We start from the raw sequence: 110998 nt of genomic DNA, 5'->3' as shown, positions 1-110998 counted from the left end.
AGGATAGAGTGGGAGGATTGGGGAGTTCACCCAGCAGTCAGATTGCTGGGCTGAGACAGGCTCTGTTTTGGTTGATTGCCCCAGGTGCCTGCCGCACCCAGAGCAAACTGCTAAGGGCCGTGGGCAGCTCTGTCAAGGCTGCTTTGGGAATCTAGAACCACAGTCATTCACAGAATAGTTCTAGGAACTTAGGGGTTGGCTGGAAGTAGGGTAAGTAAGGAGGCTCCCCCTTCCCTTTTTCTGCCTTAAGGGGGATCCTCATTGGTCTAGTATTTGTGGGCTTCTTACTGTGGACCTGGCATTGTGTTAGGTGCTGGGGATGCCCCTGGCACTAAGATGTGCATAGTTCTCTCCAGTGGGGAGCTCATCTCTAGCAGGGGCTGGACCACTAAACAAGTCATTGGAATAAAGTGCCATGAATCATTTGCTCAGAAGAGTGGGATCGGCAAGGACAGTAGGAGGAGGTTCCAGGACAAGGCAATTGCATGTAAGGGCCGTGAGCTGCAAGGGAGCAGGGTGTGGTCAAAGAAGGGAAAACAGGGGATGGGGCTGGAACTGAGAGAGCCAGGGGAGAGCTGTGCAGGACGGGACTGGACAGGTGGGCTGGACGTGGTCATGAAGGACCTCGTAAGTCACCCCAGGGACTTCATGCTAAGGACGGTGGGGAGCCATGGAAGGGTTTCAACAGGTGAGGCTCAATTTGCCTTCTCCCTCTCAGGAGCTCAACAGTAGGCTATTGGACAGAAGGGAGCAGTGGCATTGAGAGAACTCCAGACCAGGCACGGACATGAATCCAGGGGCTAGTCTGGTCCTCCGTGAAGACACAAAGATGATACCCACTCTCAACTCCACTGAGGCCCCTGGTTTAGGCTCTGACACCATCTCTGGGCCCAACCTAGATACAGAACTTGTTCCTGTCTTGAATCCACCCCTGGGTCCTGGCTTGGTTCTTGTTCCAGACCTTAATCCAACTCTGAGTCCTGTCTCAGAGGAAGCCCCTGGCCTGGCATCTGATAACACCCCCAGACCTGATGACAGCAGGGCCGCAGCTCCAGCCTGCCTCCAGGTCACCACTGCCCACTCTGGTGAAGCCTTGGGTTTGGATTCCAATCACATCTCGACAGCTCACTCACAGGGGGCCCTAAGTCCATCCTCAAACCTCGTTCTGAGCCCTGGCTCTACGGAAACCCAAGGTCTGAGTTTGGGGAACCGCTCTGGGCCAGATTCTGAGGAGGCCTTCAGCTCCCTCCCAAGCAAGAGTTTTGTTTTGGGTCAGAGTAACTCCAGTCCTTCCAGGCCTGAATCAAACCCATTTAAAAGGCCTTATTCAAAAGAAACCCTTGTTCTGGGCCAAAGCATCTCCAGGCCAGGCTCAAAAGCTCTCCTTATTCCAGCCCCAAACTCTTCTCTGGATCCTGATTCCAATAAGCTGCTCAGTGTGGGCTCAGGAAACATCTCCAAGCTGGACCTGAATGCAGCTCCAAGTTCTCCTGGGTCCCTAATGCCAGACATGAACGAGACCATCACTTTGGTTTCACATAACATCTCTGGATCTGTTTCAAAAAGAACCTTTGGTGCAGCCTGGAACACGAGTTCCAAGGGAACCATCAACATGGCTTCAAATGACAATCCCAAGTCTGATTTGAACATGACCATCACTCAGGCCTCATGCTTGACCCGGTTTCCTGGTCCCAGCGGGGCTATCAGCCTGCACTCCAGCACCCAGGGACCCAACTCCACCCCTTCTCCACCCTCATGCATGACCCCGATCCTGGGCTCCAATGAGACTCTGAGCCTGGTCTCCAGCCTCACCTTCAGTGACACCTCCACCCTGACACTGAGCAGCCAGCAGGACTGTTCCGAGGACAAGAGCATCCACACAGCGCCCGTAGAGGGGAATCCGGGGAGCTGGAGCAAGATGACTAGTGTCGAGGTGGGCCAGTTCCCACTGGGGTTCCCCACCAGTGACACCATGAACAAGGACTCCACAGCCTTCCAGAGCATCCCTCAGGGTGAGTAAGGCCAGAGCGCCAGCCCCAGAGAGGACACTGACCTGGAAGAACCCTATTCAGACTTGTAGGGCAGGGAGGGGAGAGGAGAGGGGAAAGGAAGGGAAGAGCATGCAACGGATAACATGCAATATATTTAACTATACGTGAGAAGGGGACAGCATGCAATGAATAACATGCAATATATTAATTATACATGAGAGATCTAGTGCTTGCTGTGTGATTTGGGACAAGTTACTTTAAATCTCTGAGTTTCAATTTTCTTAACTGTAATATAATATCTCCATATAATCATACTTTCATTCTGTCCAAATTACAAGTCAACTAACTAACTATACCTTCCTTTCCTTATTGAGAAATTTCAGGTCTGTCTTCTCAAGTCAAAGTTTGAACAGTGGAGCAGGCAGGCTTGAGTTTTTGAGGTCCCCACCTAAGTGAAGCCTTGGGGTCCAATCTGGAACCTGTGGCTCACTTCTGATGTGCAAGAGTTCTGTAAAGGAATCCCCCACCAGTTTTGGATGTTGTGAAGATCTTCTCCCTCTTATTTATATCTCCAAATATTTTTGTTTGTTCATGCACCAATACCATATTGCAATAAAAAAAAATTCACCATGGGTTTCCCTGGTGGCGCAGTGGTTGAGAGTCCGCCTGTTGATGCAGGGGACACGGGTTTGTGCCCCGGTCCGGGAAGATCCCACGTGCCACGGAGTGGCTGGGCCCGTGAGCCATGGCCGCTGAGTCTGTGTGTCTGGAGCCTGTGCTCCGCAATGGGAGAGGCCACAGCAGCGAGAGGCCCGCGTACTGCAAAAAAAAACAAAAAACAAAAAATTTACCATGGCTTTGCAAGTATGCATTCATATCTGATAGGGTGAAAACCCCTCTCTAAAGTTCTCAAAACTATTCTGAGGACAACAGCATCCACACCATGCCCTGGAGGCTATTTGAACGCCCTCATTCTTCTATATACATTTTAAAATGCATTTGTCTAGGTCCTCAAAAAATCTTTCTGACATTTTTATTGGAATGTTATTAATCTATCCATCTATTGGAGTTTTACTTTATTTTTTAATTTTTTAAGCAAAAATTAATTTTTGACTGCGCTGGGTCTCCGTTGCTGCATGTGGGCTTTCTCTAGTTGTGGCGAGTGGGGGCTACTCTTTATTGCGGTCTGTGGGCTTCTCATTGCGGTGGCTTCTCTTGTTGCGGAGCACGGGCTCTAGGTGCACAGGCTCAGTAGTTGTGGCTTGCGGGCTCTAGAGCACAGGCTCAGTAGTTGTGGCGCATGGGCTTAGTTGCTCCACGGCATGTGGGATCTTCCCAGACCAGGGCTCGAACCCATGTCCCCTGCATTGGCAGGTGGATTCTTAACCACTGCGCTACCAGGGAAGTCCCAAGTTTTACTTTATATGGGATATATCCTTTACTAGAATTTAAAAAATTCTCCATAAAAGACTAGTGCATTTTTGGATAGGTTAATTCTTAGGTACTTTACAGTTCTTATTGCTTCCATGAATCATACCTTACTTTCTAATACAATTCTTATTTTGTACTGATGATGCTGATGATGTAGAGGAGCTTTGTTTATACAAGTTGGTCTTTTTGTTTAAACAGCTTTATTGAGATAAAACTTACATATCATAAAAGTCACTCAAAGTGTACAATTTAATGGTTTTAAAATCTACATGGAATTATGCAACCATCACCACCACAATCAATTTTAGAACATTTTCCAAAGTGGCTGAACTATTTTACATTCCCACCAGCAGTATATGACACTTGTTATTGTTTGTCTGTCTTTTTTTTTTTAACAAAAAGCTAGGAATCCTTTTGAATTTCTTAAAATTATTTTTATCTTTTATTTTTATACAATTTTAAATGTTACACTCCATTTACAGTTATTACAAACTATTGGCTATATTCCCCATGTTGCACAATACATCCTTGTAGCCTATCTTACACCCAATAGTTTGTACCTCCCACTTGTCTTTTTGATTATAACCATCTTAGTGGGTATGAAGTATCTCATTGCGGTTTTGATTTGCATTTCCCTGAAGGGTAGTAATATTGAACGACTTTTCATATGCTCTCAGCCACTTCTATAGCTTATTTGGATAAATGTCAATTCAAATCCTTTGCCCACTTAAAAAAATTGGGCATGTCTTTTTATTATTGAGTTGTAAGTGATCTTTATATATTCTAAATATAAGTTATATCCCTTATCCCCAGATAAGATATAGACCTTATCAGATATGTAATTTGCCAATATTTTTTAAACTATGGGTTGTCTTTTTACTTTTTTCATGGTGTCCTTTGAAACACAAAAGTTATAAATTTCAATCATGTCCAGTTTATTTTTTCTTTCATTGTTTGTGCTTTTGGTGTCATATGTAAGAAATTATTACCTAATCCAAGATCATGAAAATTTATGCCTATGTTTTCTTCTAAGAGTTTTATAATTTTAGTTCTGAAATTTAGGTCTTTGATCCATTTTGAGTTAACTTTTGTATATGGTGTGGAATTGGGGTCCAACTTCATTCCTTTGCATGTGGAGTCCAGTTATTATTGTGATACAATTCACATATTATACAATTTACCCATTTAAAGTGAACAATTCAATGGCTTTTGGTATATTATTAATCTTTTAAAAATTGTAGTAAAATATATATAACATACATATGCCATTTTAAACATTTTTAAAAATAAATTTGTTTATTTTATTTTTGACTGTGCTGGGTGTTTGTTGCCGTGCGTGGGCTTTTCTCTAGTCGTGGCGAGAGGGGGTTACTCTTCGTTACGGTGTGTGGGCTTCTCATTGCAGTGGCTTCTCTTGTTGTGGGGCACGGGCTCTAGGAGCGTGGGCTTCAGTAGTTGTGGCATGCGGGCTCTAGAGCGCAGGCTCAGTAGTTGTGGCGCATGGGCTTTTTTGCTCCGTGGCATGTGGGATCTTCCCGGACCAGGGCTTGAACCTCTGTCCCCTGCATTGGCAGGCAGATTCTTAACCACCGTGCCACGAGGGCAGCCCTTAAACCTTCAGTGGCATTAGTCGCACTCACAATATTGTGTAACCATTACCACTATCTATTTCCAAAACTTTTTCATCATCCCAAATAGAAGGTCTCACCATAGGCAATAACTCCCCATTCCTCTCTCCCCAGTCCCTCGTAAGCTCTAATGTACTTTCTGTCTCTATGAATTTGCCTACTCTAGGTAACTCATGAATTGGAATCATACATTTGTCCTTTTGTACCTGGTTTATTTCACTTAGCATAATATTCATCCGTGTTGTAACATGCATCAGTACTTCATTCCTTTTTATGGTTGGATAATATTCCAATGTATGTACCACATTTTATTTGTCCATGGACAAATATTTGGGTTGTTTCCACTTTTTGGCTCTTATGAATAATGCCGCTATACACGTCAGCACACAAGTATCTGTTTGAACGCTTGCTTTCAATTCCTTTAGGTATATACCTAGGAGTGGATTTGCTGGATCATATGGTAATTCTATGTTTAGCTTTTTGAGGAACAGCCAAATTATTTCCCATATCAGCTGTACAATTTTGCATTCCCTCCAGAAATGTACAAGGGTTCTAAAGTACAAGGGTTCCAATTTCTGCACTACTAATCTCTCCTTGCCAACACTTGTTATTTTCCATTTTTTAGAAAACATTTTTATAATAGCCATCCTAAAGAGTGTGAAGTAGTATTTTATTGTGATTTTAATTTGCATTTCCCTAATGACTGATGATGTTGAGCATTTTAACATACTTATTTGCCATTTGTATATCTTTTTATGGAGAAATAATTATTCAATCTTTTACCCATTTTCAAATTTGGTTGTTTTTTGTTGTTGAGTTTTAGCTCTTTACACATTCTGGATATTAATTCCTTATCAGATGTAGAATTTGTAAATATTGGCACCCATTCTGTGAGTTGTCTTTTCATTCTTTTGACATTGTCCTTTGATGCATAAAAGTGTTTAATTTTGATGAGAACCAATTTGTCTACTTGTCTATTATCTGTTATTTTGGTGTTATGTTCAAGAAATTGTTGCCATATCCAATGTCATGAAGATTTCCCCCTATGTTCTCTTCTAAGAGTTTCATAGTTTTCGCTTTTAAGTTTAGTCTTTAAGTTAATTTTTGTATGTAGTATGAGGTAGGGGTCCAACTTCATTCTTTTGCATGTGGATATCCAGTTTTTCTAGCATCATGTGTTGAAAAGAGCATCTTTTTTCCACTGAATGGTCTTGAGACCTTTGTCAAAAATCAATTGACCATATATATGAGGGTTTATGTCTATTTTATTCCATTGGTCTTTATGTCTGTCCTATGCCAGTACCACACTGTTTTGATTTCTATAGATTTGTAATAAGTTTGGAATCGGAAAATATGAGTCTACCAACTTTGTTCTTTTTCAAGATTGTTTTGGCTATTTAGGGTCAATTTTTGTTTTTTAATAGGAGCATTTTGTCCATTTGGATTTTTAAAAACAATGTATTTTCAAACTGTATTTGTCTTTTAAAAACTTTTTCAAGGTATATAACATATATCAGTAAAATACGTAAAGTGCACTACTAACCTTAAGTGTACAGCTTGATGAATATTTACATACCTATACACACTGGTAACTACCACCCAGATCAAGACACAGATCTTTTCCAGCATCCCAGAACCTTCCCTTGTGATCCTTTCCAATCAATACCCCTTCTTCTGGGGCAGGGTTTCTCAGTCTTGGCACTATTGACATTTTGTGTTAGATAGATCTTTGTTGTGTGAGTGCGGGTGCGTGGGGAGCTGTTCTATGCATTGTAAGATGCACCCCTGGTCTCTGCCCAGTAGATGCTAGTAGTAACATCCCCCCTCACAAGTTGCCCTCAGCTAACAACAGCCATAGAGGGAACAATTCTGATTTGTATCACCATAGACTAGTTTTGCCTGTTTTTGAACTTCTTATCAATAGGATACTACAGTATATACTGTTTTGACTCTGGCTTCTTTAGCCCACCATGATGTCATTTAGATTCATCCACATCGTTGCATGTATCATAGTCGATTCTTTTTATTGTTTTGCAGTATTCCATCTTATGAACATACCACAATTTGTTTATCCATTCTTTGCTGATGGACATTAGGATTTTTTCTACATTTTGGATATTATAAATAAGTTACTTTGAACATTTTCGTACATGTCTTTTGGTACACAGATACATTTATTTATCTAGAAGAGGAATTTCTGGGTCATAGCATAAGCATATGTTTAGCTTTAGTAGATATTGCCAATTTTTCAAAAGTGGTTGAATTAATTTACCATCTCACCTGAGAGTTCCAACTACTCCATATCCTCACAAACATTTGGTATTGTTAGTTTTCAAAATTTTAGCCATTCTGTTTGGTGTCTAATGATATTTTGGTGTGATTTTAATTGGCATTTTTTGATGACTACTAATGTTAAGCATCTTTTAATATGATTATTGTCAATTTGTATATCCTTTTTTAGAATATATTTATTTATTTTTGGCTGTGTTGGGTCTTAGTTGCTGCACACAGGCTGTTTGTTGCAGCGTGCAGGCTTCTCTCTAGCTGTAGCACATGGGATCCTGAGTGCGCAGACTCTCTAGTTGTGGCATACGGGCTCTCTAGTTGTGGTGCACAGGCTCTCTAGCTATGGCCTGCAGCCTCAGTAGTTATGGTGTTCAAGCTTAGTTGCCCTGCAGCATGTGGGATCTTTGTTCCCTGACCAGGGATCGAACCTTCGTCTGCTGTATTGGAAGGCAGATTCTTAACCCCTGGACCACCAGGGAAGTCTCTGTATATCCTTTTTTATGAAGTGCCTGTTCAAGTCTTTTGCTCATTTAAAAAATTTGGGTTGTCTTTTTCTTATAGATTTGTGGAAGTTCTTTATATTGATATAATCCAGGTATGTGTACCCAAAGGTTGTGAAAATAGTCTCATATTTTCCCCCAGAAGTCTTATTGTTTTTTTGTTCACATTAAATTTATAATGCATCATGTATCAATTTTGGAAAACAGTGTGAGAGAGGGACTTAAGGCTCATTTTCCCCCCATGTGGATATCTAATTGCTCCAGGCCATTTATTGAAAAGACCTACTTTCTCCACTGAATTGCAGTGTCATCTTTGAGGTAAGTCAAGTGACTGTATATGCGTAGGTTTATTTCTGGACTCTTTCTGTTCCTTTGTCTATCCTTAACCATTGCCGTAGTTACTGTGTTTTAGAGTAAGTCTTGATATTTTTTACTGTAACTCCTCCAACTTTGTCCTTTCTCAAGATTGTCTATTCTAGGTGATTTACTTTTCCATACAGATTCTAGAAACAGCTTGTCTATTTCCATAAAATATAATAAAAATCTGTTAAATTTTCCTTGGAATTTCATTGAATTTATAAATCAATTTATGTAGCATTGTCTTCTTTATAAACTGTGTTTTCCAACCCATAGTCCATTTATATTTAATGTAATTATGGATAGTTAAAAAAATTTTTTTAATTTTAAATTGAAGTGTAGTTGATTTACAATTATGGGTAGCTTGATATCTATCATCTTATGTTTGTATTCTTTGTTCTGCTTGCTCTATATTTCTTTTTTACTCCTTTTATGGTTTTGGGGTTGTTTCTTCCTCCCTCTTTTCTCTGTTATTTGTGGGGAAGTTACTGTTTTAAGTCTTTTAGTGATTCTCTAGAAGTTACAATGTGCGTATTTAATTTATCACAAAGTCCAACTAATCAATGCATTTATCTTCCTCCCAGACAGTTTAAGACTTAGAAACACGTTAACCCCACTTAATCTCCCCCTCACCACCAATTTATATGCTCTCCTGGTAATGTATATTAATTCTGTCTTTTTCTTAACCCTATAAACATTATTATTATTTTATGTAATTAATGTTCTTATATTTACCAAAATATTAACCTCTTTTTCTTGTTTGTTGCATCTCAGACCTTCCATCTGGGATTAATTCCCTTTAGAATTTGCTTTAGTGAATTCTGCTGATGGCCGACTCTTTCCATTTTTGTCTGAAAATGCCTCTATTTATCCCTCATGCTTTAAAAAAAATTAAAACAATAAAAACTTGCAGAAAAGTTGAAAGTACAGTATAAAAATGTTTTCTGAATAATTTGATAATAAGTTGCCAAATGATATCCTACCCATCTTGAATTTTAATATGTGTTCTTACAATAAAAGATAAAAGTTAACCATCAGAATCAGGAAATTAATACTGATACACTGCTACCATCTAATCATCACGCCCCATTCAAATGTCATCAATTGTCCCAGTAATGTTCTTTATTAAAAAAAGATACAGGTCAGAATCATTCATTGCTCTTTTTTGTCTCATCTGTTTTGTTTCCCCCAGCCCTCAGACTTTCCTTGGCTGTCATGTGCCTGATACACTGGAAGATTACAGGCCAGCTATTTTATAAGATGTGCCTCATTTTGGGTTTATCTGATGTGTCCTCACGATCAGATTCATGTCATCCATCTTTGGCAGGAATAGCACAGACATGATGCTTGGTTTTCCTCATTGCATCCTATCTGGTGGTGTATGATTCTGATTTGCTCCATTACTGGCGATGTTCACTTTGATCTCTTGAGTACAATGGTTGCTGCCAAGGTTTTCCACTGTAAAGTCATTATTTACCCATTTTTAGTAAATATTATGTAAAAATATTAAGGAGGTACTTTGAAACTATGCAAATATACCATTCCTCATCAAACTTTCAATTTAGTTATTTACTTATTTATATTAGTATGGACTTACGTTTTCCTAGTTTACTCGATGGACCATAATCTGTTGCTACCATCATTTATTGTGATACTCAAACTTTCCCGAGTTTAACCAAGGAATCCCTTTTGAGCAAGCTTTGTATCTCTTTGACGTGTTTCCATACTTCCTTGGGCTCTCTTCCTTGTTTTCTGGTACAAGATGTCTCAGGCTCATCCTGCGCTTTCTCTGCCCAAGTCCTAGAATCAGCCATTTCTCCAAGGAGACTTGTTCCTTTAGTACTTAGAAGCCAAGGTTTGGTGCTAGCTCTATTCACTACTATTGAGGTGTCTCTGCTTCTCACTATTGACTCCATCCTCTGGTAGCCTCTGGTGCCCAAGTTACCCCTGAAGTTCCAGGGTCTCTCTCCTTGGGCTTCCCCTCAGCCCCGCTTAAGTCAAGGGCTCTATTGGCCCTGCTCAGCCCATAGAGCCCATAGCTGGACCAATCACTGTGTCTGGGGGCACAGGACTCTCTTACTGGCCAAGCGTGGGTTCCAGGTCCACCTTTATTCATTTGTTTGTTTGTTGACAATATTATATTAGTTTCAGGTGTAAAGCCCACCCTTATCTGAAGAGGGATGATGGGTGTGATTTGCAGCTTCACCTAGCTCTATGGAATGAGTAGCCTACATGGAAGACAGAGGCTTTTTCACCAGAAGAAAGATGAGGGACTTTGGGGCTGACAAAATAACATGTATCTACTATAACAAATAAGAGTTTAACTATAGATTGTGATAACAACTGAAGGAAGAGACTAGGATGATGCACAAGAGGATCACAGCGGGCCTTTCTTTAGCCTGAAGGTCAGGGGAGGCCTCTTTGAGGAGTGGCAGGCAAGCAAAGATCTGAAGGATGGGGCTCTACCTGGGCAAGGGGGTGTGGCAGCGGAGCGGCCCAGGTAGAAGAAACTACCTGTGCAAAGGCCCTGAGGGGGAAGCTTGCTGGGCCTGGAAGGAGGCCAGTGTGGTGGGCGCATGGTGAGCGAGGGGAGAGCAGGGGGAGGTGAGGCTGGGGAGGTGGGCAGGGGAGACTGACCTGGCAGGGCCTTGAAGGCACTAACGAGGATGCTTGCTTTATGCTGGGTGAAATGGGGCCCCTGAAGGCTTTTAGGGATGGGAGCTCAGTCTGGCTGCTGGCGGAGTAAAGATTGGAGGGGCCTAGTGGGGGAGGTGGGAAGGGACTCTGCTATACCATATCTTTACCCTCTCCTCTCCTCTCCTCAATGGAACTATGACCCGCAGGAGCCTTCGATGAAGTAGCCTCATGTCTGGTGAAGGTGCCAGGGCAGAGAGAGGATGGCAGCAAAGTAGCTCTGGTATGCTTCCTGCTAACACCCACCTGACTTTTCTGGGACGCCCTCTCCCCCCCACGCCCACCCCACCCCCAGCATTCCTTGTTTCTCTGCCTGGCTCTTCTCTCCTCCTTGGTACTCATCATCATCTGAAGCACAACAGGCTTTATAAGTTTATCTTGTTTCTTGTTATCCTCTTGCACTGTGATGCATCCTCCATAAATCAGGGATTTTTGTTTGTCTTATTCCCAGCTGCATTCCTAGCATCTAGAGCAGTGCCTGGCATATCCTAGGTGCTCGATAACAGTTTTTTAAACCATGGAATGAATTGTGAGAGGGTTTCTAAAAGTGGAAGAAAAGGGAATTCCCTGGTGGTCCAGTGGTTAGGACTAGGGTTCGATCCCTGGTCGGAGGAGTAAGATCCTGCAAGCTGTGTGGCATGGCCAAATTAAAAAAAGTTGGGTGGAGTGGGGAGAAAAGCTAGATATGACCTTTTTCAGGACACAAGCCCAACCCAGGTCTTAGCCATGCAGCAGGCCTCGGGAGGCCAGAGAAAGCCAGCATCTACTGGCCTTGGTGAGGGCCAGTGGGGGAAGACTGGACAGGCTGGTGGACGTGAGTGTGACACACGGGGTGTGGGTGAGCCTGGTTGGTGGACAGAGTCTGGAGGCAGGGGTCTACCCAGGCCAGGCCGTGCAACCTGTTCTCTTGAAGGGAGGGGTGGGAAAGAGGTTGTGACATCTTTGACCCACCACACTGTCCATTAGATTTTCTTGTTTTGCTTTCTTTACTATATATTTTATCTGTTTCATGTTTCTTTCTTCTTCTGCCTTAATAATGATAATGAGAACTAATAGGTTAATTAGACGTTGGTTAATGTTTTCCCTCTCTCAGGTTGCAGAATGCCTTAATCCGACTAGTGTGTGCCCTTAAGAAGGGTAGATATTAGAAGGCTCTTTTCAATTACGATGGCATTTCAGCTTGAGGTGCTGGGACCCTTTCTGTCCCATTGGCTCCTGCCTCTTCTCCCTTGCTTGGAGAGGAGAGAATGCTTTGCAGTCCCTGATATCTGGTCCTCCCCCAAATGCTAGCCTACAGGGATTATCCCCAACCTCCCCGCTGCCACCACAATCTTCTCAAGTCTTCAGCCCCCTCAAGTTCCCCTGTGGTTTCTCACTTGTCTTGAGCTGACGCTGGGGGCTGGCAGCTGGGGAGGAGCAGGCCGGCTTGCCTGTAGGTGGCAGGTGGCTAAGGGGGGTGAAGGGACAGCCCCTGAGGGCTGGGTTCAGTGTGGCTCTCACCCTGCGGCTTTGCCCTCTGCTGCCCCCGAGGTCGAGAATGCCCTCAGCCTCCAGAAGAGCCAGGATGTGCTGGACGTGGAAGAAGAGAAGATGACGGTGCGTGAGCAACTTGCGGTCTGTGACATCCGGGTGGGGAGGGGGCGGACGTCCCGAGTCCACCCACTGATGAGGCTGGAGTGGGGTGTGATGGGCAGAGGACAGTCGAGGCACAGACACTGGGGCTTGAGTCTCGGCTCCAGCTCTAACTGCCCCCCACCTACCCTGGGGGAGCTCAGCCAAGTCACTTCCCCTCTCGGAGCCTCGCTCTTAATACCTCACAAATGACTGTGATAAAACCTGTGTCCTTGGCTTGTTGGGAGGACAGAACCCAAAGATTAGTTCACTGTAAAGCCTTAGGCACCTGGGAGCCGTCGTTAGTATTTTATACATTATTTCCCCCAAAATTCCTTCTGATGGGGAACCTGTGAAGGAACGTTCCTTTTCTCTTTGCTAAATACAGTCACTTCTCAGTTAACCACCAGAATGTTTGTGCTGGGATAACCACTGAAGTTTCCAGAATTATATTTAGCTACAAAGAGAGAAAAAATCCTTGCCTTTGATACTTCCATTTAATTAATGTTAATTGAGCACCTATAGGTCGTTGGTGCTAGATCAAAAGTGAGGAATTAGAAGGACATTTTAAAGGAATTCAACCGGACCACTTTCGAGGGCCATGCGTGGTGTTTTCTGCATTGGGTCGGTCCACGGTTTAGGTATACTTCCCCACCGTGGGGCTGCTGAAACAGTTCTTCCGGAGCCCTACATGGGGGGCGCGCAGCAGGCTAGGGCTTGTCATGCTTTTGGTGGCCTTGACCTGAGGGCTCTGGACAGGGCTTGAGCAGTCAGCTGTCTCCCCCCACTGGAGGCCAGGCAGGCTGTGGAGGCTGCCCACACCGAGGGGCTGCCACAGCCTGCTCCGCGAGGAGGAGTGGCCTCGGCCCTGGTGGTCTGCAGTGGCCTGTGCCCTCACTGACCCCTCCATGGTCCCCTGTCCAGAAGCAGATCCAGGAGGAGCCGCTGGATTCTCTCTTGAGCTCCGTCCGCCAGCAAGTCATGGAGACCCTGACCCAGCTGAGGTGACCACAGCCCCTTCCCCGAACCCCCTCCCCATTCCCTCTACCCACGGACTCCGCCTGTATCTTCTGGGGCCACTCTGCTGTGCGGGACCCCAGCCCAGTCCTGGGCCTTTTCCTTTCCCTTTGCCCAGCGCCTGCTGGGGCTGTCTGCCCTGCACCCCACTTCCCTCCTCCTACCCTCCTCATCTCGTGCTTTTGTAGATCTGAATCTCAGCTCTCATGCCAGCCCTGCATCCTTCGCTTCCTGCCTCCAGCCCCAGCCTCCCCACCCCACACCCCGCCTCGCTCCATGCCCTTGCTTTCTGTCTCTTCCTCAGTCATTCCCAGCTTGTCCTGGGCGTGCAGCAACGGTCGGAGCTGGTGAACACGTGCATGAAGAGTGTGTTCTCCCTGCCCTCCGTGCAGGCCGTGCAGGAGAGAGACAAGGACAGGGCTGAGGCCATACAGGTGAGGCAGGGCCCTCCCCAGTGGGGCCTCGGGGCTGCCTGGCATCCTCAGAGCGAGGCACGTTCCTGGACTCCCAGCAGGGAAAGGAAGGTGTTCTGGGAGGTAGATTTTTTTTTTAAATTTATTTTACTTATTTATTTTTGGTTGCGCTGGGTCTTCGTTGCTGCACACAGGCTTTCTCTAGAGGCAGCGAGCGGGGGCTACTCTTCGTTGCAGTGCGCGGGCTTCTCATTGCGGTGGCTTCTTTTGTTGCGGAGCACGGGCTCTAGGTGTGCGGGCTTCTGTAGTTGTGGCACGTGGGCTCAGTAGTTGTGGCTCGCGGGCTCTAGAGCTCAAGCTCAGTAGTTGTGGTGCACCGACTGAGTTGCCCCGCGGCATGTGGGATCTTCCCGGACCAGTGCTCGAACCTGTGTCCCCTGCATTGGCAGGCGGATTCTTAACCATTGCGCCACCAGGAAAGTCCCCTGGGAGGTAGATTTGATGTTCACACTGCTCCTCAAGTAGCTTGGGCAGTTCACCTCCCCTCTCCTGGCCTGAGTAGGCACTCGATAAACATTTGGTGAATGTATGAATCTGCAGAATAAAGAATCCCTCATTTGAAGCACTGTCCACTTTGGGCTCTGTCCCGTGAGAAGGATGTGGGCAGATGTTGGCATGGCCTCAGGAGATGGCCAGAAGTGAGAGGAAAAGGCCTGAGGACTGGGCAAGTTGGGGCTGAGGCCTGGAAGTGGAACCTCAAGGGGCTCCCATGAGCATCTTCAAACCCCTGCAGGATAGTCCCAGGAGGAGTGATCAGAGGAGACCCTTCATGTAGGATGGGGTCAGTGGGGGAGGTTAGGGAGAGGGATTTCAGCTCTGGGTGAGGCACACGTATGCATCCTTTCATTCAGCAAATATTAACTGATGCCTAATCCAGAAGTACAAGGGAAGGATGCAGTAGGGCTGAGGGCAGATTATCAAAGTATCATACAAATAAATGCAAAATTACAACAGTGGTACGTGTTGCAAGCGAGAAGTACTTGATGCTATGAAGACCATGAAGAGCCTGGAACTGGCGGAGCCTGAGTGTGTTGGGGGTCAGGGCTCATGGTGCTGGAGGTGAGAGGTTACAGAAGAGCTAACTAGTTGAAGGGGATGGCAGAAGGAAGAGTGTGCCAGGCAGAGGGAGCAGCCTGAGGACAGAGAGAACATGGTGACCAAGGACGATAAGGAGGCAGTGTGGCTGGAGCCCAGAGGGTGAGGTGAGAGAGCCCTGGGGGCCAGACCAGCCCCAGTGTGAAGGTTCTGAGTCCCGGAGGTGGTGCACTTGAGAGAAGACCCAAAGGAGAGGGGGTGGACCCCATGCCGGGTGCGAAAAGAGCAGTGCTGCACAGTGATGGGCCACAGATGGGAGGGAAGGAGGAGGTGGTCGGTGAACGAGGCCTGCTTGGTGGTGGTGGTGTAAGCCTGGTGTGCACAGACTCAGGAAGCCTGGACAGAGACAACCTGGAAGGTAGATGTGGAGAGTGGTGGGAAGAGGGGAGGCAGGGGAGGGCGGGTCTCAGAACACTGCTCAGCCTTGTGTGTGTGTAATGCTTGCACCCTCCTAAGATAATTTCAGGACTGTGGTGTGGCTGAGGAAGGAAGAAACAACCGGGCAGAAGAGAGATGGCTCCTAGAAGGGGCAACTTAGAAAATCTATTTGGATCTAGGAGTAGTAATATAAAAAAGAATCAGAACACTTCCCCAGAGACAGTAATATAAGTCACGCTGGTCGTCCGTTGATCTAGCTCTCACGGTTCCAGAGCTTTTTCCCACCCATCTTCTCATGCTCCTCACAAACCGAAACTTCCTTGTTCTGTGACCTTGGACAAGTGTCTCCTTATTGGTAGAATGAGAAAAACACTTTGAGGATAAGGTGATACGGTTGTGCAAATCACGAGGCACGCACCTGGCCCGCGGTAGATTTTCAGTAAATGCGGGGCCTCTGATGCCTCCCCTTGTAAGCTAAGAAGGGCAGAGATAATAATTACCAATTTGTCGATAAGGAAACTGTAACCCGTGGAGGGAAAGTAATCTGTCCAATGTCACACACCAAGGTTAGTCTCAGAGGCGGGACAAGAAAGCAGCTCTCCTGAGTCCGAGTGCCCCTTCTTCCCCTGACCCACACCAGGGGTCGCCTGGGGCTGGGGTCTGCTCCAGAGGTTCCCTAGTGGCTTGGTCCTCCTCCTGTCCACAGACACTTTACCGTCAGACCTGGGACGCCCTGCAGACACTTCTCAATGCCCTCTTTGTTGAGGACCCCACTCCTGCTGGGCTGAAGAGCATCTTGGAGGTACAGAGGCCGGGAGGAGAGCAAAGGCGGAGGAGAATGGAGAATTGACTCGGGAGATCTGGGGGTGGGGGGCTGGACCCAGAAAGAGTGATTTGACTTCAGGACGTCATCTTGTGCCAGGTCTCTGCTTCCCTGCCCCTCTCACAGGCTACGTCCCAAACTCCTGCCCCTTCACTCTCTCCCTATCCCCCATACTCCTGCTACAGCTGTCCCCATATCCTTGCTTTCCAAATTCTTGTTCCTGTCTCTCTCTCCTATCCTCAAGACTCTCCACCTTTCATCTCTCTCCTCACTGACCTTTGTCCTCCCTCTGGTCTCCCAGTCCTGTCCTCAGCTTCTGGACCCCATGTCTCCCCATGCTCTAAGAGAAGGAGGAGGGCTACAGCGGGTTGTCTTTATGCTGTCTCCCTAGAAGCTTCCTGATGATGGGTGAAGGCTGGCCTGCCCGTCCAGGAAGTAGACGCTGGCATCCAGCTTGTAGCTCTGAGCCTTGCCCTTTTCCCCACAGCCTCTGGGGCCCTGGATGAACTCTGGGAAGGCCCATGAGAGAGCACGGGCTGTGAAAAGCAATGTCTCCGTGTTGAACCACATGCTTCTGACCCTGCCTTTCTTTGTGAGTGGCCCTGGGAGGGAGGAGGGGCACTCCTAGGGAGACTCTTCCCAGCTCTGAGGGAGCCTGTGCATCCACCCAGAGATTCCCAGGTGGTCCCCCCATCCTCAGAGGGCTCAGCTCTCAGGGCCAGACCATCTAGCTCAGTTCACCATTTATGGTCTAGCCTTATTAAACCTGTAAGTCTCAATCCCTAAGATTATGACACAAACAGATGTCCTCGGGGTTCCCGGCACTGGGGCTTCTGCTGGGGAGGCTCATCATTCGCGTCGGGGATCCTGATGAGGAGATTGGCCGGGAGGCTCTGGACGGCATCACCATCCTCTACACCATCTTGGAGCTTCAAAAACGTAAGCCCTTTGGAGTGCCTCTAATACAAGGCTTTTGAGCAGGTACTCAGCCTAGGAATTGAATGGAGCCATGGCAACAAGGCACTGGGGGGATATGGAAGGGACCAACACAGAGTCCAATGGGGTCTGGAAATCAGTGTGAAGCCTTAGTCCCCACAGAACTAGGAGACAGAGGTGACAAACAAGCCCGTTCTGACTTAAGCAATGCTTCTATGTAAGCGTCTCCTCATTCTTCCAAGTTTAATTTGTGACTCTCGTTTTCACATTCCCATGCCACCATGTACGCCCAGGCATAACAGCCCCAGTGTCCTGGGTTTTGGTCTGTCTTCCCCCACTAGACTATAAGTTCATTTGAGTCTGTGTCTTGTTCACCACTGTATTCCCAAGATCTAGCCCTGGGCCTGGAACATGGTGGGTGCTCAGTGAATATTTATTGGATGAATGAACAAAGAGCAGGTCCTATCTTGGAATCTGGAGTGGCTAAAACCTGTACGTGGGAGTACATCTCTGGATTCAGCTGCAGGGAGCTCGTGATATGGTATGGGCTGCCACAGGAACCCAGCTGGGACTGCACCTAGAGGTGTGCAGTATCAACTGTTACTCGCCTCCTTCCTTTCTCCAGAGTCCTAACTCTGCTCCAGACCAAGGAACCTTGGCACATTGTTCAAACTGCCCTGGCTCTGGAGGCAGAGTGACCTGGGTACAAGACCTAGCTCTGGCCCTTCCTAGCTGTGTGACCTTAGGCAAGTATTTTTCTTGTCAAGGCCTAGATTTCCTCATTTGTAAAGAAGGACACAATAGGATAGAACTCACAAGCTTTTTGGAAGATTAAATGAGATCATAGATGTAAAAAGACCAGCTCATTCCACACATTATAGGTACTTGCCAAATAGAGTTTCCTTTTTCCCCATCCCTACAAGGATCATCTTATTAGTTTCAACCTTTGGGGATATGGCTGGTGTCCCTGCTCTTCTTGTTCTTTAGCATTTGGGGCAAAGATTTAGCCCCTCGGAGATTTCCCCTGCTGCCCAGGAACCACTCAGACCCCCTGAGTGATAGATGAAGGTGATATAAGCCACGTTAATGATCAGTCTTAGGGACAGGAATAGTATACACCAAATTAGTATTGCCAGATTTAGCAAATAAAAATATAGGACACCCAGTTAAATCTGAATTTCAGATAAAAGGTAAATACCTTTTGGTATATTTCAGACATACTTTCACTAAAAATTGTTTATCTGAAATTCACATTTACTGGGTATTTTGTATTTTATCTGGTGACCCTAAGACAAACCCACCCTGTTAGATTCTCAAGGAGTGAAATGGTTTATCCAGGGCCCCTGACTGTAGGAAGCAGCAAAGCTAGGATTTGAATCTGGGTCTGCCTGATTCCAGGTCTCAATCTCCTTCCTTTCACAAACAACCTGCCTACTTAGTCCATATGTTATTCTGCCTCAATGGCCCTCTCTTATGCCTGTGTCTCGCACACCCTGGGGGATCCAGGTAGGACCCACTCCAGGCCACAGTTAGGCTCAGGAAATGTTCCTGAAATGTGTTTCCTTCAGCAGAAAATAAGGAGCCCACACATGCAGGTACTATTCTAGGCACTCGGGACACAGAAGAAAAAAGATTAATTCAATAATCCTCCTGTTGAGCTTATCTTCTTGCTGTCAGGAGACAATGAACAAAAAAACAAGTAACACCTATTGTAAGTCAAGTGATGATTAGTATTACAGAAAAAAGAAGAAAACAGAAAAGGGGGATTGGGAACACCAGGGGTAAGGGAATTGCAATTTAATAGAGGTGTTGCCACACACACACCAGAGTGGCAAAAATGGAACAGACAAATTCACTGGTGAGATGTGAAGCCATGGAACTCTCACACACTGCTGGTGGGGGCATACTTGGTCCCCACTGTGGAAAACTGTTTGGCAATATCCCCTGAAGCTGAACCCATACCCACCTTAGGACACAATTCCAATCCCAGCTATGTGCCTACAAATGTGTACCTATAGTCACCAAAAGGCATGGACTAGACGTGTTAGAACATTCAGGTGAGCACTATGCATAACAGCTGGAAACAACCCAAATGTCCATCAGAAGTAGGACAGATCAATAAATCGTAGTATATTCATACCATGGAAAATTATACAGCGCTGGGAGTGAGTGAACCCATGCAACTTGCAGCAGGGTGGATGAATCTCATCCACATAAGGTTGAGTGAAAGCCAGACACGAAGGATAACATACAGTATGAGTCCATTTATGTAAAGTCCAACAGCAAGGAGATCGAATCTGCAGGTTTAGAAGTCAGAATAGTGGTTACCCTGAGTAGGGGAGGAGGATAGTGGACTGAAATGGGGGCACCGGAGGGTCTTCTGGGGTGCTGACCGTGTTCTGTTTCTTGACCTGGGTGCCCACTACAAGGACATGCTCACTGTGAAAACTGACCCCGCTGGTCGCCTATGATTTAGGCACATCCTACATCTATGTTTAACAAAAAGTTAAAAGACAAAATAGGTGGTCAGGCCTCACTGAAAAGGTTCTTTGCTTACAGGAGCCAGAGATAAGGAAGAGACCGATAAGAAGGAGCTGTATGAGAGCAACAAGCATTTCCTGGGCCCCTACAACCCTGTCAGCCCGTGCCAGAACATTCTGCGTGTTATCGCGGTGACCACCTGCTCCCCAACAGCCCTGGGCCTTCCTGGGGCGATGGGGACAAGGGAGGAGGGGCAGTACCAGCCTGCCCCAGTGCTTCCTCCTCCCCTTCCATCCTTCCAGGCTCAATTCCCTTTACGTTCCTTTACATGCTTTCCTTGACCACACAGGCCCATCCTGTGGGCTCCCAAACCCTCTGGTCTGCGCCACAGTGCGTGGGCCGTGTCACCAGCTCTGGGGGCAGGGACCATGTCACCCCTTCTTTTGGAGCTCCTCCTCAAAGTGTTTGACACTCACGGATTCACTGAGTATATGCCCCCCTGCTGACCTCTGCATATGTCTGGTGGTGTTAGGGCATCCATGTACGGCTTGCTCTGGGTCTGCCCATGTGTGTCAAGGTCTCTATGCCTTTGTTTCAGGAATTTGGAGACTTCCTGGGGCCCCAACAGGTAAAGGACCTGCTGCTAGCAGCCCTGGAAGGGCTGAAAGGTGGCTCAGAGGCTTGGGGCAAGGACTCGGGGGAAATGATGCAGCTGGCCTCGGAGGTCACACTCAGCTCGGTGCTGGAGCGGTACCGACACAGGGCACTGGAGGTGGTAAGGCCCCCGGGGGGCAGAGGCTGGGCTGGGAAACCCCACAGGGCCCACTCATCCCTCAGGCAGGGCAGGGCAGGGCTGGTGGTAGCTGAGTTCCAGATGCTCCCAACTTGCAGGTGAGAAAGAACTCCCTTATTGGCCCCCAAGACAGCTCAACTATCAAGTGTGGGGTGCGGGAGGGCAGCAAAGACAAGCTGTCTCCCAGGGAAGGGGCGGCTGCTCTGTCTGCCCGTCTCCCCTTTTCTTCCCTCTGCGCCCTCCTCTCCCCTCTCTCTCCCCACATCCTGTCACCCCCTTCCTTCCTCCTCCTGTCTCCCTGCTCCCCCATCACCCCCTTGGCTTCTCCATTTGGCCCTCTGCCTGCTCCTGGTCACCCTGGCTGTACCCCAGATTCCAGAAATCATGCAGGGTATCTATGTGCACCTGAGCCACATTCAGAAGCCACGGGCCCGAGAGGTGGCCCTGCTGCCCGTCTCTCTCCTGGCCAGCTCCTTCATGACCGAGGTCGTCGTGGCCCTGCTCGTGTGTCCCCTCCCACTGGACAGGTACCAAGTGAGGGGAGCTTCCAGCCACTACACTTCAGAGGGTTGATATAGCCCTGTTCCCGGCTGGGAATCCCTTCTTCTACCAGAGGAGCCCCTCGCCCTCCCAGGTGGTCCCTCTTCTATGATCTACGATGCTTATGACAACCGTCGAGTCCTCCCTGAGCACTGCCAGGTGTCTGTGCTGCACATTTGTATGTTTTCTCACAAGTGTAACAACCCCATTCTATAGATAAGGAAACTGAGGCTCATGGGAAGTTTTCTAGCCCTAGGCACCTACTGAACAAGCAACAGAATGAGGACCTAAACTCGCATCTGACCAACTCCAAGCCCAGAGCGCTTCAACAATGCCATAAAAGTAGAACTGAGTGTTGGTCCTGATTCTGCCTCCAGACGCTCTGTGGTCTTGAGTAGCCTGCTTGCCCTCTCTGGGCTTGAGTTTTCCCCCAGATGCAAAAGGAAGAAATAATCCCCCCATTCTCACCCCAAATGGGTGGTCATGACAAGTAATGCAGGCGGTCGTGCTGAGTGCCTCCATGCTGTCAGCCTTCAGGGACCTCTGGTCTGATGGGCAGAGGGGACTGTGGCCAGATGGTGATGAGCTCGTGAGCAGGGGAGACAAATCTGGCTGCTCCAGTCTCCCAGCTCAGGAAACGCTCCCACACCTTTGAATGAAAACAAGGCAGAAGCGTGTGATCCACATCTTAAGGTAGTTGGTTGAGAGTGAATGGAAAAGAATTATGCAGAACTGTGCAAGTGAGGTGTGCTTCTAACCAGGAGAGCTGGTGTCGTTCATAGAAACCAAGATCAGCGCAGGGGTGACACACTCCCATCTCCCACCTGGAAGAATTTAACCCTTTCTGGCTTCACTGGAAACCAGGGAGTTTTCTTCTTGGAGCCACTAAACATTCAGACTCAAGACTGCCAGGGCCATACCTGACCTCAGTTACTCAGGACATAGGACAGGGCAGAGTCCTTACAGCAGCCTGTGTAGCAGGCCAGACAGAGCTGGGACAAAATTTAAGGAGGCCTCGCTCTCAATTGCCACTCCTGTGCTTGCCTGATTGGAGGACCTCCTTAAATGTTGTGCCCTGGATGCCTCACTTTCCTCAATCTAGTATTGGCCTTGGTCCTCCCAGGTGAAAGGTGTAGGTGCTGCCCTGGCTTAAGTGGCTCAGGCTTCAAAAGAACTAGTGTCTCTTAAAATAACTGTCTAGACTTTGCTTCCAGGATCCCCACAGGGACAAGCCCAGTCACAAGTCACTGCACCCTGAGAAGCCCAATGCCACAGCGTCCCCAATGGTCCTTCTAGTTAATTTATAGTTCCTCCAGCCCAGACGCAATTTACCAATTGGGTCATTTTTACCGTAAGCAATGTTGCCTAGCAACATAGTTGACATACTATCTTTATCAGGTTTCCAGGGGAACGGAGCTGGAAAGTTAATGGAAGGTTCAAATCTTAAGCAGAAGGGGGAAAGGGTTTTGTTAACCCTTTAGTGCACTGGCCCTGTCAGCATTTTCACCTCCCCACGATAGGAGTGCCTACAGGCTGGTGCCTGCTGGCCCAGATGCTATCCCCTGCCTGGTATACTGCCTTCTAAGGGACAGGAGTGGGCCCTCCTTGACATTATGTGACAAATGCAAGATCTAGGCCCCAAAGGGCTCCTTGGCATAGAAGAGCAGGCACAGGCTTTGGAGTCATCAGGCCTGGTCACTTCTGGTCTCCGTAGCTCATTAGCCGTGTAGTCTTGGACCGGTGATTTTACCTCTCTGAGCCTTAACTCCACATCTGTAAAATTAGAATAATAGCCCACCTTGAGGGTCAGTGTAAGAATTCAGTGACCTTGAGTATCTTGACTACCTTGCTCACGTCTGCTGGCAGACAGCAGATGCTCAATATTTGCTGAAGTAATAAATTGTATGCAAAGCACCTGGTAAAGTAAGTCCCTGAGTCATAGGGTTTTCGATAATTGTTAGCCCCCCGCCTCTTAGGGAGCGTTTTCTTGTCCATTCCAGAAATTTTCTGGTACGTCCATGGATGCCATTTCAAAGGCACCTTCCATTCCCCCTCCCCAAACAATTGGGTGGCAGGGTGGCCCCACTGCCCTGGTCCCCACTAACCATCCCCACCCTTGACCCCCCAGCAACGGAGCAGAGATGTGGAGGCAGCTGATCCTCCGCAAGCCCAGCTGTGACACCCGAGATCTCCTGGATCTGCTCCTGACCAGCCTGAAGGAAAAGCCTGTCACCAAGAAGGGCCGGGCCTCCATCATGCCCCTAGCGGTGAGGACACCCCACCCTGCTCCATCACTGCCCCATCCCATCCTCCGCCCTCCTCCCCTCCCCCTGAGTTCTGCACACCCATCTTCTAGTTCCCTGCTCTTCCAGGAACTGACTGTGTGGCCTTGAGCAAGTCTGTCTCTGGCCTCTTGTTTGTGATCCACTGGACGACAATAGTACTGTTACTTACAGTGACGTCAGCAGCCTGGAATAGTGGACACAGAATGACCTGGGACTCGCAGACCTTAGTCTGAGGGTTGGCTTTGCTCAGGTTTTGTAACATGAGCAAGTCACTTCACCTCCCTGAGGCTCACTCTCTGCCTCTGTAAATGGAAATAATAGTATATCCACCTCACATGGCAGTTGGGAAAATTAAACGAGGTAACTCGTTCACTCATTTAGCAACATAAAATGTTTAAGTGCTTCTGCTGCCAGTCTCAGAGGTCGGCCCTGGGAACACGGAGGGAAAGGGCTCTGACTGCAGGAAAGGGGCTGGGTGGAGAGACAGATTTCTCTCTGCCTCTGTCACCAACCCCCTGGTCCTAGCCAGCTGGATAATACCCCCACTCATCTCCTTGCTTCCACTCCAGCCCCTCCAATCTGTACCACAGCCAAAAAAATCTTTGAGAAATGCACATCTGCTCTTCTCAACCCTCTCAGTGGCTTCCCATTGCCCTTGAGAGTAACACAGTGCTCCTACCTGTGTGCTACAGGCCCTGCACCCCTCACCGGCCTCGTGCCCTCACCCCTCACCGTGATCCTCTTGCTTGCATGGGTCCAACCTCGTTGTTCTTTGTCAGATCTTCTTCCTCTTCTTCTTTTTTAAATATTTATTTATTTGGTTGCGCCGGGTCTTAGTTGCAGCAGGTGGGCATCTTAGTGTGGCATACATGTGGGATCTAGTTCCCTGACCAGGGATGGAAGCTGGGCCCCCTGCATTGGGAGCGTGGAGTCTTATTCACTGTGCCACCAGGGAAGTTCCCTGTCAGATCTTCTTAAACACTGCTATCTTCTGTCACAGGGCCTTTGCACATGCTGTTTCCTCTGCCTAGACTGCTATCCACCAAGTTAACTTCTGCTCAACCCTTAGCTCTTATCGCCTCCTCAGGGAAGCCCTCCCTGATTTCTCTGACCAGATCAAATTGGTGCATATTATACTTTGCTTCACATACTTTATCTTGGGAGAGTTTACCCCAGCTGTGATTTAACAATACTGTGTGTGTGTGTGTGTGTGTTGGGGGTGTCATTTGGGTAATCAGTGAGATGCATGAATTCAGTGCCTGAGCCTGATATCCCCAAAGTCCAACATACACCTGGCACACAGTAGACTCAAAAATTTTTTGTTGGATTGATCAATTTATTCAACAGGTATTGAGCACCTACTATGTGCCAGGCATACTCATAAGTTCTGGGGATTCAGCAGAGAGCAAGACAAGCTGGTGGAGGGAAGCAAATAAAGAGGGGCGAGTGGTATTATCCCTTTACAGAGGAAGATACTGATGCTCAGAGACATTCCACGTCTCATGTAAGGTCACACAGCTAGTGAGTGGTGGTGCCAGGACTCAGATCTCCTGCCCCGGAATCCCATGCTTTACCACTGGATCTCTCTGCCTCTCTCTCCCAGCACTGAGTTCCATGACTAGGGCACCAGCACCCATTCCTTCCCTGGTTTGGGCATTCATGCACTCCTCCTCTGATCACTGTGTGTTGGTGTATTCTCATGTCATTCAGAGGAGGCAGTGAGGGCAGCCTGGTTTAACGGCCCCCAACGAAGAGGCAACTGGTGTCCCCCTCACCGTCTGTGTGCCTGTGTTATGAACCAGAAGGAGGCAGGGCTCACTACAGCGCATAATCTGAAAACCTGGCTTCAAGTCCCAGCTGTGCCCCCGGGAGGCTGGGTGACCTTGGGCAAGTCTCTTCACTCCTCTGAGCTTGTCTCCTCCCCTGCACAGTGGGATGAAGACTCTACCTCACAAATGTGGGAAGAGATCCTCCCACCATGATTCTTCCAGGGGTGTGTCAAAGGCAAAGGGTCGCTGTGATTGTTCTGGGGCAGGGCTCACCCAGAGAGCCAGGAGTCGGGATGTGGTAGTTGGGGGGGAATCTGGGCTTGCCCAAGTCGGGCCAGAGAAGAGCAAAGATCCAGAGCCAGCCTCCTAGAGAAGCAGTCTAGGCCCTGCCAGGAGTGCTGGGACATCTAACAGATCCCGCCCCCTGCCCCACCAGGCAGCCAGCGGCCTCTGTGAGCTCCTGTCTGTCAACAGCTGCATGGGCCACGTGAGGCGCATCTACCCCCAGCTGCTCCTGGCCCTGCTTATTCAAGTCCATTACCACATCGGCCTCAACCTGCCTGGCCACGTGGTTTCCTGCAAGGACACCAAGAAAGATGGACAGCCCTCTGGTTTCGTGCCTGTATGGTATGTTCCTACTGTCCCCGGCAGGGGGAGGGCCACCAGCAAGGGCCCTTCCGAAAGTCTTTAGGGCAATTGATCAGTAGAAATTAGCTTTGGGACTAGAAGAGAAAACGGACGTGCACTTTTTTTTCTTTTTTAATTTATTATTTATTTTTGGCTGTGATGGGTCTTCGTTGCTGTGTGCGGGCTTTCTCTAGTTGTGGTGACCAGGGGCTACTCTTTGTTGTGGTGCACGGGCTTCTCATTGCAGTGGCTTCTCTTGTTGTGGTGCACGGGCTGTAGGTGCATGGGCTTCAGTAGTCGTGGCTTGCGGGCTCTAGAGCACAGACTCAGTAGTTGTGGCCTCCGGGCTTAGTTGCTCCGTGGCATGTGGGATCTTCCCGGACCAGGGCTCGATCCCATGTCCCCTGCATTGGCAGGCGGATTCTTAACCACTGCACCACCAGGGAAGTCCTCAGGTGCACACTTTTATGAGAGAGCCAATCATGTGTTCAACAACTGTTTGAGAGCACCTGCAGGGTATGTCTTCTGCTTAGTGCTGGATGGCAGGGAAGAATCAGCTTCCCCCAAGGAGCTCGCCATTTCGGTTTTCCTCCTCCCTCCCTAGAGATATTATTTGTATTAGATTTGTACCCAAGGCCGAACCATTTTGATTTTTATTTATTAATTGGAACAGGTAATATAGGCACACGGGTAAAAATCTCAAAAGGCATTAAAAGGGAGTCTCTGTTCCTCTCTTTACCCCAGTCATCTGCCCTAAGATGACTAAGAACCCCAGGTTCTTTCTTGCCCTTCAGAGGGGGTTGATGTAGGGCTAAGCCCATGTGTTTTCATTCTCTACTTTTATACCAGTGTTAGTGGACCTTACACAGTTATATATTTTTGCTTTTATTGTATACCGTATCTCTGAGATCATTACATATAGAGCTGCCTCATTATTTTTAACAGCCGCGTAATATCCCTCTGGGTAGATTCCAATATACCATCATTTACTTAACCAGGATCCTCTCGATTTAGGTGCTTCACAGCATTTTGCAATTAGAAACAATGCTGCAGTGAGTGAGGCTGTTTATATGTCTTTATACCTACATGTGATTGTATATGTAGGATGAATTCCTGAAAGTAGAATGGGTGCATCAGAAGGTTTCTGTATTTAAATATTATGGTGGAATAGGAATATGTGGTGGAAAAAGTTCTTGACCAGTGAGTGAAGGGAAAATGAAGGACCTCCTAAAGCACCCAGTTTGCCAAATTGTCTCCCACAGAGGACACCACCGCCAGTAGTATATGACACTATTTATTTCTCCACAGCCTTGCCAGCACATTCTCATCTTTGCCAATCTGAAAGTTGAAAAAAATGGTATTTTGCTGTAATTTTAGTTTGTATTTCTCTTATTATGAATGTGGTTGAGGTTTAAATGCCATTTCTGTTTCCTTTTCTGTCAGCAACCTGTTCTTGTTCTTTGCCTAATTTTATATAGGACTGTTGGGAATTTTTCTTATTGGTTTGTAAGAGCTCTTTATATATTAAGGACATTAACTCTTTGTCATTTGTATTCCAGTTTATCACTTAACCTGCAACAATTTGATGGTCTTTTGCTATTCAGAACTTTAAAATTTTTATGCAGTCCAGTTCCCTCAGTCTTTTCCTTTTTGGTTTCTATTGTGTGTTATGCTCAGAAAAGTGCACTTTGAGGGATAGAAGGCAAGCAGTTGTGTAGCTGGGCTTGAAGTCAGGACACCTTGGGTTTGAGTCCTGGCCTATAACAGTGCTTTGCACTTTGGGTTAAACCAATTTAACCTCCTGGCCACTTGGTTCCTTGCCAATGAAATGGGGTAAGCAATTCCTACCCTGACAGGTGTGTTGTAAGGGCAAGATAGGATCTTGTCACATGACGATACCATGTGCTGAGGCTGTGGAGAGAAATTTGTCTGGCAGATGGAACTGATGGTGGGAGAGACTTGGGTGGAGGGAGGTCTGGCCTGTTGGGGGCAGGCGGACATGAGGTCTCAGTCCCCTTGTCTTGGCAGCTGTGTGGTCAAAGTGGTGAAAATCCTTCTGCTGAAGATGGGCTGCTCATACGAGGCTACCTTTCTGGAGGACCAGGGTGGCTGGGAGCTCATGGGACAGGCGGAGAACCACCACCGTGGAGTGTCCCTGCTGGCCAGGTGAGGCCAGCGACCCCCAGGGCAGGGGTTGGAGGGAGGGGAGAGACCTCAGGGTCTTTGAAAAGACCTGGGTTTGCATTTCTCTCGGGGCAAGACCCTTCCCTCCATCGTCTCTCCTCTGAGACTGGCAGAGTATCATATACCTCAGTGGGTAGCCAATTCAGATGTGAAAGATAGCACACACTCTACAAACTGTCGTTACAGCAGTACCTGGCATTGCAGAGCACTTAGGTTATTTATAAAGTACATTTCTCAGCACATTATGAATTTAGTTCCCACGCTAATACAGAAATTATGGTCTAGCCGAGCAGTTTATAATGTGGCCTTGGAGCAGGTCTACCTGCGTCTGAATCCCAGCTTACCACTACCCAGCTGTGTGACCCAGGGCAAGTTCGTTTCCTTCTCTGTGTCTCAGTTTTCCCATCAGTAGTGTGGAAATAATAACAGGGCCCACCTCCAAGATTTAGGGTGAGGATTAAAGTACTTTGAACAGCCCCTGACATATAGTAAGAGTATATAAAAGCTAACATATATAAAAGCTAACATATAGTACATATATAAAAGCTAACATATAGTACATATATAAAAGCTAACACAGGTTAGCTTTTATTATCGTCATGCTGACTGGTGGGGCAGGGATTTTTTTTGGGGGGGGGTGGCAGGGATTATTAATGCACATTTTGCAGGGGAGGGTGCCAAGTTTCAGAGAGGGACAGTTATATACCACAGGTCACACAACCAGGAAGTGGTAAGGCTTGGAATTGACCTGCTGACCCAGATCAGGGCTTTTCCCCCCAACCACATACAGCCTCCCATGGGGTCAGGAGAAGGGTGGGGCGGCACCTTGATTTCACTAATGTGGCTCCTGCAGGAAGAGTCTGCTTCTTAGCCCTGCACGCTGAGTGTCCAGGATGGTGCTCTCCCCAGGGGTCTCAGGATACAACCGCATTTATTGAGCACTTACTGTGCTCTAGGCACCATGCAAACAGCCATACATTCATGGACTTCCATTTAACCCTCACCATGACCGATGAAATAGCACTATTATTTTCCCAGTGTTACCCATGAGGAACCTGAGACCCAGAGAAGTTAAGTGACTTGCCCAAAGTCACACAGCTAGTGGTAGGGCCAGAATTTGAACCCAGGCTATCTTACTCCAGACTCTACTCTTGGCCGACACACTTTCCTGGACTCATTGATTAATGAAGCATAGTGCAGACTTGAGGTTGCATCAGAATCACCTATGGGACTCGTTAAAACACTGATTGCTGGGCCCCACCTCTAAAGCTTCTGATTCAGTTAGCCTGGGATGGGAGCCTGAGGATGTGCATTTCTAACAAGTTCCCAGGTGATGCTGATACTGCTAGTCCAGGGGCCGCACTTTGCAGTATTTTTTTTTTCTTTCTTTTTGCAGTACGCGGGTCTCTCACTGTTGTGGCCTCTCCCGTTGTGGAGCACAGGCTCCGGATGCACAGTCTCAGTGGCCATGGCTCAAGGGCCCAGCCGCTCCGCGGCATGTGGGATCCTCCCAGACCGGGGCACGAACCCATGTCCCCTGCATCAGCAGGCGGACTCTCAACCAGTGCGCCACTAGGGAAGCCCAGGGGCTGCACTTTGAAAACCACTGGCTTAGTAGAATGAACGAGGCAGCTGGAGTGGGGAGCCCTGGGTTGGGGCTCCAGCTCTGCCATTTTCCAGCTCTATGGCCTTGGGCATTTCACACTCAAAGCCTCTGTTTCCTCATCTATGAAACAGGTTAACAACAGTAACCTACCTCAAAGGGTAATGGTGAGGATCAAATGCAATAACTACTTGAAAGTGTCTGGCTGCTGCCTGGTGCCTAGCGAGTGGGTCCTCACACCCTTTCCTTCCTGTCTCTTCCTGCTGGAGTGGTCCTGTGCACGCAGGGGTCTTAAGCCTATCTTTCTTACTGATTTGCTCTGTGCTCTCAGGCAAGTCACTTTCCCACTCTGGGCCTCAGTTTTCCCATCTGTAAAATGAAGCAGTTAGATCAAATGGTCTCTGAGATCCTGTCCAGGTGGGAAACCCTGGGGATGCAGGAACACAGGTGACTTGGGCTTTCCCAGAGTTTTGAGTGTTGGGGCTAGGCCCCCACCCAGCACATGCCCCTGGGGCTGGAGAGCCTAAGGGCACTGTTCCCCCACCCCAGGGCCATGGTGCAGTACTCCTGCCAGGAGCTGTGCCGCATCCTCTATCTGCTCATCCCGCTCCTGGAGCGAGGCGACGAGAAGCACAAGATCACCGCCACTGCCTTCTTCGTGGAGGTAGAGACTGGGCACTGGGCGTGGGGCAGGGGTCCCCCTGGGCCTTCCCCTAAGCACAGGCCTCAGTTCCCATTGCTGGTCATTCCTCCTGTGCAATAAGTACTTAACACTTTAGAGTCTTTCCTGAACATGATTTCTTTTGAGTAGAAAGGCTTTGTAGCTCTCTCTCCCTCCTCCCTCCCATCTCTCCTCTTCTTTCTACCCCTTCCACCCCATTCCACTCTTCCCAGACTCCCCCTTGCCCCAGGCAACCACCAACATTTGCTGGGCACCTCTGTGTGCCAGGTACCAGATTGGGGACACAAATATGAATTTGACTCTGCCTTGCTCTCAAGGAGTTCTTGGTATGGGAGTGGAGACAGAGTACACCCCAATTATAACACAGGGTACTATAGAGTGACTTGTGCTATCATGGGGGCAATTCAGGCTGTGGTGGGAGAACAAAAGTCTTGGATGTTTTGGGTGGGGGAACATCAGGGAGGCCTTCCTGGAGGAAGTGACAGCTAAGCTGAGTGAGTGTATGGGGGTACTGGAGTGGGTACTGGGGAGAGATGAGTCAGGAGGAGGTTGGTAGGGTTGACCCCAGAAGGGAAGACTTGCCAATAACAATAGCCAACGTTTATTGAGCACTTACTACCTTCTAGGCATATTCTAAGAGCTTTACACATACCGATCCATTTAATCCTCACAATAATCCTATGATGCATATACTATTCCATCCCCTAGTTTAGAGGAGGAAACCAAGGCACAGATTTAAGTAACTTTCCCAAGGCCACACAGCTCGTTAAGTGGCTTATCCAAGATTCAAAGTCAGACACCTGGGCTCTAAAGTACACTCTCTCTTTCGTTTTGTGTGTGTGCTTGTGGTTGTGTATGTGGTAAAAAATATATATTTCATGAAAGTTACCATTTTAACCATTTTTAAGTGTACAGCTCAGAGGCATTAAGTGCATTCACACTTTTGTGCAACCATCACCACCATCCATCTTCAGAAGATTTTCGTTTTCCTTCCCAAACTGCAACTCTGTACCCGTTAAGCACTAACTCTCCCGCCCTCGTTTCCTCAGCCCGTCACCACCATTCTACTTTCTGTCTCTATGAATTTGCCTATTCTAGGTTTCATATAAGTGGATTCATCAATGTTTGTCCTTTCATGTCTTGCTTATTTCACTTAATATAATGTCTTCAAGGCTCATCCATGTTGTAGCGCAGGTCAGAATTTCATTCTTTTTTAAGTCTGAATAATATTCCGTCGTATGTACATACCACATGTTGTTTCTGCATTCATTGGTCGATGGACATTTGGAAAACCCACTCTCTTAACCGCCATCCCATCTTCCTCTTGTGACCTGCTGGCTGCCACACAGTGGGTCTGGGCTATCACCAGGGTCTGTACAGTGGGGCTCAGAGGCTCACTGTCTGCTCAGACAGCGGAAGGTTAAGGAAGGCTTCCTGGAAGAGGTGTCATTTGAGCTGGGCCTTGAGTAAAGATTGCCAGGTGGACACAAGGCAGCGTGGCAATCCCGGCACTTCTTGCACCTTTCTGCCTCTCCAGTGGACTGTGAGTTTAGGGAGTAGGGACTACATTGTGTTTATGTTGCATCCCTAAACCCAGCCCCAAGAGGGCCCCCAAGAAGTGGGGATAGGATGGATGAGTGAGCACCCAAGTGAACACTTTGCCTGGCTCTGCAGGCACCAGCAGAATATGTCACCTCCAAGAGGACAAGAGTGTGTCTGGGAGCCAGGAGGCGGGGTTACAGCCTCAGCTCTGCTGGGTCTACTTCTAATTTCCCCCATGACCCTGGTGAGGAAAGGGAAAGTGCCATTTCTTGAGGGGCTGCCACATGCCAAGCACCACGCTGACCTCTTTTATCTGCTACCCCACCCATCAGCACAGCAGCCCTGAAAACCAGGAATTATGAAGCTCATGTGTCGGCGAGGCAAGAGGCAGTTTTCAAGGTCGCACAGCTCAAGTTGTCCAGAGAGATTCAGACCAGGTCTGCCCACCTGGCTCCTCTATCCTGGTCAGCCTCGTGGCAGAGGCGGTCCTCTCTCTGTCTGTTAGTGGCTGCCACAGGGGCTCTTGGGGAGGGGGGTGGAGGTTGGACCTCCCGTGTCCACAAGGTCAGGGACAGTAGGCTTAACCTTTCCCAGCATTCCCCTAGAGCCCTGAGCAGTGGCCCTCCCTCCCTGTGGCAGGGGTCCTCACCCAGCTTCAGTCCTTCTCCCGGTCCCCAGAAGAGGTGGCCCACTCCTGGCCAGAGCCAGGCCCACCATGTTCACAGTGGTGCTTTGATGTCGCTCAGATGTCCCTCCCCGGCTCCCCCAGCCCCCCATGCTGTGACTGTGTGTGTGCTTGCTTCTTCCAATGGCGGGTGAAGTCTTCAAGGGAGCTGTGACCTTCGGCAAGATGCTGAACCTGTCTGTGCCTTGCTTTCTTATAATACAGGGATAATGAATTGCCCATCTCATGGGTTTTTTTTTTTTTTTAAGCAAAAATTTTAAATCTTTTATTGTTTCACTCTTATTTTGAAATAATTTTAGATGTAACAGAGGAGCTGTAAAAATAATGAGAAAGTTCCTATATATCCCACAGCCAGCCACCCCCGACGATAACAACTTACATAAAAATAGTACAATAATCAAAACTAAGACATGGGTACAATACTATGAACTACAGACTGCTCAGATTTCACAGTTTTCCACTGATGTCCTTTCTCTGTTCCAGGATCCATTCCGGATCCCACCTTGCACATTAGTTGACTTAATGGGACCTCCTTCATCTCCTCTAATCTTGTCTGTCATGGCCTTGGCACATTGAAAGACTAACTCTAGGTATTTTGTAGAACGTCCTTCCATTTGGCTTTGTCTCGTGTGTGCCCATGATTAGACTGAGGTTATGCATTTAGGAGAAGAACCTGTATAGGTGATGTGACCTCTCAGGGCATCATGTCAGGGGCCCCATGACCTCTATTTTAACTTCTTATTATTGATGATGTTAACTTTCATCAGTTGGTAAAGGCGGTTGGGACTGTGAGGGTAACACTATCCTTTTGTAAGTAAGAAATATATGTGAAATATATTTGAAACTAGGCAACTTAAACTTTTACCCCCTAATTTTAGCATTCATCAATGGATCCTGCCTTGAGCCATTATTCCTGTGGTTTTCTAATGGTGATTTTTCTACTTCCTTCATTCAGCCTACAATTATTAGTTGGAATTCTTCTGTACGAGTTGTTCCTTCTACTTTCACGTATTCATTTGGTCATTTTTTTATAGCAATACAGACTCGTGGATATTTACTTGATTCTTTGGGTTATAATCCAATACTATCCTTTTTTTCTTTTTTTTTTTGCGCTACGCGGGCCTCTCACCGCCACGGCCCCTCCCGTTGTGGAGCACAGGCTCCGGGCGCACAGGCCTAGCGGCCATGGCCCACAGGCCCAGCCACTCCGCGGCATGTGGGATCTTCCCGGACCGGGGCACGAACCCGTGTCCCCTGCATCGGCAGGCAGACTCTCAACCACTGCGCCACCAGGGAAACCCTTTATTTATTTATTTTTAACATCTTTATTGGAGTATAATTGCTTTGCAGTGTTGTGTTAGTTTCTGCTGCATAACCAAGTGAATCAGCTATACATACATGTATATCCCCATATCCCCTCCCTTTTGCGCCTCCCTCCCACCCTCCGTATCCCACCCCTCTAGGTGGTCACAAAGCACTGAGCTGATCTCCCTGTGCCATGCGGCTGCTTCCCACTAGCTATCTATTTTACATTTGGTAGTGTATATATGTCCATGCCACTCTCACTTCGTCCCAGCTTCTCCATAGTGGCTGTATCAATTTACATTCCCACCAACAGTGCAAGAGGGCTCCCTTTTCTCCACACCCTCTCCAGCATTTATTGTTTGCAGATTTTCTGATGATGGCCATTCTGACCTCTCATAGGGTTTTGATGAGGATTAGGTGAGTTCACATAAAGCACTTAGAACAGTGCCAGCACACTGATGCAGAGCAGCCGTGCTGTATGATGAGTGGAGGGCGGGTGGTAGGTGGAGCCCCACTTTTCCTGCCTCCCCCACTCCCTACCCCATCAACTGTCCTGCCCGCTCTCTCCAGCTCTCTCTTCTCATCAAAGACACAGGGTCTCAATAGTCACAGTGGATGGAGGACAAGGGAACAGATGGGAGAAGTGCTTATGAGGATGACTAGGCAGGAACTGAAGACCGGTTGGGTGCTGGAGGTGGGGGGCAAGGGAGAGGAAGGAGATGAGAGTGATGCCTGGTTTGGGGCTGGGACAATGGGGGGCTGGTGGTGCTAATCCCGCAATTGGGGGCACTGGAGGAGGGCAGTTCTTTTGTGGTGCGTAGGCTCCAGGGCGCGTGGGCTCTGTAGTTTGTGGCACACGGGCTCTCTAGTTGAGGTGTGCAAGCTCAGTAGTTGTGGTGCACGGGCTTAGTTGCCCTGCGGCATGTGGGATCTTAGTTCCCTGACCAGGGATCGAACCCACGTCCCCTGCATTGTAAGGCGGATTCTTTACCACTGGACCACCAGGGAAGTCCTGGAGGGCAATTCTAAGGAGGAAAGGAACCATTTCTTGTTGGATGTGAACTCAGGCAACAAGTGTTCCCTGAGCACACACTTCACCCCAGAGCTTGTATCAGGTAACAGGTGCCCAAGGAGAAAGGCTCAGTTTGTGTCCTCAAGGAAGCCGCCAGTGGGATAGGATACGGGAGGCAGATGCATAAGCACATGGAGGCACTAGGGTTTCCATGTTCAGGACTCCCAGGGCCCCAGAGAAGGGGGCAGTCAGCCTAGACGAGGCCTGGGGACACTGTCAAACATGCCTTCAGGGGGGCTGAGGTTTGGATGGAGCTGTGCATGGTGAGCTGGGGCTAGAGTGGAGGTGAGAGCCCTGGCAGAAGGGAATCCTGCCCACACAGAGGGGACAAAACAGCCTGAGTCATTCCGTGAATGACGGGAAGCTTGGTTAGAAGCTGGCTGGTGGTAAGAATGTGGGCTAGAGGGTAGGCAGGTGTGAATGAGGCCCCAGAGGCAAACAGGGCCTGAGGTACCCCTTGGGCCAGGGAATAATTACCCTTACTTCCTCAGCTCCTCCAGATGGAGGAGGTGCGACGGATCCCTGAGGAATACTCTCTGGGGCGGATGGCAGAAGGCCTGAGCCACCAGGACCCCATCATGAAGGTGCTGTCCATCCGAGGCCTGGTCATCCTGGCCCAAAGGACTGAAAAGGTAAGTGGAGGGTAGGGGAGAGCCCACCCAGCTAGACCCCTGACAGGAGGAAGGATGGAGCTTGGCCATCCTTGACTCTCCAATACTGGTGGCTGGAATCAGAGCTCATTTCTGTCTCTGCCTCAGTTATCCCATCTGTAAAATGGGTATCACTTAATAATTCCCTATATACTTTATTCTTTTTTTTTTTTTTTTTTGTGGTACGCGGGCCTCTCACCGTTGTGACCTCTCCCGTTGCGGAGCACAGGCTCCGGACGCGCAGGCTCAGTGGCCATGGCTCACAGGCCCAGCCGCTCCGTGGCATGTGGGACCCTCCCGGACCGGGGCACGAACCCGTGTCCCCTGCATCGGCAGGCGGACTCTCAACCACTGCGCCACCAGGGAAGCCCCATTAGCGTTATTAAAAGTGCTGTGTTTTTCTCTACCAGGCACTGTTGTTGCATCTTAGGATTTAGAGGGACAAAGGGACAGGATATAGACTCAGAAAGCCAGCTAACAATGCATGGTATCATCTATATAGTGCCAAGAAGCGGGGAGACAACAAAGGGCCTCAGGTATCCAGGCTAGGAAGGAGTCAGTGAGGCCAAAGAAGGCTTTGGGGACAGCAGGAGCTTGAGTGAGGGCATGCCAGGCAGGTGGGACAACGTAAGCAAAGGCCTGGAGGTGGGACTTGCTTGACCAAGTTCATCTCAGTGAATCAGAGGCTGGGTCTCCCACCTGTTAGCACAGATAGGAGCCCCCATCCCAAATGCTCCTTCTCCACAGACCACCAAGGTGCAGGCCCTCCTGCCCTCCATGGTGAAGGGTCTGAAGAGTGTGGATGGGCTGCTGGTGGTGGAGGCGGTCCACAACATCAAGGTCATATTCAAGGGGCAGGACCGGAAGCTGATGGACAGCTCGGTCTATGTGGAGATGCTGCAGATCCTGCTGCCACACTTCAGTGATGTAAGGAATCCCATGGGGGTGGGAGGATGGGGTGGGGTGGCACCCGGAGGGCAGTTCTCTACTGCTCTGGGAGTTGCAGTAGCTCCCACAGCCTGTTGGGACCTGTGCGAGGCTGAGTCAGCCCAGGGGAAGCGGCACTAGTCCCGACTGGTCCTGGTCTCTTTGTAACTGGTTTGCACAGAGAACGTTCCTTTTCTAATTAGTTCTCACAGAGGGAGGTCTTTTTGCGTCATCAAGTTTCCCCAGAGACTTGCCTCACTGTGATTGGTCCACCTAGAGGGGTCACTGTTTTATGATTGGTCGCAGCAGAGGGGGGCATTTTCCTACTTGGCATGAAGGCACATTTTAGGCTAGTGGGGGCCCTGGCTGGGAAGAGTGGGCAGAGCTCCAGACCTAGGCTTTGTTGAGGGAGACGCCAGCCCCAGATCGGCCCACCAGGTGGCCTTCACTGTTTTCCGTCTCTGTGTGACTTGCGCCTGGAGGGGCCCTCAGAATGAGTGGAAGGAAGGCCATGTGCTTCCATGTGGGGCACAGAGGCCCAGGCAGCCTCCTGGAAGACGGAGCATGCCTGAGCCTCTGGATCTGCCCCAGTCACGAGAGGACGTGCGTTCCTCCTGCATCAACCTGTACGGCAAGGTGGTCCAGAAGCTGCGGTCGCCCCGCACCCCGGCCATGGAGGAGCAGATGATCAGCACCTTGGTGCCCCTGCTGCTGACCATGCAAGAGAGCAATGCCAAGGTGAGCCAGGTGAGTGTGCACGGCCCTGAACCCAACCTAGAATCACAGCTGATCCACCACCGGACAGTTTATTTATGTCTGGCCAAGTCTGTTTACCAAAGGTACCCATGTCAGTATTTCTCTTCAAAACAGCCAACTTCACTTGCATGTTTCAAATAGGAATTGCTTTTCCAAAATCCAGTTTCATACAGTTGTTTGGGGGGAACACGTTCCGGCTGTCCTGGAATTCCACAGCTCTGGTGTTCTCTTCCTGTTGGCCCCCAGAAATGTGTGAAGACCCTGTTCCACTGCTCTTGCTTCATGGCTTGGGAATTGCCAAAAAGAGCTTACAGTCGGAAGCCCTGGGACAACCAGCAGCAGATGGTGGCCAAAATTTGCAAGTACCTTGTGAGTGCTTCCAAGACTACAGTGGGTCCTTCTGAGTGTGTTGGAGGTGGCAGGTTCTTTCCTTGCCTCTTTTTTCTTTTTACCTGAGCATCCTTACTGACAATTCCATGACCACCTATGAGTCGTTGGCTCCTGGAAGTTCATCTTCGTCTCTCACTCCTCTCTCCACTTCTGGTGTTCCCTCTCCATGGCTTACTGACATCTCCCCCAATGAACCACACACACCTTAAGCTCAGCATCTCTTCTGAACTTATGCCTATCCCATGTCAGTTCTGCTCTGTCCCTCTAGATCCCCAAAAGCTGAAACCTAAAACTAACTGAGGCTTATTCCTCTCCCTCACCTTCACCTTTGATCAATCTTAAATATCCTTAATACCTCTGAGTCTGTCTTTCCCTCCCCCTCCCCACTATCATTACCCTTAGTTCAGGTCATGGATGTCTCTCAGCAGGGCCATTGGTCCAGCCATCCATTGGGTCCCCAAGCCTTGAATCTCATTCCCTCCAGTCCACTCCCCATTCAGGCCACCAAAATGGTCTGGTTAAAACACAGTCTGTCTATATTATATCCCTGCTTGAAGGGCTCCATCGGCTCCTTTTCTACAACAGTAATTCCCAGTGTGTATTCTTTGCAACACCAGTCCTACAAGATATGCCCCACAGGGGAGAAAAGAAGTTCCAAGACAAATAAGTTTGGGAAATACTGCATCGTCATCTTCCTCTTGGGGATTTGCAGTGCCATCGGTACATTAAAGCTCTGAGATGTTCTGTGCTGAGGAAATGTTTCATGGTTAATTCATGGTTTCCCAAAGTTATTTAACCACAGAACTCCCTTTCGAGATAACACCTGAGAACATCCTGCAGTAGAAGAGAGCCATATATACAGTGAAATGCTGCACTGCAGGATGCAGCCTGGTTCCTCCACATACAATTTGGGAAGATTTGCCATCTAGTCCCACCTACCTTCCCTGTTGTTATGGGCTGCGTCCCCCAGGATGCAGACTCTGAGGCAGAGATTGGCATGCAGGAGGTTTATTAGGGAGCACCCTTGGGATCAGTTCCTGTGGAAGGAAGGGCAGAGAGCAGGAGTGGCAGTGGGAGGAGTCAAGCTGCAGTGTAGTTTCAGGGGAAGTCTCAGCCAACACTATGCTGAGATTCCTCACATTGGAACTAGGGGTCAGGTTTCCACATAGACCGAGCCGTCTGTCAGTTTCTGGTTCTGTCCCTTGAAGAAGGTCTTGAGGTTGTGGATTGCCTTGTCATTGGATGCCAGCCAGCCTGGGAAGGGACATGACTTTGGGCCAGCAGTTCTCTTCCACCAAAGCAATCTGTACCTGGGAGAATAAATCCTTTACACCCTAAGGGAGATCTGGCTGGGGCCTACAGCATCCCCATTCTCCCACCAACCTAAGAAAAATATACAAAGTAACAGATTGTTACTTTGCAACAGTAACCATTAACAACAATGCTCAAAACCTCTGCAACACAGTGCCTAATATTTTACCTCAGTTTACAGAGGGAAAAAGGCCTGGAGGAAGTGTTTGACCAGGGTCGCTAATTCAAATACTTACCATGATCTGTGACTGCGCAGTTATGATTATAAGTGACGTGGAGGTGGTAGGGCTGTGACAACCTGGAGCACCCAGGCTCTGTTTTTTTTCTGTTGTTTTTTTTTTAAGCATTGGTTTTATTTTTTTTTTCCTTTTTTAAAAAAATATTTATTTAATTAGACTGTGCCAGGTCTTAGTTGCGGCACACAAAGTGTTAGTTGCAGCACGCGCAATCTTCGTTGTGGTATGCAGGATCTTTTAGTTGTGGCATGCGGACTCGTAGTTGCGGTATGCGGGCTTCTTAGTTGCGGCATGCAAACTCTTAGTTGCAGCATGCATGCGGAATCTAGTTCCCCAACCAGGGATCGAACCCGGGCCCCCTGCATTGGGAGTGCAGAGTCTTACCCACTGGACCACCAGGGAAGTCCCTCCAGGCTCTGTTGAAAGCACAGTGGAGAGCTCCAGCTCACCATGCAGCCCACTCTCACCAGGGTCTCCAGTTTCACAAGAAAATCTAGATTTTTATAAGACATTAATTAACAATCAATTTAGCTTATTTAAAACACTGTGCTGGCTGCTGCCCTGCCAGCCACTTGTGGCCTGTGGGCTGCCAGCTTGTGACCTCTGCATTAAACCCTTCCAGATTCTCAGTCTCTTCTTTGCTCTCCAGGCATCAGCACCTCTGCTCATAGGAAGGTCAACCTCTAGCCTTAGCTTTAAGAAGGGGTCCGTAACCTAGTCATTCATTCATCCAACGCCAAGCTCTGTCCAGGGTACTGAGGACTCTGAGCTGAGTGAGCTGGCCCCTTCTTTTGGGGGAACACCAGATTCAGTGGGGGAGACAGGTATAAATAATTATAGGCCAATGTCATAGGTGCCATGACAAAGGCTGTGCAACATGCTACGGAAACGTCAAGAGTGGCGGGATCAGCTTTGCCTGAGGCTTGTGGAAAGCTTTGGGGAGGAGCTGGTTTCTGAGCTGAGCACCAAAGAATGAGAGGGAACTCATCAGGAAGGAAAGAGGGAAAGGCACTCCAGTCAGGAGCAATGGCTTGTACCAGGTACAGATCTGGGGAGAGCTGGGCCACGACTGGGACCGGAGCATGGTGTGCATGGAGGTGGGGATGGAAGTTGACACTGATTTGCCCACCAGGCCCAGGAGTTTACTCCCTGACATGCAGATTGTCAACAGGAGAGTGATCAGATAAGACTTCTCTTCATCTCCCTCAACAGTCTCTTAGCAGATTGCCTGCCCGCTAGTTTCTACTTGATCACACCCAACCTGAACATCACTGTCAGACTATTTTGCCCAGAACATTGCTTTGTCATTGCCCTTTTAAGAATAAGTGCTGGCTTTGTATTTTCTAATGCATAACGAAGCCCTATTCCTATCTGTATTTTAAGGACTTTTAAGACCCTCCTAAGTCTCTAGTTTACTCCCCACTGCTCTGTAACTTGAATCCTTTACCTTGGTCAAACCTGTCTCCTTAGTCATGTCCCTCGCATGCCATGTCCATTCTCAGCTCTGGCTGGACTTGCATTTATTTTATTTTTTAAAATATGTTTATTTTTAATTTATATTTGGCTGTGTTGGGTCTTCATTGCTGCGTGGCGAGTGGGGGGCTACTCTTCATTGCGGTGCGTGGGCTTCTCTTTGTGGTGGCTTCTCTTGCTGCGGAGCATGGGCTCTAGGCGCACGGGCTTTAGTAGTTGTGGCACGTGGGCTCAGCAGTTGTGGCTCGAGGGCTCTAGAGCACAGGCTCAGTAGTGGTGGTGCATGGGCTTAGTTGCTTTGCGGCATGTGGGATCTTCCCAGACCAGGGCTTGAACCCATGTCCCCTGCATTGGCAGGTGGATTCTTAACCACTGTGCCACCAGAGAAGTCCCTGGACTTGCATTTTAGAACTTACCTTCCGGCTGTAGCAGGTGGGTGGATTGGAAGAAGAGACAACCAAGACAGAAGGACCATTGAAATGACTGTTGCAATCAGCTAAGAGAACATGAGGCCTAGCCTCTGGGAGAGTCCAGAATGGGTAGCAGAGATGTTTAGGAGGCAAGGAGCCAGGACCCGACTGCCTGACATGGTCCCCGTTCCTAGCTTTGGGAGGGGTGGATGGGTAGTCCCTCTGAGGGCCCAGCACTCTCAGGTTTCTCTTTGTCCCAGGTGGACACCCATCGAGACAGTGCCTTCACGTTCCTCAGCCAGAGCCTGGAGTACACCAAGAGTTCCAGGGCCTCCCTCCGGAAGTCCTCGGTCATGTTCATAGGTAACCTGCCCTAGCAGAACTAGTCCTACTGCTTCCTCCCCTTGGAAGGAAGCTGCGGCCCTTCTGGCACTGGGTGGATGCCTCCCCTTGGGTGCAAGCCTTGGCCAGCAGACGGCCTTGGTATAAATTAGAAAGGTGTCCCCTTCTCTGAGATCACTGCTTGGGAAGTGAGCCAAGGTCACAACCTTGGCATCTGTACGCAGAAGTGCTGCGTCCCCGCTGAGTACGGTGGGGTCCAGGCCCAGCAGGAGCTTGCTGTCAACCTCGGCAGGAGGCGCCAAGCTGCACAGTGGAAAAGTGAGCTAGGATCTCAGCTCCATGATCCCCTTTCTGTGTGACCCCAACTGAGTCATTTACTCCCACTGAGGCTCCTCTGTAAGATCTGTAAGATCATCAGTAAGATGGGGATCAACTCCTACTTCATGGACCGGATGAGAATTTTTTTTGCGTGTGTGAACACTGGCAGATAAAGGTACTCCTTCAGTGTTAGTCACCTTCATCCTTTCCACAGTCCCGACCTCTGCCTTTCTGGGGGAAAAACCATAGATTCCCCTCGCTCAGGGTCCCCCCATAGGACCCTTCTCATGGCATGCTTTCTCCTCTCAGCTACCCCCCTCCCCTCCGCTCCCTGAAATATCCACACACCCTTCAAGGATCAGGAGACCCTACTGCAGAGAGGCTTGGAGAGGATGACGTTCCCAGCCCTCCACCTTGTAAAGCGATGTTTCTTTTAGTACCTTCGCCCAATTCACTTGCAGTTTTTCATCCATCCTGTCGTCCGTGCATGCATTCATTGGCTTATGCCGCAAACGTTGATTGATCCTCTTCTCTGTGTCAGGCACTGCGCTTAGCCTAGAGAAACACAGAACTTTTCAGGAGGTGATGCTGATGTTTGGGGGTGGGGAGGTGTAGGGGTGGCTCTTAACGTGATCAGTTCCGAGACATATGAGTGATGCCCAGGACAGGGGGCGGGGCAGAGGGGTGGACGGGCAATCCCTCAGGCTGTGGGGACCGGCTCAGGGACACCTTCTCACACAGAGTGACATTATTTCTTAAATTTTGACTTCTCTAAATCTTGCTCCAAATTAATCACTTCTAAAAATGTTGGTGTTTAACACCCTGGGAGGCTTCTCCGTGTCAGGGCCTGTGCTGGGAAAAGAAAGCTGGGTAGCACCTGCATCTGCCCGCAGACAGCTCCTAGTGTGGTGTTTTGATTCCTGACCTCCTGCGGGTTATGGATTTTTTGTGAGACCCTGAAGAAAGTTATGAGCACTTTCCCTAGAAAAATGCATATAAGCATACACTCAGAGACTATCCTTCCTACTGCCCCATCCCCAGTGGATCTAAGCTGAAGAAACCCCTGGTCTGGTGGGAGATGTTCACGGATCACAAGTAAAATACAGCACAGTATACACAAGTAGAGAGAAACTCAGAGAGTCTGGGAACCCAGAGAGGCGTTTAACTAGCTTGGCGGCAGGGTCAGGAAAAATTTCCTGGACGAGCGACTGTGTTAAACTGCATATTCAAGGACAAATAGGAATTCACCAGGCACAGAAGTGTGGGAAGGGCCTTTTGAGAGGTCCGGCTCATTCACGGATCCACAGGTACTTTAGGAGCCAGACATGCAGGCTGGGAGCAGGGTAGGGCTGAGCAGTGTGGCCGAGGAGCTGAGTCTCAGCCCCTCCCGGGGCCCCACCAACCACTTGCCCAGAAGGTATACGAGGCACTTGGTACTCTTCCTGTTACTGTGGCTCAAACTCCCTGGAGGAGGGGTGCCGAGGCAGCACCTCCCTGAGTCTAAGGACGCTAAGGACCAGCCTGGGGAAGAGACCACCTAGGGCCACCTCTCAGAGTCAGCTGCCGCCCAGCTCCTGCCCCTGTCCTGGTGCCACCCCTGCCTGCTGGACCTGCCACCTCTCCTAGGAATCTGTGTCGTAGGGAATCTGTCCCAGGTCAAGACGAAGTTCTCTTTTTGTGTCCTTACTTGTGGGGCTGGAAGAGGGTAGGGAGAGCTTTTCTGAGAGGGTCTGGTCCAAAGGTGGGGGTCGGAGTCAGGAGGTGGAGGCACTCACCTCTCAGATTATGCTCAAGGGTCCCTGGTCCCCTGCATGGAGAGCATCATGACGGAAGATCATCTGAATGAAGTTAAAGCCGGTAAGTCCTGCCCTGCGTTGGTGAGATTTCAGGGGCCAGTGAGGGAACGAGTAGGCTCACAGTGGGTAATGGGAAAGGGAAGGGTTATGTCCCAAGGCCAGGGGTTTTAGCTAGTCCAACTGTGCTGGTATTGACCCAGGCAAGTACATGTTAAGTACTGTGGAGTCACCAGGACACAGACACACAACCCCACCCTAGGGGAGCCTATGATCCAGGAAACGAGGCTCAGAAAATAAGACCAGAAACCATTTAGAGTAGAGCAAGTAGTTTAGGCTCTTAAGGGAGCACGTAAATTTTGTAACTGGGGAAGCTGATGGGAGCATGAAGGTAGGCTGGGGTAGTCCAAGAAGGCTTCCCGGAGAACGCAGGTTTTGATTCAGGCTTCAAAAGGCATGAACAATTTGAAGAGCTGGGAGATGAGGGGACGCTGAACAGAGTGCTAAAGCCAAGGCATGAAGGGAGAAGGATGGGGTGTGAGACTCATGGGTGGACCTGGTCTTCACAAGCGACTTCTCTCCTCCCCATAACTCAGCTCTGGAAACCTTGAGACACGACCCAGAAGCATCAGTGTGCATCTACGCGGCTCAGGCCCGGGACAGCATCCTGGCCAGCTGCTGGCGGGACTCTTGGCCACTGCCACATGGGGACTCTTGGGCGTGTGACCCGGCTACCATACACCGCTGGAGCCCTAGCTGTGAGAACCTGCCCACTTCCCACCAGCGGCGCTCCTGGATCATGCAGGCGCTGGGTTCCTTGAAGATGTCCTTGAAGCAGTGATGTCCCTGAGCCCCCAGCCCTCCTCGGAGGTGGCCATGGCCCCAGCCATGCTCACTATAAATGCCACGTGTTTTGCCTCTCCTCACGGAATGTTTCCTATGAGATGAGCATGGCCTTAATCATTGAGTCAGTCAACATTTACAGATGGACATAGTCTGTCCTGTCCACATCTTATAAGTGGGGAGGCTGAGGCTCAGAGAGGTGGTATGGCTTGCTCAAGGCCACACAGTAAGTCTGCTAGATGTCTCAGGTTCCCCTCCCTCACAGGGAGAGAATAAGAACAAAAGGAGATGATGATTTGGTTAGCCTTTGGTGGAGGAAAAGAGAACCCCTTCCACCCCATGATATCATGCATATCCCAGAATCCTGATCTCTGAGTCTCACCCTCCAGTCTTTGCCCAGCAATTGGCCACCACTCATTCGGGCAATATTTACTGAGCACCTAATCTGGGCCAGGCCTGCTCTGGGTGCCAGAGATACAGATGTGAATGAGTCCCAGCCCCAGGCCCTGGGCAGTTCATAGTCTGATGCAGTGGTTCTCAACTGGGGGTGATTTTGGCCAGGTCTGAAGACATTTTTGGTTGTTACAACTTGGGGTGGGAATATTATTGTCATTAGTGGGTAGAGGCCAGGGGTGCTGCGAAACAGCCTACAGTGCACAGGGCAGCCCTACAGCAAAGACTCGTCCATCTCAAATTGTCAGAAGTGCTAAGGTTGAGAAACTTTGGCCTAATGGAAGTATCAGAGACATATAAAGACACGAACAGCCCAGCAGGTCAATGCTGTGCTGAGCGGCAGCATAGGGGCTGTGAAGTCCAGAGGAGGTACATCAGCCAGCTGGGGGTCGGAGTGTCAGGGAAGGCTTCCTAGAGAAGAGACGTCCCCTCCAGGGGGTTTGGAAAGATGACCATATGACAGGCATGTATGGAGAAGAGCAGGGCACGTGGGACCAAGAACCAACTACAGATATGTAGGTGCCCTGGAGCCCAGAGCGGGAAGGAAGAGGAGGACAAGGGCTGGGTCAGTATGGCCTTGGAGTCTGTGTTAAGGAGGAAGACTTCAGAGTCTGGGAAGGCATGGTGGGGAGGGGAGAGGCAAGCAGTGGGGAGATGTGGGCAGATGTCTGCTTTAGAAAGCTCCCTCCTCGTGTGCATACAGGCACTGCTGATAGGAGGGCAGATGGTAGCCATTCTGGACAGGAATCTGTCACTCGTCAGTCATAATAGGTTTATGCATGCCTGTAACTCAGCAATTCCACTCGTGGGCACACGTGTCAGGGAAATATTCCCATAGGTCCATAAGGGGAGACGTATGAGGAAGTCTTAGTGTTCTCTGTGGTGCAAGGCAGAGGAGGCAGCCTGAGGACCCATCTTCGGGAAGTGAATGGGCACTCTGGAGTCCCATGCAGCAGTTAGGGGCAGTAGCACCACGGATGGGACCTAAAACCTAGTGCTGAGGGAAAAAACTATCTAAAACATATGCACAAAAGAAGTTGCATCTTGCGAGGATACTTACAAACTGAAAATGTCCATTAAAACACATTAGAGTGATAGGAGTGGGAAAGGAGGAGGGCTCTGGAGCATTAAATGGAATAAATCAGAAAATAGAGAGGAGGAAAGCTCATGCAGGAATGGAGGGAAAGTGCTGGGTCGGGGGGTGGTGGACAAGAGCACAGACAGGGAGACCCGGCTAGAGGCTTTCGGGGCCTGGAAGGGGCCTGGGCTGCAGTGCAGGATGGAGAGGGTGACTGGACCTGTGGGAGATTGAGGAGGGAGAATTTTCAGAATCTGGTGGATGACAGGAGGCAGAGCAAGACGTCAGGATGGTGCCCAGGTTTCTGGGTGGATGACTAGGCCAATGGCGTCCCCCACTGAGCATCCCTCAGGACCAGGAGCAGGTTGGGGGAGGGGTGAGTTCAGTCTGGACATGGTGAACTTGAGGGGCTTGTCTGCCATGCTAGTGGAGACCGCCCCCAGGTGCTGGCTGCACGTGGGAGGGATCTGAGATGGAAACAGATTTGGGATTCATCTGTGCACAGGTGTGAGCTGAGATTCCCTGGGTGAGTGTGCAGAGCAGGAAGAGACGTAAGCCTGAGGGGCACCTACATTTAAGCTCCTGCTGGGGATGAGGAACCCACGAAGTTGACCACACAGTCATCTTCTAATAAATGTAGGCCAAGGCCATCAGGATTCTGGGCCTGAGAGAGTAGGAAATGGGGTGGTCATTTTGCATAACCTTGTCCATTGCCAAGAATGTTCACGAGCATTGCCTCATTTGAATCTCACAGTAGCCATACGGAATTAAGGGGAAGGCAGGTTGGCTTCATTGCCCACGTTCTCCAAATGAGGACAGGGCTCAAAGACGGTGGGTGTTGTCCAATGTCATGCCAGGAAGCAATAGAAGTGTGGATCCCAAAGGCCTCCCAACTCCCATGCTTGAGCTCTTTCCACCTAGAGACGCTGCCGTTTTCATTGGCCAGCATCCTGGTCTTGGTGGCCTTGATACATAACAGCCACCTATTCTGGGTCTGGGTGGTCTTGAAGCACAAAGGAGTCTGATAGGCTCAATTATTGGCCAAGGCCCCCAAGTAGTCTCGAGTTGGAAGGGTCAAAGAGCACATCCCTTCTCTGAACCTTCCCTACCATCACCTAAAATCGTACAGGATTTTATAGGAATCATATTTAAAAAAGGAAGCAGAAAGACTTTGTAGGCTCTGTATTCAGGAAGGGAAAATAAATAAAGAGAATAAAAGGGAATCCTTAGGGAGCGGGCTAGAGGAGGAAGTGTGGAAAAGGAGGTTTGGATTTAGAGGAAAGGGAGCATTTGGACCAGGTGTTCTGCTGGGTGTGGGTGAGGTAGAAAGGAAAAGACACACAGTCCTGACCCTGGAAAGCTCCACGTGTCATCCTTAGCCCTGCTGTCTGTCTCATCCTCGTGTCAAATAATGAGCAAGCCTGCCAGCTCTGCTTCTGGGCTTCAGATCTCTTTTCTCCCTTGGCCTCTCACCAGCATTCTCCTTGTCAATCTCTTAATCCAGACTCCCCCATCAATCCTTCACCTGGCAACCCAGGCCTTCCTAAGACAAATTTGCCCATAGGTCTGTCAGTGGCTCACTGTCCTCCGCAGGATAAAGGGCTACAGGGCAGTCAGGCCCTCTGGCCCCCACCCACCTTGCTGGCCTTCCTCTTAACTCTTGCGGTAGCCAGCATGCAGGCTGTGGCCCACCCGCGTGTCTCTGCACATGGGCTCCCACTGCCTAAAATGCCCAACTTCCCTTCAGCCTCCATCCATCTGCAGAGATAGTCCTCATCTCTGCTCCCAGGTCTGTGTCACCTCCTCTGTGAAACCTCCCTGAACCCCCCAGGGAACACCCACTCCTCTGCGCCTCCTCTGCACAGGCTTGTGACCAGCTGGGGTTTAGATTGGTCTGCCACCTGCCTGTCTTTCCTTCTAGACTAGGCTGTGAGCTGCCAAGACTGTAGCACCCGATTCAGGGCCCAGCAGCCAGTTGCTGGGTAACCCAGGGGTTGCAGGAAGGCTTACCTGGCCTGGAGGCCTTGTTCTCATCTCAGCTGTGGGGACTGAGGGTAGAGATGGTTCACCTCAGAAACAGAGTGCGAGCACATCACTCCTTTCCTCAGAACTCTCCAGAAGGTCCCACTGCATGCTGAGGAAAGCCCAAACGCTCAGACTCACAGCCCATTATCCCTCCCACCTACCTTCTGCTCACACTCCTTGCTGCACCACCGAGCCCGGCCCTCTCTGTACCCTCCATGGGTAATGCTCTTGCGCAGACAACCCCCAGCCTCCTCCTTTGCTTGAATGCCTGCCCACCCTGTTTAAAACTTTTCTTCCATAGTCCTTGCTACCACCTGACAAGCTCTCACATCTTATTTGTTTATTGTCTGTCTCTCTCCTCTACCTAATCAACTCCTAGAGGGCAGGGATTTTACCTGCTTTGCCTAGCGCTGTATACCCAGCGACTAGAACAGGCCTGGAACACGGAAGGAGCTTAGGAACTATGGGTTGACTGAACCCACGACCCCAAAAGTACTCGGGAGGGCGCGGCGGGGCCGGTGCTTCCCGGGGGAGAGGTGGAGTCCGGTCGGCCACGCCCCAAAAAAGGCGGAACCAGAGGCACAAGGGCCGGCGCAGCCCGGAAGATTGAAGGAAGGGTACCCACGCCGCCGGAAGTTGTCGAGCGATTCTCGGCGTCTGGACCGTGGCAGGGGAGCCAGGGAGCTGACATGGAGCGGCAGGAGCAGGACGCGGCCTCTGATGACGCTATGGACTCGTTCCTGGAAAAGTTCCAGAGCCAGCCTTACCGCGGCGGGTTCCACGAGGACCAGTGGGAGGAGGTGAGCGGGCCCGGGGTCTCCGCAAGTGTGTGTGTGTGCGCGCGCGCGTCGTCCGAACTCCTGGGGCCTCCAGGGCGCCGAGGCGCCTCCCTCACCTCCGAGCCCTGCCGCTGCCAGCGGAAAGGTGGTTTCTACTTGAGTGTTAAAAATCGGTCCGAAAAGTTTTGAGGGTCTTCTTAAGCTGCCAGTACGTTTAGGTGTCCAGGTTTTGGAGTCAGAAACCTGTGACTCCACCACATACTGGCTGTAATACTGGGTCAGTTAATTTCACCTATCTGAGCCCATCCCCTCATTTGTAAAATTCCTCTAACTGTAACACCAATCTCGTGGGATTGTGGCAGAGCTGAAGTGAGAGGGTGGGTAAAGTGCCAGGAACATACGAGCGCTCAACTGATGGTGATTACTACCACTCTTATAAGAATGTGAGAACTGAAAGATCTTTAGGGATTATTCTACACTCTGTTTTACAGATGGGAAACTGGGGCCTGGATAGGGAGAGAGAAAGGCAATCATGAAGATTGGCAAATTATGATGAGTAAGAAAACTTTGATGTAGAGACATGGAATTGGATGTACTCAGTGGAAAATCCTATTTATGTAGTTCATTCTTCTCTTAACAACATCCAGGAATTTGAAAAGATCCCCTTATTTATGAAGAAAGCGCCATCAGAAATTGATCCCCAGGAGAATCCAGACTTGGCTTGCCTCCAGTCAATTATTTTTGATGAAGAGCGACCTCCAGAAGGTATCTTCAATGACTCTAACATTTGTTTTGCTCCTCCATTGAATTGAGATAAAGTGTGAGTCAGAAAGCTTCTGATGGATAACAAGAAGTAGTTAGCCCGAGCTAACTTGTCACTATTTATTCCAAATATACTTCTTTGGATACCTACTAAATGCTAGGCATTGGGGATACAGGAATGAATGAGACTGCCCTCAAAGGTTACATTCTAGTGGATAGCCAAACTGCCCTAAAGAATCAGGACAAACCTGTGTGATAAGTGCCAACGTGTAACTATAGGTGCTGTTGGAATACTAAAGGTGGCGGAGGTAGGAGTGGGCTTTCACTGGGTGGGAAATTTTAACTGAATTATAACAATTTTGTAGGCTTTTGCTAAGTTGAGGAGGGTAATTTGAATTCCAGGGACTCAAACAACACGCGCAAAAACAGAAGTGTAATTTCCCCCCGTTTCTTATGTACTTAAAAAAAAAAGTCCTGTCAGACTTCCCTGGTGGCATAGTGATTAAGAATCTGCCTGCCAATGCAGGGGACATGGGTTTGAGCCCTGATCGGGGAAGATCCCGCATGCCGCGGAGCAACTAAGCCCGTGTGCCACAACTACTGAGCCTGTGCTCTAGAGCCCGTGAGCCACAACTACTGAGCCCATGTGCCACAAGTACTGAAGCCTGCGCGCCTAGAGCCTGTGCTCTGCAACAAGAGAAGCCACCACAATGAGAAGCCCGTGCACCGTAATGAAGAGTAGCCTCCACTCACTGCAACTAGAGAAAGCCCACGTGCAGCAACGAACACCCAACTCAGCCAAAAATAAATAAACAAATAAATAAGAAAAAAGCAAAATAATATTTGAAAAAAAGAGTCCTCTCTTCAAGAGCTAGGATAAGTATACTTTTTTTTTTTTCTTTTTTTTGCGGTACGCAGGCCTCTCACTGTTGTGGCCTCTCCCCTTGTGGAGCACAGGCTCCAGACGCACAGGCTCAGTGGCCATGGCTCACGGGCCCAGCCGCTCCGCGGAATGTGGGATCTTCCCGGACCGGGGCACGAACCTGTGTCCCCTGCATCGGCAGGCGGACTCTCAACCACTGCACCACCAGGGAAGCCCAGGATAAGTATACTTTTTTCCTTTATGCTTTTTTTTTTTTTCATAAACACTTAATAATCTACCTTGTAAAGTATTTGGAATTGATTGTAGTTAAGTATGTGTGACTTTATTTCTCCATGGTGATACCCAGTTTTATAGCATTCGTTTTTGAGTTTTCTTTCCCTATTGGTTTCTTGTTTTTGTTTGTCATATATTACATTATTGCATGATTTAGAATTATTTTTAATGAGCCCTTTAAAAAATAGGAAATAGTGATCATTTTTTCTCTTTTTTGCAGAACAGGCCAGGACCTTTAAAGACGAGGGCAATGATTACTTTAAAGAAAAAGACTATAAGAAAGCTGTGATTTCGTACACTGAAGGATTAAAGAAGAAATGTGCAGACCCTGAGTTGAATGCTGTTCTTTATTCCAACCGGGCAGCAGCACAGTACTATCTGGGTAATTTATTCCATTATTTAGTACTTTCTAAAAAATTAACTTATGATAAAAACAACTGTATGATGGCTAGTGGAGGGTTTGAGAGTGTCGGCGAAGAGGAGCTGCTTATCCCAGAAGCCTAGGATAGCTTACTGTAACTGAACTCTGCTTTTCTAGATAGACTTGGTGAAAAGGGAAACCAGGTAGGTTGTATAATTCTTACTGTCTGAACCAAATGAGTAACATCAAATACCTTAATACATGAGTTGGTATGATCTGGAATATTTGAGCCCAAATGCTTCTACTCTCTCTCTCTCAAAAAAAAGTTTTTTTCTGGCCTCTTCTCAAGGATGCTAGAAGGGTTAAGGCAATAGAGTTCTTTGTGTGAGAGAAACTGTATTAATACAAGGGAGAATTTCTCAAAGAGTATTCTGTGGGACCTTTGAAGTAAAACATTCTTTGAACAAGTAAATTTGGACAGTGCTGCTTCTTCATGGGAGATTCGCAGTGCACATTAGTATGTTAATGCTGAGAAAACCTACAGCAAAGAACCTTACCCTGTGCTTCTCAGGTTTTATAAGCCCCCTTTTCAAGTAACACTTATTAACATGCAGGACTGTTCTGCAGACATGACTTTGGGAAACACTGATTAATTGTTTGGGTGGCATTATTGTTGGTGACTATAGTCTTGGTCGTATTAGACCGATGTTTCTTATCACAGAGTTTTAGAGAGGACCTGGGAATGACCTCAGCCTTTTCTGAGGGGCTGGTAGACAATAAGCCTTGCAAGTCTAGCTGGGATAAGTCTGTTGGGACTTGTCACCATTGGAGCAGAGTTTCTTTCTAATCATAGGCCGCTCCAGCTGTCTTCTCCTTTAGAACTTTAGAGATTATTTGAGCCAACCAGCCCCCTCATTTTACATAGGCCCAGAGAGCGACCCCTTTGGTTAGTGCCAGAACCTTGACTAGAAACCCACTCTTCTAAATTCTGGAGGAATACATTTTCTTCATTGAGCAAACTGAGTTCTTGTTCCATGCTAGGCACTGGCATCACAGAAGTGAGTTAAGACCTGACCTTTCCCTAAAGGAGTTTAATTTATTTACCTATTCAGTCAGTAAATAGAAAGCATTTACTGTATGTAGGCACTGCACTGTGAATAAGAGCTACATAGTTCCTTTCCTTGGGGAACTAAAGAGTGTCATGTATAGGGCTAATAAGACCAAAAACACCTTGAAAGAAAAAACTGCATGTAATGTGATAACCAGAGGAGCAAATGTGTAATATTCAGAGACATTCCTTAAATGATGTCACTGGTATGGCTTACAGAGCACTTTCACATTTTTTTTTTATCCCTCTTGACCTCATAGCAGCTATGTAAGATAAATGAGGTTAACAGCTTTATCCCTAGTTAGCAGAGTAAGAAACTGTAGTAATAAATGTAGTAAAATGAATTGTTGAAGGGTACACAGTGCTAGCATTAGGATGTGGAATCAGGTTTGATTCAGAATACACTAAATGGAAGACCCCTTTACCCACGCTTCCGGAGGTACCTCGTGCTGTTGATTCTTTAGTCCTGAGTACTTTGTGGGTTCTACAGTATAGCTTGGTAGCTTTGAGTTTTCCCTCTGCTGGCTTAGAAGTCAGTTTTCTCAAGCCTAATTAGGCATTTAGCCTGTGTCTCTTTGTTCTCCAGCTTTAAAATGTGTTTTCTGTTGTTCTCATTCTTGTTGTCTCTGTGGATTTATGGCTTTTTTGTGGCAGAGGGGAAGTGGTAGGGGTTGAACTGCATGTGTTCAGTCTACTGCCTTTTACCAGAAGTTTTTGGATTTCTCTTATATGTATTTTTTCCAAGTTAGGATCATGCTGTTCTTCCAATTTTGTATTCAGTTCTTTTCACTTAATTTTATAACATAAACAATTTCACCTGTCATTAAATTATTTGTGAATACTATTTTAATAGCTACATAAAGTTGCATCATATGGACATACCAGGGTTTACACTATTTGCTTTACTATTCTGCTGTTGTTGAGTATATAGCTGCTTTTAAGTTTTTTTTGTTTTGTTTTGTTTTGTTTTTTGTGGTACGCAGGCCTCTCACTGTTGTGGCCTCTCCCGTTGCGGAGCACAGGCTCGGGACGCGCAGGCTCAGCGGCCATGGCTCACGGGCCCAGCCGCTCCACGGCATGTGGGATCTTCCTGGACCGGGGCACGAACCCGTGTCCCCTGCATCGGCAGGCAGATTCTCAACCACTGCACCACCAGGGAAGCCCTAGGTTTTTTTTAAGTAATGCAAAAATGAACAAAGTTAGTGATAAAGTTTTTCCAGTAATTCTGGTTATTCTTTAGGATTTGGCAAACTAGGACTCACAGGCCACATCTGGATCCCTGACCTCTTGTAAAACAATTTTAAAAGATTGTAAAACAAAGAAGAATGTATAACAGACCATATGTAGCCTGTAAAGTCTGAAATATTTACTATATGGCCCTTTAGAGAAAAATTTTGCTGACCCCCAGGCTAGAGTTTTAGAAGTGAAATTAATAAGTAAATACCAAGCTGTTAAGTAATACTTACAGTATAAACTAGAAAGTGAAAGTCTATCTCATGCCTCCTAGTTTGGATAACCAGTGTGTATGATTGCACACCTTTTTTAAATGCACTTACAAATATATGTGTGTGTGTACCTGTGTCTGTATATTTAGATTGGTTTGTTTTATGAAGATGGGCTTCTATACACATTGCCCCACCACTTAAAATAATATAGCACAGACATCCTATCATGCTTTTACATGCAGAACTGTCTTACTCTTTTTAATAGCTGTATAGTATTTAGTAGTATGGATTTACCATAATTTATTTCATCATTACTAAATTGAGGGTATTTAGGTTATCTCCAGCTTTTCATAATTAAAAGTAATGCAGTGGTTAACATGCTTTTACATTTATCCTTTTACATTTTTGCAAGCATTTTTTTTGTTTTTTTGCGAGCATTTTTTTTTTTAACATCTTTATTGTTTTGCAAGCCTTTTTGAGGATCAGTTCTTAGAAGAGTATTGTTGGGTCAAAGTGTACGTACAAAGTGCATGCCAATATGCTCTCTAATTTACTCTTAGAGTGTCCTTTTTCCATATCTTCACCAATATTGGATATTATCTGTTTTTAGTTTTTACCAATTTCATGTTAATTTTAATTTCTCTAATCATTAGTGATGTTGAGTATCTCTCCATATGCTTACTAGCCATTTATAGTTGTTCGGTGGGTTGCCTGATGCTGTAAACATTTCTAAGGTGCTTGATGAGCACAACTTTATTTTTTTCTATTGGGTTGGCCAAAAAGTTCGTTCAGGTTTTTCTGTAAGATGTTATGAAAAACCCGAACGAACCTTTTGGCCAACCCAATATAAACAGTTGCTCTGATTTTTATCTCTCCAAGATTGTCCAAGAGTGTTTTTGTTTCTACACACAAAATTTTGGAAGTAATCTGATCTCAAAACGTGTTTTCTCTTTTACTAAATGGTGTTTTGTTAGGCAATTTTCGTTCTGCTCTCAATGATGTGACAGCGGCCAGGAAGCTAAAACCCTGCCACCTGAAAGCAATAGTAAGAGGTAAGTCTTGTAGAGCTGCAGTATGATTGTCATCGCGGAAAAGCTGGCATGCACTGCACCAGAAGTATTTTAAGCTTTGATATGAAGGTGCTAAGATACTAATGAAGTCACCTTATTTTTGCCATCTTGATATTAAGTCCTTGTCAACGGCAACATGCCATTTTTAAAAGAATTCCCCAGAGAATAATCCAACCCTCTGTGTTTTAAGAATTTGTAGAGAAATTGAAACTCCTCATTTTAAATTAATAAAGGTAAAATTAATTAAAATAAAGCAGTTTTAAAAGCCACATTCTAAGTTTTTTTCCAAACTAGCTGATTGAAAGGCAAGATCTTCAAATGCCATGTTAATGTTAATTAAAAGATAAGTTATGGGACTTTGGCTGCTAACTCTAATGCTGAGATGTTCCCAGATTATTTTTTCTCTTGTAGTCTGACCTTTGTGTGTAATAATAGTGCTTTTATTACTTTTATACTTCACCTTTTCTTTGAGAAGCTCAAAGGTGATTTGTAAACTTTAATTTATTCATTACATATTAATCTCTGTATCCTCATGACCAACTTAAAATGCTTTATCAAAGTTATTGCTTCATTAATCATGGTTAGGGGGTTTGAGTAGATCTAGGTCCTTCAGCTGTAGGGAAAGGAGGTACTAAACAAAGATGGGCAAGTAAATGGAGTATAGTCCTGTGGAATTTGCCACAGGCTGGAAGTCTGTACTTTGATTGAATTGTCACTTTTACCTTACCATGTGACCATGGCGAGACACCCACTCTGAGTATCAGTATGCCCATCTCTGGAAGATCAGGTTGGATTCTATTGACATTTAAGCCCTTACAGTTCTGATATTTTTAAATTCTGTGGAAAGCCCAAAGAGGCTAACTGGAGAAAAAACATGATTAAAGGAGAGGCAGCTTAAACTGGTAGCCATCAAGAACAATTTTAGGAGAGACCTAATGTCTTTGGTCTTGCCATTGCTTTTGTGAATGACTGAGACAAATTCTGCTTTCTCTCTCCATTTAAAGAAAGTCATCTGAGATGAACTTTATTCTTCTCATTTATAGATGAGGAACCTGAAGCTCAGGGATGCTCAGTCCTTTGTCTAATGTTTAGTTGGTAAATGACAGCCAGATTTCCAGTCCAGATCTGTCTGATTCCAAAGACTGTGTTCTTTGCCACTAAGCTGTAGCCTTCCCTACTTTAAGAGTCCTTGATACCAGAAAGGCTTACAGGAGTTTTGAGCTGAATGGGCCCTAGAAATCTTTCTGATCTAAGATACAAGAAATAGTCTTCCTTGTCTGGGGAATGTACTACAAGGGTCTTTATCATCCATTTTCCCTTCAGGGTACTGGCTGGTAGCTGGTTAAGGTTGGGGGTCCCTTTCAAGGATGGCTCTTCCCATGCCTGTTGTCCACAGATACTAAGGGTGCTGGGTTCTACAGGTGCCTTATGCCATCTGGAACTGAAAAACTATGTCGAGGCTGTGAACTGGTGCGATGAGGGGCTGCAGATAGATGCCACAGAGAAGAAGCTTCTGGAAATGAGGGCTAAAGCAGACAAGTTGAAGGTTGGTGGCAAAATCAGCCAATTGGCATTTGCTAATTAGCATTAATTAATTAATTAGCATTTCCCAGATTGTATCTTGGGTCATTGGAAACTTTTTCTTCTTTAAAACAAAACCCAGGGAATTCCCTGGCTATCCAGTGGTTAGGACTTGGTGCCGAGGGCCACGGTTCAATCCCTGGTCAGGAACTGAGATCCCACAAGCCATGTGTGGGATCAGCCAAAACAACAACAGCCAGCCAAACAACAAAAACAAACAAAACCCAAAATCAGTCCCTACCCTTGGCACTCTGGAGGATACAGATAAGTAAACAAGCAAGTACATAAATAATTATAATATGATAGAGGCAAGGAAGAATACGTAGTACTTGATAAATTTATGACTATTATGATTTGAATAAATAGATTAGTGCCGTAGTCTAGTCTGCACACTGAGTATAGCTATTGAAAGAGAGGAAGGGAAAGGACAGTTAAACATTTAAGCAAAATCTTAAGCTTCTATAATACTGTGTAACTCCCAGCATTAAGACACCTATAACTTGCTCATGAAATGCTACATTTCTGGCACATAACAGCAACAGTGATGATAAAATTAACTCTGTAGTCTGTAATAACAGACTGCCAACACTACCAAAAAAAAAAATCCAACATTTAGATAGCACTTACTGTATGTATGTTCCAAGTGCTATTTAAAAAGTTTTACTTACATGAATCCATCTGAACCACACACAGTCCTGTAAGAGAGGCAGTATTCTAATTCACCTTCCACTAGTGAGGTAGCTAAAGCAGAGAGATCAGGAAGTTGCCCAAGTCACACAACTGGGGAAGCTGGGCTTCAGAGTCAGGCTGTTTGGCTCCAGAGTCCACATTCTTAGTCCTGTGCATTATTGCCTCACAAGTCTGTTCAGTCCAAATCCAGACTTGAGTTCTCTTGATTCCTGGTCTAGGTTCACTGCTTATACTATGGAATGGGAATTTTCAGTGCCAAGGGAGCCTAGAGCTGGCCCTGAACAGGGATAAGTTAGTCAGAGGTCATTTTGGTCATATCTACAAAAGTAGATATGTGTGGACCCACATGGCTCAATAACAGAATTCTGAGCCTAGGCAACTAGGGGTGGGCCAGAATTTCTAGGAGTGGTATACACAGGAGAGAAGATCAAGAGGGCTACTGTGGAAGGCCATCGCTGAGCTTATCTGCAGAAAAACCCTTGTTCGACCTAAATGAAAGCTTTTAGGTCCTGCAGTATAATTAAAGGGAGATTTCAGGGCCCAAAAGCCTGACATTAGGTATAGGTGACATTGCTTGCAGAGTATCAGGATTATACCCTTTTATCTGAGTATAAATTGATTTTGGATTCCCATGTGCTTGGTATATGTGAGCAATAGACCCATATGGTTATGTTAAGATCAGACAAAATAGACTTCAAGGCAATGACTGTTACCAGAGATAAAGCAAGGCATTTTTTTTTAATGATGAAAGGGTCAGTTTATCAAGCATATTTAACAATTCTAAATGTGTATGTACCTAATAATAGAACTTCAAAATGTATGAAGCAAAAATTGACAACTCACAGAAGGAAGAGACAAATGTATAAATAGGTAGAAATGTCAACATCCCTCTCTCAGAGTAACTGATAGACTTAAGTAGATAAATCAGTAAAGAGAAGTGATGTCAGCAAAAATAGCCAACTAAAGACCCGGAAAAATTTTCTCCATAAAGTCCATGGAAAATGGACAAAAATGCTCAATCAACTTTTCCATAACTCTGAAATGAATAGAAGGCTTGCAGCAATCTGGGTAGTGTTTGTTCAAGAAAAATGGCTGAACCTCCGTAAGAACAGCAAGCTTTGTGGCATTTTTATCTTGCCCTATCCCCATCTCCTCCCTCCCTAGTTACATAGTAGCCTTGAAAGCCAACAGCCCACAATCATGGTGAAAATGAGCAGCCTGGCAGCCACCAGAGGCAGAACAGGATTAGAGCTCCTTCAAAGCCCCATTCCCAGAGGATTGTCATTATTTGACCATCTAGAAGATCCCACTTACAAGTTGTTTTTATTTGACACATCTTGAAGCTATCCCAGTAGGAAAAGCTTTTTCACAGAGTGTTGGTGTAGGAGGCATTTGTTAAAAACAATTTGAGGCAGTTATTTAAGATTGCATCTGCCTGAGGCAGTAGAAAACCCCTGAGGCAAATAATAGGCTTACCAGAAAACTTAAAAGGAAAAGCTGGGGAATGAGATTCTGTAGGGGCTTTGAAAAGCTCCAACATATTCCTGGGAATCTAGAAGGTCACATATGTGCTCTTGCTATGCATGTGCTCAGGAAAGATCTAAGAATGTCCTAAGCTCTAACCTCTGGCTGATTTGGAAGCTTTGTGCCAGCAGGAAATGAAGGCTAAGGCTGAATTGTTAACTGCTGGGGTGATTGTTGAAGCCTTGTCCAAACATGACTGCAGAGCCCCTTGGCAAAGACTGGGAGACTTTTTGGCTCCAGGCGTTTAGGGAAATCTGTCCAGTCATTATCTCACCACTAAGCTAACTGGAGACTTTAGTAGTCACATATAACAGAGAATACAGGCTTTACAGAATTAGTTCAGAAAAGTCACTAAACAAACAATAGTGACAGCAACAACAAACACTGGGGAGGGGAGAGAGAGAATATGCTTTCCAGAGTTGCCACATTATATTATTTTAAATGTCCAGTTTTCAACAAAAAATTACAAGAAAAGGAAAAAAAATCAACAGAAACTGTCCCTGAGGAAGCCCAGACATGAGACTTAAAAGGTAAAAAACTTTCAACCACCTATTTAAAATATGTTCTAAGAACTGCTGCCTGAAAAAAAATGCACCATCTAGAAGTTGAGAATTAAGTTTTATTTAGCAGACTTACTGAGGACTTAAGCCTGGGATACAGCCTCTCAGATAGCTCTGAAGGACTGTTCTGAGCAGGTAGGGGAGAAGCAAAGATATAGGGGAAAAAAAAACCCCATGTGGTCGAACATCAAAAGACTACTGCTAATTAAAGAAACAGACATTTCAAGTTAATGAATTTAGTGCTTTTCTATATGGGGAGATGGGCTTATTGAAATTATTCCTTTGATATGCACGTTAACTGTAGGACCAGTATTCTGTTTTTTTCCATGCTGAGCATCCCTTAGGATGTACCATCAGGGTGGCTGCAGTGGCTGATGGCTTGATGCCCACAAAATTCTTTGTTTACTGAAATGGCAGGTTACATTCTTTGTCCACAGTGCCTCCTCTTGATCATAAATTTGACCAATGTTTGGGAGGCATTTCATGACTAATTTTTTCCCACTGCGCTAGGAAGGCTCACTCCTAGATCAGGCAGAGAGCCTGTTGGTAGGCTACTCAATGTGCTAATTTTGGATCAGGTCCTACTGATAATCTTAAATTCTTTGGATTGCCTGTCTTACTAGTCTGTTATTCAGGAAATGTTTTCCCTTGTTGCTTCTTCCCATATCTAGAGTTGCACTATTACAATTATTCTGTGTAGAGTTGTATATATGATCAACTGCCTCAAGATGTTTAACCATCATTAATTTTGTTGGAGGCCTGGTTACACATTGGGTAATGCAAGAGACAACAATCTTATAAAACAGACAGGATATAAGTAATATAGCTAGTAAATTAATAACGTTGTAGTGCAGCAAAGAGAGGCACAAGGTATAAATAATTTGACAACAACAAGAGAGCAAGTTAAAATAATGGTTAGTATAGCTAGTTGTAATATTGTCACAGTAAGCCATCAGGTCCACAGGGGAGCCAGCTGGAGAAGCCAAATGCAGGAGGAATCAGGTAGAGAGAAAAAAATTAATGTTTCATCTTTGTTTAGAAAGGTATACTTTCTCAATTTGTTGTAGGTCATGGTTGCCATAAGAGGAAAGCTTTTCTGGAAAGCCAAGATTAAAAGCTGGTATATTTCAGAAAAAGTCATAAAATTATAAATCATATTTATCAGTTCATTCAGTCCCATGTAATTATGTCCTGTTGATCTAGATGGAGGCATTGGGTTTTCCATTAGAGTTTTGTAATTTCTTTTTTTTTTTTTAAAATAAATGTATTTATTTTATTTTATTTATTTTTGGCTGCATTGGGTCTTCGTTGCTGCGCACAGGCTTTCTCTAGCTGCGGTGAGTGGGGGCTACTCTTTGCTGTGGTGCGCGGGCTACTCTTCGCTGTGGTTAGCGGGCTTCTCATTGTGGTGGCTTCTCTTGTTGTAGAGCACGGGCTTTAGGTGCGTGGGCTTCAGTAGTTGTGGCTCACGGGCTCTAGAGCGCAGGCTCAGTAGCTGTGGAGCATGGGCTTAGTTGCTCCGCAGCATGTGGGATCTTCCCAGACCAGGGCTCGAACCCGTGTCCCCTGCGTTGGCAGGCAGATTCTAAACCACTGCGCCACTAGGGAAGCCCCTTTTGTAATTTCTTACCCATTTCAGTGGTATGATCTAAAAGTTATCAGAAATTAATATTTTTCAAAGTCCTTGTGAATCTTCTTGAAGATTTTCATTTTATAAAAGCATCAAAGTAAAACAGTGATTGTCTGTAAATGACAAAAGACTTAAAATGGCATGGTTAAAGATCTGATTACAATGTAATTGACAAGAAACTTGGTCATTTCTGTGACATACAACACTTTAAGATAATAATTAGAATTATGACTGATAACATCCCAGGACAATCAGATTTTTAGGAATTCCACATAAAATTTGGAATATCTATATTAACATTTACCCACACAGCATAATCTAAGAAGGTTTATCTCCAATCAATGTTTTTCAAGTAATTTAACATACCAAATAAACCTAATTAGTTTAATGTTCCTCTGAGATGCCTCAGGGTTCCTTTGAAGCTTCCCAGAGTTAGCTGGAGGTCAAAAGAACTTCAGTTAGAATTAGATATTTGGGAAGTATGTCAAGAATATCAAAAAGGTTTTAAAAGGTTTGACTTGGTCAAATAGGACCATAGGTCATTGTGAAATAATACTTATTCACTTAACCAAAGTGACAAAAGATTTCTAAAACAGGGACTTCCCTGGTGGTGCAGTGGTTAAGAATCCGCCTGCCAGTGTACGGGACACGGGTTCGATCCCTGGTCCAGGAAGATCCCACATACTGTGGAGCAACTAAGCCCATGTGCCACAACTACTGAGCCTGCAAGACACAACTACTGAGCCTGAGTGCCACAACTACTGAAGCCTGCGTGCCCTAGAGCCCACATGCCGCAACTACTGAAGCCCGTGTGCTCTAGGGCCCACGTGCCACAACCGCTGAGCCCATGTGCTGCAACTAATGAAGCCCATGCACCTAGAGCCTGTGCTCCACAACAAGAGAAGCCACCACAGTGAGAAGCCCGCACACCGCAACCAAGAGTAGCCCCACTCGCCGCAACTAGAGAAAGCCTGCGTGCAGCAACGAAGACCCAATGCAGACAAAAAAAAAAAGATTTCAAAAGGAAATACACATCACCTAAAGGCAAAGAAACCCATATAATCTGTTATCAAAAACAGTATTCCAAGAAAATTTTTTTCTCTTAATAGAGAAAGGAACCAAATCTAGTCCTGCACCAACCTACTTTTTTTTTTTTTTGCGGTACGCGGGCGTCTCACCGTTGGTGGCCTCTCCTGTTGCGGAGCACAGGCTCTGGATGCACAGGCTCAGCGGCCATGGCTCATGGGCCCAGCCGCTCTGTGGCATGTGGGATCTTCGCAGACTGGGGCACGAATCCGTGTCCCCTGCATCGGCAGGCAGACTCTTAACCACTGCGCCACCAGGGAAGCCCCCCAACCTACTTTTAATAACAAAATCCATTTACCTCATTAATTTAGTCCCAGCCTGACCATGTGCAAAACTCCTTTTTCAGGGCTTCCTTTCTACAAACCTTCCACAACTTTCTGTATCCGTATTAGTTTGTTCCTTATTTTTCCATCTAGAAACAACCAGCTCTAGGACAAAATCACTTGTTCCCCTTAAAATGTATTTCCATTCCTCATACCTTCTTTTGCTGAAAACACACATTGTACTTTACTTGCATACTGAAACATTTCCCTTATTGTTTTTAGTGCCTTTAATTACATATTACAGTTTTAACCTTTAAAAATCTTAATCTCTAGCAAAACTGACAAGCAGCAAGTAATTGTGAACTGTTTGTTATACTAGCATTTCCTGATTGGCAAATTTGGGAATATTCTAGAACCTCTAGAAACATATATCTTGTAGCATAATTTCTTTCCTCAGTGTGGTACAAGACATGTCTAATAAACCCAGACATCTTTAGTTTCCCTCTTGTAAGGAGACAAAAGTAGGTAAGTTTAGACCTGTTTAGCAATTAATGTTCCAGTATTTTATTTGAAATGACTTGGATAGTCAGTGAATTCTCATCATTTAATTTAACTTAGCAAAACTCAAGTTACCAAAAATCAGGAGAAACTATAGATAGACATACCCAAAACATAATTATTCCTAAGAGTTCACCTGTAAACTCTTGTCTCATTTACCTTTATTTTATAACTTATGAAGATATCATCATACTGCGGATGAAGAATGTCACCTGCCATTATCAGTAAACAGAGGATGTTGCAGCCATCAAGCCATCAGCCACTGCAGCTGCCCCTGGCTGTGCACCCTGAGGGGATTCAGGATGGAGGAAAAAACAGGATACTGGCCCTAGATAGTTAAGATATAACATATATATCAAAGGAATGATTTCAGTGAGCCCAGACTCTTGCATCTTCCCATACATAGAAAAGTGTTAAATTCATTAACTTGAGATGTCTGTTTTTATTTAACAGTAATCTTTCGATGTTCCGACTACCTGGTTTTATGTAGAAACTATATATCCTGGCTCCTCCCTTACCTCTTCAGAGCAGTTCCTAGAGCTGTCTGCCTCCCAGGCTTAAGTCCTCAGCAGGGACTTAAGAGGCTGCCTCCCAGGCTTAAGTCCTCAGCAAGGCCTCCAAATAAAACATAATTCTCAACTTTTAGGTTGTGCATTTTTTTCAGTCAACAATACCAAGTTAATTTTTCTTGCTGATAAACTCTGCAACAGAAATAACATGAACTTAGTTAACCTAGGTACAATAAAAGTAAGGTATGTCTATGTCTATATTGATTAAACCAACAAGCTTAAGCTAGCTCTATTACCAGATACAATTTAATATTGAATATTTCCTAGGTCATGTGAACCTGAAACTCATTCTGGCCAGTTTCCATTATATTTAGAAAAATTTAATTTGTAAGTGCTTACTTTTAAGTCAATTAAATGAGCTCTTTTATAAACTTAATTTTGATAATATTTTCCAGAGGTAGATACATCTTGTATATATAATGTACACACAGACATATAAACAGACAAAACTAGAGATCTCATAGCTTTAACATGTAGTTATGAATCAGGTATTATAAACTTACTAGTTTATAAATAGCAGTTGGAATAAGTTAAATTTATTTGCTCAGATGACTGAGGCTTATACTATGTGTGGAAAAGACTTAAGGTTTATATTTATCCTTGATAAATCCCTTAAGGAGGCTATAAGTTAGATTTTGAGTGAGGGAGCCTTTCCAGCAGTTTGAGTTTAAAAGAGCCTTTTTGTCTCATTTGGTTTCAGGTTTTACCTGATTGAGCTAACTAGGCTCAGTCTCAGGTGTTTGTGGGCTGTATTTACATTTCTGATTTGTAGAGGTTTGCAACACAAAGACAGTTGCTTTAAATTCTCTAAAGAACTGGTCTGCTACCTAAATGATATTAAAAGATTGATTGGCCGAACTATATTTTCTTTAATTTGCATTTTTATATCAGTGAGAAAATTTCCAACTATCTGAAAATTAAGAGTTCTGTGTTCTAGAACTTTAGGGTTCAATTTATCATGCCTTCAAAAGTTTGCACAAGGCATTCAACCAAGGCTGTCTTTCTGAGTGTATAGGGTAAACCCAGAGCAAAAATCTCCATTATTATTTTTATTGGCCCCTGAATATTAACTCCCAGGTTTTATTTCATATAGTGTGGGCTCAGGTAGCCTTGCTGGTTTCTTTTAGGATGTTTAATTAATATTGTCTGAGGGGCAGATTTATATACGCTGTCTTAAAATAGGCAGGGGAAGCATTCCCCAGTGAGACATAATGTCTATCCTACAATATAATTAGGCAAAAGGGATATAACCACCTTACATAAAGCCCATTTAAATATACCAATTTATATAAACTTTCATCTCCATTCTGTCAACATTTTAAAAAAAATATTTAATTATTTTTGGCTGCGTTGGGTCTTCGTTGCTGCGCGCGGGTTTTCTCTAGTTGCGGCGAGCGGGGACTACTCTTCGTTGTGGTGTGCTGGCTTCTCATTGTGGTGTCTTCTGTTGCAGAGCACGGGCTCTAGGCATGCGGGCTTCAGTAGTTGTAGCTCTCGGGCACGGGCTTCAGTAGTTGTGGCGCACGGGCTTAGTTGCTCCACGGCATGTGGGATCTTCCTGGACCAGGGCTCAAGCCTTTGTCCCCTGCATTGGCAGGAGGATTCTTAAGCACTGCGCCACCAGGGGAGCTCTATTCTGTCATCTTAATACCTTTAACTAGTTTCCATCAGGATCCGATCGACAAGCCTTGGTCTTAACAACAGTCCCAGAAGCTTTCTTTTCTTTTTATCCCCCAACCATTTAATCTATTTTTGTATAAAAGGCTCTGGGGTCCCCAGTGAGAGATTGAACCAAGGCACTCAGGCCTTTTTGTCAATCTTTTAACTTGATTAATTGGCCTAACTGTTGCCCCAAGTAATAGTTGGTCAGGTATCTCAGTGTAGTTTTTTTCTAGGCTTTTAAATATATATATATATATATATATACACACACATACATAAACACACACACGACACATAGTTTTTAAACTGGGGTAAATAGAACAGACTTGTTTGGGGCCCTTTAATGTTGGGGACCAATAGAGGGTCCCTTTGGCCCATCCAACCTTAGGTGGTGTTGTATCAGAACCTTTTTAATCCTATTAATGTTCATTTTATTTATCCCATTTCTTAATAACCGTCTAAAGATTTCTTTATTCATTTGGGATGAGACCCTTTAAAGTTTCCACCTTGTTGGGAAGAAGTCTCTAGACTTTCTTTTCAGTTTTTTTCTTACTTCCCTGTTAATCAACCTAATTAACATTAATTATCGTAATATTTTTATTGGCATCTGTAAGACCCACTGAGGGGAAGCAGAGACCACAAATAAGGCTTCCCAAACTGTTTTTTTTGTTTGTTTGTTTTAAACTAAGGAGTTCTGGGAATTCCCTGGAGATCCAATGGTTAGGACTCCACGCTTTCACTGCCTAGGGCACGGGTGCGAAGTAAGATCCTGCAAGCCATGTGGCCAAAATTAAATAAATTAATTAAATAAACAAACTAAGGAGTTCTTAGGTTAACCATTTTACATATATACTTTTTCCACCTTCTAATTTGGCTTTATCATAGGTACCAATAAAATAGCTGTTTATAATGAGAGCTCTCTAAAAAATATACCAATTTAGAATTTTCTCCAATTTAAAAGATCCATTGTCTGGCCATTAACTAGATATATCCTAATAGTGACTCAAGCCAACAAGATGCAAGAGGCGTCCCCACAGGAGAGTGTGAAGAATGCTGCCTATATAAGATCTAGAAAGTGTACTCCCAAAAATAGCGTAAGAAAGTAAAGGCCTTTGTTGTACAGGCTGACGCAACTAAGGTTCAGATGACAAAAGCCCCTGAGAATTGGCACAGTCAGACAAAAGACTGCTCAGAATCCCAGTCTGTTCGATTGGTTGTGAAATGTACACCATATGTGTACCTTCCAGATGTCAGAGAACAGGCTATTAAAACACACACACACACGCACACACACACACCCCCACACCACATTGAGGAAGATCAGGTAGAACGTTTTCATCTCAAAGGCACAGGGAGAGAAATGCAAGTTCCCTCTAGAAGGGCTTTTGTTTCTTTAAGGTCAGAATTCTGCAAAGATGTTTTATCAAGCTGTCTTTCTCTAACTTAACTGCAAACACAATAAAAGAACCTCATCTTGGCCATTTTCAGGGTGAGATTTCCTTTAATTACCAATTAAGTAAGTACAAGTTTTGTATGTACATAAACCTGGCTGGGGTGTTAGTTGGAGGCTGGCTTTCTGATGCCCCTCATTTAGAAAAGATATTAGGCCAGCCTCTCACCCAGTCACACAGTCCAGATCACTCAGTATCTCTTGACTGAGCAACTTGCAGTGTCTTCGAACCAGGATGTACTTTTTCCTGTTATCTTTCAACTGGGCTCCCCCAGTATCTTTCAGCTGGGGAGCCAGATACTGGTTATATACAACCAAATAAAACTCACAGCCAATAATTGGGAGATCTGAGAACCAAGAGAGACTCACCCAAATTTGTTTGGACTCTGAGGCAGATGGGCACAAGCGGCCTCTGCTGGTACCAAGACTCCAGCTCCTTGTAGAGGTCAGGTGAAGCAGAGAAGTCTGCCCTGAGTCCCTTTGTGGTCACCAAAACTGTCAACTGAAAAAAAAAAAAGCACAATCTAGAAGTTGAGAATTATGTTTTATTCAGCAGAGTTACTGAGGACTTAAGCCTGGGATACAGACTCTCATATAGCTCTGAGGGACTGTTCCACATGTAGTGGAACATCAAAAGATTACTGCTAATTAAAGAAACACATTTCAAGTTAAAGAATTTAGCACTTTTCTATGTATGGGAAGATGTAAAAGTCTGGGCTCATTGAAATTATTCCTTTGACCATAAATATCTAGGGCCAGTATTCTCTTTTTTCCATCCTGAATTCCCTCAGGGTGTGCTCTCAGGGGTGGCTACAGTGGCTGATGGCTTTATGACTACAACATCTTTTGTTTACTGAAATGGCAGTTGACATTCTTTGTCCACAAAACAAAAGGAAACAATGTTTAAAGAACTTAAAAAAATACATGGCAACACTCACCAAATAGGGAATATCATTAAAGAAAAATTAACAACTGAAATGAGAAATTCACTAAGGGGGTCAAGAATAGAACTTTGAAGATAGGTCAATTGTGATTACTCAGTCTGAGGAATAGAAAGAAAAAAGAACAAAGAAAGATGAAGAGAGACTGAGAGACTTATGGGATGCCATCCAGCATATCATAGGCATAATGAGAGTCCCAGAATAGAGAGAGAAAGGGGCAAAAGAATATTTGAAGAAGTAACAGCTGAAAACTTCCCAGATTGATGGAAAATAGTAAGCTACTCTCCCAAGAAGCTTAACAAATACCAAGTAGGATATACTTAAAGAAATCTATATCCAGACACATCATAATCAAACTGTTAAAAGTCAAAGACAAGAGAATCTTAAAAGCATCAAAAGAGAAATGACTCTTCATATATAAGAGATCCTCAATAAAATTAATAGCTGATTGCTCATCAGAAGCTATGTTAGCCAAAGGGCAGTGGGATGACATGAAAAGTGCTGAAAGAAAAAGACTGTCAACCAAGAATTCTATATCCAGCAAACTTATCCTTCAGAAATGATGGAGAGGAAGAAGTAAAACTCTATTTATAAATGATATGAGCTTATATATAGAAAATCCTAAAGAATCCACTAAACTATTGGAACTAGTAAATTAGTTCACCAAGCTGGTAGGATATGTCAGAATACACCCATCAGCTGTAGTCTATACACTTTTAATGAACATTCCAAATGTGGAATTAAGAAAATTCCATTTACAATAGCATCAAAAAGAATAAAATATTTAGGAATAAATTTAACAAAAGTAGCGTAAAATTTACACTTTGAAAATACAAAACATTGTTGAAAGAAATTAAACCTAAATAAATGGGAAGACATCCCATATTCATGGATCAGATCTTTTTTAAAAAAAATTTATTTTTGGCTGCGTTAGGTCTTAGTTGCAGCACGCAGGATCTTTGTTGGGATCGTCACTGCAGCACGCGGGATCCTCTGCTGTGGTGCATGGGCTCCTTGTGGCACGTGGGCTTCTCTCTAGTTGTGGTGTGTGGGGTCTCTAGTGGTTTCCCTTGTGCTCAGTAGTTGCAGCACGCGAGCTTAGTTGCCCCACAGCATGTGGGAACTTAGTTCTCCGACCAGGGATCAAACCCACATCCCCTGCATTGGAAGGTGGATTCTTAACCACTGGACCACCAGGGAAGTCCCTCATGGATCAGATCTTAATATTGTTAAGATGAAAGTACTCCCTAAATTGGTGTACAAATTCAATGTAATCTTCCTCAAAATTTCAATTAGTTTATTTGAAGAATATTGACAAGCTGATTGTAATATTCACGTGGAAATTCAAGGGACCCAGAATAGCCAAAACAATCCTGAAAAACAAAAATAAAGTTAGAGAACTCAAAATTCCCAATTTCAAATCTTACTATAAAGCTATAGTAATAAAAACATTGTGGTACTGGTGTAAAGATAGACATATAGATCAATATAATAGAATGGAGAGCTCAGAAATAAACCCTCACATTTATATATAGATGATTTGCGACAAGGGTACCTAGACCATTTAATGGGGAAGGAATAGTCTTTTCAACAAATGATTCTGGGACAACTGGATATCCACGTGCAAAAGGATGAACTTGGACCCTACCTCATATACACACACACACACACAGACACACACACACACACACACACACACATATTACCTCGAAATGGTTCAAAGAACTAAAACTGTAAAACTCAGAGGAAAACATCAGCGTAAATCTTCATGACCTTGGGTTAGGCAATTGTTTTAGATATGACACAAAATGCGTAAGCAACAAAAGGAAAAATAGGTAAACTGGACTTCATCAAAGGTTAAAAACTTTTGTTCTTCAAAAGACACCATTGAGAAAGTGAAAAGACCACCCACAGAATGGGAGATAATATTTGTATCATAATATCTGTAAGAGACTTTTATCTAGAATATATAACGGACTCTTAACATGTCAATAATTAAAAAGACAACCCAATTATTTAAGTGGGCAAAGGATCTGACTAGATGTCACTAAATATAATACAAAAATGGCCGACAAACACATGAAAGATGCTCAACATCATTAGTCATTAAGGAAATGTAAATCAAAACCACAGTGAGATACTATTTCATACCCACTAGGATGGCTCTAATTTTTTTTTAAAGGAAGATAACAAATGATGAAGATATGGAGAAATTGAAACCCTTATAAGTTGCTGGTGGGAATGTAAAATGGTACAGCCACTATGGAAAACAGTTTGACAGTTCCTAAAAAAATTAACCATAAAATTACCATATGACCCAGCACTTCCACTCCTAGGTATATACCCAAAAGGATTGAAACCAAATATTCAAACAAATACTTGTACGTGAATGAACATAGCAACAATATTCATAATGGCCAAAACATGGAAACAATCTAAATGTCCATCATGGTAGATAGATGGTAGAAAAAAAGGAATACAAGTACTGTAAAAAGGAATGAAGTACCGATACATGCCACAGTGTAGACGAACCTCAAAAATACCATGCTGAGGGAAAGAAGGCAGATACAAAAGAACACATATTGTATGATTCCATGTATATGAAACATCCAAAATACATAAATCTGTAGAGAGAGAAAGCACATTAGTGGTTGCCAGGGTTCGGGGGAAGGGGGAAATGTTGAGTGACTGCTTAATGGGCTTGAGATTTCTTTTTAGGGTGTTGAAAAGTTTTGGAACTAGATAGAGGTGATGGTTGCACAATAAAGTGAATGTACTAAATGCCACTGAATTGTATACTTCAAAATGGTTAATTTTATGTCATGTGAATTTCACCTCAATTAAAAAAAATTTTTTTAAATATATACTAACCATGAAATAAAAAAATATTGATAAATTGGACTTGGTCAAAACTGAAAATTTTCTGTTCTATAAAAGACATCAATAAGAAGATTGAAAGACAAGCCATGGAATGGGAGAAAATATTTGTATTACATACAGTTGATCCTTGAACCACAGGGGTTTCAATTGCGCACGTCCACTTATATGTGGATATTTTTCAATAGTAAATACCACAGAACTACGTGGGTGGTTCATGGTTGGTTGAACCTGAGGATGTGGAGAAATAGAGGATACAGAGGGCCGACTATGAGTTATGCATGGATTAACCCTGGTGTTGTTCAAGGGTCAACTGTATATCTAACAAAGGATTTGTATGCAGAATACATAAAGAAATCTATTCAATATGAAAAAATTTTTTAATTTTGCAAAGAAACAGACACTTCTCAAAAGATTTACAGTAGCACATAAAAATATACATAGTATCATTAGTCACGTGGGGGGAGAATGCAACTTAAACATCAGTGCGATCCCAGTTCACAAGACTGACAATACCTAATACTGGCAGAGATGTGAAGGAGCTGGAACTCTCATAAATTGTCAGTGGGATATAAACCACTTTGGAAATCAGTTTGTCAGTTTTATATTCCTATCCTATGACTCAGCAATTTTACTCCTAGGTATTTAGCTAAGAGAAATGAAAACATGTTCATAACAAGACTTGTATAAGAATGTTGGTAGCCAATTTTATTCATAATAATCCAAAAACAGCCCTTGTGTCCATCAACAGGAGAATAGATAAGCAAAGTGTGGTATATTCAAACAATGGAATATGACTTGGTAATGAAAAGAAACAGACCTATCAGTGATGGGATGGGAGGGTGATGGACTGCAAAGAGGTATGAGGGAAGTTTCTAGAATGTTCTCTATCTTGATTGGAGTGTTGGGTACTCAGGGTATACATTTGTCAAAACTCATCTAACTATATACTTAAATTCTCAACAGAGTTGACTTTTTTTACATATATAAAGGGGCAGCAAACTTCATAGTTCAGGACTCCTCTGACCTAGGGGTTATGTGGGCTTTATGCGGGCTGCAAGACCCCAAACTTCAGGTGAGACAGCAGGGAAATCACATCCTCGCACTTGCATCTGTAAGTCAAGAGGAAAAACAACATGGGACAGAATACAAGTCATCCTTAATCATCCATCTTAATCATTCTCTAATGTGGACCAGACACTGGTCCAGTGTAGCTCAACTGTGAAGGCAGAATTGGACATAGTTCTAGTGGTATCCATGGGTTTGATTACTCTTGGTAGTACAATCAAACTTCCTAACAGCAGAAAGGAGTTTTGCAGCTCTTGGCAGACTGGATTGGAGAAGGATGGCCAAGAATTATCAGCCGTTGTCTCCTGAAAGGGTAGACTTTCTTCATAAGAAAAAGAAGATCTGTGTTAGCCCTTGTGGGGAGGATAAGGGATGGTTGGTGCTATATTTTAGAGCAGGGCTCAGCAAACTGACCCACAGGCCAAATCCAGCCTTTGTTCTGTTTTTGTACATTCTATGAACCAAGCATGTTTTTCATATTTTTAGAGGGTTATGAACAACAAACAAAGCAACAAACAAAGCTAGATAATGTTCGACAGAGACCATACATGGTCTGCAAAGCCTAAAATATTTACTGCCGTTTACAGAAAAAGTTGGCCCCTACTAATCGCAATCCTGAGGGTAGGTAGGAGTACGATCACCTGGCTTTGGGTAGATTAGCAGGAAAAGGAAATCTAAATTATATTTCTGCCAGATGAAGTAGACTGGTGGTATTTTTCTCTCATGGACTGTAATTGTGCAAAAGGCAGAGCCTCTGGTAAGTTGTTGGCCTGGGTTTTTCCATTGTGTTTTCCTAAACCCCAGCCATAACAGAGAAGTTTAAATGCCCCATTGGCCCTGATGTCAGTCCCTCTACCAAGAATGCCCTCTCTCTTTCATCTGGTTTCTGTCTAAACCCACCTCCTCGATGGGGCAGAATCAGTCAGTCCCTTCTCTGTGTATCATAGCACTCAGTTTATACCACCAGGCTAACACGTAGACCTTTTTACATGTCTGTCCCCCTCTGGACTATGAGCTCCTTAGGTAGATTTTAACATTTTTGCTGCCACTGGTCCTGGCATCCAGATATGTGCTCCTTAAATGTTTATTGAACTGAATCCAGCCACTGGTATCCCTTGATATACAGGAGCCTGGGTTGAATAGAGACCAGAGATAGCTATTTAGGATCAGGCTGGGGTAACAAGTGGAGGCAAGTTCTCTAGAGCTGATGTATCTGAATTTCATTTTCAGCGAACTGAACAGAGGGATATAAGGAAAGCAAAGTTGAAAGAAAAGAAGGAGCAGAATCAGAATGAGGCTTTACTCCAGGCCATCATGGTGAGTTCTCAAGGGCACTTTAGGCCCTTCTGGTCTTGTGAAATCCACTAATCCTGAAGCCTGTTGGGAATGTTTCTGGGAATGCTTCACCTGAATTAGTTGTACATTTTCTTTCTGCTTTTGGTGAAGCAGTGTGACAAGTCAGACCTTCTGAGTTCAGTCAGCTCTCTCACTTGCGTGCATGTATTGGTTTCAGGTAACATATACTGAATTTAGTAGCTTTCGGTTAAGCATTTTCTAATCTTCACAGTAGCCTTCTGGGGTAGCTCTTCTTGCTCCTGTTTTTGCTAGATGAGCACATAGTCTCAGGGATATGAAGAAACCTCACACAGCCGATATGTGTCAGAGCCAGGTCCTTGCTCTCAGCCCCTGTGTTATACTGCATCCTGAGAAAGTGAATTTTTAGGATGTAGCTCTTCTAACTATAACAACAACACAAAATTCTAACTCCCCTTCCCTCTCTTTACTGCATTTTAAATGAATGTCGTCTGATCCAAATCTTGCTTTCACAAGTCACTTTGAGCCTTGGCTGCTCAGGGGAGGTAATACTGGCTATGAGATTGTGGGGTAGGTTCTTGGTTAGGTTCTTGGTTTCATTCTTTGCCGAGTTAAATTATGTGCCTATTTAAATTACTTGTTGACTTTGAGAACGTCACAGTTCTAAGATGCACTCCACTCGTTCCTCCGCACAACAAAGAATCTGTTAACACATTAACAGATTAAACAGAAGGGAATACTCCAGAGGGATTTGGTCATTTTCTAAACTGTAGAATATTGGAATGCCCAGACATTTGCATGCAGACCTATTTTGGTTCTCTCCTTTAACTGTGCATCTCAAACTTCAGTGTACTTAAGAATTAATCTCAAGAGTAATATAAACAAAGCCGTATATACTACATTTTAGTGGCTTAAAGCAGAGGTCAGCAAGCTGCAGCCAGTGGCTTACAGCCCTGCCTGTTTGTGTATGTCTTACCAATGGCTGTTTTCACACTACAGTGGTAGAGTTGAGTAATATCAACAGAGACCATTTGGCCCACAAAACCTAAAATATTTCTTATCCGACCCTTTAAGGGAAAGTTTGCCAACCCCTGATTTAGGAGATACCATCAAGGTAATTTTGATTACATATCATTTTCCTCTTGTGTGCTAGCCTTAGGAGCCTCCACACAACATACATAAGAGGTGACTGTACTATTCAGACCTTTGATTTATCCTTGTTTCTATGAGACAATCAAGATTAAGTCAATGTATGCATTATTTTTATTATCCCATGTCCTAGCTAAATGGAAACGTTTGCCATGTTCGTACATGCCTCTCTCTGCATCTTTTCTGTACCTTTGCACATGCTGTTCCTTGGCTGTTACTTGGGGTAGAATGCCCTTCCCATTCCCCTGCCCCCCAACTTTTCTGCTTTTCAAAGTCATTGTTCAAGGCCTAGCATCCCCCAGTCCCCTCCAGACCCCAGGCTGAATTAATTATTCACGGTCTGCAGTTCCACAGCTTTACTTCTTACCTTATGTTGTACTTATTACCGTGTCTAGCTCATGTCTAGCATGCTAGACAGAGTCTAGCATGTGGTAGGTGCCCAGTAAAGGTGAGTTAAACAAGTCTCAGGGATAATAAAGACGAATCATGTGTAGAGCTGGCTCTCAGGGAGCTCGCAGTGTTAGTGAAATGAGTTTGCATCCTTCCACACATAAGGTGTGTGTTTTCTTTTTCTAACCCAGGCTAGGAACATCAGGCTAGTGTCTGAAGCTGCTGGAGAGGATGAAGATTCAGCCTCAGAAGGTCTCGGTGAGCTCATCCTGAACGGGCTCACTTCTGAGAACCTCTACGGAGCCAGGCTGAGTGTAGATGATGGGGGAAGACTGAGCTGGCCTGTGCTCTTTCTGTACCCAGAGTATGCCCAGTCAGACTTCATCTCTGCTTTTCACGAGGACTCCAGGTACTTCCTTCCCCAGGAGCCCTTTGCTATGCTTGCGTGCTCTTCCCTGCTGTCTCCGCAGGATGGACAGGTGGATTTTTAGTTGTGGAGGAAAGAGAATAGTTTTAGAGGGTTTTACACAGTCTGGTTGGTATAACCTCTCTATTCCATAGCTGATTTCTCCTTTTACTAAGTAGCTTTGCAGTGACAGACCACAGTACAGTGTTTGTCAAGCGCTGGTACTTGTCTCGTGAGAGATGAAATCATTGGAGGTAGTACCTGCATAGAACTGAAGGGTGTATTTATTAGAAAACGTATGTCTGGCGATTTTAACATGTGATTTCATAGGGTTAATGCTTAGAATGTGGCTGAATATAAGAATGTTGTTAATCCTGAGTCAGTTTAAAGAGAATTACTATGTCATAATAGGACAAGTGATACACACATTTTGGACACTGCTGTCAAAAGAGATTAAGCCTGCATTTCATGATTTATATACATTCTTGATATCTCTGTGAATTGGTGTCCAGGGCATGGGATGTAGGAAAACATATTATGAGTTATTGATACCCAGAAATACATGTTATATCTCCTTAGATTTATTGATCATCTAATGGTGATGTTTGGTGAAACGCCCTCTTGGGATTTAGAGCAAAAATACTGCCCTGATAATTTAGAGGTAAGAGAAGTTTTATTTTGTTCCTCTGTGGGAATTGGGGTGGGGAGGAACAGGGAGTGCAGTGAGGTTTCACTGCTTTTTTAAAAAAAAATCGTGGTAAAATATAAAAAACATAAAATTTACCATTTTAACCATTTTAAGTGCACAGTTCAATAGTGTTAAGTACATTCACATTGTTGTACAACCATCACCACCATCTGTCTCCGTTTTCATCATCTTAAACTGAAACTCCATGCCCATTAATCAATAACTCCCTATTTTCCCTTCCCCTCAGCCCATAGCATCTACCCTGCTACTTTCTGTCTCTGAATTTCTCTCTCATATAAGTAGAATCAGACAGTATTTATCCTTTTGTATCTGGCTTATTTCACTTGGTATAATGTCTTTAAGATTCATCATGTTGAGCATGGGTCAGAATCTTATTCTTTTTCAAGGCTGAATAACATTCCATTGTTGCAACTTAAAAAAAAAATAATCACAACTTTACAGAACAAAGAATTTATCTTCTAACTGTTTGAGAGTAAGATGCCAACTGATGCCCCGTCACTCCTGAATACTTAAGTGTCTATTTCCTGCAAAAAGGACATTTTCTTTCATGATTCCAGTCAATCATCAAAATCAGGAAATTATCTTTAACACACTCTTACCAGCTAATCCTCAGACTCCATCAGTTTTCACAAATTTTCCCCCAGTAATGTTTTTTTTTTTTTTTGGCACACACTACTAATTTTTTAAAAAATTTCTTTTAATTGAAGTATAGTTGATTTACTGTATTGTGTTAGTTTCAGGTGTACAGCAGTGATTCAATTATATTTTTTCAGATTATTTTCCATTATAGGTTATTTTAAGATATTGAATATAGTTCCATGTGCTGTACAGTAAATCTTTGTTGCTTATCTATTTTATGTATAGTAGTTTGTATCTGTTAATCCCATACTCCGAATTTATCCTCCCCACCCCCCACTTTGGTAACCATAAGACTGTTTTCTGTGTCTGTGAGTCTCTTTCTATTTTGTATGTAGATTTATTTGTATTAATTTTAGATACACATAATGATATCATATACTATTTGCCTTTGTCTGACTTACTTCATTAAATATAATATTCTCTAGGTCCATCCATGTTACTGCAAAAGGCAATATTTTATTCTTTTTAATGGCTGAGTAATACTCCATTGTGTATATATACCACATCTTCTTAAGCCAGTCATCTGTTAATGGGCACTTGGGTTGTTTCCAATCTTGGCTATTATAAATAGTGCTGCTGTGAACATTGGTGTGCATGTATCTTTTCGAGTTAGAGTTTTCTCTGAACATATGCCCAGGAGTGGGATTGTTGGATCATATGGTAACTCTATTTTTAGTTTTTTAAGGAACCTCCATACTGTTTTCCATAGTGGCTGCACCAATTTACATTCCCACCAACAGTGTAGAAGGGTTCCCTTTTCTCCACACCCTTTCCAGCATTTATTATTTGTAGACTTTTTTTTTTTTGCGGTACACGGGCCTCGCACTGTTGTGGCATCTCCCGTTGCGCAGCACAGGCTCCGGACGCGCAGGGTCAGCGGCCATGGATCACGGGCCCAGCCGCTCCGTGGAATGTGGGATCTTCCTGGACCGGGGCACGAACCCGTGTCCCCTGCATCGGCAGGTGGACTCTCAACCACTGCGCCACCAGGGAAGCCCTATTTGTAGACTTTTTAATGATGGCCATTCTGACTGAGGTGTGGTGATACCTCATTGTGGTTTTTGATTTGCATTTCTTTAATACTTAACGATGTTGAGCATCTTTTCATGTCCCTGTTGGCCATCTGTATGTCTTCTTTGGAGAAATGTCTATTTGGGTCTTCTGCCTGTTTTTGATTGGGTTTGATACTGAGTTGTATGAGCTGTTTGTATGTTTTGGATATTAACCCCTTGTCAGTTGCATCATTTGCAGATATTTTCTCCCATTCTATAGGTTGTCTTTTCATTTTGTTGATGGTTTCCTTTGCTGTGAAAAAGCTTTTAAGTTTGATTAGGTCCCATTTGTTTATTTTCGGTTTTATATTTTGGCCTTGGGAGACTTAAGAAAATATTGCTACGATTTGTGTCAGATAATGTTTTGCCTGTGTTCTCTTCTAGGAGTTTTATGGTGTCATGTTTTATATTTAGATCTGAAAACCATTTTGGGTTTATTTTTGTATGTGATGTGAGGGAATGTTCTAATTTCATTGGTTTACTGTAGCTGTCCAGCTTTCCTCGACACTATTTGCTGAAGAAACTGTCTTCTCCATTGTATATTCTTGCATCCTTTGTCGTAGATTAATTGACTGTAGGTGTGTGGGTTTATTTCTGAACTTTCTGTTCTGTTCCATTAAGCTCTATGTCTGTTTTTGTGCCAGTACAATGCTGTTTTTATTTATTTATTTATTTTGCGGTACGCGGGCCTCTCACTGTTGTGGCCTCTCCTGTTGCGGAGCACAGGCTCCGGACGCGCAGGCTCAGCGGCCATGGCTCACGGGCCCAGCCGCTTCGTGGCATGTGGGATCCTCCCGGACTGGGGCACGAACCCGTGTCCCCTGCATCGGCAGGCGGACTCTCAACCACTGCGCCACCAGGGAAGCCCACGATGCTGTTTTAGGTGTTGTTTTGTTTATTTTTGGCTGTGTTGGGTCTTCATTGCTGTGCACAGGCATTCTCTAGCTGTGTTGAGCGGGGGCTACTCTTCCTTGCAGTGCGTGGGCTTCTCATTGCAGTGGCTTCTCTTGTTGCGGAGCATGGGCTCTAGGTGCACAGCCTTCAGTAGTTGTGGCACACGGGCTCAGTAGTTGTGGCTCACAGGCTCTAGAGCGCAGGCTCAGTAGTCGTGGTGCACGGGCTTAGTTGCTCTGCAGCATGTGGGATCTTCCCGGACCAGGGCTTGAACCCTTGTCCCCTGCATTGGCAGGCAGATTCTTTTTTGTTTTTAATTTTTAAAATTTTTTATTTATTTATTTTTGGCTACGTTGGGTCTTTGTTGCTGCACGTGGGGTTTCTCTAGTTGTGGCGAGCGAGGCTATTCTTTGTTGCAGTGCATGGGCTTCTCATTGCAGTGGCTTCTCTTGTTGCAGAGATCAGGCTCTAGGCATGCAGGCTTCAGTAGTTGTGGCACGCAGGCTCAGTAGTTGTGGCACATGGGCTTAGTTGCTCCATGGCATGTGGGATCTTCCTGGACCAGGGCTCGAACCCGTGTCCCTTGCATTGGCAGGTGGATTCTTAAACCTCTGTGCCACCAGGGAAGTCCCGAACAGGCAGATTCTTAGCCACTGCACCACCAGGGAAGTCCAGCATGCTGTTTTGATTACTGTAGCTCTGTGGCATAGACTGAAATCTGCAAGGGTTACTCCTCCAGCTTTCTTCTTTTTCCTCAGAATTGCTTTGGCAATTCTTAGTCTTTTGTGATTCCATATAAATTTTAGGATTATTCTGGTTCTGTGAAAAATGTCATGGCTACTTTTTTTTAGCACTTTATATATATATATATATATATATATATATATATATATATATATTTGGTTGCACCAGGTCTTAGTTGCAGCAGGCGGGCTCCTTAGTTGTGGCTCACCGGCTCCTTAGTTGCGGCTTGTGGGCTTCTTAGTTGTGGCACGTGAACTGTTAGTTGCACTATGCATGTGGGATCTAGTTCCCTGACCAGGGTTTGAACCTGGGCTGCCTGCATTGAGAGCACAGAGTCTTAACCACTGAGCCACCAGGGAAGTCCCAGTCATAGGTATTTTGATAGGGATTACATTAAATGAGTAGATTGCTTTTGGTAGCATGGACATTTTAACAATATTCTTTCAATCCGAGAGCATGGAATATATTTCCATTTCTTTGAATCTTCAATTTCCTTTATCAGTGTTTTATAGTTTTCAGCATATTGGTCTTTCATCTCCTTGCTTATGTTTATTCCTAGGTGTTTTATTTTATTTTTTGATGTGATTTTAAATGGGAGTTTTTTAAACTTATATTTCATTGTTAGTGTAAAGAAATGCAACAGATTTTTGTATATTAATCTTGTATCCTGCTACGTTGCTGAATTCATTTATTCTAATAGTTTTTGTGTGGAGACTTTAGGGTTCTCTATATAGAGTATCATGTCATTTGCAAGTAGTGACAGTTTTACCTCTTCCCTTCCAATTTGGATACCTTTTCTTTCTTTTTCTTATCTGATTGCTGTGGCTAAGACTTCCAATACTATGTTGAATAGAAGTGGTGAGAGTGGGCATCCTTGTCTTATTCCAAAACTTAGTGGGAAGGCTTTCAGCTTTTCACCATTGAGTATTACATTGGCTGTGAGTTTGTCATAAATGGCTTTTATCATGTTGAGATATGTTCCCTCTATACCTACTTTGGTGAGTAGGTATAGAGGGAACATTATCATGAATGGGTGTTGAATTTTGTTAAATGCTTTTCTGCTGTCTATTGAGATGATCACATGGTTTTTGTCTTCCTTTTGTTAGTGTGGTATATCACATTGATTTGCGAACGTTGAACCATCCTTGTGGCCCTGGAATGAATCCAACTTGATCATGGTGTATGATCCTTTTTATGTGTTGTTGGATTTGGTTTGCTAATATTTTGTAGAGGATTTTTGCATCTGTATTCATCAAAGATACTGGACTGTAATTTTCTTGTAGTCTTTGTCTGGTTTTGGTATCATGGTGATGGTGGCTTCATAGAATGAATTTGGGAGTTTTCCCTCCTCTTCAAGTTTTTGAAATAGTTTGAGAAGGATAGGTGTAAGTTCTTTGTTTGTTTGGTAGAATTTGCTAATGAGGCTGTCTGGTCCTAGACTTGTGTTTGCAGAGAGATTTTTAAATTAACATTCTATTTCATTTCTAGTGATTGGTCTGTTCAAATTACGTTTCTTCTTGACTCAGTTTTGGCAGGCTTTATGTTTCTAGGAACTTGTTCATTTCACCTAGGTTGTCCGATTTGTTGGCATATAACTGTTCATAGTAAACTCTTATGATTTTTTGTATTTCTGTGGTATCAGTTGTTATTTCTCCTCTTTCATTTCTCATTTTGTTTAATTAGGTCCTTTCTTATCTTGTTGAGCCTGGCTAGAAGTATGCTGATTTTGTTTATCTTTTCAAAAGCCAGCTCTTGCTTTTATTGTTCTTTACTATTTTTTTTTTTTTTTTTTACCGTACGCGGGCCTCTCACTGTTGTGGCCTCTCCCATTGCGGAGCACAGGCTCCAGACGCGCAGGCTGAGCAGCCATGGCTCACGGCCCAGCCGCTCCGCGGCATGTGGGATCCTCCCAGACCGGGGCACGAACCCGCGTCCCCTGCATCGGCAGGCGGACTCTCAACCACTGCGCCACCAGGGAAGCCCCCAAATACATTTTTGATCCTCTTTTCTCTCTCTCCTCCTTCTGGAACTTCTATTATGTGTAGGTTGGCACGCTTTATATTAGCCCATAGATCTCATATGTTGCTTTCATTTTTTTTTTCTTGTTTGTCTTTCTGTCTGCTGTTCTGATTGGATAGTTTCCATTATTCTCTCTTCCAGATCACTTATTTGTTCTTCTGTGTCATTTAGTCTGTTATCCATTACTTCTAGATCAGGTTTTATCTCGGCAATTGAATTGTCTAATTTTGATTGGTTCGTCTTTATAGTTTCTAGTTCCTTTTTACAGTGATCTGCATTTCTATCGATAATCTTCCTTCATTCCTTTAGCATTTTTTTTTTTTTTTTTTTTTTTGCGGTATGCAGGCTTCTCACTGTTGTGGCCTCTCCCGTTGTGGAGCACAGGCTCCGGACGCACAGGCTCAGTGGCCATAGCTCATGGGCCCAGCCGCTCCGTGGCATGTGGGATCTTCCCGGACTGGGGCACGAACCCGTGTCCCCTGCATCGGCAGGCGGACTCTCAACCACTGCGCCACCAGGGAAGCCCCTCCTTTAGCATTTTTATTACTTCCTTTTTGAACTTGGGGTCTTATAGACTGGTGAGGTCTGTTTCATTATTTGTTCTTTCAGGGGATTTCTCCTGTTCTTTTAATTGGGAGTGGTTCCTCTGGTTTTTCATTTTACTTACTTTCACTGTTTCTATGAATTTAGGAAAACAGTTATCTGTTGTGGTCTTAAAAAGGCGTTTTTATGTAGGAGTGTCCCTGTGTAGACTGTGTGTCCAATATTTTTGGTGTGAGGGCTGGTTTTGGAATGGGTGCCTGCCACGTCTTTCATCAGAGTGTGCTGGCTGTTATCCCCTTGATAGAGAGTGTGATTGGTGTTGCGGTGTCCAGAGCCTGTGTTGGATGTGAGGTGGGGCCTCCTCTTTGCTCCATGGCCTGTCAGGGGCGGGGTCTGCTCCTCCGTTGTTGGCATAGAAGCCATGACGGTCAGGTTCAGGCTTTGTTGCCCTTGAGTGTGTGCCCTGCCCCAAAGGAGGTGGTTGCTGAAGCAGGTGAGGCCCGTGTACTCACAGAGGACTTGTGCTCTACCTGGTTAAACATCCATGATTCACTCAGAAGCAGCCCAAGGTCACGTCCCTTTCTCCATTTTGTTCGTCCCAGATCTAGTGCAAGGCTGTGGTGTGGAGTAGGCTGGAGTGGGGGTCAGGGCATTGTGGTTGCAGGAATTGAGGTGGCCATGCTGCCACCTGGGACCTGGGGTTGCCTCTGTGGCAGAGCTCTCCCGGCACCTGGCCACTCCAGATCTGATGCTAAGGTGCAGTGTGGAGTGGGCAGAACTAGGGTGCTCCCACCGGGAAACCATCACTGCATACTCCCACCCAGGGCCTGCCTGACTGCCCAAGATTCAGCGCCTAGCCACTGTGTGTTCTTGTGGCACTGCCCGGTGTGCGCACTGACAATGTCTGCTGCAGCTAGACTTGCTACTGCTGTTCGGATGCTGACATTGGGTTTTGCAGCTACCCCAAATCACATCTCAGGCCTTCCAGGCTGTCTCTGTAGCTAGATTGAGTCCTCTCCCAGGATCTGCCTGCCTGAGATTCAGTGCTTAGCCGCTGTGTGTTCTTGTGGTGCCGCTTGGTGTGTGCACTGACGGTGTCTGCTTGGTTTGGCCCGCCCCCCTGGTGCGTACACTGACAGTGGTCTCCATCGTTGTGCTCAGATCACACCCCAAGCACCCTGGTCTGTCTCTGCGCAGCTAGACCGAATCTTTGCCGTGATCTTACACCAGGCAATGGTGTGGAGTGAGTGTGGCTGAGGCACTGGCCCCTTTGGATTGGGAAGTGCAGCGAGGCAGCAGCCTCAAGTGCAGGTCTCTCTCCACCCTGATTGTTAGCAAGCCAGCACACGCGCATTCCTCTCGAGTAGAGTCTAGGCTTCTCCAGCCCCTCTGTCTGTGTCAGCAGATTTCCCAGCAGTCAAGGGGGCTTCCCAGGGTGAGGATCCATCCATGTGGACCTTCTCTTCCTTACAGAGCACTCCCAGGGGTGCCAGTCCCAACCTGATGCTTTTTTTTTCCTCTGCCCTGTCTAATCACATGGAGATCTTTCTTGCAGCTTTGGTTGTATAGGAGATCTTCTGCCAGTTTCCAGTTAGTTTTCTGTGAGAATTGTTCCACATGTAGATGTATTTTTGATGTTTGTGGGGGGAGGTGAGCTCCACGTCCTCCTGTTCCACCATCTTGATCCCCCTCTGCCTATCCCCAGCGGTGTTCTTTATAGCAAAAGGAATCCCACATTGTATTGTATCTAGTGCTCATGTCCCTTTAGTCTCCTTCAGCCTATGGAAGACTTTCTCAGTCTTCCGTCAGCTTCCTTGATCTTACCACTTTTTTTTTTTTTTTTGCGGTACGCGGGCCTCTCACTGCTGTGGCCTCTCCCGTTGCGGAGCAGACTCCGGACGCGCAGGCTCAGCGGCCACGGCTCACGGGCCCAGCCGCTCCGCGGCATGTGGGATCTTCCTGGACCGGGGCACGAACCCGTGTCCCCTGCGTCGGCAGGCGGACTCTCAACCACTGCGCCACCAGGGAAGCCCGATCTTACCACTTTTGAAGATTACAAACCAGTTATTTTGTGGAAAGTCCATCAGTGTGTTTCCTTGTGACCATGACCTGGATTATGTATATTTGACTGGAATATCACAGAAGCAATGCTGTATTCTTGTTGCATCCCATCAGGTGCACATAATTTCAAATGTCCCATTACTGATGGTGTTCACCTTAGTCCCCTGATTGAGGTAGGGGTTTGCCAATCTTCTCTGCTGTAAAGTTACTCTTTTCCCCTTTGTAATTAGTATTTTATAGGGAGGTACTTCGAAATGATACAGATATCTTATTCATCAAACCATCAACATAATCATTTATATCAGTGGATTTATGGTTTCTTACTTTATTCATTGAGTTATAATCTATGATTGTGGTTATGTTATGCTCAGATTTTCTCAGATTTGGTCAGTGGGAATGCCTTCAAATTTGCTTCTGTGTCCTTTTGACTTGTGTCCATTTTTAGAGCACTTCTTGCTTTCTGTCACAAGATGTTCAAGGCTCAAATTGTGCTTTCCTTGCCTTAGCTCTAGAATCAGCCATTTTTCCCAAGGAGGGCCTGGCTCTTTTTGGTGGAAAATGATACTTAGAAGTCAAGTAGTAGGTATATTCATGAGTACAGGGGTTAGGGGACGGAGGGTGCTCACTGCTCCAATGCTGTGTATGTGTGTGTATGAGCTCTCACTGGTATCTCCAGTTCTAATCCAACACTATCTCTTTCTATATTTTTAACAGTAACTTCTATTATTCTTAATATATTTATTTGTTTGATCAATCCCCCTGTATTTAATCCCCCTCCTATCACCACCAGTGTCCCCTCTCCCTCGGGGAACCTTCCTCACCTCACTTGGATTCCTGACTCCCCCCCATCAGGCTGCTGCCCCAGCACAGTGCCCTCCTCATCCTACATGCACTCTGTCACCCCACGCTGCTTAACCACCCTGCATGAATCTTTTCCTCATCCTGCGTGGGTCCTCACTCCCCTCAGCAGGCCACCTCCTGCCATGAGTGGCTGCCCTGCTCACCCTGCTTAGCTGGCCAGTCCGCAATGAGGATGCCTATCTCCACTGGCCAGTCTCTGATACCCCCCACCCCCCAGCATCCCTCCTATGCAGATGTCTCCCTCAACCTACTTGGGCTTTGACACCTGCACAGGGCTGTCCCCTGTGTGGACATCTCTCTTCCCCTGCTCTGGGCCACTAGTGCTTTCTTTTCCCACACCTACTGTCTGTTGCACAGAATTGTTAGGGAAGGGAAGGCTCATAGGCCTGGACTTTCAGTCTTGGCTCCTCTGTTTACTAGCTGGGTTTAGTCAGTAAGTTATTTCCCCTCTGTGAGCCTTGGTTCTGTCTTTGGAAAATGGAGCCAGTAATATCTTTCTTAGTGTCGTGGGAGAGGATTGAGTGCTTTATACTCCACGACTCTATAAGGGAGGCATTCAGCTAATAACAGTTGCATGTCTTTAATGTTTCCCCAGACTTGGCCTCAACATGCCTAGTGCTGCTGAAGCCCTTTATTTGTATCTGACTCCTGCTCCCCTGTTCATCCTGCAGGTCTACTTTGAGGATGACGACAGTTCAGAACTGTACCGGGTGCCTCCCAAGAGCACCCTGCTGCAGGTGCTGCAGCACCCCAGGTGAGTCACCTTCATGGGGCTGTGTAGACCAAGAAGGACGCTCAGGTACCATCCCAGGGATACAGCCAGGTTCTCGTTCCACCACTGAGTGTTTGCCTTGTACTCCTCTCCCTTCTGCCCTGGATACAAAACTGTGTGAGACAGCGACCACAGAGACTGTCCTGGACCATCGGCCAAACAGGTTGCAGTGTGATGACTCAACCCATTGCACTGCAGCCATGACGTCCTCAGGGAGAGGTCAGTGGGGCTGGTTGAGAAAGAAGAAGCTGCCTGGCTTTTGTACCAAAAACAGCTGGGATGGCCCTCCTATTCCTGATTGTGCCTGTGTCCCCTGATATCGTCACATGGAAAGAGCATTGGCTCTTGAAGTCAGACACCGTCATTTAGTGGCTCTTTGGCTCTGAGCACGTACTGCCTCCCTGGGGCTGTTTCCTCATCTCTAAAATGGGGATAATAGCTGTTGCCTGCATGTTTCTCAGGTATTTGAGAGAGCAGGAGTCACAGAGCTCTGATGGACTAGGGGGCAGTCTTGCTGTGAGAGGGCAGCTTTGTTAGTCGCAGCGGCAGCCGGCTGGATTTGGCAGTTGTCTCTTTCTTCAGCTTTGGGATGTTCCTGGACTATAAGGGAGTGCCCTCAGGAGCTTTGTAAGGTGACTCTTGGGCTACTTTTCCCTAAGCTTTGAGCGAAGCAAATGTCTTGCATCTACGCTAAAAGAGCTAGGGCAACGAGGGTGGTTGGGCGTGGTAGGAAATGAGGCTGGAGGACCAGGTTAGGGCCGTGCGCAGCAGCCTTGAATGCCCTAAGGAGCACGAACTCTATCCTGATGGTGGCGTATGGAGCCCCAGTGGGTGTTCAGGTAAAATTTACCAAGGAATGAATGTTCAGAGCTTGTGTACTCTTCGGTGGTGAAGCCTGAAGTAGAGGGTGGATTGGAGAGAAGTGTAGGAGGCACGCTGGGATGGGAGCTGGTGATGTGCTGACTGACTTGGTGTGGGTGTCCAGCTGGCCCTGATGCTTCTGCTGCGGCCTGGCAGGCAGGCGGTGAAGGTTTCTTCAGATACGATCCATGGCTTCTCTTGGCAGCACTTTTTTCTGGCCCTAAGTCTCCCTTCTAGTTTATAGACAAATTTTTAGCTGTTCATTTTCTCAGTTGTTAGATTACCCAGAATTCTTTAAAGGCCCAAGGTCTACTCTACCCTGTCTTCCAGAAAATGGGGGAGAAATCTAAACAGAAAGCAGACTGATTTGTGGAGGAAAACCAGTTTCATGCTTCTCAGAAAGTGTAAATGCATTGGAAATGATTATTTTTTTAATGACTAACATAGGCAGGAGGCTTAGCACGGGTGACTGGCAACTTCAGACCCTGAACTGGGTGCTGGGCCAAGCTACAGGCTCCTGTGTCCATACCCAACTCCATGGGGTGCTGCTAACACCCCTGGACCCGGGAGGCTAAGGCCTTGCCTAGCCTGCCCACTCCATTGCTTTATGCCCAACAGCTGCAAACGCTCTAGTGACCCGCACCTCCTGGCTTTTGCTCCCCCATGCCCCGTCTCTACCCCTTTTTCAGTTAACGCAAGCTGAGACATGGCAGCTTCCCGGAAGCCTTTCCTGATTCCCCTTTCCCATAGAGGGAATCACGTCCCTTGGGCTAACACCATACCTCACAGATGCTTCTACAGTTGTGCCTTGCTGTCATTATTTATCTCCCTCCCCCCAGAGAGGGATGGTGAATTTTGTTTTTTGTTTAATGTGTGCTTTCAGCAAGGGGCCTGGCTTACCCTGGGCACTCACTGTTGAATGAAGGACTGAAAGCGTGTTCCTGTTTTATTTCACGTTTAGCCATAGACATACATGATGCTATAGGACTTGCCCAAAGGTTCTCACTAGGTTCTAAGGGAGAGAGGGTCATGCTAATTTGCAGACTTATAAACAACCAAACAAATAAATATGCTGAACTTGCATTTTAATGTTGACTCATATCTAAAGGTTCACCTTGACTTGTTGGGAAGGTCCATGGATGATTAAGATTGCAATTCAATTAACCCCTCTCTTTTATTGTGTTCACTGCAGGTACTTTGTAAAAGCCCTGACACCAGCATTTTTGGTCTGTGTAGGATCCTCTGCTTTCTGCAGGAATTATCTCCGGGGGAGAAAGGTGCGCCAGGTAAAGTGACCGGGCCGTGCTGTGAGAGCCAGGCCCCCAGACCTCCTCCCCCATCCTGCTCCTCAGCCTGGGGTCTAGCACACTTGAATCAGCAGGACCTGCTCCTAGAATCCAGCGGTTTGTTTCTGTCACCCTGGGGACAGGCCTTCCCTGCATTGTGGTTGGGAAGGAGCTGCCGACTTCCTGAACTGCAGCCTCTCTGGTCAGAGTGCTGAGCTCCAGCTGGTCTTCACTCATCTCTCTTGGTACAAAACTCCGTGCCTTGGTCATGACATCCTTGGACTCACTGTGAGCTGTGTTACCCACCAGCCTCCACCTCTGACCTGAGGAACTCACTGGTCTGTGGACGCTGACTCACAATCCAGTGACGTGGTTCTGAACCTTTGTGGAGTCAGAGGCCTTAGAGAAGCTGTGGCTCACACTGCAGACATACACAAACCATGCGTGTAATTGTAAGGTATCAGAGGTGAGAGACTCGGGCCTCCCGTGACTTCACGAGCACAGACGGCTGCTCTGTGGGGACGCTGTAGATCCCTTGGGGTGAGATGGGGCCAGGAAAGCCAGGTCCTGTTTCTGTATCTATAAAGACCTACAAACTGGGGTCCTCCAGAACCCCTAAAATGTTTGTCACTTTTCCTGATCTTTGCAGTATGGAGAACTGTGACATACTTGGACAGTATGTCACAGTTTTTACATTTCAGAATTTTATGCCTTTTAAACTGGGAAATCTTTTTGTGTGTTGAGTCACTGTCATACGTTGTATTTTTGTCTGCAGCTTTTTGCTTCCTGCTTCCTAGAGGATTTTATATACCCTTACCTTGCGTTGCCCACCCCGTCCCCCAGCGAAGAGTGTACTTCCCTGCTTCTGATGCAAAGGGATGTGGACATGTCCAGACCGAGCTTACAGAGCATCATGTGGTAGGCCTTTGCTCTTTTCCCTCTGCCGTGGGAACATGTTTCCCAGAGAGGGGCTGTTCCTTTAGCCTGGGTGTCAGATGCTAAGACACATGGAGCAGAGCTGAAGCAGCTGGCCTGCAGCCATTGACTGTAACATGAATGAGAAATAAATGTTTGTTGTAGTAATAAGCACTGAGATTTGGGGGTTGTTTGTTACTATAGCAAAGCTAACTAATACATCATTAAACTGAAACCAGCTGCTGTACTTAAGATCGACTAATTTGGGGTTTTGTGCTGTGCCTGCCTTTGTCTTTGAAGCGCATTTTGCTGTGGAATATTTACAAAGGACCAGGCAGCTTTCTTCCAGGTGCAGGTCCCTGCCTGTGGCTTGTGGCCAGAGAGCCGAAGTCCAGCCTCCATCCTAAGCCTGGCTTAGGCCACAGTGAGGCCATCCTCTCTCACTTTCCAGCAGGACTCCATGCTTGGTGTAAGAGGCTAACATTCAGCTAGCAGCACCCCCAGCAGGCACTGCAGGGCTCCCTGCAGGAGCCACCACACTCTCATGGGGCAGAGCAGGTTCCAGGGTGCCGCCTTACTCACCTGTGACGTAGACTGGTTACCGTGCCGCCTTCTGGACACTGAGGCTGGGGTGAGATGCCAGATGAGAGCAAATTGTACGGTCACAAGTATACGCACCTTGAGAACGATCCCTATGTGACCATCATCCCCGTCACCCAGCCCTTTCGTAAGACTCCCGGCAGTCAAGTCCTCAGTCGTTTCTGCTCTACCTTCTCTTCAGTCCCTGCCCCGGCTCCAGCTGGGGTGGGACACAGGCAGAAAGGGGAGAAAAGGGACTTAGGATGGCGAGCTGTGAGACCAGAGGTAGGATCCTGGTGCTGCTGACTTGCTGTGACTGTGAGTGAGGGACGGCCACGTGGAGAATGGTCCCTGTTCCCCCCTCACAGGCATGTCTGAGGCCCTGCTGTGCAGGTACCATGTGCAAAGTGCTCAATGCAGTGCCTGGCACATAATTACTAATAACCAAGTCTTAACTCAGTGACACTATACGCAGGGGCACATCCATACACACCTGTAGCACTTAGACCAGTGATTCTCAACCAGAGGCAGCTTTGCATCCTGGGGGGACATTTGCCAATATCTAGAGACATTTTTGGTTGTCACAACTTGGTGGAATGCTAGTGGGTGGAGGCCAGGGACGCTGCTAAACATCCTACAGTGCACAGGACAGCCCTCACAGCAAAGATATCTGGCCCAAATTGTCACTAGTGCTTAATTAGAGAAAGGCTGCACTAAACCTTCCAGAAGGTAAGCTCTCAGTGGGCAGGGGCCAGATGAGGGGCTGGTCTGACTGCCCAGGCCTGACATACAGTGGGAACTCAGTGAGTGTGTGCCGATGAGTGGATGGAAGAATGAAGGAACTAATGAATGAAAAGAAATTAGCCAGAGTCCTGTCCCAAGGCCCCACTGGCATACACACAAGCACTAGTAAAGGCATTCCCAAGCTCACACCCAATGTGGCCACCTTACACCTCTTCCAGGAAGGCTCCTGACCTCCCAGTCCGTGGCTGTGCCTCCTCTGACTTCTGCCATCCTCTAAGGGTCGCCAGGCGAGTGAACCCAGTTCGGACTTAGGAGTGACCTACAGAAGTTAGGATGAGAACCTGGCTGGCGTGAGGAGCAGGGGGCCCCGTGAGCCCCACCTGCCTGGCGTGTGTGCCCACACCCCCTTCCAGAGCACAAGGCCTCACCCAGCCTTGCCCCACTGCAGTGGCTATGATGGTGGGCAGCGCAGCCCAGCTGAGCACAGCCAGAAGTGTGGGGGAAGGGCCCTAGGCACTCCCCTTCCTCAGCAGCGGAGCCTGCAGGGGTTGGGGGACAGGTGGCCCTCATGTGAAGCGGATGCGTGCAGTGGGACCTGTGGGCCTGGCCTTCACCTGCTGCCTCCCCGGCCACCTGCCTATGCCTGGGATTCCAGCAGAGCCTAATCAGAGCTCCCCACAAGTTCTTAACCCCTCGCCACCTCATTTTACAGATGAGGAAACTTAGGCCCAGAGGAGGGACAAGGAACCAGCATCCTTGGCATCCCCGACTTGAGGCAGAGCCTTTCCCACCATCCCAGGGTCCCTCCTTCCCACAAGACTAGAGTGTGGCCCTTCCCAGGGCCAGGGGTCAGGGATGAGGTGAGACCCCCCCACACCCTGTCTGGTTACCTCTGTGGAATTAGGGTGGCAGCTGGAGAACTGGGTGGAGGAACAAAGCCCTCTTAAGCCAACCCCTGATGAAACACACTGCTGGCAGTTGCACAAGGGCAGGCAGAGAGATGATGGCCATCAATACGGAGTGCAAGCACTGTGCAAACCATGTACCTGAATTCTCTCATCCTAACAGCCATGCTCTCAGGTCTGTGATCCCAATTTCATGAATAAGGAGATGGGGGCACGCAGTCTCACCAGTAAGTGTCAGAGCCAGGATCTGAACCCCAGCATCTCACTCCAGAGCCCACCTGCCTCCTTTGCCATGTTCCTTTCATTCCATTTGCTTTACAAACATTTAATGGGCACCAGCCAAGGGCAGGGCATCAGACAGCCTCTGCCTTCAGGGTCATGCTGTTGAGTGGGTGTCATAAACCTAACCCTGGGCTGAGAACTGCTCCAGTGAAGAGAAATGCAGCCACTACAAGCAAGTCTGTCCATGCCCCTGCTCCCTGTTCCCCCATCAACACTCCTGGTGTGGCATTCAAGGCCCTTCAGGGTCTGGCCCTTTACCTCTGCAGCTCCCTCTGTCTCCAGCCTCCTTAGCCCAGCCATCCTGGCCTCGGTTCAGCTATAGGGCAGGAGGGTGCACTGGCTAGAGTATCAGCTCTGGAACCACACTGCCTGCCTTCTAATTCCAGCCCCATGACCCACTAGCTGAGTGGCCTCGGGTACGGGTCCTCAGTTTCCTCATCTGCAAGATGAGGATAACAGCATCTACCTCATGCAGATGCTGTGAGAATTAAATGAATTAATCTGTGTGTAGCACATGGAACACAGCTTGCCTCATACCAAATATTTGTTTAATCTATGGAACTTAACTTTTTATCCTCCAATCTTGCCATGCTCTTAGCTTTGGACTTTGCACATTGTTTCCTTTGTCTGGAAGACTCTTTCTTCCACTTCTTCCCCTCCCTCCATTCCCACTGTTCCCCCCTTTACTATTTAACACCTAGTCTTCCATTAGGCCCAGGTGCCTCTTCCAGGAAGCCCTCCTGGCTTATCACATGTCCCATGATACCTGCACCATCCCTACACTTACACTACACAGTAATTGTCTGATTACTGGATGGTTGCTCCCACTTCTCTGGGAACTGAGTCAAGGACCCTGAACGGTGCGTGTACTCCCAGGACCTAGCACAGCACCTGCTCAGCACACAGCAGGTGCACAACAAATAATTACTGACTGATGACACAGGCAGGAGTGATGAATTCTGAACAGATGGAGTGTGGGGAGCCAGCACACATGACGGATGTGGGCCGTTCAGTTGAAGAAGGGATTGGTGGGGTTGGGAGAGGTGGGAGGGTCTTCAAGCAAAGGCAAGGAGCCTTGAAAGGACATATTCCAGGGGTAGCGTGCGGGCTGGCTGGGCTTGGTGGTAACGGCTGCCATCTATTGGGCACTTAGGATATGCCAGACAGCGTCCTAGAGTGCTTCACGTGGATGGGCTCAATCCTAGCAACACCTATGGGAGGCCAGGAGCTCAGCAACATTTTGCTAAGAAAAGTGGCACAGAGAGGAGAAGCAGCTTACAGAGCCAGCTAGTGAAGAGTGGGCCAGAACTTGAATTCAGGACTCCCCTCAGCCCCTCAGGAGATACTAACAGTAGCAAGACTGGGCCTCTGCCTCCAGGAGTTGGCAACAAACCCAGAGGCCCTTGCCTGTTCACTCCAAGGTCATGGTAAAGTCTTGGTGCTCACTGTGACCTGCAACGTCCCCGACGTGTCTACCTGCGTAGAAGAATCCAGCCTGCAGAAACCCCTGCCAGCACCCAACATCCTGCCCATGGCATTTCCGTCAGACCACGTGCTTTCTGGGTGAGCTGGGCAACAGGTTCTCTCCTTGTACATGGGGTGTCCTCACCGGTAAGTGCCTCCACCTCACTCCCCCGGCCCTACACGGTTTTAACCACAAGCCTATGAGCAGCCTTGAGAGCTGCTGGCTTAATAGGAGTGGACACCATCCCTGCACAGAGGAGGGGCCTGAACGTGGGAGCCTAAAGTTGCCACCCCATTGTGGTGGCCCACGTGCACTGCCCACCCACCTACTGAGCACAGGACTAACTGACTTCCATAAGGGCAACTGCCACTTCCCAAGCACCTGCTGTGAACAGGCACTGCTGTCCCCGTTCTACCTATGAGGAAGCACAGGGGTATAAGTATCTTGCACGAGGTCACATAGCTACTAAATGGCCCAGGCAGTCTGATACCAGAGTCTCTAGTCTGGGTCACTACGATGTAAGTCATTATTTTAAATTAAGTGAAGTACCTTGACTTCTTTTCCCCAAAGTTCACAGTAACATCATAAAAATCTTTTATTTTCCCATTTTCCACATTATAGAAAAGTTAAAAAAAAATCCTCTTCCTAATCCTAAAACAAAGCCGTGTGTGCCCTTGATGCGTAACAATTCTAAAATGCATTCTGGCGTCTAGGTGTAGAAATGGACAGTGGGAACTCTGTGAAGAGGCCTGGCACTCAAGTAGTTAAGGAAATGACAATTTCGAGATTTCTGCAAAGCTCCTTTATTGATAGCCCAGCAGGTGTTTCTTCCATTAAAACACTGAATATTAATGGAGCGCTTGATTTACATTCTAAACTTGATTTACACGACGGTTTTGTTATGCACCAGCCTTTGTCCTCAAGTATTACTTCTGCTAAACATTTCTCAGCCAGTTGCTTCTCCATCTCCCCAAGGAATGAGCAATGATAATACAGCCTGTACCTGTTATTTTGCCAGCAACCCCATTTCATCAATTTATGGCAAGAGGTAACATTGGCAAGTTCAGAAAGGAGAGAAGAAGGTACACGGTTTGAAAATGTCTGTCTTTCCTCTAAGGAGATGGAACCATTCTGCAGGCGTTACTTAATTCTTGCTCGTGGCACCCCCCAGGAAGGTTGTGAAGCAACATATCAAAAAACAAAACCCAGGTCTCGAGATAATGTTAACAGCAGAACCTGAGCTCCCAATGGGGGTATTTCCTAAGTCATCCCATGTAAGGGAAGCATTTCCTGAGAGCACACTAAGGGTTAAGCTTTTCATATGTCAGCTCAGCCAACCCTTAGACAACCCAGGGAGGTAGGTACCATTATCATGAGCGCATCTTACAGATGAAGAATCTAAGATACACAGATGCACAAAGGACAAGTTATTTGTCTAAGATAACATCCCTGCTAAGTGGTGGATTTAGGACTGTCTGTTCAAGGTTCTGATCTTTCCACCAAATTATACTGCCCCTGGCTACAGGACACTGGCTAAGTAATCAGGAGACCTGGGTTTCAGTTCACCTTGACCTTGAGCAAATCACTGTGCTCCTTGTACGTGTCTCCCTTGGAAAACAGAGCATGGGTACCTGTTTCAAACCTACAGCACTTCTGTAGCTCAAAGGCTGACTCAGCCAGACATCACTCCCTGCAACAAGATGGACCCAAGGTAGCCTAACTTAGGAGACGTAGCACCTGGCCTGCAATCAGGCGGTTTGCCAGTAAGATGGGTTGTGGCAAGTTAATTCCCACTGCAGGCCTGTCTCCCATTGAAACAAGGGCTGGACAGGCACACTCCAAGTTCTACCATTCTAAAGGTCCATGATTCTACATCACCCTCAAATCGTTGTGTCATACACATTTATGAGCATTTTAAATTAATTGGTTCTCTATTCCCTGAGTCTGATTTTTTTAATAAGGAGGCAAATGCATATTTATTTATTTATTTTTGGTTGCACCACGCAGCACGTGGGATCTTAGTTCCCCGAGGGACTGAATCCGTGCCCCCTGCAGTGGAACGGTGGAGTCTTAACCACTGGACCACCAGGGAAGTCTGAATCTGATTTTTAAAAGTGCTTATTCTTGGGCTTCCCTGGTGGCGCAGTGGTTGAGAGTCCGCCTGCTGATGCAGGGGACACGGGTTCGTGCCCTGGTCCGGGAAGATCCCACATGCCACGGAGCAGCTGGGCCCGTGAGCCATGGCTGCTGAGCCTGCGCGTCCGGAGCCTGTGCTCCACAACGGGAGAGGCCACAACAGTGAGAGGCCCGCGTACCGCAAAAAAAAAAAAAAAAAAAAAAAGATTCAGAACAATAAAGCACCCATTTGTAAGAATTCTAATTTCTCTACTTCAGGCTAAATTGATCAGACAGACATACATAATCTTTTACTTATTGGAATCATTTTGACCAGGCAGAGGCCATGCGGTATAGTGGGACAGGCATAGGTTTTGGTCAGTACTCAGATTCTAGCTCTAATACGTAATAGCTGTGCATCCTTGATTAAGTTGCTTAAATGGAGTTTCAGGTTTCCTCATCTGTAAAATGAGGATTTCACAGGACCTACCTTGCACAGTTTTAAGTTCTGAACACGGCATATAAAAGGGCCTCACAGCACAGTGGCACATGCAGGCCCTCAACAAATGAATGACCAGACCACTGAAAGCAGAGCTCACATCAATCTGACAACGCACAACCGAAATGACTCAGACACTCCACCTTGCAATGTAGCCTCAGAAGGCACTCCACCGACTTTACGAATTAGAATCAACTGGGGAGTTTTAAAACTGCCAGTGCCCAGGCCACACCCCAGAACAGAACCTCGGGGTGGGACGCAGGGGATTCCACTGTGCAGCCAAGGGTAAGATTCCTGCCTTACAATCCAGCCCTTCTGGGTTTGCTCTCAGAATCCCTGTCTCCTGGCCTGAATGCTGGCCCAGAGCCCAGCGGTAGGCCTGGGAGTCATTAGGAAACCTGATGGTGTGTGCTGGGGGTGAGGTTACTCTGGCAGGAACAGTGGTCACAAGCTGCAGGGAAGCTGTTTGGCAAGTAGAACAACAGGCTGAGACAAGAACTTCAGTGCACTAGGAATCAGCCTAGGACTCCAGCCTCAGGGAGCTGACCATCAACGAGAGGCTGGCCGCCATACAGTGAGCTGTGCCCGCCAAGTGAAAAAGAAGGGCGTCGGTGCTGCGCAGGCGAGCATAGGGGGAGCCAAAGGCAGAACCACTGCCAGGAGCTGCCGAGCATGTTTCAGGAGGTGGTGGCTTTGAGCTTGGCCCCGAGAGATTCTTGTTAGGTTTGGACAAGCCATGACCCTGGGGGCCGAGGATGGAGAACCTGATTCTGCTCCTGGAAGCAGGAGCAATGAAAGCTCAAGCCTGCTGCCAGTTCTCCCCAGGGCTCAGGCAGAGACCTTAATATCCACCGCTGTCGTGCGTGGCACTAGGATGCAACTCTGCACGCAGGACGAAGTCACCATGGCACTTGAAGCCTGCTGCCCCTCACACCTGTGGGAAGATATGGTTTAACACACATTTTCCCAGCCACCCAATTTTCTTTTTTGAGTGGAGAAAGAGTAGAAAAAGGAAAGTTTCCAGGCAGGAAGCTGCTGCACTGTTAACATGGCAGGTGTTGGCACTGTTTCCAATTAACATGTAAGGCTCATCCCAATAGTTTGACTTTATTCAATCAATGTAACATGATCTCAGTGCTAAGCCACCTCAAGAGGGAGGGCCAGGTCTCTGGAGGTGGTTTGGGGGCAATTAGCTAATTGTATTTACCTTCTGGGTAGCTTACACGATGGAGGATCCGAGGAACAGATCAGATCTGATCTGCCTGTCATGAACCTCTCGGGGAACCAGCCAGTCACAGCTGTAAGGACCTTACAGATCTAGTTCCATTTTCTCACATCACAGATGGGGAAACTGAGGCACCAGCAGGGGAGGGGTCGTGTCCAAGTCTCCAGTGAGTGAGTCAGTGGCAGTCAGGTGTCCTGATTCTTCTCCCCAGATCATCAGGCCAACTTCTCAATGGAGGAAGACAGGCGGGCTGCCTCTCTGGACCGAATGCGGCAAGAGGCCCGTGGTTGGACTGCTGGAGCTGGAAGGGCCTCGGCCACTGGGGAGGCCCCATCCTACACATGGGAAACTCCACTGAGAGAAGGGAAGTGACTCTCCTGAGGGCCAAGATGACAAGTTGGCTCCTCCTAGCCACTACCTCCAAACAGAATGTAAAAGGAATGATATGTGGCAGCAGGGCCAGCCAGACAAAGGGATCAAGATAATGACTTTAAATACAAATAGTCCGAACAGATGACTGGATAACAACTGGTTTTCCTAACATGGTCTCACCTTCCATGAGCTGCCCTCTTTCTGCGGAGACCAGCTCTGGAAAGCAGTATAAGAAAGGCAGCGTTAGAATGAACACCGAGACTGTGAGATGCAGTGGGAGGGGTCCGGGGGCGTTTAGACAACCTGCACTTGGCTCAGTAATTCCAGGACTCCCTCTCTGGTGAGGAAGACCACCTCTCCGGTGTTCTGGCACCAAACCTCAAAATGTGCAGGGTCGTCCAGGGCCCTCTTGCCCGCGATGATCACAAAGGGGTAGCCGAACTTGTTGGCGTCTTTCAGTCTGTTTCCAATGGTCAGATGGGTCCTGTCATCCAGCAGGACCTCCCCTCGGAGCTGCGGCACTGCCTCTGTGATGTGGTCATACAGGTGCCCCGTGAGCTCTGTGGCCGCCTCCTCCTTACTGCCCTTCTTGGGGGAAATGAGGCAGACTTGGTAAGGCGCCAGGAGGCCGGGCCAGCGGATGCAGTCTTCTGTAGCGAGAGCTTCAATGACAGCGGCCAAGATCCGCGTCACACCCAAGCCATAGCACCCCATTTCAGCCAGGGATGGCTTGCCGTGGACATTGGTGAACTGGGCACTGAAAATGGAGGAGTACTTGGTGCCCAGGTAAAACGTGTGCCCGACCTCAATGCCTTTGGTTTTGGTCAGTGGCCCCTGGCAAGCAGGGCAGTTTGTTGGTGACAAGTCCAGAGTCTCCATGTTGGCCGAAAAGCCGCAGCCGGAACAGACTGCAAGCCGGTCCTCTCCGACGTCCACTGGCAGCTGGAACTCGTGAGACATCGTGCCCCCGATGCTGCCCACGTCCGCCTGGACCTTGACGCACTGCAGCCCCAGCCTGTTAAACAGGCTGCTGTAGGCATCACACACCAGGCTGTAGGTCTGCTGGGCGGCCTCAGGGGAGGAGTCGAAGGTGTACATGTCCTTCATGTAGAACTCTCGGCCTCGGAGAAGACCAAAGCGGGGCCTGGGCTCATCCCGAAACTTCCTCGTCACCTGGTACAGCAGGAGCGGGAGCTGCCTGTAGGACAGTGTCTGCTGGGAGGCAATCAGGGCTGTGATGGCTTCCTCGTGAGTCGGTCCTAAGCAGTACTCCTTGCCGTGTCTGTCTCTAAGTTTTAGCAGCTCCTTGCCCATCGAGTCCCACCGGCTGGTGGCTCGCCACAGCTCTGCTGGGCTGAGGCTGGGCATGTTGACCTTCTGTCCCCCAATGGCCTGCATCTCCTGGTCTATCACCCGCACAAGCTTCTCCATGGCACGGACAGTATAAGGCAGGAGGTGGTAACAGCCGGAGCTTGCTGGGTGAATCAGGCCCACCTGCAGCATCAGCCGCTGGCTCTTACAGGTCAGCTCGCCAGATCTGCCCTCTAGCGAGAGCACCTGGTCTTCCCGAAGGTTCTGGGGCTGGAACATGCGGGACAGCACCAAGCGCTTCCCTCTCCCTGGGGCACGGTGGTGAAACCTGTGGGGAACGTACCCCGAGAGCTGGTGACTGCAGGTGGCCAAGGCAGGCAGCGCTCTGCATCTTGTCAGCAGCCCTTCCATCACAGCCCAGTGCAAGGAGGCACTTGCGCCTGAAGAAAAACGAGCCGAGCAGAAGTAGGCGTTAACTGTGATCCAACACCCTGCAGTAGTCAACGCAGGCTGCTCGCCAACAAACTTCTACAACCACCACCGATCTTGTGGATGCAAATCCTTTCTTTTCTAATATCCTTGCAGATCAAAGTACTATTGTACTTCTCTCACCATTTACTGCCGTTTAAAAAACAAATCAATATTTTCCTGTTTACGGGACTTCCCTCGTGGCGCAGTGGTTAAGGATCCGCCTGCCAATACAGGAGACACAGGTTCGAGCCCAGGTCTGGGAAGACCCCACATGCCACAGAGCAACTAAGCCCATGTGCCACAACTACTGAGCCCACACTCTAGAGCCCATGAGCCACAACAACTAAAGCCCATGCGCTCTAGGGCCTGTGTGCCGCAACTACTGAGCCCACGTGTTGCAACTACTGAAGCCCGTGCACCTAGAGCCCGTGCTCCACAACAAGAGAAGCCACCGCAATGAGAAGCCAGTGCACCACAACGAATACTAGCCCCTGCTCGTCGCAACTAGAGAAAGCCCGCGTGCAGCAACGAAGACCCAATGCAGCCAAAAATTAAAAAAATAAATTAAATTTTAAAAATATAGATATATTGGGGCTTCCCTGGTGGCACAGTGGTTGAGAGTCCGCCTGCCGATGCAGGGGACACGGGTTCATGCCCCGGTCCGGGAGGATCCCACATACCGCGGAGTGGCTGGGCCCGTGAGCCATGGCTGCTGAGCCTGCGCGTCCGGAGCCTGTGCTCTGCAATGGGAGAGGCCACAACAGTGAGAGGCCCGTGTACTGGAAAAAAAAAAAAAAATATATATATATATATATATATTTTTTCCCATTTATAAAAATACAACAGCATACTGTGGAGACACCAATGCGTGGTGACAGCATTGGCTCTGGAATCAGGCAGCTTGGATCCCAGTCCAGCTTCCCAATAACTGCACCCTGTGTAGCTTAGGACATGTGACTCAACTCCTCTGTGCTCAGTTTCTTCACCTGTAAAATGAAGGGACCCACCATATAGGTTTATTGTGGGAATTTAGAGAAGAGTTATAAGAAGTTATTAGAACAGTATCTGGTATATTCTATGAACTGAATCTAAGTTTGCTAAGAAAAACAGAAACAAAAAAGAAAGGAAATCAACTATAATCTCTCAGCCCAGAGACAACCGCTACTGACAATCCCTTGTCTCTTTTGCGAGCCGTCTTTGCCCACGAGCCCCCACCCCACCCATGCCTTCAATGTCCTTAATGTCTCTTCCCCCCTCACAGCACACAGTCCCTGGTCAGGCCACACGGTCATGGCTCCGAGTCAACATCTCCATTCTGTACGTTGTGCCTCTTAAGCTTCACACCTACCCATCCCACTGCCTCCTAGAGAACACACTGCATGAGTACTTCACACTCAGCACCCCACAGGGAGCTTGGCATCTTCCCCCTAAGCCTGCTCCCCGTCCAGTGCTGCCTGTCACTCTGAATGGTAGTGCAAGCCACCCTTTGTCCAAAACAGAAACGCAGGTTCATCCACTCTGAGCTCCCTCTGTGCCCCACCTTCACCAACCCCTCTGGCCCTGTGATTCCTACTGCTTCACTTGCTTTTGATTCTGTTCCTTCTCTCCACCTCCACAGCCTCCACCCAGGTCCAGGCCACCATCATCTCTCACCTGGGCTATTGCAACAGCCTCTTCACTTGGGCTCCCAGCTTCCAGGCCCACCTTCCTCCAATCCATTCTCCACGCTGTAGCCACAGGGGATACTTCCAAGACACATACAGCAACAGCTTTTCTTGCTTAAAATCCTCCAACAGCTTCCTGTTACCCTTAGAATCAGGTCTAACCTTCTCACCTTCACAGTGCACATGGCCCCATGTGAGCAAGCCGCTGGTCCCCTCTGGCCTCCTCTCACCAGTGCCCTCTCTGTGCTCCAGCTTCAGCACACTCATTAAAACACAGTTCCCTTTGCGTAGAATGTTCCTCTCCCCTTTGCGTACCAACATCTACTCATCCTCCAGGCCTTAGGAGTGCCACCTTGTCTCCTAGGATGCCTTTCCTGACCCACTCCCCATACCCCAAAGAGCAGCTTCTCCTGCAGCAGCCCCTGATCCCCTATCAAACACCAATCACTCTTTGGAGTTTCTGCTCCTTCAGCTGGGTCTTCCCCCAGGCAGTCAGCTCTGTGGAGCTAACTCGCTCACCACTCAGCACAGAGCAGGGGCTTACTAGACAATCGTCTAATGAATGAGCACGGTAGGTTTCTTTATGATTTTTACAAAATATTCACACATTCCTAAGGGCAGTACAACATTTCATTGACTGACTAGATCAAAAACGATTCTCCAGAGAGTTGTTAATTTTCTCTGTTGTATGTAATCTACAACAGAAGGCTTTTTTTCTTTTGTTATATATTTGGGAGAGATCTACAGGAACGGAATTACTGAGTCAAAGGGTATAAACTCTTTCAAGCTTCTTGATTTATGTTGCCAAATTTAGTGAGCACCCCTAATCTTCAGCAAATCCCATGGGACAAAGCTCTTCTGCAGTATGCTGAGAACAGGTTACTAATTTCCCTCAGCTCTGGGAAGCTCAAATCCCCCCCAGGTGGTTCCCTCCAGCTTCCAGCAGCCTCAATCCTCCAGCCGGTCTCCTCCAACCTCAAGCAGCTTCATCCATTTCCCCTGGGCACTGTACAAATATTATCATTTCCTATGTGGCCTATGACCTGAAAACGGCCGGGAGGCACGGCCACAGAGCCCTAGTGTGACTGCGCAGAAGAGTGCAGGCCTGGAGGCAGGGCACACGTGGTTGACACCTGGAGCCATCACTTAAGGTCCCACCTCAGGCCCGTGGCCCAAGCCAGAAACTCTTTCACCCCTGACTCCTCCTCAAGCAACTGAGTCTGTCTCCAAGACTTCTCTCAAGTCCACCTCCTTTCTTTCTCTTACTTTCTCAGCTTGGGTTGAGAAGGCCCTCAGTACAGCTTGCTACATTACGGTAGCCCAGTGGTTCTGAAATTTAAGCAAGCATCAGAATCACCTGGAGGGCTTGTTAAAACACTGATGGTGGGGCCTCATCCCCTGAGTTTCTGATTCAATAAGTCTGGGGTGTGGGCAGAGAACCTGTATTTCTAACAAGTTCCCAGTCACAACGACCCGAGGCAGACAAGGAAGTCCTGCGATTTCACAACGGAGGAAACAGACTAGGAGACGAGTATTATTCAAGAGTTTGTGATGGTGGCCCGCCCCAATCCAATGACGAGATGCACGTGGGAAAACGGACACCACGGTCTTCGGTCTCCGCGCCCAGAACCGAGCCCTCTCTTCATTCCGCAGCCCCTCCCTCAGCCCGTCCCTCAGCCCCCGGCCCTCACTGTCACCCACGATCACCAACCGTAGTCCCAGCGAACGCCGACCCCGCAGGGATCGCCGCGCCGGGCCACCGCGCCTGCGCCAGGGGCGTTCCTGCACGAAGCCCCGCCTCCTGTCCTTCCCGCTAATCACAAAACCGCGCTCACGGGGACTGGCCCCACCCCACTCTAGACGCCAGTGAATTGCTCGCCGGAAACCTAGGCAAGGAGAGAGAATGGGCTCATAGGTTGGCCTACGCAGCAATAAGTAAATCACCGTCCCGGAAGTGCTCTCTAGGATTGAGGGAGGTGTAACTCTATGATCAAGGCCTCGGGTCTAGGTTTTGAGTCTGGTGTTCCCGCCCACTGCCAGGGCCCGCCCCACTCTCTGAATAGGAGAACCGCCGGCTATAATGTAACGATGACAACAGTAGGCCATGCGGTTTCGAATCTACCCTATGATTTTACAGCGTATCAATTTAAATAAATTTTTAAAAATTTAAACAATTGGAATAAGACACCTTTATTTAATCTTTAAGACACTAAATCAAACTTTCACAAAATATTTTTTGAGCAGCTACCACGTACCAACCGCTTGTAGAAGCTGGGAATAGTGAACAAAATAGACAAAGTTCCCGGCATTCAGTATAGCTTACATTCTAGTCAATAATCCAATACAATGAAATTTAAGGGAAGGCCAAAGAACTCAAGATAAGTGGTATTTTAACGCAATTAAATTTTTTAAAAAAACCAAAAACTGACATCGTGAACAAGTTATCAAAATTTTACATAATGACAGGATCTGTTAGTCAGATGTTGTTAAATACTATGGAGAAAAATTAATTAGGGAAGGGAAAGGGTTGGAGGTCGACTGGTTGCCATTTAAAATAGAAGGATCAGGGAAAGCCTGGTGGAGAATGTGACATTTTAGCAAAGACCTGAAGGAGTTGAGAGAACCTTGCAGATATCTGGGGGAAGTATGTTTCACACACAGGGAAGAAGTGCAAATGTCCTGAGCGAGAGCTGCATATCATATAACTCTACCTAACCGATTACAGCTATAGTTTATTCAGCACCTAAAATCTACCAGACCCAGTGCAAGACATTGGTGATTCTGCTATTGGCCCCAAGAAGCTCTCAGCCTGCCAGGATCTGCCAGGAAAAACACTGTGCGATCAGTGGTGTAATGGGGGCTGAGAACAGTCCTGTGGCAGCACAGGGAAGGATGGCTTCCCTGAGGAAGCCTTCAAGCTGAGCCTGAAGGATGAGTGGGGTTTAGCAGCACAAGAATGGCAGTGGGAGTGGAGTGAAATGTCCAGGACAACTCACAGGCACAGAATCAGGAAATACTGAGCTGGTGTGAGGGAAACATGGGGTGTGGTAGGGTTTACAACTTTATTTCCCACAGCTCCCAACGCAGTGCCTGATACACAAACCAAACCAGTGGTTCTCAACTTTGACTGAACTGGGAATCACCCTGTGCCCCCAGTCCCAGCCCCACAATGCTGGTACTTTATAGTCCCCAGTGATCCTAACGTGAAGCCTGGGCTAGATCTGCTGACCTAGAGGAAGGGCATCAGACAACCCGGTGCCAGGTGGAGGGATGGTAGACATATGTCATCATCCCAGTCTTAACAGCTGAGGAAAATACAGCTTGGTGAGTTCCACAACTGGCATCTGCTCACCAGCTAGAAGGCCAGGCAGACCTGGGCTGGACCTGAGCTCTTTTGCTCTAAGAGCATCACAGCCTCTGCAGCCCAGCACTGTGCTCGGGGCTTTCCCAAGGAATGCAGTCCCAAAGGTTTTACTGGGGCAACAGTCCCCATGCTTCTCTGGGGGCAGAAGTTGAATAATCTCCAGTATATTTCAGGATCCAAAGTAGCCTTATATTTCTTCCTGCTGCTCGTGTACTTTATTACATCCTTTCCAACCCCGAAAAAGCCAGGCATCCATCCTCTGCACCCTGAGGTGTTAATTATTTCTCAATTAGCAGTTGCCGGCTGTAGAGTATAGTGGTGTGGAGAGGCCTAATGACTCGCCGTGTTTAAACATCCCCACATCTTCAGAGCACTTTACCAATGGTAACTAATTAATGCTCATGACCCTCTTGGGAGGCAGGCCAGAACTGCTGCCTTTTACCGGGAGTTTACAGGAGGCTCTGCAGCCGGGAGCTGCAGGGTCCATTCCAGCCAGCCCTGGTCAGAGTAGATTTGCTCCCCATTGAGAAAGTCCATGGTGGTGGAGACCAGAATATAGCCCTTTCTCTGCTAGCAACTTCCTGGGTGACGTTTCAATCAATTAATTGATCAGTCATTAATTGGATGCCTTGATTTAGAGAGTCCATTCATGGTTAAAACCCACAAGTTCCCTAAAACGGAAAAAAAGAAAAAGAAAAATTCATTCATTCACTCGTTGTCATCTACGACAAAGCAAAAGCAAAGGACCGCACACTTGCCTTGGTGCCCCACAGCCCTGGGGACTCACCATGCTGTTAGTGGTTTCCACCGGCTGCTGGCCAGACTGGGAGTCTCTTGGGGGCAGGCACAGCCCTGAGCACAGGGCCTGGCCCAGTCAGGGCTCAGCAAAAGGTTTTGCTTTTTGCTTGTTTTAATATATCAATCAATAAATGAATGGATGGTTTGTCTCTCTCTCAGATCGGAGCTCCTCCGAGGACAGGTTGAGTCGTCCCTGCATACCGAACCCATGGCCTGGCACAGAGAGGCTCCAAGTGTGTGCTGAATGAACAACAAAGGCCGAGTTCACGGTGAACTCCCTGACCTCAACTTGCTCATAGCCTCCTGAAGAGGCTGTCTCTCAAAGTGGTGGTCCCGGCAGCCTGTGGTAAGACATTATGAAGAGGGGAGAGCAAGATGCTGAGGGAGCAGTGTTGCAAAGAGGGGGTGGGATCAGGGAGGGCTTCTCGGAGGAGGGGGCGTGAAATTGGACCTTAAACGATAACTAGGAACTTTCCAGGCTAAAAAGAATTGGAAGACATTCTAGTCAGAGGGACAGTAAGTAAGGAAAAAGGCTTCAAGATAGTTCTGGCTGGAGCACAGAGCACACCCAGGCATCAGGGAAGCACAACTGGAAAGGCAGTGGGCGCCACTGTGCCAGGGCCTGCTGGACCAGACTGCCAGTTTCTCATCTTTGAGGCCAGTGAAACTTTTTCTATGAATAATGATACTTCTTCTGCCCCACCCCCGCCAACATACACACATCTGTTTTGAGGCTTAACCCAAAACAGCTCCTCTTCTGAGAAAAATCCCTGGGCATTTTGCATTCCACTCTACAACATATATTTGTTATATTTGGAAAACAAGTGTAATTGTCACTCCAGGAAGATGGTTGCCTCCTCTGCCGAGGGCGCTGGCCAGTGTGAGAGGCAGTTCTGTGGGCAATGACAGGGTTTTACACCAGGGAAGGGCGTGGTCAGTTGTGTTTCTTTGCCTGAGTGAGGTGTGAACTGAGACTGGAGGAAGAGGATGGGGAGAGAGGCTGGATGGGAGACTCCCGTAATGGCCCAGACTGGGGTGGTGGGGGGAGAGGAGAGGACAGACTCCAGAGAACCACTGGGACAGTCCACCTGTTGGACTCCTGAGCCCACCCCCTATCCTGTTAGCCCAACCTGGCCCAGACAGACTGGACTGGAGGTGGGAGGGTGGCCTTGCCTGGGAATCCTGCCCAGCCAGTTCCCAGCTGTGCAACCCTGGGCCACTTGCTTCCTTGTTTCTTCATCAGTAACACAGAATACCACGTAAGACTGTTGTGAAGGGTTCATGAGAGATGTAACTGAGAGCAACTGGCTCATTCTTCCAGCCCATTCCAACTCCGGGGACCCTATGGCTGCCCTTGGTCACCATAAGGAGACAGCCATCCTTCTGCTGCCGCCTCTGTTTCCTTCAGACTCCCCTCTCTGGCTACAGTGCGGGATGCCATTGTCCTTCTCTCTCCAGGGGGCCTCTTCCCCCTGGGCCCAGAATTCCCCTCGCTCATTTATTCGCTGTCCAAGTCTAGGATGATTAGAGTTCAGAAGCGGGCTGGGGAGGGGGCCTCATTTTTTAAATCAAGATTCTTCAGAATTGAAGAGTGTGGCACCAAACGTCATCATCATCATCATTCACATTTGTAGAGCCCTTGCTATGTACCATGGGCTGTATTAAACACCTTACACCCATGTCTGATTAAGTCCTTACAATAAAACCTCATGCAGTACAAATATCACTGTTGTGTCCATTTTACAGATCAGGCAACCAAGGCTTGGAAAGTTGGGTTAGCTTGTGCATGGTTGAGACAACTAGTAACAGGGAGAGAAAGGATTCATCTCCCGGTCTGTTTGATGCACAGCCTGATCTCCCCACTCAGAGCCTCCAATGTTATTTGTATCAAACATACATCCAAAGCTGTGGGAGCAGTCACCCAGACAGACTCTTTCTGTCTGACTGGATCCCCTCTGCCGGAGGCCCACTCTTTGGCGACCACCACAATGGCATCCTCTTGAGGAACCCTCCCTTGAAGTCCCCTCTGGCAGGGCCTCCCCCTCTCTTGAGACCCCTGGACATTTTGTCTGAGTCTCTCCTCTGGCCCATTCTCTCTCTCAGGTGTGTCACATGAGTGTGTACATGCGGTGGGGCAAACAGACCTGAGTGCAAATCCTCACTTTGTCACCCACTTACCGTGTGCCTGTGGGTGAGATACTCAGCTTCCCTGAGGCTCAGATGCCTCATCCTGAAGATAGCAGTGACCTCTCCCCCATGGAGTTGTGGTGAGATACAAGGAGTTAGCCCAGGTACAGCGCTTAGCACAGTGCCTGGCACATAGCCAGGGTTCAATAATGTTTGCTATTATTACAATTATTTTTTTAAATAAATTTATTTATTTTATTTTTGGCTGTTTTGGGACTTCGTTGCTGTGCGCGGGCTTTCTCTAGTTGTGGCGAGCGGGGGCTGCTCTTTAGTTGCGGTGCGCGGGCTTCTCATTGTGGTGGCTTCTTTTGTTGTGGAGCACAGGCTCTAGGCGCATGGACTTCAGTAGTTGTGGCGCACGGGCTTAGCTCCTCTGCGGCATGTGGGATCTTCCTGGACCAGGGCTCGAACCCGTGTCCCCTGCATTGGCAGGAGGATTCTTAACCACTGTGCCACTAGGGAAGCCCTTATTACAATTATTTTTAATGGTGAAAGTGCCCTGGCTGGCACAATGCCAGGCACAGAGTTGGGCATGTAGCACATGCAAAACATTTATCTCCTCACCCCCATAGACTGCAAGCTCCCAGAGGGGAGGGCCCATGTCCTGTTCATCTCCAGCTCTGCCATAGTAAATCTGTTTACTATGTAGAAAAGTTTTGTACATAGTAAATCTCAGTACGTATTTGCTGAATTAATGTCTTTCTAAATAATTCCCTCAATTCATAAGAAAGGCTTGCTAAAAATGCAATGAAACAAAACTCTCAGCAACAGTTAATCTGTCAACCAACAACTCCCTTTTGAGCCCCTGCTTTGGGTTAGTGCTGCAGAGCACTGGCATAGCCAGAAGTCTGGGGCACAATGTAGATGCCCCAGGACAGAGGGAATCATCACGTCTGTGAGTTCTGAGTGTGACTCCAGCAGTTTTCCTGGTCACCCTCATCTGGAAGGATGATGGGAATTGAGTTCTTTCCAACAAGGCTTTGCCTTTTCTCTTTGGTGCAGAGTTGAGTTAGGTGTGAATGGACCAGGTAGAGTTGACGCCCTCCAAGGCTGGTGGCTTAGAGAGAAGAAGGCAGCATCTGGATCCAAACAGAGGGGTTTGCTTTCCAGAGCCAGCATTTACTGGCTGTGTGACCTGGGGCAAAGGACTTGACCTTTCTGGTCTTTGGCTGCACTACAATGGGGTCAGTAACCTCCTTGAAATACTATGAAGAGCAAGTGAAAAACATTACAGAACTTTGTAAACTGAAAGCTCTGTATTAATATTAATAATAGGAATATATTCAGATCATTCTTTTGTAAGATTAAATGTGTAATGAGATGATGACTTTTAAGTAATTAAATGAGATTATGTATGTAAAGCACTTGAAGGGCACCTGGTACATAGCGCTCAATATTGGATGAACTATTGTTAATACTCCAGTACGGCCCTCCTGTCTGCTGCTCCACTACCTGACGGCTCTTCCCCACCATGTCCACATGGCTCACTCCTTCACCTCCTTCAGGTCTTTGCTCCAATGTCACATTCACAGCCAGGACTTCCTGACACCCTAATCCCCATCCCTGCTCCCCAGCACTCCTGATACTCTCTCTCTCCCTACTTTTATTCTCCATAGCATTTATCATCATTTAACATGCTAAATATCTAGGTTTTGGTTTACTGTGTTACATTCTCCCTCTACCACCTGACTCCACCCCAATTAGAATGTAAGCTCCATCCAGGTGGGCAGGATTTTTGTTTGTTTTGTTCACTGCAGGAGCCCCAGTGCCTGTTCCAAGGGGCACCAAACTTTTTCTGCAAAGGGCCAGACGGGAAATATTTTATGCTTTGCAGCCCATGTCATCTCTGTCACAACTACTCAACTCTGTTGTTATAACATGAAAGCAGCCATAAAAATATGTAAACAATGAGCGCAGCTGTGTCTCAAGAAAACTTTATTTACAAAAACAGGCAGTGGGCCTAATTTGGCTTGTGGGCCACAGTTTGCCAAGGCCTGGCCTAAATCATTGTCTGGCACATTATAAATGCTCAATAAAGATTTGGTGAATGAATTAATTAGTGAATAAGTGAATGAATGAGCACAAGACACCTGGTACAGGGACTGGTACTCAATAAATGCTTATTCCTTCCTATTTTATACTTAATAAATACAACAAGGTAGGCCATGGTGTACTGTATTAGAGGTACAAGCAAGGTGCCATGCAAGTACTGGGAGGTGGCAGAGTCCTTCTCTTGGGGTGAGGGAGGACTTCAAGGGTGTCGAAAGCTGGGCTCCCCTAGAAGCAGGCCCCGAGTCAAGGATTCGAGGGCAGGCAGTTTCTTTGGGAGGTGATCTCAGGAAACACTGGTGGGAGAGTAGGGAAATGAGAGAAAGAAGGGCCAGAAATGAATACAGTGTGTGATACCGAACGGGCAGCTTACAGCTATGGACTACTGGGTCTCAGTCCCACATTCCTCCAAATTATCTTATCCCCCCACCCACCCCTGTTTATAAGGTTCAGGTATTTATCCAGTTTCCATTCCCCATTGGTTGAAGGCTGCTCCCAGGGGTGTCAGCTACCCAGTGCTTCCAGCCAGGTGGAGAGGGTCAGGAACTTGCAGTAGGATGACATTAGTGGGTACCAGGTTGGTGAGCAGAGAGGGGGCGTGGCGGGCACTGAGGTGATACTTGAGCTGGCCTTGCAAACACCATCTTGTTTAAGATACTGTTTTCAGGTCTTTGATGCCCACAGCTAAGCCTAATCCTAACAGGGACAGTCGCTAATAGCTGTTGCAGTAGACAGACAGACAGAGAGCATCTTCTTTCTTCCTTCTTTCTTTCTTTGGCTGCGTTGGGTCTTTGCTGCTGCACGCAGGCTTTCTCTAGTTGCAGCGAGCGGGGGCTACTCTTGGTTGAGGTGCGCAGTCTTCTCATTGCAGTGGCTTCTCTTGTCGCGGAGCACTGGCTCTAGGTGCGCGGGCTTCAGTAGTTGTGGCGCTCAGGCTCAGTAGTTGTGGCTCGCAGGCTCTAGAGCTCAGACTCAGTAGTTGTGGTGCACAGGCTTAGTTGCTCCACGGCATGTGGGATCTTCCCGGACCAGAGCTCGAACCCATATCCCCTGCTTTGGCAGGCGGATTCTTAACCTGCGCCACCAGGGAAGTCCCCAGAGAGCATCTTCTGTCCCTTGCACCCGGTTGGAAAACTTTCTGTGAAGGACTCTGATTGGCCCAACCTGGATCACGTGTCTGCATTTGCAGTCAGGGGGTGGGGTATTATGATTGGCAGCCCTCTGCCACCACTCAGAGAGGGGAAGGAGTGCTTAGTAGCCCAGGAAGGAGAGGTTCTATTCCCAGCAGGGAGGGGCACTGGGAAGATGGAAGCAGTAGCTCTCCACCACAGTAGGGGTTCTTAGGTTTGTTTCTTTTACTTTGTGGATGACAAATAAAACTCACAGAGGAGCTGCAATTTAATGAAAAAATTTACATGCCAAAATAGAAGAAGCCCCAGCATAGAGCTATAGACTGGTTTGGGAACATAAATATGAAAAGTGCATTCAGATTTTTTAAGTGTGCAGTTTATAAATCAACATATGTGCTAGGAGAGAAACTAATCTAAACCCCAAATAGTTAAAAAGCCATTCGTTAGTACTCTTTAGCCTGTCTGCCATTCAAGGCAGTGTGTTGGGTGTGGGGGGGGGGGGACTTCCCTGGTGGTCCAGTGGTTAAGAATTCACTTTCCAATGCAGGGGACGTGGGTTCGATCCCTGGTCAGGGAACTAAGATCCCACATGCCACGGGGCAACTAAGACTGCGTGCCACAACTAGAGAGCCCGTGCGCCGCAACTAGAGAGAAGCCTGCACGCCACAACAAAGAGCCTGCACAACTAAGACCCGACGCAGCCAAAAATAAATTAAATATTTTTAAAAAATCAAGGCAGTGTGGGAGGAACTCAGGAAAGTTATTGAAGCTCCCTGAGCCTCAGTTTCCTCATCTGTAAAATGGAGACAATGCTGATACATAGCTCCTGGGCTTGTGAAGGTTAAACGAGGTGAGGCGTGTGAAACATGGGCCACAGGGACTGGTCCATGGCAAGTTCTCAGTAAATAGTTTTGATGATGATAATGATGATGATTTTTTTTTTTTTAACCTCCCTGTGGGAATAGTCACTGCTCAAATTGTTCTTCTGTGGCCATCTAGAGGCCAGCTGGAGCTTTTCCACAGCTCCACAGGAGTTTCTGCTCACCACTCTCTCCAAGAACACCCCCCTCTGCTTCTCGTTCTCATCTCCAAACTAGAGAGGTCAGAGTCCAAACAGACCCGGGGGTAGGAAAGGTCCTTCAGGTAAGTGGAACAGGGTGAGCAGAGGCGGGAAGTAGGACGTGGGGGCCACTACTACCAATGTGCAGCCTGGTGAGGCTGCCTGGGGGAGGAGCCCGGGCAGGAGCGAGCAGGTGGTGTCCCTCACCCCCTCAGCAAACCTTGCCAGTAACTTCAACCCCGCGGCGCCAGAGCCAGAGCCGGGGAGGGTTTCTTGCTGGAAGCATGCCCATGATGCTGGGGATCTGTTTCCATCTGCTCATTTTACTGCTGAGTTGTAAAGTGCTAAATGTCATTATCCTCCCCTTCCTTAAACAAGAAAAAACGTTAACAGCCTGAGAAAAGGAGATATTTCACTTCATTTGGCATCCAGCCACCACCATCTACACAGGGTGCTCCCTCGGGGCCTGATTAGAGACGGGAGAAGACCTGTTCTGTTCTGCTTTCAGCTGCTGGCACCCGCTCTGTGCAGGCTCCAGGGTGGGCACTGGCAGCTAGAGGCCAGGCCAGAGCTCAGCCAGGCTGCGGGCAGAGTAGCCAGCCACCTTCTGAACAATTCAAACGCTGTAATAGGTGCCACAACATAAAGTGAGAATGGGAGCCAGAGCAAAGTGACTTGATCAAGGTCACCTTGCTTATTAGGGTCTGTGTTCTATGTGGCAAAGGTGAACTTGAATCAAGACATAGAAATTACATAAAAGAAGGTTTCGGCTCAATAAAAGGACAAACTCAGAAAACTTAGACTGTTAAGAAATGGATTGATTCCATCAATAGGTAGTGAGCTGCCTGTCTGCCAGAGGCATGCAAGTGGCTTAGATACTCCTTTCAGAACACTCACTATTGAGAGAATTCTGATTTAGATGGAGAGGCTGGAAGAGGTGATGATTAAGGTTCTTTTCAATACTGAGATTCTAAAAACCTATAACTGAAAAATCTTACCTGTTTTCATGATCTGTAACATGCCTAGTTCATGCTGGCTAAACAGGAGTTTCTAGCACCTGATGTGGGCTGCTAGACACAGAGGAAGGAATGGGCAGGCAGCACAAGGTGCGATTCATCTTCATTACTCCGATTATGGGGTCATTAAGGCTTTTACTCTGCAGTGCTCCCCTAAGGAGCTCCCGCTGCTTCAGCTGTGTGACAGAGAGTTGTCCTCCCAGCTGCCCAGTAG

The 110998-nt window shown here is 46.8% G+C and overlaps 3 protein-coding genes and 1 long non-coding RNA gene across 14 annotated transcripts; 2 read left to right on the top strand and 2 right to left on the bottom strand.

Moving 5' to 3' along the window:
- Positions 1-787: 787 nt before the first annotated feature.
- Positions 788-44235, top strand: MROH7 (maestro heat like repeat family member 7). The gene is made up of 22 exons (XM_030870253.2): positions 788-2012; positions 11037-11110; positions 12418-12501; positions 13423-13502; positions 13820-13949; positions 16168-16263; positions 16772-16876; positions 17088-17223; positions 19780-19892; positions 20300-20476; positions 20867-21021; positions 23163-23301; positions 25525-25715; positions 27744-27881; positions 30052-30166; positions 35280-35420; positions 36186-36365; positions 36957-37112; positions 37368-37490; positions 41202-41304; positions 43396-43458; positions 43991-44235. The coding sequence occupies exons 1-22, from the start codon at positions 788-790 to the stop codon at positions 44233-44235; spliced, it is 3969 nt and encodes a 1322-aa protein (XP_030726113.1).
- LOC115860451 (uncharacterized) lies at positions 38405-48312 on the bottom strand. 3 transcript variants are annotated; one of them, XR_009565241.1, is made up of 5 exons: positions 48189-48312; positions 47779-47902; positions 42042-42156; positions 39443-39551; positions 38405-38821 (listed from the first exon to the last, which is right to left on the bottom strand). It is a non-coding gene; the product is annotated as an uncharacterized lncRNA (long non-coding RNA). The 3 variants fall into 3 exon arrangements; XR_009565240.1 differs by lacking the exon at positions 48189-48312 and having other exon boundaries at positions 47779-48116; XR_009565243.1 differs by lacking the exons at positions 47779-47902; positions 48189-48312 and adding an exon at positions 43377-43472.
- Positions 48313-48408: 96 nt separating this feature from the next.
- TTC4 (tetratricopeptide repeat domain 4) lies at positions 48409-87722 on the top strand. Of its 2 annotated transcripts, XM_060305183.1 has the most exons (11): positions 48409-48593; positions 49220-49337; positions 50711-50872; positions 54379-54456; positions 55896-56020; positions 72164-72250; positions 73978-74195; positions 74772-74853; positions 84386-84468; positions 86540-86633; positions 87409-87722. In XM_060305183.1, the coding sequence occupies exons 1-11, from the start codon at positions 48483-48485 to the stop codon at positions 87553-87555; spliced, it is 1305 nt and encodes a 434-aa protein (XP_060161166.1). In that variant the 5' UTR covers positions 48409-48482; the 3' UTR covers positions 87556-87722. The 2 variants fall into 2 exon arrangements, with proteins under 2 accessions (XP_060161166.1, XP_030726111.1); XM_030870251.3 differs by having other exon boundaries at positions 48411-48593; positions 86540-87547.
- Positions 87723-92308: 4586 nt separating this feature from the next.
- On the bottom strand, positions 92309-100959 carry PARS2 (prolyl-tRNA synthetase 2, mitochondrial). Of its 8 annotated transcripts, none has more exons than XM_060305133.1 (3): positions 100892-100959; positions 98197-98295; positions 92309-97737 (listed from the first exon to the last, which is right to left on the bottom strand). In XM_060305133.1, exon 3 carries the CDS (start codon positions 97454-97456, stop codon positions 96029-96031), a length of 1428 nt encoding a protein of 475 aa, XP_060161116.1. In that variant the 5' UTR covers positions 97457-97737; positions 98197-98295; positions 100892-100959; the 3' UTR covers positions 92309-96028. The 8 variants fall into 8 exon arrangements, with proteins under 8 accessions (XP_060161116.1, XP_060161128.1, XP_060161152.1 ...); XM_060305145.1 differs by having other exon boundaries at positions 92309-97485; positions 100892-100953; XM_060305169.1 differs by having other exon boundaries at positions 92309-97373; positions 100892-100953.
- Positions 100960-110998: the final 10039 nt, after the last annotated feature.

Source organism: Globicephala melas, chromosome 1 (genome assembly GCF_963455315.2).
Source record: "Globicephala melas chromosome 1, mGloMel1.2, whole genome shotgun sequence".
NCBI lineage: Eukaryota > Metazoa > Chordata > Mammalia > Artiodactyla > Delphinidae > Globicephala > Globicephala melas.
The sequence above is the reverse complement of the archived record's forward strand: the minus strand, read 5'-3'. Positions and strand labels throughout refer to the sequence as shown.

Bases quoted from the DNA above. Each gene is read 5' to 3' on its own strand.
- MROH7 (XM_030870253.2), top strand. From the start codon at position 788: ATGAATCCAGGGGCTAGTCTGGTCCTCCGTGAAGACACAAAGATGATA. The intron at 19,893-20,299 runs GTGACCACCTGC...CCTTTGTTTCAG, and splicing joins ACATTCTGCGTGTTATCGCG to GAATTTGGAGACTTCCTGGG. The intron at 35,421-36,185 runs GTAAGTGGAGGG...CCTTCTCCACAG, and splicing joins TGGCCCAAAGGACTGAAAAG to ACCACCAAGGTGCAGGCCCT.
- TTC4 (XM_060305183.1), top strand. From the start codon at position 48,483: ATGGAGCGGCAGGAGCAGGACGCGGCCTCTGATGACGCTATGGACTCG. The intron at 50,873-54,378 runs GTAATTTATTCC...GTGTTTTGTTAG, and splicing joins AGCAGCACAGTACTATCTGG to GCAATTTTCGTTCTGCTCTC. The intron at 86,634-87,408 runs GTAAAGTGACCG...TTTTGTCTGCAG, and splicing joins GGGGGAGAAAGGTGCGCCAG to CTTTTTGCTTCCTGCTTCCT.
- PARS2 (XM_060305133.1), bottom strand. From the start codon at position 97,456: ATGGAAGGGCTGCTGACAAGATGCAGAGCGCTGCCTGCCTTGGCCACC.